General features: G+C 48.4%; 13 protein-coding genes and 2 pseudogenes across 19 annotated transcripts; 7 read left to right on the top strand and 8 right to left on the bottom strand.

The window, feature by feature from the left end:
- Positions 1-35,259: 35,259 nt before the first annotated feature.
- On the bottom strand, positions 35,260-36,481 carry LOC104664077 (annotated as a pseudogene).
- A 2,635-nt stretch (positions 36,482-39,116) lies between these two features.
- LOC104664038 (metallothionein-1X) lies at positions 39,117-40,884 on the bottom strand. The gene is made up of 3 exons (XM_010365452.2): positions 40,736-40,884; positions 40,068-40,133; positions 39,117-39,352 (listed from the first exon to the last, which is right to left on the bottom strand). Exons 1-3 carry the CDS (start codon positions 40,761-40,763, stop codon positions 39,261-39,263), a joined length of 186 nt encoding a protein of 61 aa, XP_010363754.1. The 5' UTR covers positions 40,764-40,884; the 3' UTR covers positions 39,117-39,260.
- Positions 40,885-51,810: 10,926 nt separating this feature from the next.
- Positions 51,811-53,297, bottom strand: LOC104664037 (metallothionein-1F-like). Its single transcript, XM_010365451.2, has 3 exons — positions 53,056-53,297; positions 52,391-52,456; positions 51,811-52,048 (listed from the first exon to the last, which is right to left on the bottom strand). The coding sequence occupies exons 1-3, from the start codon at positions 53,081-53,083 to the stop codon at positions 51,957-51,959; spliced, it is 186 nt and encodes a 61-aa protein (XP_010363753.1). The 5' UTR covers positions 53,084-53,297; the 3' UTR covers positions 51,811-51,956.
- A 1,524-nt stretch (positions 53,298-54,821) lies between these two features.
- Positions 54,822-65,342, top strand: LOC104664036 (metallothionein-1E-like). Of its 3 annotated transcripts, XM_030924513.1 has the most exons (5): positions 54,822-55,000; positions 55,594-55,659; positions 56,003-56,055; positions 64,746-64,770; positions 65,109-65,324. In XM_030924513.1, exons 1-5 carry the CDS (start codon positions 54,973-54,975, stop codon positions 65,198-65,200), a joined length of 264 nt encoding a protein of 87 aa, XP_030780373.1. In that variant the 5' UTR covers positions 54,822-54,972; the 3' UTR covers positions 65,201-65,324. The 3 variants fall into 3 exon arrangements, with proteins under 3 accessions (XP_030780373.1, XP_010363752.1, XP_010363750.1); XM_010365450.2 differs by lacking the exons at positions 64,746-64,770; positions 65,109-65,324 and having other exon boundaries at positions 54,886-55,000; positions 56,003-56,237; XM_010365448.2 differs by lacking the exons at positions 54,822-55,000; positions 55,594-55,659; positions 56,003-56,055 and adding an exon at positions 63,121-63,469 and having other exon boundaries at positions 64,705-64,770; positions 65,109-65,342.
- LOC104664035 (metallothionein-1E-like) lies at positions 56,907-58,213 on the top strand. Its single transcript, XM_010365449.2, has 3 exons — positions 56,907-56,987; positions 57,569-57,634; positions 57,982-58,213. Exons 1-3 carry the CDS (start codon positions 56,960-56,962, stop codon positions 58,071-58,073), a joined length of 186 nt encoding a protein of 61 aa, XP_010363751.2. The 5' UTR covers positions 56,907-56,959; the 3' UTR covers positions 58,074-58,213.
- Positions 65,343-66,902: 1,560 nt separating the features above from the next.
- On the top strand, positions 66,903-68,345 carry LOC104664033 (metallothionein-1E-like). Its single transcript, XM_010365447.2, has 3 exons — positions 66,903-66,997; positions 67,499-67,564; positions 68,099-68,345. The coding sequence occupies exons 1-3, from the start codon at positions 66,970-66,972 to the stop codon at positions 68,188-68,190; spliced, it is 186 nt and encodes a 61-aa protein (XP_010363749.1). The 5' UTR covers positions 66,903-66,969; the 3' UTR covers positions 68,191-68,345.
- Positions 68,346-72,600: 4,255 nt separating this feature from the next.
- On the top strand, positions 72,601-73,679 carry LOC104664031 (annotated as a pseudogene).
- Positions 73,680-78,214: 4,535 nt separating this feature from the next.
- Positions 78,215-79,481, top strand: LOC115892015 (metallothionein-1L-like). 4 transcript variants are annotated; one of them, XM_030924512.1, is made up of 3 exons: positions 78,215-78,236; positions 78,787-78,850; positions 79,382-79,481. In XM_030924512.1, exons 1-3 carry the CDS (start codon positions 78,215-78,217, stop codon positions 79,479-79,481), a joined length of 186 nt encoding a protein of 61 aa, XP_030780372.1. The 4 variants fall into 4 exon arrangements, with proteins under 4 accessions (XP_030780372.1, XP_030780371.1, XP_030780369.1 ...); XM_030924511.1 differs by having other exon boundaries at positions 78,215-78,247; positions 78,798-78,850; XM_030924509.1 differs by having other exon boundaries at positions 78,215-78,249; positions 78,794-78,850.
- A 2,689-nt stretch (positions 79,482-82,170) lies between these two features.
- LOC104664030 (metallothionein-1B-like) lies at positions 82,171-83,490 on the top strand. Its single transcript, XM_010365446.2, has 3 exons — positions 82,171-82,262; positions 82,850-82,915; positions 83,251-83,490. The coding sequence occupies exons 1-3, from the start codon at positions 82,235-82,237 to the stop codon at positions 83,340-83,342; spliced, it is 186 nt and encodes a 61-aa protein (XP_010363748.1). The 5' UTR covers positions 82,171-82,234; the 3' UTR covers positions 83,343-83,490.
- Positions 83,491-88,344: 4,854 nt separating this feature from the next.
- Positions 88,345-89,933, top strand: LOC104664029 (metallothionein-2-like). 2 transcript variants are annotated; one of them, XM_030924506.1, is made up of 3 exons: positions 88,345-88,711; positions 89,297-89,362; positions 89,701-89,933. In XM_030924506.1, the coding sequence occupies exons 1-3, from the start codon at positions 88,684-88,686 to the stop codon at positions 89,769-89,771; spliced, it is 165 nt and encodes a 54-aa protein (XP_030780366.1). In that variant the 5' UTR covers positions 88,345-88,683; the 3' UTR covers positions 89,772-89,933. The 2 variants fall into 2 exon arrangements, with proteins under 2 accessions (XP_030780366.1, XP_030780367.1); XM_030924507.1 differs by having other exon boundaries at positions 89,297-89,404.
- Positions 89,934-104,069: 14,136 nt separating this feature from the next.
- Positions 104,070-105,338, bottom strand: LOC104664028 (metallothionein-1E-like). Its single transcript, XM_010365445.2, has 3 exons — positions 105,222-105,338; positions 104,647-104,712; positions 104,070-104,302 (listed from the first exon to the last, which is right to left on the bottom strand). The coding sequence occupies exons 1-3, from the start codon at positions 105,247-105,249 to the stop codon at positions 104,211-104,213; spliced, it is 186 nt and encodes a 61-aa protein (XP_010363747.1). The 5' UTR covers positions 105,250-105,338; the 3' UTR covers positions 104,070-104,210.
- Positions 105,339-106,614: 1,276 nt separating this feature from the next.
- On the bottom strand, positions 106,615-107,952 carry LOC104664027 (metallothionein-1E-like). Its single transcript, XM_010365444.2, has 3 exons — positions 107,761-107,952; positions 107,105-107,170; positions 106,615-106,759 (listed from the first exon to the last, which is right to left on the bottom strand). The coding sequence occupies exons 1-3, from the start codon at positions 107,786-107,788 to the stop codon at positions 106,668-106,670; spliced, it is 186 nt and encodes a 61-aa protein (XP_010363746.1). The 5' UTR covers positions 107,789-107,952; the 3' UTR covers positions 106,615-106,667.
- Positions 107,953-112,793: 4,841 nt separating this feature from the next.
- LOC104664026 (metallothionein-1E-like) lies at positions 112,794-114,550 on the bottom strand. Its single transcript, XM_010365443.2, has 3 exons — positions 114,036-114,550; positions 113,378-113,443; positions 112,794-113,030 (listed from the first exon to the last, which is right to left on the bottom strand). Exons 1-3 carry the CDS (start codon positions 114,061-114,063, stop codon positions 112,939-112,941), a joined length of 186 nt encoding a protein of 61 aa, XP_010363745.1. The 5' UTR covers positions 114,064-114,550; the 3' UTR covers positions 112,794-112,938.
- Positions 114,551-119,197: 4,647 nt separating this feature from the next.
- Positions 119,198-120,821, bottom strand: LOC104664025 (metallothionein-1E). The gene is made up of 3 exons (XM_010365442.1): positions 120,431-120,821; positions 119,781-119,846; positions 119,198-119,433 (listed from the first exon to the last, which is right to left on the bottom strand). The coding sequence occupies exons 1-3, from the start codon at positions 120,456-120,458 to the stop codon at positions 119,342-119,344; spliced, it is 186 nt and encodes a 61-aa protein (XP_010363744.1). The 5' UTR covers positions 120,459-120,821; the 3' UTR covers positions 119,198-119,341.
- A 14,804-nt stretch (positions 120,822-135,625) lies between these two features.
- On the bottom strand, positions 135,626-136,692 carry LOC104664024 (metallothionein-2). The gene is made up of 3 exons (XM_010365441.2): positions 136,439-136,692; positions 136,065-136,130; positions 135,626-135,861 (listed from the first exon to the last, which is right to left on the bottom strand). The coding sequence occupies exons 1-3, from the start codon at positions 136,464-136,466 to the stop codon at positions 135,770-135,772; spliced, it is 186 nt and encodes a 61-aa protein (XP_010363743.2). The 5' UTR covers positions 136,467-136,692; the 3' UTR covers positions 135,626-135,769.
- Between the last annotated feature and the right edge of the window lie 337 nt (positions 136,693-137,029).

Genomic DNA, 137,029 nt, shown 5'->3' with positions numbered 1-137,029 from the left:
ACTTGACTGGGCTATGAAATGCCCAGACATTTCATCAAATGTTATTCTGAGTGTGTCTGGGGGGGTGTTTCTGGATGAGATTAACATGTGCATGGATAGACTGAGTAAACCAGATTGCCCTCCTTAATGCAGGTGGGCCACATCCAATCAGTTGAAGGCCTGAGAAAAATGCAAAGGCTGAGTAATGGAGAATTCCTTCTGCCTATCTTTAAGCTGGAACATGGTTTTTTTTTTTTTTTTCTGTCCTTTGACTCAAACTGAAACATCAGCTCTTCCTGGGTCTTGAGACTGTCAGACTGGGACTGGAACTCACCAACCACTCTTCTAGGTCCTGGGTCTCCAGCTTGATGACTGCAGATCTTGAGACTTGTCAACCTTCATAATCATGTTAGATCTATCTATCTATCTATACACACACATCTGATTGGTTGTATTTCTCTGGAGAACCCTGACTAATACAATATCTGAATTGCCAATAATATATGCAAGATGCTTAACACAATTGGTCATCAGGATAATGAGAATTAAATCCATAATGAAAAACCACTACATATCTATCAGACCAGAATAACTAGATACTTTACAGAGGATACTTTCACACAATAAAATGCACTTGTTTTAAGAGTACACTTAGATATGCTTAGTACATGTACATATCTGTATGACCATCACCACAATCAAGATGTAGAACATTTCCATCATCCTGGTGTTTCCCTCATGTCCCTTTGCAGTCAATGCCTGTTGGCTAAATTTCATGTAAATGGAATCATCCTTTATCTTTCATGTCTGGCTTATTTAGCTCAGCATCATGTTTTTTTTATGTTGTCCATGTTGATGTCTGTATCAATAGTTCATTCCTTTTTATTGATGAGTAGAATTCATTATATGGATATACCACATTTTATTTATCCATTCATCTTTGTTTTGTTTTTTGAGACAGAATCTTGCTCTGTGGCCCAGGCTGGAGTGCAGTGGTATGATCTCGGCTCACTGCAACCTCCGCCTCCCGGGTTCAAGTGATTCTCCTGCCTCAGCTTCCCAAGTAGCTGGGATTACAGGTGCGTGCCACCACACCCCACTAATTTTTGTATTTTTAGCAGAGACGAGGTTTCGCCATTTGGCCAGGCTGGTCTTGAACTCCTGACCTCAAGTAATCCACCCACCTCGGCCTCCTAAAGTGCTGGGATTACAGGCATGAGCCACCACTCCCAGCTTATCCATCCATTTTAATGGATGTTTGGGGTTATTTCTAGTTTTTGGCTATGAGGAATAAAGCTGCTGTGAAAATTCTTGTACAGATTTTTGTGTAAACATATGTTTTCATTTCCCTTGAATAAATACCTAGCAATGGAAATTCTGGTTCATATGACACATATGTATTTAACTTTATAAGAAAATGCCAAATTATTTTCTCAATGGGTTGTATCATTCCCACCAGGAGCAATGTATGAGTTCCTGTTGCTCCAATCTTTGCTCACAGTTGATATTGTCAGTTTTTTTCTTTATTTGAGGCATTCTAATAGACGTGCAGAGTATCTCATTGTGGTTTTGGTCTTCATTTTCCTGACAACTAATGATGTTGAGAAAATGGCTATGCTTTAAAACTGACAATACTAACTGTCCAAGAGGTTGTGGAGCAGCTGGGACCATCATATGCAGCCGAGGGTTTATAAATAGGGACAACCACTTTGGAAAACTGGCAAAATATATTAAAGATAACTATACACATACTCTATAACCTAGTACATCTACCTATCTATCTATCTATCTATCTATCTATCTATCATCTATCTTCAGCATAAATGTGTACATATTTTCATTAAAAGCCATATACACCAATGTTCATAGCACCATTATTTGTACTAGCCCAACAGTGGAAACAACCCAGAAGTCCATTAACAGAAGAAGGGATAAATAATGTTGTGGTCATATAATAAAATAATTCAGGAACAAAAAAGAATGAACTCCATCTGCAAACAACAACATGAGTGAATCTCGCAGACATAATGGCATACAAAAAAAGCTAGACACAAAAGTATAATTTCATTTATATAGAGTTCAAGTAAGGAAAAACTAAACTATGGTGACAGATGTCAGGACAGTGATTATCATGAAGTAGGGAGTGGTTGTTGCCTGGGAAGGGGAATGAAGGAAACTTCTGAGATCTCTTAATGTTCTATTTCTTAATCTGGATGCTGAGTGCTGGATGTATTCACTTTTTAAAAATTCATTGAGCTGCACATTTAAGATTTGTGCACTTTACCATACATATATTATTCATTATGCTACAATAAAAAGTAAAAATAAAATAGAATATTCCCTTCAGCATGGAATATTAAATATTTTTGCAATCCAAAATTCGTGTCACTTTCCCTGATTTTTTGCAGTCTGGACCCTTGCTTTCCCTCTTTGGTATTCCCCACAATACCTGGCATGTGGTTCATGGAAGGAAAGCAATAAATATTTCTTAAATAACAGACAGAATCCAGCTCCACTAATTGTTACCCCCTATCTTGAGCTGCTGCTGCCAGAGAAGATTTCTTAGTGGGGAGTCACAAATTACATAAAGCTTGGTGAACTGTGGCTGAGTGATCAGCAATATTCTTCAAAATTCATTAAAAACTTTGGTTAGGCAGAGTGGCTCACATCTGTAATCCCAGCACTTTGGGAGGCCGAGGCAGGCAGATCACTTGAGGTCAGGAGTTCGAGACCAGCCTGGCCAAAGTGATGAAACCCCATTTCTACTAAAAATACAAAAATTAACTGGCATGGTGGCACGCACCTGTAGTCCCAGCTCTCAGGAGGCTGAGGCAGGAGAATCACTTGAACCCAGGAGGTGAAGGTTGTAGTGAGTCAAGATTGTGCCACTGCACTGTGGCCTGGGTGACAGAGTGAGACTCTGCCTTAATTAAAAAAAAAAAAAAGTCATTAAAAGCTTAAAAGGGAAGCCTCTTACTTTGCCCTTCAGATGGATTTTCATGTCAGCAGCACAGAAGGTGACTTGACATTATCCAAGATAGCAAATGGGCTTTCTCTAGAACACCATTCCCTGGCAATTGGTTGAGATTGTGGGAAGCCAAGGGTTAAGGATACTAAGAGCAAATCCCAAATCCAGGCTCAGTGGAGGAAGTCCAGGACCATTTGATCTGCCAGTCGGGATGTTTGAGCTGCAAACAACCAGTTTGAAATTGGCCTAAACAGTAAGAAAATGTATTAGCTAAACTAATTAGAAGTCCAGTGGTAAGGTGAGTGTCAGGTTGGTCGATTCAGCAGCTCCCCAATCTTTCCATCTCTCTGCTCTGCCATCCTCAGTATACACTCCATCTTGGGGGCAGTAAAGATGTTTCTGGTCAAAAAAGGTGGACAGCTCCTACCCTGTAAAATGGATCGTAATTATTAGGCTCTGTCAGCACTCCTGACAGATATGTGGGACTTAAAGCTATTCTCTCCTGCTGGGATCTGTTAAAGAGTAGACAAGGCCGGGCGCGGTGGCTCAAGCCTGTAATCCCAGCACTTTGGGAGGCCGAGGCGGGCGGATCACGAGGTCAGGAGATCGAGACCATCCTGGCTAACACGGTGAAACCCCGTCTCTACTAAAAAGTACAAAAAACTAGCTGGGCGAGGTGGCGGGCGCCTGTAGTCCCAGCTACTTGGGAGGCTGAGGCAGGAGAATGGCGTGAACCCGGGAGGCGGAGCTTGCAGTGAGCTGAGATCTGGCCACTGCACTCCAGCTTGGGCGACAGAGCCAGACTCCGTCTCAAAAAAAAAAAAGAAAAAAAAAAGAGTAGACAAGAAAGGCTTGCAGTGAGTCAAGATCATGCCATGGCACTCCAGCCTGGGGCACAGAGCGAGACTCCATAAAAAAAAAAAAAGTAGACAAAGAAGGAAAGATAAAACAAAAAAAAAAGAAAGACCACAGCAATCACTAATTAAGCACAAACTGTGTGCAATGCCCTGTGCTAAGGTCTCTACAAGATTTTTCTCATTTAACCCTCACAATGACTCTCAGGGATGCTATAGAGAGCCCTGTTTTACAGACGCAGAAAATGAGGCTAGAGGGCCTCAGTATTTCAAGGCCATGTAGCAAGCCCAGTGCAGAACAATGATTCAAACAAGACTCAGACCCATGCTTTGTATTAATCCCAACACTATATCTCCTCCCTCAGAGTAACAGTGATACCCCCTACTGTAGAGGGAGCCACAGTTTAAAGTTAACAAGCATAATAAAGATCTAGAGCAACTAGAGTTCTCACAACTTTCTGGAGGGAATATAAAATTACACACCTATGGCTGGATGCCATGGCTCACTCCCGTAATCCCAGCACTTTGGGAGGCCAAGGTGGTTGGATCATTTCAGCCCAGGAGTTCAAGAGCAGTTTGGGTAACATAGTGAAACCCTGTCTCTACAAAAAATGCAAAAATTAGCCAGATGTGGTGATGCACACCTGTAGTCCCAGCTACTTGGAAGGCTAAGGTGGAAGGATCACCTGAGCACAGGGAGTCAAGGTTGCAGTGAGCCATGATTGTGCCACTGCACTCCCGCCTGGGCAACAGAGCAAGACCCTGTTTTAAAAACAAACAAACACACACACACACACACACACACACCCCAAAAAAACCCACAATGGCTTTGGAAAACTAGCAATTTCTAACAATGTTAAACACATACCTACCCTATGACCTGGGCGTTCTAATCCTGGGTTATTTACCCAAGGGAAATTAAAACACATGCACACAAAAATACTTGTACAAAAATGTTCATAGCAGTGTTGAAATATGCTCCTGGCTAACAGACAAAATGGACTTCCCATGGCAAACTGAGGTACTCCAAGTTAAAACAGAATCAGGCAGTGATCGAGCAGTCACATACTCTGTGATCTCAGAAAGATGTAAAAGTGTCACAGGACCTCCCTTTCTACACTCAAATCAAACTAGTACCTGTTTTCAGTGAGAAGATAAACTGCCCCTTTCCCTCACCGAGCCTTTTGAAAGAAACCTTTGATAGAGACTTCTGGTTCAGGGCTTAGAAACCACCCAATCAGGGCTCAACTTTTTTTTTTTTTTTTTTGGTGAGACAGAGTCTTGCTCTGTTGCCCAGGCTGGAATGCAGTGGCGCAATCTTGGCCAACTGCAACCTCCATCTCCCGGATTCAGGCGATTTTCCTGCCGCAGCCTCCTGAGTAGCTGGGATTACAGGTGCGTACCATCATGCCTGGCTAATTTTTATATTTTTAGTGAAGACGGAGTTTCACCATTTTGGCCAGGCTCATCACAAACTCCTAACTTCAAGTGACCTGCCCGCCTGGGCCTCCCAAAGTGCTGGGATTACAGGTGTGAGCCACTATGCCCGGCTTAGGACTGGACTATTTTGACTAATCAGAACTGAACTAGTTTGAATCCTTCATTTGTATAAACAGACCTAATTGAGAACCAGGGTGAGAATTTTCCCTACTGAAGCCAGATCTACCTTTATTCTTCCCAGAGTAAGATTTCACTTATGCTAAAGACTGTGCCTCCACATTCTGCAGATTGTTTTCCATATATAGAGAGAAAATAAAGCTCTCCCTCTTCCTCTGCAGATCTCATGGTCTTTTGTTAATGGCAGCTTTATTCATAATAATCTCAAACTGGAAACAATTCAGATGTCTACCCACAGGAGAAAAATTGATAAACAAACTGGGATAGCCACCCGTGGAACACTACTCAGCAATGGAAAGGAACATACCACTGACTGCTGCACCAATAAAAATGAATCCCCAAAACCTATGTAAATTGAAAGTCAGACACGAAAGAATACATACTATAAGATTGTACTTATCTCAATTTCAAGAACCAGCAAGCTCATCTGTAGTGATAGAGGTGAGAATAATTGTTCCTTGGAACTATGGGCCAGGAAAGAGCACAGGAAACTTTTTGGGGTGTCAGAAATATTCCATATATTGAGCTGAGTGGCAACACAGGAGTATACATATGCAAAAATTTACTTATTTATCTATTTGTGTATTTATTTAATGTATTTTTTTTGAAATAGGGTCTCATTCTGTCACCCAGGCTGGAGTACAATGGTACGATCTTAGCTCACTGCAACCTCCGCTTCCCCAGCTCAAGCTAACCTCCCACCTCAGCCTCCCAAGTAGCAGGGACTACAGGTGCAGGTCACCACACCCAGCTAATTTTTGTATTTTTTTGTAGAGACAAGGTTTCACCATGTCACCCAGGCTGATCTCCAACTCCTGGACTCAAGCGATCTGCCCGCCTCAGCCTCCCAAAGTGCTAGGATTACAGGCCAGGTGCCAGTAGGCGTGGCCATAAAAATTTATTAAGCTGTACACTTAAGATTTGTGCATTTTACTGGATGTAATTATTTCTCAAAAATTTTGGCCGGGCGCGGTGGCTCAAGCCTGTAATCCCAGCACTTTAGGAGGCTGAGACGGGCGGATCACGAGGTCAGGAGATCGAGACCATCCTGGCTAACACGGTGAAACCCCATCTCTACTAAAAATACAAAAAAAAAACTAGCCGGGCGAGGTGGCGGGCGCCTGTAGTCCCAGCTACTCCGGAGGCTGAGGCAGGAGAATGGCGTAAACCCGGAAGGCGGAGCTTGCACTGAGCTGAGATCCGGCCACTGCACTCCAGCCTGGGCGACAGACCGAGACTCCGTCTCAACAAAAAAAAAAAAAAAAAAAAAAAAAAAAAAAAAAAAAATTTTAAATTAGGGAAAAACTGATTGACAGCTATTACTCCACTTGAGCCTTGCAACAACTTAGGAGTAACCAGGGCAGAGTTTATCATCATTATGTATCCTATAGGAAACCTAGGCCTCAAGGGGATTGAATGACTTTCCCAAGTCATGTAAGGAAAGAGTGGCAGACCGGGGCTTGCACTCAAGTCTTCTGAAATCCAGGCCAGTCTGGGTGCAGTGACTCACACCTGTAATCCCAGCACTTTGGGAGGCCAAGGCAGGAGGATCACTTGAGGTCAGGAGTTTGAGACCAGCTTGGCCAATATGGTGAAACCCCATCTCTACTAAAAATACAAAAATCAGCCAGGTGTGGTGGTGCGTGACTATAGTCCCAGCTACTCGGGAGGCTGAGGCATGAGAATTACTTGAACCTAGGAGGCGGAGGTTGCAGTGAGACGAGATTACATCACTGCACTCCAGTGTGGGCGACAGAGTGAGACTCTGCCTCAAAAAAAAATAAAAAAGAAAAAGAAAGAAAGAAAAAAAAAATCAAGGGCAGTTCTTTTTGTCTCAAGAAAGCCTCCAAGGTGAATTTAGAGCCCTTAGTTAACTCTGTTAAGGAATTATCCAGAGAAGTCCTTACATGAACATTCCTGCCGGCTTTCTGAATTGAGATTGGAATGAATCCCACACTCATTAATCAGCAGCAGCTGACTATCAGATGACATTGTCAAGGTGGTAGGTTTTTTTTTCAACATCTGGTGGTTTTATTTGTTATTAAACATACTGACTGTTGAGTGAGAAAAATCCCCATCCTACACATCTCTCCATTGCTGCTGTTTAAAAACAGCTTTGCCTACATCTATCAACTTTGTTTATGTCAAATTGCGCAATTTGTCACTGATGCTGAATTTGCCAAAAGAAAAGTGAATTTGATTGACAAAGCTCAAGGGCTTCTCTCTTTCCCTTTTCAACATTCCAGATGTTTAAAAAAGTTGGATCCAGCCGGGCGCGGTGGCTCAAGTCTGTAATCCCAGTACTTTGGGAGGCCGAGACGGGCGGATCACGAGGTCAGGAGATCGAGACCATCCTGGCTTATACAGTGAAACCCCGTCTCTACTAAAAAATACAAAAAAAAAACTAGCCGGGCGACGAGGCGGGCGCCTGTAGTCCCAGCTACTCGGGAGGCTGAGGCAGGAGAATGGTGTAAACCCGGGAGGCGGAGCTTGCAGTGAGCTGAGATCTGGCCACTGCACTCCAGCCTGGGCGGCAGAGCAAGACTCCATCTCAAAAAAAAAAAAAAAAAAAAGTTGGATCCACCCCCAGGAAGGCTCATCTAGGGGTGAAAAATGTACCAAAGGAGGTTGGGGGAGATGGTTTCGATTTTTGTAGAAACTTTGCCTCCAAGAGACCCCATCTTCTTGATTCGTTCAAATTACCCTCCAATTTTAATTGCTGCCTTTCAATGGAGCCATCTGTTTCAAGGCCCATTTGTCAAGGGCTCTCTTTTGGTTGATTATTAAATGTATTTGCAGCTAGAGTTTCAAGAAAACAAAAACTTAAATGATTAAAGAAAAGTGTCCCCAAGAGTGAAAGTAGAAAACAGAAACGGACTTGTAGCTATCGCCACTCTTAGAAATCAGAGGACTTAGGCCAGGCACGGTGGCTCACACCTGTAATCCCAACACTTTGGGAGGCTGAGGGGGTGGATCACTTGAGGTCAGGAGTTTGAGACCAGCCTGGCCAACATGGTGAAAACCCATCTCTAATAAAAATACAAAAATTAGCTGGGCGTGGTGGTGGGCACCTGTAATCCCAGCTACTCAGGAGGTTAGGGCATGAGAATTGCTTGAACCTGGGAGGCAGAGGTTGCAGTGAGCTGAGATCACACCACTGCACTCCAGCCTGAGTGACAGAGAGAGACTCTGTCTCAAAAACAAACATATATATATATACACACACACATATATGTGTGTGTGTGTGTAATATTTATATGTGTGTGTGTATATATATATATAAATAGAGAGAGAGAGAGAAAGAAAAAATAAAGAGAGGAAGAAAGAAATCAGAAAACTTAGTCCTTCTCTGCAAACCCAGAAGAAAATTAATTATCAGCAAACAAGCATGAAGAACAGTAGTGAATATGGCTGGCTTTGAGGCCTTCCAACACCCTTCTTTGGTAACTATACCAAGAACCTCTCCCCATTTACTTTCCAGGGATTTACTTCTTTTACATTGTGGGTATTCTTATGGGGATAATAGTGACCTACCATGAAGGGTTGTTATAAGAATTGAGCTACTTAATATATATGAAAGATTTAGAACAGAGTTTTGCATATAGTAGGTGCTCAGTAAGTGTTAACTATTTTATTTTTGGCAAGGCCGGTGGCCCCAGTACTCTAGAATTGAGTAGAGGTCTCCTCACCCCACCAGTGCAAAGCTGTCAAGTACCCTACATACATCATAAAAAGTTGCAATTTTTTATTTTTATTTTTTAGAGACATGGTCTTGCTCTGTTATCCAGGCTGGGGTGCAGTGGTGCAATTATAGCTCACTGTAACTTCAAACTCCTAGGCTCAAACAATCCTCCTGCCTCAGCCTCTGGAGTAGTTAAGACTACGGGCACATACCACCATGCCCAGTTATTTAAAAAAAAAATTGTTCAGATGGGGTCTTACTATGTTGCCCAGGTTGGTCTCAAACTCCCTCAAGTTATCCTTCCGCATCCGCTTCCCAAAGGCCTGGGATTACAGGTGCAATTTTTGTTTTGTGCATAAATTTCACTAGAATGGAAGCCCTTGAAGGCTTTGTGTCCATTAGTGGGTGTTCAGTGAATCTCAGTTTAAAAAGGTCCTGAATGACCTGCCAGGAGACTCTCAGAATGGAGGCTCCAATCACCCAAGTTATCCAATTGCTTGAAGGCAGAGTCTTAACTCAAATTTGACCCAAACTGGGGCTAACATTGGCATGTGTGGCGTAGCAGGGAAGACCAGCTCCTATACATGACCCCTCTTGGGGGTCTGCCAGTGCAGCTGTTCTGTAATGTTACTGTCTAGATCTTATCAGCCTTGAGGGATAAGACTGTGCCCAATGCTGGCCACTGGGCAGAACTCAGACTTCAGTAAACCAACACCACAGTTCTGAAAACCATGGGATACACAAACTGGAGGCTGTAGCCCCTGGTTAATGGCTGTCTTAGAGGTCTCATTCTTTTTTAGAATAGGTAATAATTTTTAAAAATCTGAAAAAGTCAAACAAAAAGTCAGGAAAGAGGATGCACAGGCAAAAACAAAACTTTCTTTATTCATCTGGCTGACAATGTTGTAATTTCTTTTCATGGAAACGTAAGTTTACATGCTTTTTTAATCCCTAAGTGTCTTCACAGCGTTTACTCTTTGTAATATATTTGATTTTGTATTATGAGAAGTCTGATTTTTAGTTCCGTGGTTCAGTTAAAACTGGGAAGTGTGTGGCCAGGTGTGGTGGCTCATGCCTGTAATCTCGGCACTTTGGGAGGCCAAGGAAGGAGGATTGCTTGAAGCCAGGAGTTCAAGACAAGCTTGGGCAACATAGTGAGACTCGTCTCTACAAAAAAATGTTTTAAAATTAGCTGGGCGTGGTGGCATCTGCCTGTAGTCCTGGCTACATGGGAGGCTCAAGCAGGAAGATTCCATGGCCCAAGGAAGTTGGGGCTGCAGTGAGCTGAGATCGTGCCACTGGACTCCAGCCTAGGCGACAGAGGGAGACACTGTCTCAAAAAAAGAAAAATTCAGAGGTGTGAAGGAAGAGTTTTTATTCCAATATGGTCTTAATTTTTTTTTTTTTTTTTTGAGACAAAGTCTCGCACTGTTGCCTGGGCTTGAGTGCAGTGGCATGATCTCGGCTTGCTGCAACCTCTGCCTCTTGGGTTCAAGAGATTCTCCTGCCTCAGCCTCCTGAGTAGCTGAGATTACAGGTGCGCACCACCATGTCCAGCTAATTTTTTGTATTTTTTTTTTTTTTTTTTTGAGACGGAGTCTCGCTCTATGGCCCAGGCTGGAGTGCAGTGGCCGGATCTCAGCTCACTGCAAGCTCCGCCTCCCGGGTTTACGCCATTCTCCTGCCTCAGCCTCCTGAGTAGCTGGGACTACAGGCGCCCGCCACCTCGCCCGGCTAGTTTTTTGTATTTTTTAGTAGAGACGGGGTTTCACGGTGTTAGCCAGGATGGTCTCGGTCTCCTGACCTCGTGATCCACCCGTCTTGGCCTCCCAAAGTGCTGGGATTACAGGCTTGAGCCACCGCGCCTGGCCTTGTATTTTTAATAGAGACGGGGTTTCACCATGTTGGCCAGGCTAGTCTTGAACTCCTGACCTCATGATTTGCCTGCCTTGGTCTCCCAAAGTGCTGGGATTGCAGGCCTGAGCCACCGTGCCCGGTTATGGTCTTAATTTTTTAAATGATCAATTTCTCTGGTGTTTTTTGAAAATCTATGCTGGCAAAAATCAACTTCTCTATTTTGTTTTTCCTGAAATTAATTACCACAAATAAAATGAAAATAGTTCACTTCAAGCAAAGCCCCATGTAGAACAAACCATTACTACACGTGTGCGATGAATAAAATAAATACAACAATCTGAACAGAACAGGAATAACTTCTATGCTGTGGGTTTGGCTGGGCATGGCTTAGCCCATTGTTTCGTTACACCTGTTGACAACAATGACATTTATAGAGGCTGTAGGGAACTAGTTAGGCCTTTTTGGCTTGTTTTTGTCTTGCCCTTCTACATTCTGCCATGTGAGGAGACAGTGTCCAAGGTGCCATCTTGGAGCAGAAACCAAACCTTCACCAAACAGTGAACCTGTTAGCACGTTAATCTCTGTCTTCCCAACCACTCCAGAACTGTAAGAAATAAAGTTCTATTATTTATAAATTACACTGTTTGTGGTATGCAGTCATAGCAGCACAAACAGGCTAAGCATCCATTAACAAAAACCAAAAAGTTGATTTTCCCTATCCCCTCACAGGAATAGCAGCCAGGTATAGAAATTAGACTTCAATTCAGCTATGTAAAGAAACAAAAAACAATGATGACAACAATGCCAAAACTTAGTGGCTTGAACAAGATAAGACATTATTTTTGTCACATGAGAGAAGTCTGAAGAGAAGCCATCTAGGCCAGGTGGTGGCTTCAATCATCAAGAACCCAGCCACCTACATTGCTGCTCCCCCATTCTTAGCATCCTGCCTCAGTCTCCAAAATGGTTGCTGGAGCTCCAGCCATTATGCTCTTGTTCCAGCCATTAGGAAAGAGGACAGGGACCAGAAGGGGGGCCTCATCCCTTTCAAGGATACATTCCTAAAGTTTTACGTCCACTTCCACTTACAAATCATCGGACAAAACAGTCACATGGCCACTCTTGGCTGCCAGATAGTCTGGGAAATGTAGTTTTGGCTGTATGTCTGTGTCCCAGACACTTGTCAGGTTCTTATTACTAAGAGGAAGAGGGGATAGATAGTAGGGCAAACCCACTGTCTCTAACCCACAATTTCTTGGGTTCTTAAATTCTGGGTTTCTTGTTCTATGTGGCAGGTGTGTGTGTGTGTGTGTGTGTGTATGTGTATGCGCACGCACTCAAAGGCATGTATGTTAGGGGAAATGGTGTCAACCAGGGCAAAAAAAAAAAAAAAAAGCCAGTAGTGCTTCATTATCTGAGACCAATGGCCCTCAAATTTTAGTGCATAACAGAATTACTTGAGAAGTATGTTAAAAATATAAATTGTCAGTAGGCAAATATTCTTAGAAAACTAGCACTAAACAAAAGAGACAAAATGGTAAACTGGTCCTCAGGAAAAATGAAAACTTCTGATAATCAAAAGATACCGTTAAGAAAATGAAAAGTGGCCGGGTGCGGTGGCTCAAGCCTGTAATCCCAGCACTTTGGGAGGCCGAGACGAGCGGATCACGAGGTCAGGAGATCGAGACCATGCTGGCTAATACGGTGAAACCCCGTCTCTACTAAAAAATACAAAAAACTAGCCGGGCGACGAGGCGGGCGCCTGTAGTCCCAGCTACGCAGGAGGCTGAGACAGGAGAATGGCGTGAACCCGGGAGGCGGAGCTTGCAGTGAGCTGAGAGCCGGCCACTGCACTCCAGCCTGGGCGGCAGAGCAAGACTCCGTCTCAAAAAAAAAAAAGAAAATGAAAAGTGTGGCCGAGTGCTGTAGCTCACGCCTGTAATCCCAGCACTTTGGGAGGCCGAGGCAGGCGGATCACTTGAGGTCAGGAGTTCATGACCAGCCTGGCCAAGATGGTGAAACGCCACCTCTACTAAAAATACAAAAATTAGCCAGACGCTGTGGTGCGCGCCTGTAATCCCAGCTACTCAGGAGGCTGAGGCAGAAGAATGGCTTGAAACTGGGAGGCAGAGGTTGCAGTGAGCTGAGATCGCGCCACTGTAGTCCAGCCAGGGCGACAGAGTGAGACTCCATCTAAAAAAAAAAAGAAAATGAAAAGTGGCAGCTTTCTTGGTGCAGCAAGCAGCATGTTGGTCTCATAAGCTGAAGAAAATGAAAAGGCAAGACATAGACTAAAAGGACATCTTCTCAACACACATATATGACAAAGGACAGGTATCCAAAATATACAAAGAACTCCTGCAAATTAATAATTAAAAAGACAACCTGACTTTTTTAATGGGCAAAAGATTTGAATAGGCACTTCATAAAATACAATACAAAAATACCAATGAACACATGAAAAAATAGTTCACATCAGTAGTCATCAGGGACATCTAAGTTAAAGCCACAGTGGATAACACTTCACACCCAGTAGAATGGCCACAATTTAAAAGCCTGACAATAGCAAATGTTGGCGGGAATGTGAAGCAACTGGACCTCCCATATTCTGCCCGTGAGGGGGTGTAAAATACTACAACCACTTTAGAATAGGCCAGGCACGGTGGCTCATGCCTGTAATCCCAGCACTTTGGGAGGCTGAGGCGGGCAGATCATGAGGTCAAGAGATCGAGACCATCCTGGCTAACATGGTGAAACCCTGTCTCTACTAAAAATACAAAACTTAGCTGGGTGTGGTGGCACATGCCTGTAACCCCAGCTACTCAGGAGGCTGAGACAGGAGAATTGTTTCAACTCAGGAGGTGGAGGTTGCAGTGAGCCGAGATCACACCACTGCACTCCAGCCTGGCTACAGAGCAAGACTCCATCTCAAAAAAAAAAAAAAAAAAAAAAAAAGAAAAGAAAGAAAAAGAAAAAAGAATACTGTTTGGCAGATTCTAATAGGGCCCCAGCAATTCCACTTCTTGGTGTCTATCCAGGAGAAATAAAAGCACAAGTCCACAAAATGACTTGCACAAGAATGCTTATAGCAGCTTTATTCATAATATCCCCAAACTGGAAACAACCTAAATGTCCATGAAAGAAGAATGGATCAACAAACTGTGATACATGCATACAATGTAACACTACTTAGAGATATGAAAGAACAAACTCGTGACACATACAACCATATGGATGGATTTCGAAAACATTGGGTTGAGTAAAAGAAACCAGAACAAAAAAGTACACACTCTCTGATTCCATTTACATGAAGTTCAGGAACAGGTAAAACTAATATGGGATAGAAATCACAACAGTGCTTTCTGGTCAGGGAGGGGTGGGATATTGACTGGCGGGGTGATGAGGGAACTTTCTAGGGTGATGACATGTTCTAGATCTTGAATGAGGTATGGGTTACATGGTGGTATACGTTTGTCAAAACTAGTCAAACTGTGCCATTAAGATTTGTGCATTTTAGTCGGGCATAGTGGCTAACACCTGTAATCCCAGCACTTTGGGAGGCTTAGGCGGGTGGATCACTTGAGGTCAGGAGTTCAAGACCAGCCTGGCAAATATGGTGAAACCCCATCTCTACTAAAAATACAAAAACTAGCCAGGAGTGGTGGCGCGCACTTGTAATCCCAGCTACTCAGGAGGCTGAGGAAGAAGAATTGCTTGAACCCGGGAGGGCAAAGTTGTAGTGAGCTGAGATTGCACCACTGCACTCCAGCCTGGGTGACAGGGTGAGACTCCACCTCGAAAAAAAAAAAAATATATATATATATAATATATATATATAATATATATGTGTGTATATATGTGTGTGTATATATATACACACACACATCTGTATCTATCTATATATCTATATATGCATATATTTCTGCATTTTATCAAATGTTACTGTAATTTTACCCCCAAATATCTGTGTATGCGGGTGCAGTGGCTCATGCCTGTAATCCCAGCACTTTGGGAGACCGAGGGAGCAGATCACTTGAGGACAGGAGTTGGAGACCAGCCTGACCAACATGACGAAACCCTGTCTCTACTAAAAATACAAAAAACTAGCCAGGTATGGTGGCATGCTATTATAGTCCCAGCTACTTGGGAGGCTGAGGCAGGAGAATTGCTTGAACCCAGGAGGCAGAGTTGGAGTAAGCCAAGATCATGCCACTGCACTTCAGCGTGGGTGACAGAGCGAGACTCCATCTAAAAAAAAAAAAAAAAAAAATTCTGTGTGTGTGTATGTGTGTGTATATAAATTGTTAGCCCTGAGCTCAGAGATGGTGACTGATGAGATGGGGGAATTGACATTTTGGGGCATTTTTATTACCCCTCCTTCCCTGGGGAATTTTGATGTAAGTAGACAGAATGGACAGGGGTTGCTCACGCTGGGGAGGAAGGTGTGGAGGAGTGTGGCTCTGAAGGGAGTGGTTCCCTAAAATCTGGAGGACCACAAGGTCTTGGGTCTGCTGCACACTGCCCTGAAGGAGGCTCTCAGATACAGCTGGTACCAGAATGTCTGGGGACACTGGTGCCTATTACTGGGGTCGTGGGGGAGTAGACAGGGTTCCATTGTGGAGGCTTGTGGTCAGTGGTGAGGGTGGCTGGGAGGGCATCTTTGTGGCCTGCTGAGAGCAGCTACGGCCAATGGCCAGTGGAAGCACAGCCCCGAAGCAGCCTTGTTTGTGCAGCAGGATACCTGGTGACAACAGTGTCCGGGCTAGTAATCACAGTCATGTGTGACACTAGTGAGCACTTCATCAATGCTAAGTTTTACATGTATTTACTCATTTCATTATTCCCATTTTATGGATGAGAAAACTAAAAATCCAGGGGAGTTAAGCAACTTGCCTACCTCACACAACTAGCAGCAGAGCCAGGATTTTAACCCAGACAGTTTCAGGTCCTTACCCTCTGGGCTGGCCTTCCCCCTCCACTGCCCCCTGACACCCTCACTTTTCTGAACATTGGACTCATCCCTGTAGCTGGAGGTAGAGGATGGAAACTCAAAAGATGATAGAAGATTAAAAAAACAAGATGATTGAGGTTGGACTTCTCAAAGCCTTGGTGAGTGGGAAGCCACAACCGCCTGCAGGGCCAACCTGGTCTTGTAAACGATTAAAGCGGCAGGTGTGATGCATTAGGGAATGGTGTGGCCTGTGGCAGGACTGCTTTAAAGGGGGTGGCCATTACTGAGATGTGCCCTTGGGACCATGCAGAAACAATGGCCCAGGGCTCCAGAAGATCTAGGTTTTTTAAGATTTTGATTTTTGTAGCCCATGTTGCAGAAAAATAAAACATGTCTGTGGGTGTGCTGCAGCCCGGGGTGATGACAATGTCTGCTCTCCTCTCCCTCCTGGGTAATCTGCACCAGGATGGGCAGCAGGCCAGTGACCTTCAGAGGCCCAGGCCTTTGAAGGATGAGAGTGCTTAGCCCTCTGTGAACCCACTCTCCCCTGCACCTTGAGCCAGGATTTTCTGAGACTACTCTTCTGCCTGCATGCCCCCATCTCCTAACAAACAGGAGCTCCGTCTCAGACTCGAACGATCCCCTGCCAGGTCTCTCCGTTGTTTTGTCCAAAAGCCTACACATCTGCCAAAGTTCAGGGTTATCTCCCCTCCACCTTTCCCTTTGTCTCCAGCCACCTTTCTACTGACTGATTTTGTTGTTGTTGTTTCTTTTTATAATTCCATTTGGGCTATCATGCGGCCCGATCTTCCATCTCATTCCACATCAAGCTGCAGCCTGAGCTTGGGCATTTGTGGGCTTTGCAGCCAGATATGAACAGAAGACAGATTCATTTCCTGCTGCTTGCTTCTCCAACCCCAAATCTCCCAGTTTGATCCAAGAGCTCTGAAGATTTGCCTTCACCTCGCACCCCCTAGATGCTTCTTTATAAGCCTTGCTTGTAAATAGGTGTCAGTCAGGGTCTCACTGTGCAGCATGTGGGCGTGTGGGTGCTCCAGATCCCTCCACCAGCTGTCACCATCCTCCTGCTGCTGCCAGTGCGTCCCTTGAGGATGCCTGGCAGGTTACACCCCACCCCAGGGGCAAATGGTGACTGACAACAGAACAAGCGCTCACCCTTTGCCCCACAGCAGGACAGTACAGTGGGAGGAATTCGTTCTAGAGCACCCTGGATCAGGTTGAGGCTTTCCCCTTCCACATTCAGCTTGCTTTGCTCCTCTAATAAGTCACGCATGTGGGGCCCTAAGGAGCTTTTAAGAAAAGCTTTTTTCTTTTAAGAAAATTGGAAATGAGCTTAGCTGGCAAGAACAGACACAGGGGTAGAGGGGAGTGAATGTTCTGAGAAATAGGGTCAACCGCAAACAACTCACTAGCACCCAAACATCCTGTTGCAAGAATTCAACTCACTGCCCACCTGCCCCCAAGCTTCCTGTCTGCAAGCCTTTAGCCCAGGCAGCATGACCTCACAAAGTCCGCTGCAGCCCCTGCCTTTTTGCAGACAGCATTCCCTCTGCTGTGTTGCTCGTTGCTCCCTTGAACACATCTCCCGCTTTTCTCTAATAAATCTACCTTTCTTTCCCCACAACTGTCTTGGTAAATTCCTTCATCACCTGTGACACTGCTCCCAGGCAGCCAGTTGTTTGTTTGTTTGTTTGTTTTGAGACAGAGTCTCGCTCTGTTACCCAGGCTGGAATTCAGTGGTGCCGTCTCAGCTCACTGCAACCTCTACCTCCCAAGTTCAAGCAATTCTCCTGCCTCAGCCTCCTGAATAGCTGGGATGACAGGCATCCACCACCACGCCCGGCTAGTTTTTGTATTTTTAGTAGAGATGGGATTTTACCATGTTGGCCAGGCTGGTCTCAAACTCCTGACCTCAAGTGATCTGCCCGCCTCGGACTCCCAAAGTGCTGGGATTACAGATGTGAGCCAACATGCCCAGCTAGCCCCCAGGCAGTCGTTGACCATGATAACATGCACCTGAATCCCTATCTCCAGCTCTGCATCTGAGAAACTTGGACATAAGACAGCTCCTTACAACACTACAGTAGGACAGAGGGTGTCTGTGGGCAGAAAAGAGGCAGCAGTAGGCTAAGTGGAGACCAGGGCAAAACACTCCCATGCTTCCGTTACCAAAGGTGAGGCATTTACATCCTATGTGTCATAGTGAAAAATTAAACAATCTCAACTTTCCAACAATAAGGAACAGATTCAATATATTATAAAACATGCTTGTGATACATATTATGCCATCATTAATGGTGCTGCATGAAGTATTAAAAAAGTTGATATTTATTGAAGCTCAAGGAAAGGGTACATGGGGGTTCATTTTACTATTCTCTCTACCTTTGTGTATGTTTGAAATTTTCCATAATAAAATGTATATTACAAATGGATGGAGAAATTGCTGTAGCATATTGAATGGTATTTAGAAATAGCTCACACTGTATAGTTAGGTGAAAAAACTGGCTAATATATAACATAGTAAGTCTATATGTATGTGGATTTTTTTAAATATTAAGAAATTGAAAGCTGGATGCTGCAACTCACACCTGTAATCCCAGCAACTGGGGAGGCTGAATGGGAAGATGGCTTGAGCCCAGGAGTTCAAGGCTTCAGTGAGCCATGACTGCACCACTGTGCCCCAGCCTGGGTAACAGAACAAGACCCCAAAGCTTAGAGAAAAAGAAAATAAAAGAAATTGAAATGTACTTTCCCATTGACCCAGCAATTCCACTTCTAGATAGAGAAATCCACACGGGAAAGGAGATAGGTTCAGCCTAAATGTCCGTTAACAGGAAAATGGCGTTTAAAACTGTACCATATTAAGCCGGGCTCAGTGGTGCACGCCTGTAGACCCAGCTACTTGAGAGGCTGGCTCATGCCTGTAATCCGAGCACTTTGGGATGCCAAGATGGGAGGATCACTTGAGGTCAAGAGTTTGAGACCAGCCTGGACAACATGGTGAGACCCCTGTTCTACAAAAAATAAAAATAAAAAAATTAGCCAGATGTGGTGGCTATTGCCTGTCGTCCCAGCTACTTGGGTAGCTGAGGTGGGAGGATCACTTGAGTCCAGGAGTTCCAGCCTGCAGGGAGCTATGACAGCGCCACTGCACTCCAGCCTGGGGGACAGAGCAAGACCCTGTCTATAAAAAAAAGAAAGAAAGAAAATAAAGAAAAACAGGGGCCAGGTGTGGTGGCTCACACCTGTAATCCCAGCATTTTGGGAGGCTGAGGCAGGTGGATTGCTTGAGGTCAGGAGTTCAAGACCAGCCTGGCCAACATGGTGAAATCCTGCCTCTACTAAAAATACAAAAATTAGCCAGGTGTGGTGGTGTCTGACTATAGTCCCAGCTACTCAGGAGGCTGAGGCAGGAGAATCACAGGAGAATTGCTTGAATCTGGGAGGTGGAGGTTGCAGTGAACCGAGATTGTGCCACTGTACTCCAGCCTGGGTGACAGAGCGAGACTCTGTCTCAAAAAAAAAAAAGAAAGAAAGAAAGAAAAGTCTTTATATTTCTATGTATATAAAGAATAGTCCAGAGTGCTATTTATTACCCTGAAGAAGTGCCTATCTGATCTGAGAGGTGACAAGGGCTGAAGGGAAAGAACCAGGAGTGGGGCTGGCTGACTACTGAGACTTAAGACTTATCTGTTATGTTTTAAATTTTTACAAGAAGAATGTATTTGTCTATCATGCATAATTAAAAAGTAATAATGCCAAAACTACATAGATATAGACTAAAGTGTTCGCAAGGATCATCTCTGGGTGGTGAGAGTTTCTTAGTTCTTTTCTATAATTTATGAATTTTCTACTGCAAGCATATATGACTTCAGCAATCAAGGTTGGGGGAGGGAGGAAGGGAGAAGAAAGAAAAAAGAAACTAAAGTATCATTATTGTACCAAGATATGCCCCTACTTTCACCTCCTGGGTGCGTCCAGTTCATTCTCACTGCTCACGGCCTCCCCATGCAAGGTTTCCTGATCCCCAGCCCCTCCCTCCAAAAAGAGGCTGCTCTTTTCTCAGTGCTCTCTGAGCCTTGGATAAGACCCCCATAGCAGGCACAAACCCCACAGGCCCACACTGGATGGATGTGTAGGCTTCCATGCCCAGGCCAGGCCTTCCCTGCTGGCCTCTGACCTCCTGGCAGCACCCCCCAACCCCACTGTCCACCCTGAGCCTGGCCCCTGGGCATCAATTATAGTTGGCAAAATTTATATTATTCAGAGACCTTCAACAGAGAAGAGGAGTCTTTCACATGTGCCTTTCCTTCCCCACTTGGGGCCTTCTTGTGCATCCCAGGGGTCTTCTGACCCTTCCTCCCACCCCCAGTACCCCCAAAGGTGCATTGCCACCCCAGCTTCTTGCTCACCTGTTCTTTCTCACTAAGTACCTATTGTGTGCCAGACATTGTTCTGGGCACTGAGATATAGCAAAATAAGTTAGCGGCCCACAGTGACATGGCCAGTAAATGGCAGAGACAGGACTTGACCCCAGGCCTTCAGATGCCATGTCTGACACTGACTCCAGAACCTCACACCCCAGAACCATTGAGGGTGAAATTCTTGTTTTTATTAGAGCCACAGCAGCAATCACGGTTCATTTCTTGGCACTCATCTGCCAGTGTGGTTATTCTGAAGTTCAGGACGATTACTTCACAATTGCCCTTTGCTGTTCTTATTCCTTCCTTGACTGAATAAATCTTTAAGGTAATAAGAAGGGAAAATAGGCCGGGCGCGGTGGCTCAAGCCTGTAATCCCAGCACTTTGGGAGGCCGAGACGGGCGGATCACGAGGTCAGGAGATCGAGACCATCCTGGCTAATACGGTGAAACCCCGTCTCTACTAAAAAATACAAAAAACTAGCCGGGCGACGAGGCGGGCGCCTGTAGTCCCAGCTACTCGGGAGGCTGAGACAGGAGAATGGCGTGAACCCGGGAGGCGGAGCTTGCAGTGAGCTGAGATCCGGCCACTGCACTCCAGCCTGGGCGGCAGAGCAAGACTCCGTCTCAAAAAAAAAAAAAAAAAAAGGGAAAATATAGGTCAGATCTCCTCTGGGCCTATAAAATCAAGATGTGAGATCATTATATTGCTTCATATGCTAAGTCAAAAAGATCAAATGTTTTAATGCATCATTACAAAGCATCTTTTCCTATAATGACATAATATATGTCAACTTAAAATTGTTTTCCTTCAAATACTGCCCCTATTTCCAAAGAGGAAGATATTTAATTTGCAAGTTTGCCTTGTCTGACTTTTTTTGTTTAGTTTTCGTTTTTTGTTTTTTTGAGAAAGGGTCTTGCCCTGTTGCTTAGGCTGGAGTACGATGGCATAATCACGGTTCAATGCAGCCTCGACCTCCTAGGCTTAAGTGATCCTCCTGCCTTGGCCTCCTTAGTAGGTGGGACCACAAGCACATGCTAACACGCCTGGCTAATTTTTAAAATTTTTCTTTTGTAGAGACGAGATCTTGCTATGTCCCCCAGGCTGGTTTCAAACTCCTGGGCTCAAGCAATCTTCCCGTCTTAGCTTCCCAAAGTGCTGGGATTATAAGTGTGAGCCACCATGTCCAGAGTGTGACTTATTTCTTAAGTATACACCCTGCCATTTATGTATTTATTTATTTATTTTTATTTATTTTTTGAGATAGAATCTCACTCTGTTGCCTAGGCTGGAGTGCAGTGGTGCCATCTCGGCTCACTGCAACCTCTGCCTCCTAGGCTCAAGCGATTCTCCTGCCTCAGCCTCCCAAGTAGCTGGGACTACAGGCCTGCACCACCAGGACTAATTTTCGTACTTTTAGTAGAGATGGGGTTTCACCATGTTGGCCAGGCTACTCTGAAAGTCCTGGCCTCAGATTATCTACCTGCCTCGGCCTCCCAAAGTGCTGGGATTATGGGCATGAGTCACCGCGGCTGACCACACCCTGCCAGTTAATGTCTGCAGTAAGAAAGAATTTTTCCATTTACAAGATCCCTGCCCTTGTGGAGTGTGGAGTCTGTTAGGGGAGGTAGACAACACATCAAATAAACGTATGGGAGGTTAGATAATGACAGAAGCTCAGGGAAAAAAATAAAGCTAGAAGAGGAGTGAGATGGGTTTCTGAGGGGGAGGGAGCTGAGTGAAGACTTGAGAGAGGTGAGGGAGGGAGGGAGCCAGCTGGCAGAGCATCCCAGGCCCCCAGGCAGCAGGTGCAAAGGCCTTGAGGCAAGAATTCTTGGTGATCTTGGGGAAAAGGAAGAGGCAAATGTGGGTGGTGGGAGAGAGTCATGAAGGGCCTTTGGGGCCAACATAAGGACTTCAGCTTGTACTCCAAGAGAAATGGTGAGCCATGGAAGGGTTTGGAACAGAGGAGTGACCTGTTCTACCAGGATGAATCCCGTGGCTGTGTTGAAAATACATCACAGTTCTGGCTGCAATCGCCTGAAGTATCTCCTAACCTCTTGAAACTTCATTGTTATTCCTATTTAATATCCAATTTATGATGGTTTGCCTTCGGATTTCTTGACTTAAAATGGTGCAAACACATTCAGTAGAAACTGTGCTTCAAATACCCATACAGCCATTCACCTTTTCACTTACGGTGCAGTATTCAATAAACGACATGAGATGTGTGACACCTTCTTATAAAATAGGTTTTGTGTTCAATGATTTTGCCCAATTGTAGGGTAATGTGAGTGCTCTGAGCATGTTTAAGGTGGGCTAGGCTAAGCTATGATGTTCAGTAGGCTAGGAATATTAAATGCATTTTCAACTTAAAATATTTTCAACTTATGATGGGCTTATCAGGATGTAGCACCCTCCTGCCCCGTTAAGTCAAGGAGCATCTGTATTGTTCAATTTAAAAACAGCTAAAGAACTTGACTTCTGCCCAAGTCTAAACCTCAAATAACCATTTTATCTGGGCCCAGATGGACAGGGAGGTGACTCAAGCCTGGAAACTGAGGGTCAGGAAGACTCCTCACCCTCAAGGTCACCCAGTTCACTGAGTCACTATAGCAACAGCTCTGACACCCCACGACACAGGATTCCCAGAGGGCCTTGCTCCTAACAATGTGCTGGAAGGTTCCATGCATTAATTTGTCTATTTCTAATGATCAGGCAAATTTGGAAAACGCTGCTTTGATGTATAAGATGTTCCTCTCTTATGGCACCCTGAGTGTGTCTAATTATCTCCAAGTATACACAATTCTCAAAAATATACTTACAGAAAGAATTCAGATGCACTGGATCATAAATTATAAATGCATTTCAAGTGGAACCTTTAGCAGGGAAAGGTAGGGGCAGAGTGGGTGTCCTAAACATTCAAACTAAGGTAGGCCCAAGGAAAAGGGGCAGGTCACTGCTTATTCCAGCTCTTGCTGACTCCAGACGATTTTCTCAAGGGCCTGTGTGTGCACCTCTCACATGATCTGAGCTGTGAGCCCCAGGGCTTCTTTCTAGAATCTAAGGAAAGCAAGTCTGACAGTCAGTCTTAACCTTTTTTTTTTTTTTGAGACAGGGTCTGACATTGTCACCCAGGCTGGAATGCAGCGGCGCAATCTCGGCTCACTGCAGCCTCGACCTACCAGGTTGAAGTGATTCTCGTGCCTCGGCCTCCCAAGTAGCTGCAATTACAGGCATGTGCCACCATGCCCAGCTAATTTTTCTATTTTTAGTAGAGACAAGGTTTCACCATAGTCTTAACATTTTGATGTGCTGGTTGGGTTGACTAGTGACACTGAACTGGGATTTCCATCAGCTTGCAATAAAGAGAAATGACCACCAGGGGACAGCAAACGTCCAGTAAACAAAGTCAGTGCCTTTTGAAAACGTACTCTAGGCTTTGCGCAAGTGAACAGAAGGGCGGGGAATCTGTGACAGTGGGCAGGGGAGCACTTAAATTCTTGGTAACCATAGCTGAATTGTGTTACTGATTTTTTTTTTGTTTTTTTTTTAACATACCCAGCTTTCAACCTGCCTAGAATCCCCCTGCCTTTATCTAGGATCTTAATTTTAAGAAAGTACTTACTTGATAAACTGATCAATGAATTAAACCAGTTCTCAACTGGCAATGGTGTTATTTTGCTTCCCAGGAGCATTTGGCATAATCTAGGAATATTTTAGTTGTCACAATTAGGGGTATATAATACTACTGGCATCTAGTAGGTTGAGGCCAAGGATAATGCTAGACATCCTACAATGCACAGGAAGGCCTACAGCAAAGGATGATCCGAACCTATATGACAAGGCTGAGACAACCTGGGCTAAACCAACAAACTCCTGCTCTCATAATGTGAAACCTGAGCTTCCTGTGTCTCTTTTCTCTGTAGCCCAGCCCCTGGTCTAGGATGTAGCAGGGGGAATCACCCATGATGTCTGGGAAGATAGTATCGCTGTCCTCAAGGAACTGACAGTCTGCAGGAATTGAAATTTCAGATGCCTACAGGGCCAGGGAGGTAATATAAAGAGATGAAGCAGACAGGTAGGAGATGGAATGGGGAGTGGTGAGGACTGGGGCAAGTTGGAGAATGCGGCTCTAAAAGAACCACCACTTAGCTCAGCTTGTTGCTGCCATGTATAAAAGTGGGCCCACAGGCCAGGCGCAGTGGCTCACGCCTGTAATCCCAGCACTTTGGGAGGCCCAGGTAAGTGGATCGCCTGAGCTCAGGAGTTTGAGACCAGCCTGGCCAATGTGATGAAACCTTGTCTCTACTTAAAACACAAAAATGAGCTGGGCGTGGTGGTGGGCTCCTGTAATCCCAGCTACTCCAGAGGCTGAGGCAGGAGAATCACTTGAACCCAGGAGGCAGAGGTTGCAGTGAGCCAAGATCATGCCACTGTGCTCCAGAGCCTGGGTGACAGAGTGAGACTCTATCTAAATTAAAAAAAAAAAAAAGCGGACCCACTCTTGCCAGACCTCCAGCTATGGGGAATAAAAAGGGGTGACCTTTGGGCCAGTCCTTGAAGGATCAGCAGAATTTTGCTAGGTGGAGAGGAAATAGATGAGAATTAGTATTTCAGACAGGGATGTTCCAACCAGAAGCTGCAAATTGTCCAAACCTGGCCCTCTTTGGTCCACACAATCTTTTTCTTTCTTTTCTTTTCTTTTACTTTATTTTATTTACTTACTGAGACAGGGTCTCACTCTTTAGCCCAGGCTGGAGTGCAATGGCACAGTCACAGGCCCCTACAGTCTTAACCTTGCAGACTCAAGCAGTCCTGAGCCTTGGCCTCCAAGTAGCAGGGACTCCAGGTGCAGGCACCATGACCAGCTAATTTTTTTTTTTTTTTTTTTTTTTTTTAAGAGATGGGGTCTCACTCTGTTGCGCAGGCTGGTCTCAAACTCCTGAGCTCAAGCAATCCTCCCACCTTGGCCTCCCAAAGTGTTGAGATTGAGGTGAGCCTCTTTTGTCTTATCTTCTTCTTTTTTTTTTTTTTATTTTTTTTTATTTTTTTTTTAGTTTAAGCTCCTAGAAGTGACTCTTCTTTTAATGCAATTTTTTACTGCAGTAAAATATGCATAGCATAGAATTTACCATTGTAACCATTTTTAGGTTTATAACTCAGTGGCATTAAGTACATTTACAATGTTGTATAACCATCACCACCATCCATTTCCAGAACATTTGCATCATCTCAAGCAGAAACTCTGTACCATTAAACATAACTCCACATTCCCTTTCCCACTAGCCCCTTGTAACCTCTACTCTGTTTTCTATCTCCATGAATTTGTCTCCCCTAGGCACCTCATGTAAATGGAATCATAAAATATTTGTCCTTTTATGTCTGGCTAATTTTAGGTGGCATAATATTTTCAGGGATCCACACAATCTTTTTAAGACTTGGATATTTTACATAAAAATCTGGATTTCTGGCTTGTCCTAAAAAATTGTAAGATTTGAGTGGTCTAAGAATGGTTTCACATTTTCAATTTTTTTTTTTTTAAGAGAAGGAGAAGGAGGAGGAGGAGGAGGAGGGGAAGGAAGAGAAAAAGGAGGTAAAGAAAAAAGAAAATATGCAACACATATTGTATATGGCCCACAAGGCCTAAAATAATTACCCCCTGGCCCTTTACAGAAATGTTATGCAGACTTCTGGCCTGCATAATAATAAAATGTAATATAGCAATTAAGAACTGATGAGTTTTGAATATTTATTCCCTTTATTTTATTTTATTTATTTTGTTTTTTTCCAAGATGGAATCTTGCTCTGTCGCCCAAGCTGGAGTGCAGTGGCATGATCTCGGCTCACTGCAACCTCTGCCTTCCAGGGTTCAAACAATTCTCCTGCCTCAGCCTCCCGAGTAGCTGGGATTACAGGCAAGCACCGCCACACCTGGCTAATTTTTTTTGTATCTTTAGTAGAGACGGGGGGGGGGGGGGGTCTCACCATGTTGGCCAGGCTGGTCTCGAACTTCTGACCTCATGATCTGCCTGCCTCAGCCTCCCAAAGTGCTGAGATTACAGGAGTGAGCCACCGCCTTTATTTTTAATATAACTTATGTAATTGCAAGTTTATATAATTTTTAGTAAATGTTGGGTTTGAAAGTGGTTTGCAAAATTTGTGAAAATTTAACAATTGACTCCCATGAGCCAGTAATGGCTGGTTTCAGAGCCTCTGTTTATCTTTCCATTTGTTTAGAAAGTCTTAATATCTCTTAATAAAGTTCTATAATTTTCCCTGTAACAATTTTGAACATTATTTGTTAGATTTATTCCTGGGCAATTGGTATTTTCTGATAATGCTGTACATGGTATTTACTCTTTAATTGCACTTCTTAGTCGTTTGCTCCTGGTATATAGAAATACAAATGACTCTTGGAGGTACGCAGTCACTTTACTAAACGCTCCTATTATTCCTAACAAGTTAAATGTATATTCTTTTGTTTTTCTATGTAAATGAATGCATTACCTGCAAATAATGACATTTTATTCCTCTCTTTCCAATCTTTATGTTTCTAATTTCTTTTTCTCTTTTTATTCCTCTGGCTGGGACCTCCAACAGAATGTGGATAGGAGGTGACAGTGGGCATCTTTGTCTCATTCCTGACTTTAAAGAGAATCGCTCTAGGTTTTCTGGCTTTTTTGGGTGTTTTGGGATTTTTTTGGTTTTGTTTTTATATTTTGTTTTGCTTTGTATTTTGTACTCCCTCTGTCACCAGGCTGGAGTACAGTGGCAATGATCATGGCTCACTGCAGCCAGGCAGTGGGAGCAGACACTTCTGAGCCTGTGAGGTCATGGGGGGGCCTTCTTGGTCCCCCAGGAGTGCAGGGATGCCTGAGTCTACAGCCACAACTTGGGTGGCTGCAGCCCCATCCAGGGGGGCAGAACTCCTGCCTGCTCCTGGCTCCCCAAGAACACAAGGTGGCTTGGATCTGCAGCCACAATTTGGGTGGCTGCAGCCCCAGCTAGGAGGGTGGGGCTCCTGATTGATCTGTGGAGTGTGCAGCCCGTGTGATGGCAACAGCAGGCCATCTGGAGTGGTGGCAGCTGCCATCACAGTGAGCCCTGATGGCATCACTGCACTCCAGCCTGGATGACAGAGTGATAGCCTATCTCAAAAAATAAAAGTAAAAATAAAAACAAATAAAAGTAAGATGTTTTGCCCATGAAAGGACTCAGTTAGGCAAGGGATGCAATTCAAACATATATAAAGAACATCTATGTTGCAATAAGAGTCATACAAGTAACTCATAGAAAAATGGGTGCAAACAGAAAGTAATGAAGTACTGAAAAAAAAAGATAGTCCACAAGGATAGGGATATGTCAAAGGGACACAGGAGCCACCTGAAAGAGCCCCCAGTTGCCAAAGCTGGAACAATTGGAGCAATACAATAAACTAATATTGGATTATAACCCAAAGTATAGAATACATATCCATGAATCCATTCTGATATAACTAAACAACTGAATGTATAAACAAAGGAGAAGAAAAAAAATCTCATGTATAAAGGAATTCCAAATAATTTATGTAGGTCCTTGCCCTCAAGGAGCATAACTTCCCATTCCTTAAGTGTGGGCTGTACACAGTGACTTTTTTTTTTTTTTTTTTTTTGAGACAGGGTCTCACTCTGTCACCCAGGCTGGAGTGCAGTGGTGTGATCAGGGCTTACTGCATTGATCTTCCAGGTTCAAGCAGTCCTCCCACTTCAGGCTCCTGAGTAGCTGGGACTTTGGGTATGCGCCACCACAACTGGCTAATTTTTTTATTTTTATTTTTACTAGAGACGAAGTCTTGCTATGTTGTCCAGGCTGGACTCGAACTCCTGAGCTGAAGCGGTCCTACCTGCCTCGGCCTCCCAAAGTGCTGGGATTACCAACATGAGCTACCATGCCTAGCCCATAGCACATTCTTTCCAAAGAATACAGCATGTAAATGGAAAGATGTGGGGAAAAGAGAGGTCAGCCTGTTACTGTGTCTATATAGAAAGAAGTAGATTTAAGAGACTCCATTTGGTTCTGTATTTGAGATGCTGTTAATCTGTGACCCTACCCCCAACTTTGTCCTTGCTAGAGACATGTGCTGTGGTGACTTAAGGTTTAAAGGATTTTGGGCTGTACAGAATGTGCTTTGTTAAACAAGTGCCTAAAGGCTGCTTGTGGTTAAAGGTCATCACCATTCTCTTAAATCTCAAGTAAGAGAAAAACATTTGTCTCCTGCCCGTCCCTGGGCAATGGAACATCTCCGTGTAAAACCCATTGTGTGCTTTGTTTACTGAGCAAAGGGAAAACCACCTTTAGGAATAAGATGGGATTTGCTGGAGCAATACTGCTAAAAGGTTTATGGAGATGTTTGTATATGCATCTCAAGGCACAGCATTTTCCTTGAACTTATTCAGGTCACAAAGATCTTTATCTATATGTCTTACTGCTGATTTACTCCGTTAACTGTTAACTTTTAGATGGTAAAGATAATTATCGATAAATACTAAGGGAACTCAGAGACCGGGCCGGTGTGGGTCCTCTGTAAGCTGAGCGCCGGTCCCCTGGGTCCCACTTTTCTTTCTCTATACTTTGTCTCTGTGTCTTATTTCTTTTCTCAAGTCTCTCGTTCCACCTAACGAGAAACACCCACAAGTGTGGAGGGGCAGGCCACCCCTTCAGAAAGAGGAGGAAAAAAAAAAAGAGTAACTTCACAGTGGAGACACCAGACAAACACTAGCTCAGCCAGGTTATCATGGTCAACATCAATAGTGATGAGTCATATCGATAGTATTATACCACTGATACTACATGATGAGGAAGACCCTGTTGCCTTCTTCCCAGAAACCTTTAATTCCAGTCTAAGGATGAGGAAAACGTCAGACAAATTCCAGCAGAGGGATATCCCACAATGCATCTGCCCAGGACTCCTCAAAACTGTCAAGGTTACCAAAGCAAGGAGAATCTGACAAAAGGATCACAGCCCAGAAGAGCCTATGGAGACCCACAGACTACGTAGTATCTTGGATGGGACTCTGGAACAGAAAATAGGCATTAGGCAAGAAATTGAGAAAATCTGAATAGCATTGGACTTTAGTAATTTTTATTTATTTATTTATTTATTTATTTATTTATTTATTTATTTATTTTTTGAGACAAGGTCTTGCTCTGTTGCTCTGTCACCTAGGCTGGGGTGCAGTGACACCCTCACGACTCACTATAGCCTCAAACTCCTGGGCTAAAACAATCCTCCTACCTCAGCCTCCCGAATAGCTGAGACCACATGTTCATGCCACCACACCTGGCTAATTTGTTGTTGTTATATTTTTTGTAGAGACAGGGTTTTGCCATGTTGCCCAGGCTGGTCTCAAACTCCTGACTGCAAGCGATCTGCCCATCTTGGACTCTGAAAATGCTGAGATTACAGGCATGAGCCATCATGCCCGGCCTAGTAAATTTTTTTGAATGAGACAAGATATAGACAGGCATTCTCAGAAACGGAACTATATAAATGGTAATAAATATATGAAGATCACTAATAAACATCATTAGTGATCAGGAAAATGCAAATTAAAGTCACAATGAGATACCATTTTGGACCCATCTGATCTGCAGAAATTTAAAATTCCAATGTATCAAGACAGGATATGGATCCATAGGTTCTATTTCAGCCCTGAGGGCCATTGTAAGGACTCTGACTTTCACACGAAGTGAGACAGGGACCAGTGAAGCTCCTACAAATAAAGGAGAAGAAAAAAACCTCCTGTATAAAGGAATTCCAAATAATGTATGTAGGTCTTTGCCCTCAAGGAGGATAATTTCCCATAGGGGGAGCAGAAGATCCCCTTAGCTTCTGGGCTGAGAGTAGGCTTCAGATAGCAAGGACAGACCAGGGAGAGCAGGTTGGAAGCTGGAGCAGTCATCCAGGAGAAGCAGGTGGTGATTTGGACTCATAGCAGGGGGGATGGTGGGAGTTTATGGGGTGGTGGGAAGTGACGGGAGCTGGTTTGATGCCACACTGCCTTCTTTCCCTCTATGTTGAATTTATTTGTGTTCTTGACTCCCCTGTCTTCATGCCATAGACTGAGAACTCCAGGAGGGCAAGGATTATCTTATTCGCTGTTATTAATAAGTCCTTGTTACAGGCCCAGCACAGTGGAAGTAGCCAGGAATTAATAAATGAATACCCCCAGTCACATTGTTTCCTTGTCCCTTAACCCTCTTGATCAGACAAGACTCTTTCCCATCTCTAAGCCTTTTCTTATCATCCCCTCCTCCATGAGAAGCAAGGGTCCATACTGGGGTGGTGTGCTGGAGGGGAGTCAGGGGTGCTGAGGGCCCTGCACACATGCCCTCTTTGGTCTCTTTCCCTCTAGGGGAGCTTGCCTTGGGGATTTTGGCTTGGCTTTTTCTTTTTCTTTTTTTGAATCAGAGTCTCACTGTTTCACCCAGGTCACCAAGGCTGGAGTGCAGTGGCATGATCTGGGCTCTCTGCAACCTCTGTCTCCTGGCTTCAAGCAATTCACCTGTCTCAGCCTCCGTAGTAGCTGGGATTACAGTCACATCCCACCACGCCCAGCTAATTTTTATATTTTTAGCAGAGACAGTGTTTCACCATGTTGGCCAGGCTGGTCTCGAACTCCTGACCTCAAGTAGTCTGCCTGCCTCGGCCTTCCAAAGTGCTGGGATTACAGGTGTGAGCCACCGCGCCTGGCCTTGGCATTTTCATTCATACCCGGGATTCAGCCCATGTGATCCACCAGACTCTGAAAAGTCAGTTCGGACTGTTACAAACTTTGAATCCTTGCCAGGAAAGTAAGTTTTCCCAGGCCTGAGAGTGGCAGGCCCCACGGGCAGAAAACACCTACCTGCTCACCCAAGGGCGTGTCTCACAGGCCCAGGCAAGAAGGAATGTTGCCCCAGGAGGAGACATGATATCCAGTTCCCCATCCAGTTCCGCCCTCAGTCTCAGGCCCTGGATGTCAGGTGAGGACAGTCTTGCTTGGTCACAGTGGATGGCCCAGTGATGCCATGGAGAAAGCCCCTTCATGCCACCAACACCTTTCCCACCAAAGGGATATCTGTCCAGACTCTGGTTGCAAGCAATAAAATTAAGCTGAGGCAGGAGAATCGCTTGAACCAGGGAGGCGGTGGTTGCAGTGAGCCAAGATCACGTCACTGCACTTCAGCCTGGGCGACAGAGGGAGACTCCGTCTCAAAAAAAAAAAAAAAAAAAAAAAAAAAGAATTAAGCTAAGGGTCATTTGCTGGATGGGTAAAGTAAAAGGTGGGGGCTGTAGGGGCAAATGCTGTGGGGTTTGGGTGTGCACTTCTGATGGGTGTCCTTTGAGACACATTCTACCCCACGTCTCAGAGTTCCCAAAGGGAACATCCAATCAACTGAGGCTCCCTGGAGAATGAGATTCTGGCCCTCCAGCTTTTATAGCTGAAGCCAGCCCCTGGCTCTCCCCTCCCATCAAGGCTGTGCCCAATGGAGGCGGGGGAATTCCCCTACAGTAAGTTGGGGAGATGGATACCAGACAGTCAAACTTAACCAATGCCCATGCCAGCCCAAATGCACCCCAGAGAGTCACTTCTCTGGGTGAAGCATTGCCCTGTCTCTCTGAAGGACCACTGATGCTGGCAAACTCTCCCAGGCTGGGAGACCCAAGCTTATTGACCTCCTGGTGTAGGTTCTGGCTTAGCCTAGCTCAGGTTTGAGGGGGTATGCCCACCCCAGGATGGAAATGATATTTCGGACAGGCCTAGGTGGCTGGTGATGGGGCACAGGTCTGTACCCCAGCTTTGTGAGGCTGTCTCTGGAATCCCCAGGGGACCAGACCACTGAGCCTTTCATATCACCTAGGCCTGGGTGACAACAACAGCTTCCCAGCCTTGTCTCTGCTTCCTCCCACGCAGACTCAAGAATCCCTAAGTCTGTCCAGCAGAGGCAGAGGCTCAGAGGAGGGAGGGGCTCTGACCCCTGAACAGCAGCCAACCCTTCCATCCCAACCTAGCCTCCCACTTCCTGCATAGAAGAGTTGTGGGTTTCTGCAGGGAGGGATAATCTTTCTCTGTGGAGGGTGGAGGAGGCCAGAAAGGATGGCTGATGAGGGTAAGGGGAACTAGGGTCAGCCTCGCTGACTTCATGGCTTTACCCGGGTCAGGAAGTGGATATGGTGCTTCGGCCAGCCAGGGATGGCCCCAGGGATTACCCTGAAAAGGTGGCTCTTGCAGCACCATTCGCAATAACAAAGACATGGAATCAACCTAAATGCCCATCAGTGTCAGACTGGATGAAGAAAATGTGGTCCATATATACCAGGGAATATTATACAGCCATAAAAAAGAAGAAGACCATGCCTTTTGCGGGAGCATGAATGGAGCTGGAGGCTATCATCCTTAGCAAACTAAAGCAGGGACAGAAAACCAAATACTGCATGTTTTCACTTATAAGTGGGAGCTAAATGAGAAGAACTTATGAGCACAAAGAAGGAAAAAACAGACACTGGGACCTACTTGAGAGGGGAGGAGGGAGAGAAGCAAAAAATATAACTATTGGAAACTGAGCTTCATACATGGGTGATGAAATAATATTTACAACAAACCCCCATGACACGTGTTTACCTATGTAACAGACCTCTTCACATGTACCCCTCAAACCTAAAATTAAGAAAAAAGAAAAGAAATCTGGAAAGAAGGAAAAAAAAAAAGGTGGGTTAGTAGGTATTGTGATGCCACAAATGGAGCCAGGTAAGCATCCCATGGGGACACACAGGTGTGTGATTCATGTTCTCCCCCCACCTCCACTCCTCACAGGGTTCTGAGCAGAATTGCTCAGCCACATCTGCAGACAGTCATTCTGAGAGCCCTCAAATGCCTGCACCACCTCCACCCCACCCTGACTCCTGCTTCCACCATACATGGCTTCCACCATCACCTCTGACCCCCTCCAACTCCTTAAGCTGTATTTGTCTTTAGATTAGTTCCATTCTCCCAGGGTGTAAGGAAGAGATGCACATGGCCTTTAGTGACAGGACATACTCTATTTGCGGGTGTGCTGAGTATTTTCTAGTCCCACTCTCCACCCTCCTCCCGCCACCCAGAGAGAGGGAGGGAGCGGTGGGGCCAGCATCTGTTTGGGTTCAGCCAATGAGCGCATTGGCAGGAGATGGGAGAGAAGAGGAGGTCACAGAATGGAGAGGAGGTCACCGAATGGACTCCCTCTTTACCAAGTTGAGTGGCAACCTGAGAGTCACAGCTCCCGTTGGGACATCCTCTCCTGCAGCTACTTTCTCTGGGTTCCAGGGATAGCCACGCCTGGGCCTGGTAATTGCTCCCCAGTGTTGCAGGCCTGGGAGTCTTTGCATCTTTTGTTCATTTATTTTAATCCTTCCTGCTCCTTTGTAAACAATCCCTTTATTAAATTCTCCCCAATGACTCACTGATCTTCTGCAAAGACTCTTCCTGGTATAGGAAGAAACTCCACAGGCTGAGTCTCAGGGTGTGCAGGGTCCTATGTCCCACTAGGGAACCTGTCCTCCCCACTGCCAGCCAGTGGACTTCCTGAGACTTTGAATCCTAAGCTGGTGGTAAAGAATTCAATGAATAGTTTAGAACTCGTTCACAGTACCGGTGGCCAATGGCAGTGGTGGGGACATTTGGGGACAGCAGAAGCAGTGGTGATCGCTGTGCAAACTGCTGCAGCCCAGCCGGGTTGCTCCTGTGACATGACCTGCTACCTGACCACTCACAGCAACCACCCATTTTCTGAGTCTAGTTCTTCATCCTTCTAGTTGACTCCATGGATCCCCAGTATCCTTCCAATGAATTTGTTTTGCCTAATTTAACTGGAATCCATTTCTGTTGCTTGCATCCAAGGAACCCTGACTGATACAGAGTTTGTTTTCAGGATTCAAAGGAGGTGGGTATCGTTGGGACCCCTGTCAGCAGATGTTCAGCCTCTCTGGGTCCCTAGAGAACTGAGATATATAGCAGTTCCCATGGAAAAGCAGGCATGTGGTTTGGTTTAATTGTCCTCATGGCTACTATTTAGGGTGGGTTTTTTAGTATTCTCATGATGCAACTCCAGTTATATCACAAGCTCTGGCAGCCCTGTTAGCCCCGCAGGTCTCTCAGAAGAGAGGATCAGAGTGGTTCAGTTTGCCTTCACCATCCACATTGGGCAGTGTCAGGACAGCCCCCTCCAGAAGAGTTAGCCTCCTGCTTGTCCAGCCCACCCATCAATGCTTTATCTGCTGTGGCCAAGATGTGATCGTGTGAATGAATGAATGAATGACTGAGTAAATGGGTTTTGCTTTGTTTGTTTGAGACAGAGTCTTACTTTTGCCACCCAGTCTAGAGTACAGTGGTGCGATCCCGGCTCACTGCAACCTCTGCCTCCTGGGTTCAAGCAATTCTTCTGCCTCAGCCTCCTGAGTAGCTGGGATTACAGACTTGCGCCCCCATGCCCTGCTAATTTTTGTATTTTTAGCAGAGACTGGGTTTCGCCATGTTGGCCAGGCTGGTCTCAAACTCCTAACCCCAGGTGATCCACCCACCTTGGCCTCCCAAAGTGCTGGGATTACAGGCTTGAGCCACCACGCCCGGCCTGTTTTTGTTTTTATTAAGGCCAATTGCTGTGACTTTATTTTAATGGGTTTTCAGACTCACTATCTGTGAGTCTTTAATGGGTTTTCAGACTCACTTTCTGTGGAGCTCTTTAGATGAGGCTGTGTCGCTAGTCAACCATCTTCACTGTGGAGGCCTACTCACTATGATTTTGCTTTGTAGATCACAAGGATTCATTCAAATTGTCTTTGCTTCCATTCCTTCATAGTATGTTGCATGGTGTGAAAGTATATCTCTCCTTCTCTAGTACATTGTATTCAAACAGGTTGCTGCTGCTTCTCCATTGTCATTCATCTTTTCATTATCTTACTCCTCTTAGCACAGTCAGCACATAACATATTATCTTCTATGCATAGGGATGGGAAAATTCAGGCAGGTAACAAGAAGAGAGAAATCATCCTCCTATCGGTGGTAGGCACCCAGGCCTGACTTGCATGAAACTGCAGGTGTACCCAAACCTTTGTGTCTGCTGAGATAAGTCTGCCATGGACCACACGACACTCAACACCAGAGGCTTACATCAAAAAGGCCTCAACAGAAGCTGAAATAGAACACGAATTCACAGCCTTAGGCTGAACAGCTCTCACAGCAATTCTTGCCCATGATGCCAACATGGCTTCCTGAGCTAAAGTTATCACTTCAAATGTTCAAATGTATTAGTCTCTTCTGCTTTCGTATTCATCTCAAGACTTTTCTGAAGCCTTGCTCCCTCGGTCACTGCCTTGCATTTCCTCGACCATGGCTGTAATCTGGTCTCCTGTGACATTTCAGGAATATCTTGCTGTTGTTCAGGGTAAGCATGTCTATGGAGTCTCAGATAAACTTAAACTTTTTTTTTTTTAGATGGAGTCTTGCTCTGTTGCCCAGGCTGGAGTACAGTGGCACAATCTCAGCTCACTGCAGCCTCTGCCGGGTTCAAGTGATCCTCCTGCGCCGGCCTTCCGAGTAGCTGGGACTCCAGGTGCACGCCACCATGCCTGGCTAGTTTTTGGTTTCTTGTTTTTTTGTATTTTTAGTAGAGATGGGGTTTCACCATGTTGACCAGGCTGGTCTCGAGCTCCTGACCTCAGCCTCAGCCTCCCAAAGTGCTGGGATTACAGGCGTTAGCCACCATGCCTGGCCCTCAGATAAACTTCTGTTTTCTTGCTGTTAGGAGTCAAACCTCATTGTTGACACCAGTTCCACCAAGTTGTGTCTCCTGACACAACTTATTAAGGGGAGGCAAAATGGTCGGCAAGGGAAAGACTGGTATTTTGCATCTAGCTTTTGTGGAGCTGTGAATTGTTTATTTGTTTGAGGTAGATGAACTTTATTATGTTTCTTAGACTTCTCCGGTTTGACATCAGAAGTTGAAGGAACACTTGTTCTATATTTGGATCATCTTTAACTGGCACCAGTGTCAAAAATCATACTTTCTTCATCATCTATTTCCCCCTCAAAGAAATTATTATTGCTGCTATCAAAATTTGAGTCTGACATTTTCAGCAATGTCCCTGTCTTGACCATTTGGTGATAAGTTTTTTAAAAAATTAAGCCAGGCGCGGTGACTCACGCCTGTAATTCCAGCACTTTGGGAAGCCCAGGCGGGTGGATTGCTTGAGTCCGGGAGTTTGAGACCAGCCTGGGAAACGTGGTGAGACCCCCATGTCTACCAAATAATCTGGCTTTTTTTCTTTTGAGACAGGGTCTTACTCTGCCACCCTGGATGGAGTGCAGTGGCACAATCACAGCTCCCTGTACCCTCGACCTTCTGGACTCAAGTGATCCACCCACCTCAGCCTCCTGAATAGCTGGGGCTAGAGGTGCATGCCACCGTGCCCGGCTAATTTATTCTTTTTTTATTTTTGTAGAGACGTTGTTTCGCCATGTTGCCCAGGCTGATCTCAAACTCCAAGCGATCTGCCCTCCTCTGCCTCACAAAATGTTATGATTACAGGCATGAGCCACTGCGCCCAGGCAAGTGAATGTTTTTCTCCTACTCCCCTGGCCCAGCTAAATCACATTCTTCTCCCAAAGCATCCATACCTCTGTCTTAGCCTGTCTCACACCCAGCCTATCCTAGAGTCAGCGTGAAATGGGTCCTTCTCCTGGAGATAGAAATCTTTAGCCCCCATGTGGCTTTCTGTCCCAGCCCAGCAGCTGCATCTTGCAGTGGTCAATAATTGCTCCCTGAATTCAACAGAGACTTAAATAAGATCTCCAGCAAGGAAATTGGCTCTTATTTATATAGTATCTTACCTCTCTGTGGGCAGTACAATGGTTTACATACTGAAGGGGGTCCCATAAGTGCTCATCAAATTACATAGATAACATTTATGGATCACCTACTGATTGTCAGACACCAAACCTGGCCCACACTTACTGAGGACTTGATATGCTCCAGGGACAGTGCTAGCCACATTCAACCTCACCACAACCCTATGGGTTAGGTCCTATTATTGTCCCCACATTGCAGTTAAGAAATGTGAGGCACAGAGAGACGACATAATTCTCCTAACTAATGGAGCTGTGGGTCTAGCCAGGCAGCCTGGCTCCAGAGCTGACGCACTTAACTGCTTTACCAGGCTATTTCATGATGGTGTGCTTGACACTGAAGCTTCTGGAAATTAAACAAGGCATTCCAATAAGAACCACATCAAAAAAATGTGAATGACTATAAATTAATCTCTCCAACAGACATCCACAATAATCCTGCCCCACCCAGGATTAGGACTGGGGGTGATGGATGGAACAGGATGCCACTTCACACATGACTTGGAAAAGAAGAAGTCATAAGTTGAATGATCATGTTTGTCAGACCTGGCAAAAACATTTTGTACCTATCCCTTGAGAGGTTTGGCAGCTGCAATTTCCCAAAACAGAGTTATGAAAGAGCAATGGCTGGGTGCATTTGTGACTTTGGCACGAGGGCTTCTGGACCAAATCTCAAACAGGGCGGTGCCCACATCACACTCCTGCCCATGCCTTATGAGGTCCCTGCCAGATTCTCTCCCCAGAGGATGGCACCTCAGACACCAGCCCAACCTCAATGAGGTGGTGTTTCCCTAGCATGAGCCCTCAAGGAGGCTCAGATCTGCCCTCTGAGCTTGGTTTGGTCTCCATGAAGACACTTGCCACACTGCTTGGTGAGGCTTGCCAGCCTCTCCCTCCACAGCCAGCCAGAAGCTGGGCACCTCCAGGTTCCCTCAGCCACCAGGACACGCAGCCACATGTTGGAGAGTTGCTCCAAATACCAGCTGGGATGGAAAATACCTCCTGGTCCTGAGACCAGAGAGGAACTGGCAGAGGTCATTTTATTTCACCAAATAATTCCGTGTGACTGCTTCAGTGGGTTGCAACCCTAGGTACTTATTAAAAAGCAAAAGGTAAGTTCCCTGGGCCTGCTTAGCCCTAAACAAATCGGAAAGGGGGCTGCAGAGGTGGGGGAAGTGGAATACCGGCTTGAGCACTTTTCCAGCCTCTCCAAGTGGTTCAGCTGTGCTGAGTGAGGCCGTCTTTCAGATTAATGAGGCATGTGGCCTCTGCCCTCCCCTCTCCAAAGGGAGCATGGGCTTCTCCCCTCACACAATCACACACACACTGGCCTTCTGTTCCCCGAGTGCCAGGCTCTTCCCCACTTCCGGACCTTTGCTGGAGCTGTGCCCTCTGCAGGAATGCAGCTCTCAGATCCCAGTGGAAAGAGTTCTTCATTCAGGCTCACCCCAAGTGCATTCAGTCACAGCACCTTCTCCCTTACAAGATTCCTTATTCTATCATTCTCTCTCTCCCCAGCAGTCCATAAGCTCCCTGTTCCCCTCACCACTGAGAACCCCATGCCTCACTGTGTATGCAGTAGGTGCACCATAGTTGGTCAGTGAGTATAGGCTGTGTCACAGCTACACAAAAACGGCAGCTACTACCTGTTAACTGTTGCTAGAGGGTGGTAGAATAAACCCCCTAGTTTACCATAGTTCACAAAGGAGAGCCAAGGCCAGGCAGGATTGCAGGAACCTTGCACACAGACCCCCCACTGCCATGGTCCCCTGTCTGAAATGTCCCACAATCTGGGTTTCCTACAACCCAACTGGAACCAAGTGCCATATACCCAACGACAAATGAGGCGCCCGGAGCCAGAATAGTCTAGATGAATTTATTGCCATTCACATATTTCATAGAAAAAAAAGATGTAGCAAACGGGTCAGGGATGTACAAAAAAAAAAAAAAATCCAGGTTTATACAGGTTGCTCTATTTACATCTGAGAGCAGGGCTGTTCTAGCATCAGGCACAGCAGCTGCACTTGTCCGATGTCCCTTTGCAGATGCAGCCCTGGGCACACTTGGCACAGCCCACAGGGCAGCAGGAGCAGCAGCCTGGGGAAGAAGGGGAGAGTGAGAGGTCAGAGCAGACTCAATCAGGCACCTCCCTGCCCCAACAGAGGCCTGGCTTGAGCCCTGCCTCCAGCCCCAGAGGACCATCATTTCAGGATGGCATGGCTTTGTCAGGAGAGAACTGGTGGATCTTTGGGATGAGGGTTTTATATGAAAAAGCTGCCCAGCCCCACCTGAGTCCGAGACAGGACAGAAGACTGGACAGGTATGGGAACAAAAGGAGGCCAGTTCCCCAAAACCTATACTTAAATGAAGAAAATCTTCATAATCAGACAGGGGGCAAACCCCTGACACAGCAGTTCTGGGGAAGGCCAGGGAAGCTCTGGGCTGCCTCTGCAGGAAAGGGCTGGATCATCAGGTTCCAAATCACCCGGGGTCTCCAAGATCCAGGGCCTTAAGTGCTTCAGGACCCAGAAAGGTTAAGAAGGCTGCATCAGGAGGCAGGAGACCTAGATTCACATTCCAGCTTTGTTCCCAACACTACCTGGTAACCTCTCTGGGCCTTGGTTTCTAGTTTGGTAATAAGAGGCTGGGATTCACCCATTTTTAAGGCACTTTGAGGTCTGATTCTGAATCAGGTGTTGAGGGAGGGGTTTGGGGAAGCTGGTCATAGGCCTGCCCCCTGCCTGCAGAACTCTGGGTTCCCTGCTCTAACCTAGCCTATACCCCAGATTCCCAGGGAAGGCCCCGCACTCACTCTTCTTGCAGGAGGTGCATTTGCACTCTTTGCATTTGCAGGAGCTGGCACAGGCACAGGAACCATCTGCAAGGAAGAGAAAAAGGCAGTGAGCGGTGAGTGAGATGCGGAAGGTACAGCAGCTGGTCAGTAACGCTTCAGTCCCCCCTCCTCTCTGCTGAAGGACCAGCCCTCAGAGCTCCTTTCCCACTCGGGGGAGAGGAAAAGAACCCCATCTCCTCTCCCTTCATTCTGGGAAGGGCAAGTGTCCTCTTGCTTTTACCCCACAAGCAAGGTCCCAGGCTCCAGACACAACCCAGGAAGCCTAAGAAGAGGGGAGGCCAGAACCTTCTGTTCTGAACTCCGAAGAGGCAACAGCCCCCCGGGTTCCCATCCACTCTGGCTGCTCAGAGCCTGGTCGGAGCATTGGGGCTCAGCCAGCAGCGCCCTGACCAACTGGGTGACATGGAGCAGGACAGCCTTGGGCCTCAGTACCTTCAACTCTGACTTAGAGGCACAGGGAGGAGGGAGGTGGTCTCAGGGACGTGATAGGGAAGAAGGCACCTAACGAAATAAAGGAGCCCCTGCAGCTCAGAACTTAAAACGCGACTTCTTCAAACCCAGGAATAGTAGTCTGTACTGTGGCTGGGAAACGCACATCCCGAGGCGTGGAGCCAGGTGTCCCTTACCAGGCGAGCAGGAGCAGTTCGGATCCATTTCAAGGCAAGGAGAAGCAGGAGCTCCCAATGAAGAGACAAGCACTCGGCAGGACAGACGAAAGGGTTGTGGAACCCAGGCGCCGGCGGCTCCCTTTATAGCACGGGAAGCGGGCCGGGCGCAGAGGCCCCGCCCGGTCCTTGCACCCGCCCCCGCTGAGTCTGCACCGCCAGCGATCCTGGGCCGGGTGCACCACCCCGTGAGCCAAGAGCCGGGCGCACCGCCGGGCCCACCGCCGGGCCCGACCTTTTGACCCAGCTGATTGTGAATCTGGCGGTACGTGGCGTCCCTGGCGTCCTGCCTGCCCTTCCCAATTTCCCTGACATTGCCTGCCTCTCCCTTTCCTAAAAGTGCCAGGAAATTCGGAATCCCAGCCGTCTACACACCCCCAGCCCCCGCTCCACTGTGTGTAGCTTTGCATTTCCCAGAGCCCCTGGGTGATCCAGGGATCCCCTGGATCGGCAGGAGAGGGGAGCATAGCGAGGGAGCAGTGTGCAAATGAGAGGCCGAGGATGCGACGCTCGAATTTCCTGCATTGCCGGTCCCTGTCCCCGTCCCCACCTCGGTCTGTTGGCCACGTTTCTCTTATGTTTAGGGACAGAACAGACTCAGGGCTCTGCCCCCGTGCTTCCATTCTCCACTCTTGAGGCTGAATGGGCACATTTGCCCGGGTCCTCCTTTGCATAAAACTCTCCAGGTCTCCCCACAGCCTAGCTGGGCACCCCACTACAGGATGACAGTGTGGAAAATGTGGGATGCCCCCAGAAAAGGGATCATTTTAGGTGATAGGCAGATTCTGGATTAAATTAAAATGCAAGAAACATGGTTATTTTTCCTTCCATATTCCTATTACTCTACATAACATTAATCCGTGTTAGGCCCTGTTTAGTCACTTTGCATCTTTGAACCTTCACAGCAACCCTGAAGGGATATGCATTCTATTTATGAACCCATATTCCTAATCTGAACGACAATACAAGGAGCTTGAGCCACCAGCCCAGGGTCAGAGGGCTACGAAGTGGCACTGCTGGGTCTGAATCCGGTCAGCGTCCCAAGGGAGAGAGGGCACTAATGAAGCTTCCCTTTGGCCTAGGTATATTTATCTCTCTACTGTTTGAAATCTTTAAACAAAACCAAGCATCAAGGTCGGTCCTGGAAGCAAAGCAGAGATGCAGAGGGAATATGAATAAGCATAATTTGATGGCAACCTTCTACGTCTGGAAGTTAAACTAATTCTTTTTTCAGTAGTGGTAAGGAGTTTGCTTTTCATCTAAATATCTCTAAGCAAATAGGAATCATTTGAAAGAAAAAGTTAACTCACATATTGGTACAGGTAATAGCAGAACTGGCAGGCATCCTTCCGTTTCTTTTATGGGGATAGGGACTGTCTTGTTCATGGCTTTATATTGCTGGTGTGAATCCCTGTTTTGTGGGAAGAGTGCAGGACCCTGTCCGGACCACAGGTCAATGCTCATGTGGCTGATGAGAAAGACAGAGGACACACAGGAAGGAACACCAGGCCTGGCTCTTTTTTCTGGAGTAAAAAATGTCAACTATGCCATTATTTGAGATGTTCGGGCTGCCATAACCAGATACCTTAGACTGGGTAACTTAAAACAGCAGAAATACATTTCTCTCAGTTCTGGAGGCATGGAAGTCCAAGGTCAAGGCACCAGCATATTTGGAGTCTTGTGAGGGCCCCGTTCCTCATGGATGGCTCTTTCTTGCTGGATCCTCACATGGTGGAAAGGGTTAAACAAGCTCCCTCAGGCCTTTCTTATTAATCCCATTCATAAACACTAGGTCCTCTTATTTCAGTCACCTCCCAGATGCACCACCTCAATACCAACACATTGAAAATTAGATTTGCACATATGAATATTGGAGGCACACAAGCAGTTAGGCCATACCAACCATGAATAAAAATAACAAAATAATAGTTAATATTATAGATCATTTGCCATGTACAAGGCACCATTCTAATTTCTTTATACCTATTAAATCATGTATTTCTACAAGTCAGACCCCATTACAGTCATATGCTGCTTAGTGATGGGAATACATTCTGAGAAATGCATTGTTAGGTGCTTTCATGGTTGTGCAAACAGTGTAAAGGGTATAATAACAAACCTAGACATTATGGACTACCACAGACATAGGCTATGTGATATGGCTTATTGCTCCTAAACTTCAAACCTATACAGCATGCTACTCTGCTGAATACTGAAGGTAATTATAACACAGTGGTATTTGTGTATCTAGACATAGCTAAACATAGAAAGATACAGTACAATTACCTTATAACCTCATAGGACCACCATCCTGTATGTAGTGCATCTATAACTAAAACGTCCTTATACAGCACGTGATGTATTATTATATTCTGCCCCTTTTACCGTACAGGAAACTGAGCCACAGAGAGGTTGTGTCACCCAGGTATACAGGATAATACATCTGGGATTGGCACTCATACAGGCTGACCATAGGATAATTCCCTCAACCACAACCCTATGTCACCCTGTCATGTGACACATGAGAACACTAACTCTGTCACAGAGGCACAGGGGGAAGAGCACTTAGCTGGCAATCAGAGCCTCTGCATAGCTGTATGTCCTCTCTGGGCTTCAGTTCCCCAGCTATCAAGTCAGGGGCACAATTGGGCTAACTAACCATGGGCCCTTCCAGCTCTGGAATGTGAGGGGCTGGGCTTAGCATCCATGGACAGCATGATCTTCCACTACAGTGAGGGCATGAGGACACCCACAGCATAGATTCATTCATGCCTTTACTGCTGAACTGTGTGACCTTGGGAAGATTGCTTAACTCCTCTAGAAGACAGTACAACTCCTCTAGAAGACAGTACAACTCCTCTAGAAGACAGCACCATCTCACCAAACCCTGCACATTCACTGTGTCCCTGGTTTGTATGACAATCAAATGACTTGAAAGGTGGGAAAGGCTTGTTCTCTGTCTGAATGCTGGAGCAGTCTCTTATCCCAGAGAGCTGGTGCAGGTCATCCATATGCCCTTGAGACCAGAACAGCAAGACTCCAAACCCATCTCCAACTTCAGTCCACTTAATACCTGCAGGCAGATGGGCCTTTTCCAAGGAGCTTGATGGGAGCTAACAGGATTGTCTGTCTGGAAAGTCCACATGGAGAAATGATTATAATAGCACTGTTCAGTAAGCCCTAGGCCACTAGTACCAGGCCACTGTCCCATTTGATCCCTGCATGGAAATATAATCACCTGTATACAGATGAGGAAATGGAGGCTCAGAGAGGTTAAGTGACTTGTGCAGGCCACACAGCCAATAAGAAGTGAAGTGGGCTGTGAACCCAGCTGTGTGACAGCAAAGCCTGCACTTGGCCCAGGCTCCCTTCTGAAATTCCCTCTTCACAAAGAACACCTGCAGCCCATTTAGGTCTTGCCTCCTGGGCCACCTGTCTCATCTTCCCTGTGATTGAACCACAAAAAACAATTCCCTGAGCAGATAGCTGGAGGGACCAGCTGTTGGTAGCAATGATCAGTCCTCATCCTTCTCAATGCACACCACACCCCTTCAAACTACAGAATATGCCATCACTGCTGCAGAGGCCGAGTCAAATACTTCACCTGGGAGCCCCAGTTGCTATCTATAGTCAGCTTGCCAGGATAATGCTGGACACTTTGCTCCACCTCCCTATTCACTGTGCTGGCCTGAGTACCAAGGGCTGGAATTTGAAGGAGGAGACTGCAGCCTGACCTTGGGAGAAACTTCCAAAATTCAGAGCCGAGTCAGAACAAGGAGCTCTCAGGGGTAGCGAGAGTTCCATGAGTGACACGGGGCAGTTCAGGACTGATAGTTCCTTCTGGACATGTCCAGGCCAGCACTGCTGAAGGTGAGTGATCCACGCACGAGGGTCACTCTACACACTGTTCCCAGTGTGAAATACACACCCTAGGAGAAATATGCAATGTTTGTACATTTTTTTGTTTTTTATATATTTTATATATTTATATATTAAATATAGTCATATATTTTGTTTTTCATGTATTATGTTTTTCATATGTATTATTTTATTTTCATATATTTATATTTATTAATAATTTTCCTGTTGAATATAAAGATTTTGTTTTTATATTTCATACTAATTCATTTTAGTTCATTTTCCCAAAGCTTAGGTAACAGATGCCCATACCATTATATCTCTTACATGTATATTGCTTTTTTTTTTTTTTGAGATGGAGTTTCCCTCTTGTCACCCAGGCAGGAGTGCAGTGACGGAATCTCAGCTCATTGCAACCACCGCTTCCTGGGTTCAAGTGATTCTCCTGCTTCAGCCTCCCAAATAGCTGGGATTACAGGCACCTGACACCACACGTGGCTAAGTTTTGTATTTTTAGTAGAGATAGGGGGTTCATCACATTGGCCAGGCTGGTCTTGAACTTCTGACCTCTTGTGATCTACCGACCTCGGCCTCCCAAAGTGCTGGGATGACAGGTGTGAACACTGATGCCCGGCCTACATGTATAATGCTTTTACATTTTTTAGCTGAGACAGGTAATGTGATTTGCCTTAAGGAACTCAGTGTGAAATGTGATAGGACATGGTACCAGCACCCATGAGTCTGGACTCTCAATGCAGTCCCTCATCCCAGCTCTGTTGGGTATCAGGTCACTTTTTTCCAAGGCACACAAAATAAAACCGAGCCAGAATAAAGTCAACTTTTATTATCATTAGCATATTAAAAAAAAAAAAACCAAACGGCCGGGCGCGGTGGCTCAAGCCTGTAATCCCAGCGCTTTGGGAGGCCGAGACGGGCGGATCACGAGGTCAGAAGATCGAGACCATCCTGGCTAACATGGTGAAACCCCGTCTCTACTAAAAAATACAAAAAACTAGCCGGTGAGGTGGCGGGCGCCTGTAGTCCCAGCTACTCGGGAGGCTGAGGCAGGAGAATGGCGGGAACCCGGGAGGCGGAGCTTGTAGTGAGCTGAGATCCGGCCACTGCACTCCAGCCCGGGCGACAGAGCGAGACTCCGTCTCAAAAAAAAAAAAAAAAAAAAAAAAAAAAAAAAAAAAAAAAAACAACCAAATGTACTAACGGGTCAGTGCTGTATGGAAAGCAATTCCGGGTTCGTACACTTTCTACTTCCGGGAACAGAGCTTTCCCTATATCAGGCGCAGCAGCTGCACCTGTCAGATGTCCCTTTGCAGACACATCCCTGGGCACACTTGGCACAGCCCACAGGGCAGCAGGAGCAGCAGCCTGGGCAAGAAGGGGAGAGGGACAGGTCACAGCTGACTTCAACAGGCACCTCTCTGCCCCAACGGCGGGCCTGGCTCGAGCTCGCACTGAGACCCGGAGGAGCCTTAGTTCGGGATGGTGCGCTCTGTCAGGAGACAATGGTGGATCTTTGCAGTAAGAGCCTTCCTATGAAAAAGTTGCTCAGCCCCACTGAGCCAGGACAGGGCAGAAGACTGGACAGGCAGTGACTGGGACTGTGCAGACAAAGGAAGGACAATTCGCCAGGACCATACACTTCAGTGAGGAAAGTCTTCAAGAATCAGGTCTCGGGCCGGGCGCGGTGGCTCAAGCCTGTAATCCCAGCACTTTGGGAGGCCGAGACGGGCGGATCACAAGGTCAGGAGATCGAGACCATCCTGGCTAACACAGTGAAACCCCCTCTCTACTAAAAATACAAAAACTAGCCGGGCGAGGTGGCGGGCGCCTGTAGTCCCAGCTACTCGGGAGGCTGAGGCAGGAGAATGGCGTAAACCCGGGAGGCGGAGCTTGCAGTGAGCTGAGATCCAGCCACTGCACTCCAGTCCGGGCGACAGAGCGAGACTCCGCCTCAAAAAAAAAAAAAGAATCAGGTCTCTGGTTGGCCAGCTGGTGCCTCTTGTGACCTCAGTTTCCCCATTGTTAAGAATGAAGATTGGTTGGGAATCAACCGTCTCTAATGTTCCACCAGCTCTGATCCTGAATCCGTTTCAGGTGATGTTGGAAGCTAGTGATGAGCCTGCGCCTGCCTGCACAATCTGAGATCCCTCCTCTCACTCAGCCCAGCGCCGAGATTCTCAGGGAAGGCCCCGCACTCACTCTTCTTGCAGGAGGTTCATGTGCACTCTTTGCATTTGCAGGAGCCGGCACAGGTGCAGGACCCAACTTCAAGGAAGAGAAAAAGGCAGTGAGCAGTGGGTGTGGTGCAGGGTTAGGAGCAGGCCCTCAGCATCCTCCTGCTCAGTGCACAGGAAACCTGGTACCCTATTTTGCTCAGGCACACGGAAGCTCAGCCCCACTTTTTCTCCACACAGGCTCCTATGGGCAGGCGCCCTCCTAATTTTACTCCACAAGGCCTTCTGTCAGGAATCCCTTAGAGGCAATGCTTCCTGCCTCCCATCCACCTCATGCAGCAATAATGCTGGACAGAGCACTGGGTCCTAGCCCAGGACCCTACTGGCTATCTGGGTGACCTGGCACTTTTGAGCCTCCGTCTTCTCAGAAATGGGAGGCGCTGGGAAGATGGCAGCGTTTTAAGTGGTGATGAAGGCGCTTGACAGGGAAAAAGCACGAGAAGTGCAAAGTAAAGGAGTTCACTTTAGGAAGAGCTCAAAATGCACCTCCCTCCTGTCCTGGGGACATTCTATCCTCTGGAATGAAAATGGAGATCCTAAGGCCTCGAAACCCGGTATCTCTTACCAGTGGAGCAGGAGCCGTTGGGGTCCACGACGAGGAGAGGTGAAGCTGGAGTTCCTAAGGGAGAGGGGAAGACGCAGTGGGGCAGGTGGGAAGCGTCGTGGATTCTAGGAACCCGGAGTTCAATTTATAGTTGGAGGAGGGGGCCGGGTGCAGAGCACCCCCTCCCCCACCACCACACGGAATCCGCGGCGCCCGCGGTTTTGGGGTGGGCGGTACGCAGCAGGCGGTTCGGGCGCACAGTCTCCTGAGTGCAGCCTGGTGGGCTCCCTGGGTCCGCCCCTTTGGCGCCCGCTCGCGCGGGAGGGGCTGTGCTGCCAGAAGTACTGCGTCCCTGCCACCCCAAGGGTCATTTCCCCTTCCTAGGTGGTCGCGCTTTCCCCACCCCCTTCTCTTCTCGCCCTGCACCGTCTCCATCAGCTTCGACTCTCCCGGGTCCGTGCGCAGCTCCATCTTCGTGCTCACCTTCTTCATTGGCTGGAGCGGGGAGCAGAGCGAGTGAGCCTTGCGCAGATGAATGGCAGTGGAGGTGAGTTTTGCTTTTCCCTTGCCCTCCCCCTGCATTGCCTGTACCTCTTCCTACCTAGGACCCTCAAACTCGTTGCCCCTGTATACAGAACGTGGCGACCACGGGTCGGCCTCTCTCTCTTCCCTCCATGCTCCTCCTCTGAGGTAATGGCGGGCACACTTGTCAGTGTCCTCCTTTTCATATAGTTCTCTGGGACTACCCCAGGCCTACCGGCCACCCCACTGCAGGATGGCAGTTTTAAAACTGAGGGATGCCCTCCAAAGAGGATGACTTCAGGTGTGCAGATCCTGCTTTCAATCAAGGAGAGAAGTGGATATTTCTCTTCAGTGTTCTTATGTAACATTTAGAATGAGACTGACCTCTTTAAATCATTCATTATTGGAACACTCCCAACAATCCTAATGGGAAATACTATTTATGAACACTTTTTACTAATCTGACAACTATAACAAAAAGTTTAAGTAACTTGCTCAACATCGCAGAGCTGAAAGCTTGTCACTTATTTGAATCTAGCCAGCCTCTTAAGAGAAGGTGTCCAAGATCAAGCCTTCCTTGGGCCCAAGTTTGTTGTCAGCACTTCTCTATTGAGGGATTTATTTATTTATTGAGAAGAAATCTCCCTCTGTCGGCCAGGATGGAGTGCAGTGGCGTGATCTCGGCTCACTGCTACCTCTGTCCCCAGGGCTCAAGCAATTCTCCTACCTAAGCCACCAGAGTAGCTGGGATTACAGGCATGTGCCACCATGCCGAGTAATTTTTGTATTTTTAGTAGAGACCAGGTTTCACCACGTTGGCCAGGCTGGTCTCGAACTCCTGACCTCAGGTAATCTGACCTCCTCGGCCTCTCAAAGTGGTGGGATTACAGGGGTGAGCCACCGTGCCCGGCCTTTTCTGACTATCTTCTACGTGTGGAATAAAACTGATTTTCATTTTCACTGGTGGAAAAGTGTTTGCTTTAAATACAAAATAATATTTAAGAAAATATCAATCACTTCAATGTTATATGTTAAGTAAAATATAGTACTGTGAGTGCAGAAATGAGATTCTTTTTTATCTGACATGAGGCATGAAATGTTGCTTATATCTCTATGTCCCTAGAGTTGATTAATATTATATGGGAAGAGCAAATGTCCCTTTTGATCACAGGACACATGTTCATGTAGTAGATGAGAATAACAGGATACACAAATGAGCATATCTGGCCTGGCTGTTTTGTCTGTGAGTAAATAAATATCCCCCATGCTATATGTAATGAGGAAAAAAAAAAAAGGAGCAGTTAATGTTATAGATGACTCACCCCTGGCCAGGTGCCATTTTAAGTTCCTTACATGAATCAAAACTTTCAATTTTACAAACCAGATATTATTATACTCCAGCTGATGAGACTGAGACACAGAGGTTGTGTCACACACATAGTGGCAGAAGTGGGATTCATACTCATACAGTCTGACGGCAGCATCATGTCCTTACCCTGTGCTCTATGCCACCAAGTCAACACAAAGATGAGGATGCCGAATGTCTGGCTGGAGGCAGCAGTGGAAGCACGTTGAGTTAGTGGTCAGATCCCTGTGCATAGCTGTGACCTCTCTGGGCTTCAGATCCTATCTCTCAAGCCAAGAGCAAAATTTGTTCATCTCCAACATCCCTTATGGCTTTGAACTGAGATGGGCAGGGTTCGGCATCCAGGGATGGCATGATCTGCCAGCTGTGGGCAGGGCCAGAGACCAGCCGTACAATAGGTTCATTCATCCCTTTCCTTCTCAGTTGTGTGGCATTGGGCAGGTTGCTTAATTCCTCTGAAAGATGACTCAAGCATGCCAGTCCCTGAATATTTTTTGTCCCTGTCCTGAAGCTTGTGACTTCCATTCAACAAGTTGCATGAAAGTCAAATGACATGAATAATGGGAAAGGATTTTATGTGTGTTCAAATGTTGGGGCAGTGTCTTATCACAGAGGACTTTCTACAGGAGGACATCCACACTCCTCCTGGCACTGGATCAGCCAGGGATTCAACACCTCCACAGCATCCCATCCAGAGCAATGCTTCCAAACCAATGAGACTTTCTTCAAGAGCAAGTTAGGATTTAATGGTATCTTTTTCCAAGGAAGTCAGTGCAGAGAGAATGATCATAATCACTATTGCTTATTAAAACCTAGGCAGCAGCCAGGCCACTCTCTCTCTCTGTTTTTGTTTTTTGTTTTGCTTTGTTTATGTTTTTTGTTTTGTTTTGTTTTGTTCTGAGATAGGGTCTTGTTCTGTTGCCCAACCTGGAATACAGTGGCGTGATCTTGGCTCACTGCAACTTCTACATGCTGAGCTCAAGTGATCCTCCCTACTCAGCCTCCAGAGTAGCTGGAACCACAGGTGTATGGCATTGCGCCATCTAATTTTTGTAGAGGCGGGGTTTCTCCATGTTGCCTAGGCTGTTCTCAAACTCCTGGGCTCAAACAACCTTCCCACCTCTGCCTCCCAAAGTGCTGGTATTACAGGCATGATGAGCCACTGTGCCTGGCCCACTCTCTCATTTAATTCCTGCATTGAGAATAATCTCCTTTCTACAAATGAGGCACTAGATGCTCAGAGAGTTTTGCCTAAACCACACAGCTAGTAAGTGGTGGAGTGGGCTGTGAACTAGGACTGCCTGAAAACTAAAACTATGCCCTAGGTATAGGCTGCCTTCTGAAATCGCTTCACAGGGAAGCAGCAGGTAAGTGTGTTACTGACTTCTAGGCAAGGAGACTCACCTTCCTCCTTACGGATTGAACATCAAATAACATCCCCCCGACAAACGGAGGGACTAACTTGTCATTAACAAGACATCCAGGACTCTTTCCTTCCTGAGGAATATCACCACACTCAGCCAGTTGCACAATCTGCCATAGCTGTGTTCTGAGAACTTCAGTAAATAAAGTATTAGCAATTATGGAGATGATGAAATCAAAAGCAAAATTCCAAAATAACTTCATCTGCAACCCACAATCACAGTGTCTTGCCAGGAGCATGCTGGTTTGAAATAGTCAAGGGCTGGAGCTTGAAAGAGGAACCACCTCAGCCTGAACTTGGGAGGAATTTCCAAAGATTCAGAGCCAAGTTCCAACAGGGAGCTCTCAGGGTTCAGCGAGTGTCCTGAGTGTGCTGTCTGTGACGCTGGCTAGGCCAAGCCTGATGGTTCCTTATGAGAATGTCCTGGCCTGTGCTGTTGAAGGTGTGTGGTCCACAGTGGGGCCAGTCTGCTGTTTCCAGTCTGCAATGCAAATCATCTATGAACATATATGCAGAGTTTGTAAATCTTCCATTTTTCTGTTATTTGTGTATTTATTGAGTTTTGTGTGTGTGTGTAAAATGTAAAAAGTGGGTTCTATATTTTGTGTTTCACTATCTTCATAATCAATATTACTTTATTTATGAAGGTTTAGATCTGGGATGGATAGAAAATGAAAACTGTCCCTTCGCCATGGGTTTGAGAAGCCCCGTGTAGGATTCAAGCAACTCAGGCATTGGAATCCCCCCACTGTGGTCACTTTCAAGCCTAAAATCTGCTGAGGAACTGAACTTGGTCAGGGAAACCTGAGAATAAACATGAGGAATGGAGAAGTCTCTGTGCCACATTTAACATGATTGGAGCTGATCGTGTATGTCTCCATCCTCACATGGGAGCATGATTCGGCACAGTGCAGGTGCGTTTTACAGAAGATGGAGGTCTGTGATGTAACTGGGCTTGCCTGAAGGCACTCAGACTGTTAGAGGCTCACATTTCCATCCAGGGCCCAGTCTCTAAACTCCCAGTTCAATCTCCCACCCCAGTCCCTTATTCCAAAAAATACAACAGGAACCAGAACCAGAATCAAGTCTGTCTTTAATTATTATTCACATATTTCACAGACAAAAGGAATGTAGCAAATGGGTCGGGGTTGTAGAAAACAAAATCCTGGATTTTACGTGTCATTCTGTTTTCATCTGACAGCAGGGCAGTCCCGACATCAGGCGCAGCAGCTGCACTTCTCTGACACCTCTTTGCAGATACAGCCCTGGGCACACTTGGCACAGCCCACGGGGCAGCAGGAGCAGCAGCCTGGGGAAATAGGGAGACAGAGGTCACAGCAGACTTGACCAGGGAGCTCCCTGTCCCAACAGCATGCCTAACTGGAGCTCAGACCCCAGCCCCCGAGGATCCTTAGTTCAAGATGACACGGCTTTGTCAGGAGAAAACTGGTGGATGTTGAGGTGAGTCTTCCTATGAGAGACTGCCCAGCCCCACGGGAGCCCTGGACAGGGCAGAAGACTGGAAAGACAGTGATGGCCTAGGGGGACAAAGGAAGGCCAGTTCCCCGGAAGCAATCACTCAGGGCCAGCCTTGGGTTCCCTCCCAACCTTAGCCATAGCCCCAGATTCCTGGAGATGGCCCCTCACTCACTCTTCTTGCAGGAGGTGCATTTGCACTCTTTGCACTTGCAGGAGCCGGCGCAGGCACATGAGACACCTGCAAGGAAGAGAAAAAGCCAGTGAAAAGTGAGTGAGATGCAGAAGGTACAGCAGTGGGTCAATGAGTGTCCAGTGTCCCTTCATCTGTGCAAGGCCAGCCCTCAGCGCTCCTTTCCCACTCAGCAGAGGAAGAGAAACTCCTTCATGCTGGCAAGGCCAAACACCCTCCTGTTTTTATTCAAAAGGAAAGTCCCAGGCTCCAGGCACAGCCCAGGAAGACTACAACTTCGACATTCTGTCAAGAACCCGGAAGAGGCAATGTCCCCTCCTATCCAATGCCTCCCATCCAATCCGGTGGCTCAGAGCCTGGTTAGAGCATTGAGGCTCAGCCAGCAGCCTCCTGACCAACGGGATGATGTGGAGCAGGACAGCCTTGAGTCTCAGGACCCTCAACTCTGACACAGAGGCAGAGGGAGGAGGGCAATGCTCTCAGGAGCTTGGCCAAGAGGAAAGAATAGGAAGAATCTTTCTCAAAGGAAGAATAAAGGAGTCACCTTCAGCTCAGATCGCAAAACGCGACCTCCTGAAACCCAGGGACACTCTCTGTGGTGTCTGGGAATTTGGCATTCCAAGGCACAGAACCCGGGCTTCTCTTACCAGCGGCGCAGGAGCATTTGGGGTCCATTGCAACCCGAAGCGAGACTGGAGTTCCCAAGCGAGAAAGGAAGAGGGAGTGGAACACGTGGAAGGTGTGGTGAAGCGCAACAGTTGGCGGCTCCTTTTGTAGTCAGGGGTAGGCGCCGAGAGCAGAGACCCCGCCCCGCCCTTGCACCCGACCAGCTGAGTCCACGCCGCCAGTAGTCCTGGGCTGGGCTATGTGCAGCAGAGGTGCGGGCGCAAAGCACCCTGAGTGCAGGTCGGTGCACATCGCGCGGCTGCGCCTTTCTCACCAGCTAGCGCGGGAGGCACTGTGCACCCGGGTTAGCCGCTTCTTTCACCCGGCCGGGTGTGCCCAGTTCCTTGAGATTACCTGCTACTCCCCTACCCTTGACGTTCCGCGTGGCCCGAGACCCTGAACTGCGCCCCACACCCCGAGGCCTGCCCACCCCCTTGCCAACAGCTAAGCCTTTTGTGGAGTCCATTGCAACCCCAGTCTCTTGTTCAACTGTCTAGATTGGCGGGAGCAGGGAGCATAGCAAGGGAGTAGTGTGCAAAGGACAGGCGGAGGATGCGACCTTCGGATCTCTGGCATTGCCTGTCCCTTTCCCCTTCCCCACCTCAGCTCTTCCGCCGCGTTTCTCCTGTGCACAGCAACACGGAAGACACAGGGCCCTACCTCCCTCCCATCAAAGTATACTTATTCATATCCCTCTATGTCTGTTTTGCTTCCAGGACTGATCTTGATGCTTGGTTTTGTTTAAAGATTTCAAGTAGTGAAGAGATGAACATACCTAAGCCATAGGGAAACTTCATCACTGACCTCTCTCCCTTGAGAAACTGACAGGATTCACACCCAGCAGTGCCACTTCCCAGCCCCCTGACCCTGGGCTAGTGGCTTGAACTCCTGGTATTGTCATTGTTCAGATTAGGAATACGGGTTCATGAATAGAACTCACATCCCTTTAGGGTTGCTGTGAGAGCTCAAAGATAGAAAGTGACTAAACGGCCAAACACGGACCCGTGTAACGTAGAGTAATAGGAATATGGAAGGAAAAATAATCAGCTCTCTTGCTTTCTAATTTAATGCAGGATCTTCATATCACCTTCAATGATCCCTCTTCTGGGGACATCTCACACATTCAAAACTGCCATCCTGTAGTGGGGTACCCGGCTAGGCTGTGGGGAGACCCTGGAGAGATTTATGCAAAGAAGGACCTGTACAAATGTGGCCCATTCAGCCCCTCAAGAGTGGAGAATGGAAGAGAGAGAGGCAGAGCCCTGTGTCTTCCGTGTTGCTGTGCACAGGAGAAATGTGGCCAAAGGACTGAGGTAGGAACCGGGACAGGGCAGATAAGACCAGAGATGTGAAGTTTGCACCCTTGGCCTGCCTTTGCACACTACTACCTTGCTGTGCTCCTTGCTTTGTCAGATCCAGAAAGTGGAGCACAAGACTGGGGTTGCCCTCCACTCCAGGAAAGGCTTAGCGATCGACTTGAGACCTGGGCGTTGGTAGGGGTGGGGGAAAATCCAGAATACTGGGGTAGGCGGAACGCCAAGGGGCGGGTGTAGCAGGCAACTTCAGGGAAACTGAAAGGCCAGGCAGGGTGAGAGAAGTCGCACACCCGGGTGCACAGCGCCTCCCTCGCGAGCCATTGCGTAAGGGGCGATCCCACGGTGTGCACCCAGCTGCGCTCAAGGAACTTGCACCTGGCCCATCTCCTGCGCACAGCCCAGCCCAGACAGCTGGCGGTGCTGACTCGGCGGGGTGGGTGCAAGGGCGGGGCCGGACGTCTGCGCCCGCCCCGTTTCCTGACTATAAATACAGCTGCTGGCTGTTGGGCTCCACCACGCCTTCCACGTCCACCACTGCCTCTTCTCTTCTGGCTTGGGACTCCACTCTTGCCTCCTGTTGCAATGGACCCCAACTGCTCCTGCGCCCCTGGTAAGGGGCGCCCAGGTTCTGCTCATTGGGATGCCGAATTCTCAGACATCATGGAGAGTGTCCCTGGGTTTGAGGAGGTCTTCTTTTGCGATCTGAGCTGAAGAGGACTCCTTTATTCGTCCAGTGCTTTCCTTCGGCCAAGCTCCTGAGAGCATGTCCCTCCTCCCTGTGCAGCTGTGTCAGAGTTGAGGGTCCTGAGGCTCAAGGCTGTCCTGCTCCATGTCACCCAGTTGGTCACGGGGCTGCTGGCTAAGCCCCAGTTCTCTAACCTGACTCTTAGCAGCTGGATTGGAATGGAGGCATTGGATAGGAGGGGACATTGCTTCTTCCAGGTTCAGGACAGAAAGTCGAAGTTGCAGTCTTCCTGGGCCATGTCTGGAGCCTGGGACTTTCCTTTGGAATACAAATAGGCAGGTGCTTGGTTTTCCCAGCATGAAGGGAGAGGACATGACGCTTCTCTTCCTCTGCTCTTAGTGGGAAAGCAGCTCTGAGGGCTGGGCCTGCACAGAGGAGGGGGAACTGGACAATTATTGACCCACTGCTGCACCTTCTGCATCTCACTCACCCCTGCCTGGCTTTTTCTCTCCTTGCAGGTGTCTCCTGCACCTGCCCTGGCTCCTGCAAGTGCAAAGAGTGCAAATGCACCTCCTGCAAGAAGAGTGAGTGCGGGGCCATCTCCAGGAATCTGGGGCTGTGGCTAAGGTTGGGAGGGAACCCAAGGATGGCCCTGAGTGCATGCTTCTCGGGAACTGGCCTTCCTTTGTCCCTGTAGGCCGTCACTGCCTGTCTAGTCTTCTGTCCTCTCCAGGGCTTATGTGGTGTGGGGAAGCTTTCTCATAGGAAGACCCACCCCAGTGGCACCAGTTGTCTCCTGACAAAACCATGCCATCCTCAACTAAGGGTCCTCAGGGTCTGGAGGCAGGGATGGAGACAGGCCTCTATTGGGGCAGGGAGGTCTCTGGTTGAGTCTGCTCTGACCTCTCACTCTCCCTTCCTCCCCAGGCTGCTGCTCCTGCTGCCCCGTGGGCTGTGCCAAGTGTGCCCAGGGCTGCATCTGCAAAGGGGTATTGGAGAAGTGCAGCTGCTGCGCCTGATGTTGGGACAGCCCTGCTCCCAAATATAGATTGATTAGTAAAATCCAGGATTTTTTTGCTTTTTTGATACAAACTTGACCCATTTGCTGCATTCGTTTTCCTGTGAAATATGTGAATCATAATTAAACACTTAGACTTGATTCTGGTTCTGGTTCCTGTGTGTTTTTTGGAATAAGGGACTGGGGTGGAAGAGTGAACTGGGAGTTTAAGAGACTGGTCTCTGGATGGAAATGTGAGCCTCCAACAGTCTGAGCACCTTCAGGCAAGTCCTGCTAACTCACTGAGCTTTATCTTCCACAAAATGCACCTGCACGGTGCCAGATCATATGGGGACAGGCAACATACACGATCAGTTCAAATCACGTCAAATGTGGCACAGAGACTTCTCCATTCCTCATGGTTATTCTCAGGCTTCCCTGCCCAAATTCAGTTTCTCAGCAGATTTTGGGATTGAAAGTGACCACAGGAGGTAGATTCCAATGCCTAAGTTAGATGAATCCTAGGAGCGGGAGTAGCAGGTAATCATGGGGAACTGAGAAGGCCCGGCAGGGTGAGAGAAGCAGCTCACCCGGGTGCACAGCACCTCCCGCACTAGCCGGTGGGAAAGGGGCGGCCAGGCGGTGTGCACCGACCTGCGATCACGATGCTTTGCGCCCGGCCCGTCTGCTGCGCACAGGCCAGCCCAGTACCGCGGGCGGCTGGGACTCAGGAAGGCGAGTGCAAGGGCCGGGCTGGGTCTCTGCTCCCGGCCCCCTCCACGACTATGACAGCAGCCGCGGGCTGTGGAGCTGCACCACGCCCTCCAGGTGCTCCACCGCCTCTTGGCTTCTCGCTTGGGAACTCCAGAGGCTCGCCTCGGCTTGCAATGGACCCCAACTGCCCCTGCTCCGCTGGTAAGGGGCGCCTGGGTCTGTGCCTTGGGATGCCAAATTCCCAGACACCATGGAGAGTGTCCCTGGGTTTGAGGAGGTCGTATTTTGCGATCTGAGGTGAGGGGACTACTTTACTTCGTCCAGTGCTTTCCTCTTGGCCAAGCTCCTGACAGCATTGCCCTCCTCCCTGTACCTCTATGTCAGAGTTGAGGGTCCTGAGGCTCAAGGCTGTCCTGCTGCACATCATCCCGTTGGTAACGAGGCTGCTGGCTGAGCCTCAATTATCTAACCAGGCTCTGAGCATCTGGATTGGATGGGAGGCAAGGGACATTGCCTCTTCGGGGTTCAGGACAGAATGTCAAAGTGGCAGTCTTCCTGGGCTGTGCTTGGAGACTGAGACTTACCTTTGGAATACAAATGGAGGGGGCTTGGTTTTACCAACATGAAAGGAGAGGAGATGGGGCTTCTCTTCCTCTGCTGAGTGGGAAAGGAGCTCTGAGGGCTGGCCCTGCACAGAGAAGGGAATACTGGACACTCATAGATCCACTGCTGTATCTTCTGCATCTCACTCACCACTCGCTGGCTTTTTCTCTTCCTTGCAGGTGGCTCCTGCACGTGCACCGGCTCCTGCAAGTGCAAAGAGTGCAAATGCACCTCCTGCAAGAAGAGTGAGTGCGGGGCCATCTCCAGGAATCTGGGGCTGTGGCTAAGGTTGGGAGGGAACCCAAGGCTGACACTGAGTGCTTGCTTCTGTGGAACTGGCCTTCCTTTGCCCCAGCTGGCTGTGTCATTCCCTCTCCAGGCTTTCTGCCCTGAGTTCAGATGGAGCAGGACAGCATTTTTCTCTTGGGACACAAACCCCAACTGTACCATCTCTGGTTTCAGAACAGAGCTGTGGCAGTCGAAAAAAGCATCCTCTGGGTCTGGGTTCTGAGCTCGAGCCAGGCCTGCTATTGGGGCAGGGAGGTGCCTGGTCCAGTCTACTGCCACTTCTCACTCTCCCCTTCTTCCCCAGGCTGCTGCTCCTGCTGCCCCGTGGGCTATGCCAAGTGTGCCCAGGGCTGCGTCTGCAAAGGGGCGTCGGAGAAGTGCATCTGCTGTGCCTGATGTGGGAAGAGCTCTGCTCCCAGATGTAAATAGAGCAACCTTCACAACCTGGAGGTTTTTTTACATACAACCCCTAGCCATTTGCTGCATGTCTTTTCATATTAAATATGTGAATGACAATAAAAAAATTTTGACTTGAATCTTACTGTGGTCTTCTTTGTGTGTCTTGGAAAAAAATGGACTTGGGTGGGGGTTAAACCATGAGTTTAGATACCAGGCTCTGGATGGAAATGTGAGCCACTAATAATGTGAACACTTTCAGGCCAGTCAGGTTACCTCACTGAGTTCACACTTCTATAAAATGGGATTGCACTGTGCACACAATATGGGTGGGGACCATACATGATCGCTTCCAGTCTCATGCCAAATGTAGCACAGAAACTGCATCCCTCATTTTTATTTTCTGATTTTCCTGCCCAACCTCAGATCCACATTGGATTTGAGTCTTAAAAGTGGCTACAGTGCTGGCACTCAACTCCTCAGTTCCTTCAATCCTACAAGGGTACTATGATTTGGATGTCTTGTCACTGCCAAATCTCATGTTGAGATGTGACTTCCAATATTGCAGGTAGGGCCTGGTGGGAGCTTTTGGGGTCATGAGGACAGATCCCTAAAGAATGGCTTGGTGCCATCCCATGGTGAAGAGTGAGTTCTTCCTCTGGTAGGTCACTCCAGAGCTGGCTATTTAAAAGAGCCAGGTACCGTCCCCTTATCTGTCTTGCTCCCTGTCTCTCCATGTGATGTACCTGCTCCCCGTTGGTCTTCTGCCAGGATTGCAGGCTTCCTGTGGCCCTCATCAGAGGCAGATGCCTGCACCACACTCTGCACAGCCTGCAGAAGCAGAAATCAAAACAAACTTCTTTTTTTTTTTTTTTTATAAATTACCTAGTCTCAGGGATTCCATTAGAGCAATGCAAACAGGCTAGCACAATGGGGCTTTTCAAACACTTTGGTGAAGGGACAGTTTTTATTTCCTATCCATCACAGACTTAAACCTTGGTAAATGTAATAGTATCGATCATGGAGATAATGAGATAAAACACCACATACAAAACCCATTTTTTAGATCCAACAGGAAAGCAGTTCAATAAATCCATAAAGAAATAATAGGAAAATGAAAGATGTACAAACTTTGAACATATGATGATGTGCATTGTGGCCCAGAAGCAACAAACAAGACCAGGCGTGGTGGCTCAGACCTATAAACCCAGCACTTTGGGAGGCCAAGGTAGGTGGATAACTTGAGGCCAGCAGTTTAAGACCAGTCTGGCCAACATGATGAAATCTCATCTCTACTAAAAATACAAAAATAAATCGGGCATGATGGCATGCATCTGTTAATCCCAGCCACTTGGGAGGCTGAGGCATAAGAGTTGCCTGAACCCCAGAGGCAGAGGTGCACCACGATTGTGCCACTGCAGTCCAGCCTGGGCAACTGAGGCCCTGTTTCAAAACAAGAAAAGAAAGGAAACAGCAAACTGGCCCCAGTGTGTGGCTCACATACCTTGAGCAGCACTGCCCAGCACATCCCCACAAGGAACCATCAGCCTTGGTCTGCCCAGGGTCACTGACAGGACACTCGCTGACCCCTGAGAGCTCCCTGTTGTGACTGGGCTCTGAATCTTTGGAAATTCCTCCCAAACTCAGGCTGAATTTGTCCTTCTTTCAAATTTCAGCCCTTGACTCCTTCCAACCAGTAAAGTCACTGGGAATATGGAAGGACATACCCAGCATGTCCCTGGCAAAATGAAGTGTGTGTGATCATGGGTTCCAAATGAAATACTTCACGCCTGCCCATGCAGGAATGACGGCGGATTCTGCAGTTTGGAGGGTGTGGTGGTGCTCAGTAGGAAGGAGTGAGGCCCTGGCTGACTTGTAATTAAAACCAACAATCAGTTCCCCTGGCTATGTGGAGGGAACACTATTTGATGTTCAATCAAAGAGGAAGATGATCCTTCTGTCCTGGAGGTCAGGACCACGCTTGCTCACTGCTTCCATGTGAAGATGAGATTTCAGAAGGCAGTCTGTGCCTAGGGCACGGGTTTTGGTGTCAGGCAGTCCTGGTTCACATCCCACCTCACCATGTACTGGCTGTGTGGCCTGAGTGCATCACTGAAACTCTCTGAGCCTCCAATTCCTTATTTGTAGAAAGCAGATTATATCTCAACGCAGGGATTACATGACAGCATAATCTGGCCCCTGGCTAGGGTTTAATAAATAGTAGCAATGATGATCATTCTCTCTACACTGCCTTTTTAAGAGAATGAAGCCTGTTAAATCCCAAAGCTAAGAGAAATCTTACGGGTTTGAAAGCACTGCTGTGAATTGGATGCTAGGAATGGGACTGCAACCTGGCTGACCCTGCCAGGAGTGTGGACGACCTTCTGTGGAAAGTGCTTTTCAATAAGATGCTGCCCCTACATTTGACCAGACATAAAATCCATTCCCATCCTTCATATCATCTGATCACATGACCTCCGGAACGACAGCCACAGGCCTCAAGACTGGGACAGCAAATATGCAGGGCCTGGAGTGTTTATGTTGTCTTGCAGATTAGTTAAGTAACCTACCCAATGTCACATAGCTCAGAAGTCAAGGGATGAATGAACCTATGCTACACCTGGCCTGTGGCCCTGGTCACAGCTGGTAGATTATGATGCCACTGGATGCTAAATCTTGCCTATCTCAAAGATACAAAGATACAAAGAGTTCAAAGATACAAAGACTCTTTGGGATGAACGAATGTTGCTCTTGGCTTGACAGATGAGAATTGAAACCCAGAGATGTCACAGAGCTGTGCAGGGGGACATTCTTGTCCACAGAGTGCACTTCCTATTGCTGCCTCTGTGCTAGGTTTTCCGTGTCCTTATCATTCATGTAACTTGGTGGCAGAGGGTGGTGGGTGAGTGTATGATGCTGCCATCAGCATGCATGAGTGCAAATCCCACCTCTGTTACTTTTAGCTGCATGACACAACCTGTCTATGGCTCAGTCTCCTCCACTGCACAAGCGGCGTAATACTAACCTCTGCCTTATAGGATTAAAGGAGATGCCTGTGAAGCCAAGGCTGGTATCCCAGAATGCGCGGGGAGGAGGGTGGAAGGCTCCTCCTCAACTTTGAGGAAACTGGGAAAGGCAGCCGCGACCTCAGGGACACTGGCACACAGCCCCTCCTGTATGAACCGGCGCCAAAGGGGTCCCCTGGCCCTTCTGTGGCGCACAGCCCAGCCCAGGATTTAATGCCTACAAGCAACTTAGAATGGTGTGAGGGGTGTGGGGTCTATAATATTAGCTATTGCTTTTTTTGATCATTTTATGGCACATAGGGAACATTTATTTATTTGCACACAAAGGCCTGGAGTGCTCAACTGTGTATCCTGTTATTCTCATCTGCCACATGAGTACGTGTCCTGTGGTCCAAAGAGAGCCATTCAGTGTTCCCATAACATTGTAATCAACATTAGGGTTATAAAGCTATGAGCAAGATTCTGTGCTTCATGTCAGATACAGAAGAATGACTGCCCTTTCTGTTAACACCTGCACCATTTTTTAGTTAATATTTTACACTGAAATGATTAATACTTTCATACACATATTTTATGAAAATCAAACTCTTTTCCATCAGAGAAAGTGAAAATCAATCTTGTCTCACACATGGAAGATGGTTCCAAATTAATGTGTGTGTGTGTGTGTGTGTATTACACTTACAGATCGCTTTTGCCACTGTCCATCGTAGAGCTGGTAGCTTCCTGTTGTTTATTTGGGGGTTTTTCGTCGTTATTTTTTGAGACAGAGTTTCACCTTCTTTGCCCAGCTGCAGTGAAATGGCCCAAGCTGCAAACTCTGCCTCCCTGGTTTAAGTGATTTTCCTGCCTCAACCTCCTGAGCAGCTGGGATTACAGGCGACTGCCACCAAGCCAGGATAATTTTTGTATTTTTAGTGGAAACAGGGTTTTGCCATGTTAGCCAGGCTGGTCTCCAACTCCTGACCTCAGGTGATCCATCAGCCTCGGCTTTCCTAAGTGTGGGATTACAGGTGTGAGCTACTGGGCCAGCCCCTGGTTTTTAAAAAATTTCCAGCAATAGAGAAGTGTTGATGACATACCTTGGCTAAAGGAAGGCTTGATCATGGACACTTTCCGTTAAGAGGCTGGCTGGATTTAAATCAGTGCACAACTGTTTACCTCTGTGACGACCAGCCAGTTACTTGGACTCTTTTCTTTGCAGTCCTGTGATTAGCAAAATGGGTTCATAATTAGTATTTCCCTTTTGAATTGCTGTGAGTATTCAAAGAATGAAAGTGATTAAAAAGGGACTGGTGTAGACTCAACGTCATGCAATAGTCAGGTATATTGAAGAGAAATAACTGGATGTCTTGCTTTTTATTTTTTTTAGAGATAGTGACTCCCTATGTGGACTAGGCAGGACTCGAACTCGTCGACTCAAGTGATCCTCCCGCCTCAGCCTCCTAAGTAGGTGGGACTACAGCTTTCCACCACCTTCCCTACCTTGCTTTTTAATTTAAAGCAGGGTCTGCATGTCATCTGAAGTCATCTCTCTCTGGGGACATTCCACATGTCCAGAACTGCCAGGCGGTACTGTGGTGGCCCATTAGGCTGTGGGGAGCATGGAGACTTATCTGCAAAGGAGGACCTGGACAAATGTGCCCACACATCCTCTCAGGCGAGGAGAATGGACGAAAGAGAGAGGCCGACTCGTGTTCCCCGTGTTGCTGTGTACGGAGGAGCGGGTCAGAGGGACCACGGTGTGGACAGGGACAGGCAAGGCGGGGAGACGAGGAGAAACGAAAGCCACATCGGTGGCGGGTGCTCTGCACACAACTCGTTCGCTACCGCAGGCTCCCCGCTCCGCACTCAGCCAATCCGGGGACGGGAGCAGGAGGGCTGCACCCGGACTCCGGGACAGGCCCAGTTGAAAACGGCCGGGCGAGGGGTGGGGTTGAGACGCTCCCGTCGCCAATGCTGGCGTCCCGGAACCCGCGGGGAGGAGGGTGGAAGGCAACCTCGAGGAAACTGGGAGAGGCGGCCAGGACCTCGGGGACAGGGCGTACCGCCGGGCGCACAGCCCCTCTGCGCGAAAGGGCGCCAAAGGGGCGGTCCGCGGCGCTTCCCCAGCGGAGCTCAGAAGATGGTGCCCCCGGCCCTTCTGCTGCGCACAGCCCAGTCTAGGACCGCAGGCGGCGTGAACCCAGCAGGGCGGGTGCAAGCGCGGGGCAGGGCCTCTGCGCCCGGCCCCCTTCCCTGGATAGAAAAGCATCCCCAGGCTGTGGCGCTCCACCACGCCGTCCACGTGCGCCTTGCCGTGTCTCCATTTCTCGCTAAGATCTCCAGCCTCACCGCGGCTCGAAATGGACCCCAACTGCTCCTGCGCCACTAGTAAGAGAAGCCCGACTCTGCGCCCTGGGATTCCCATTTCCCAGCCCCAGTTCAGAGGGTCTCTGGGTTTGAGGAGGTCGCATTTTAAGTTCTGTGCAGAAGGGGACTCCTTTACTTCCTTAGGTGCTTTCTTTCTGATCACGCCCTTGAGAGCACTGCCCTCCCCGCTGGGCCTCTAAGTCAGAGTTAAGGATACTGAGGCTCAAGGCAGTCCTGCTTCACATCACCCAGTTGGTCAGGGTCCTGCTGGCTGGGCACCAATGTTCTCCTCCAGGCTCTGAGCAATCAGGGTGGATGAGGGGCTGGAGACATAGAGTGAGTCTTCAGAGTTCAGGACAGAAGGTTCTGGCTCGCAATCCCAGTATTCCTGGGTTCGGTGTGCAGCAGGGACCTTCCTGTGAAAGAGATCAAATGAAAAAAACTAAAAGGCAGAAATGAAGTCCACAGGCAAACAGCCCGGGCGGCGCCCTGAGCCTAGTTAAAGATCCACCCCGGACCTAACCGATTAGGTTATCTATAGACTCCAGACATTGTAAGGACAAACGTTGTGAAAGTCTCTGTCCTGCTCTGTTCTGTTCTAATTACCGGTGTCTGCCACATATCTTAGTCCTGGGCCCAGTACAAACACATTCCTCTATTTTGCCCCAACTTCCTGAGCCCAACACAAACACATTCCCCCCCCCCCCCCCCCCCCCACATCTCAGAAACACCACCTAGAGAGCCCCTGATAAGGTCACAACCGTTTGTAGTTTTACTAAATGCACGGGAACAAATAGAAAACTGTTAATTGTATAACTTAGAATATTAACCAATTGTGATGCTGCAACCAAAAGAATTCCTTTGTACCTCTGTAACCTTACATATCCTGTATGCATCGGGCTATAAAAAGCGGGCACATGCATCATTCAGGGCCCTCTTGTATGTTGTAGAACGGAGGGACCAAGTTCGAACTTTCATTAAAGATCCTTGCCGCTTGGCTTTGACTCTGGACTCTGGTGGTCTTCTTCGGGGAATAAACGGTCTGGGCATAACACCTGGTGGGGTAAAGCAGGATGGTGCTTGCGCTTCCCAGTGTGAGTGGGGAGGACATGGGGCCTCTGTTCCTCTGTCCTGAGTGGGAAAGGAGCTCTGAGGGCTGGCCCTGCACAGAGGAGGGGGCACTGGACACTCATTGACCCACTGCTGTACCTTCTGCATCTCACTCACTTCCCACTGCGTTTTTCTCTTCCTTTCAGATGTCTCCTGCGCCTGCGCTGGCTCCTGCAAATGCAAAGAGTGCAAATGCACCTCCTGCAAGAAGAGTGAGTGCGGGGCCATCTCCAGGAATCTGGGGCTGTGGCTAAGGTTGGGAGGGAAACCAAGGCTGACACTGAGTGCCTGGTTCTGGGGAAGTAGGCTTCCTTTGCCCCTGTTGGCCATGTCATTCCCTCTCCAGGCTTTCTGCCCTGAGTTCAGATGGGACAGGGAAACCTTTTTCTCTTGTACCAACTGTACCATCTAGGATTTCAGAACAGAGCTGTGCCACACGAAAAAAGCATCCTCTGAGTCTGGCGTCTGAGCTCCAGCCAGGCTTGCTATTGGGGCAGGGAGGTGCCTGGTCCAGTCTACTGCCACCTCTTACTCTCCCCTTCCTCCCCAGGCTGCTGCTCCTGCTGCCCCGTGGGCTGTGCCAAGTGTGCCCAGGGCTGCATCTGCAAAGGGGCGTTGGAGAAGTGCAGCTGCTGTGCCTGATGTGGGGACAGCTCTGCTCCCAGATGTAAATAGAGCAAACTTTACAACCTGGATTTTTTTTTTTTAATACAACCCTGAGTAATTTTCTGCATGTCTTTTTATATTAAATATGTGAATGGCAATAAAAGAATTTTGACTTGAATCTTAATCTGGTCTTCTTTGTGTGTCTTAGAGAAAATGGACTTGGGTGGGGGTTAAACCACGAGTTTAGATACCAGGCTCTGGATGGAAATATGAGCCACTAATAATGTGAAAACTTTCAGGCCAGCCAGGCTACCTCACTGAGTTTACATTTCTGTAAAATGGTATTGCACTGTGGGGGCCATACATGATCGCTTCGTCTCATTCCCAGTGTGGCACAGAAACTTCACCCCTTATTTTTATTTTCTGATTTTCCTCCACAACTTGAGATCCACATTGGATTTTGGGCTTAAAAGTGGCTATAGTGCTGGAACCCAACTTCCTAGTTTCTTGAATCCTACATGGGGGGCTATGATTTAGACATTTTGTCACTGCCAAATCTCATGTTGAAATGTGTCCTCCAATATTGCAGGTGGGGCCTAGTGGGAGGTTTTAGGGTTGAGGACAGATCTCTAAAGAATGGCTTGGTGCCATCCCATAGTGAAGGGTGAGTTCTTCCTCTGGTGGGTCACTCCAGAGCCGGCTGTGAATGAATGAAAGTGATTAGAAAGGGACAGGTATAGACTCAATGTTATGCCTTAGTCAGGAATACTGAAGAGAAATAACTGGATGTCTTGCTTTTTAATTTTATTTTTTTAGAGACGTTGACTCCCTGTGTTGTCCAGGCAGGACTCCTACTCCTGGGCTCAGGTGATCCTTCCGCCTCAGCCTCCTAAGTAGCTTGGACTACAGCTTCCCGCCACCTCCCCTGCCACTTCCCCCATCTTGCTTTTTAATTTAAAGCAAGGTCAGCACATCACATGAAATCGTCTCATTTTCGGGGTTTCCCACATGTCCAGAACTGCCAGCCGGTAGTGGGTAGCCCTGCTAGGCTGTGGGGAGCATGGAGGTTTATTTGCAAAGGAGGACCTAGACAAATGTGCCCCCACATCCTCTCAGGAGAGGAGAATGGAAGGGAGAGAGAGGCCGACCCGTGTTCCCCGTGTTGCTGTGTACGGAGGAGCAGGTCCGAGGGACCTAGGTGTGGACAGGGACAGGCAAGGCGCGGGCGAGGAGAAATGAAAATCACATTGGTGGCGGGGGCTCTGCACACAACTCGCTCGCTACCGCCCGCTGCCCACTCCGCACTCTGCCGATCCGGGAGCGGGAGCGGGAGGCTGTGGCTGCACACAGACTTCTGGACAGGCCCAGCTGAAAACGGTGAGGGGGTCGGGGGGAGACTAACGAGACGCCAACGCTGGGTTCCCGGAACGCGCGGGGACTAGGGTGGAAGGCAACTTCGGAGAAACTGGGAAAAGCGCCCGGTACCTCGGGGAGACCGCGTACCCCGGGCGCAAAGCCCGTTAGCGGTGCGCCAAAGCGGGGGGCGGAGGTGGTCCAGCGGTGCGCACGCAGCGCTACTCAGGGAACTGTGCGCCTGGCCCTTCTACTGCGCACAGCCCAGTCCAGGACCTCGGGCGCAGCGGACTCAGCGGGGCGGGTGCAAGCGCGGGGCGGGGCCTTTGCGCCAGGCCCTCTTCTGACTATTAAAGCAGCCGTTGGCTGTGGGGGTCCCACCACGCCTTCCACGTGTGCCTTATAGGCTCTCAACTTCTTGCTTGGGATCTCCAACCTCTCCACGGCTCGAAATGGACCCCAACTGCTTCTGCACCACTGGTAAGGGATCCTGGGTTTCTGGTCCTTAGGGTACCTATTTACCCGCCACAGGATCGATGCCCCTAGGAGTAGAGGTGTTTTTTGAGCTCTGGCTAAGTGGAGCCATTTATTTCATTGATCTAGTGCTTTTCCTCTCAGCGCCTTCATCACCCCTAGAACATTCCTATTCTAATACCTCCCATTTCAGAGGCGAGAGGACTCAGGCTCATAATTCTCCTGCTCCATGTCACTCAGATAGTCGGGGGCTGCTAGGCTGAGCCCCAGTATTCTGTGAAGTTCCTGGGGTGGATGGGAGACAGGGGTTGTTGCCTTTTCAGGATTAAGGACATAAAGCCCATCCTAACCTCTAGAGATAGAAGTAAGGTCAGGCTTCATGGTGCCCTGAGTCGAACAGGAGCTATCTATCTATCCCGCCTGTCAATGCACTCAGCTGGGAGCATTTGTTGATCAACTGCTGCTGTCTTCTGTGTCAAATTCACTGCCTTTTTCTCTTCCTTGCAGGTGGCTCCTGCACCTGCGCTGAGTCCTGCAAGTGCAAGGAGTGCAAATGTACCCCCTGCAAGAAGAGTGAGTGCGGGGCCATGTCCAGGAATCTGGGGCTGAGCCAAGTCAGAGACAGGAACCCAGAGCTCAGCAGGCAGGAGTAGGCCAGTGGTCAATTTCCCATCTCCCCTTCCCCAACAACTGATCCAGGATCAGAGCCAGATCCTTAGACATGATTGATTCCCAAATTTCATTCTTAAAATAGACAAACTAAGGCCAAGAGAGTGCACCAGCCTGCCAGGCACAGACATGCCACCTAAGGACTTTCCTCACCTAAGTGTATGGTTCTGCGGAGCCAGCCTTCTTTTGCCTTTGATAACCCTAGTCACTGCCTCTCCAGCCTTCTGCCAGGTCTGGGGCTCAGATGGGGATAAGAAGCTTTTCACAGAAGACCCTCACTCGAAAGATCCGACACTTATCTCCCATCTCCAACAGTGCATGCCATCCTGAACTAAGTGTCCTCTGGGACTGGGGACAGAGTTTGAGCCAGGCCTGTTTGAGGGCAGGGAAATCCCCGGTCAAGTCTGGTCTGACCTCTCACTCTCCCTTCTTCCCCAGGCTGCTGCTCCTGCTGCCCCGTGAGCTGTGCCAAGTGTGCCCAGGGCTGCATCTGCAAAGGGGCATCAGAGAAGTGCAGCTGCTGCGACTGATGTCTGGAAGGCCCTGCTGGAAGATATAGAAAGAGCGACCTGCACAAACATGGAATTTTTTCCATACAACCCTGACCCACTTACTGTATTATTTTTTATGAAATATGTGAATGATAATAAAATTGTTAGGCCGGGCGCGGTGGCTCAAGCCTGTAATCCCAGCACTTTGGGAGGCCGAGACGGGCGGATCACGAGGTCAGGAGATCGAGACCATCCTGGCTAATACGGTGAAACCCCGTCTCTACTAAAAAATACAAAAAACTAGCCGGGCGACGAGGCGGGCGCCTGTAGTCCCAGCTACTCGGGAGGCTGAGACAGGAGAATGGCGTGAATCCGGGAGGCGGAACTTGCAGTGAGCTGAGAGCCGGCCACTGCACTCCAGCCTGGGCGGCAGAGCAAGACTCCGTCTCAAAAAAAAAAAAAAAAAAAAAGATAATAAAATTGTTGACTTAATGCTGGCTCTGGTTTTCTTTGTGTGCCTTGGAAATAGGGGACTCCACACCCAACAGAGCTGGGATGGTGGATTGCATTGAGGATCCAGAGACCTGGGTGCTGGGACCTTGTCCTGTCACCTTACACACTGAGGGCCTTAAGGCAAATAGGCACCTGCCTCAGGTCAGTTTCTTAAATAGAAATGTAAGAGCGTGGTGACAGGTGAAATAACGCCACAGGAATCTGTCACAGACTTAAGCTTTGGTAAGATAAAATCTATTAGTATGACAAAAAGAAAAAAACACCAAATTCATTTTTTGTATTGAATAGGACAATTTCAATAAATATATGGAAGACAAAATAGGAAAAATAAAATTACACATTTGTTCTGGGGTGTATATTTCAGACTGGAAACAGTTCACAGACTGGCCCCAGTATGTGGGTCACACACCTTCAACAGCACCAGCCAGACCATCCCCACGTGGAACCATCAGTCTTGGCCTCTCCAGGGTCTCTGATGTGACTCTCAGTATCTCTGAGAGCTCCATGTTATGACTTGGCTCTGAAACTTCAGAAGTTTCTCCCTAGCTCAGGCTGAAATCTGTTCCTCCTTCAATTCCAGCCCTTGGTTAATTCAGGCAAGCAAAGTGACTGGCGGAGTGGAGGAAATTACCCAGGATCCTCCCAGCAAGATGGAGTACAGAGAAGGATTAGTTCCGGATGAAGACCTTTGAGTCCGCCTATGCGGAGGTGATGGCAGTTTCTAAATTGTGGCGGTGTTCACTAGGAAGGAGTAGGGCCCCAGGTCACTTGAAATTAATGGCAGCAATTAGTTCCTCTGGCCATTTGTTGCGGGAATTGCTATTTGATGTTCAAAGAAGAAAAGGTGTGAAGCGGCCCAGGAATCAGGACCATGCTGGCCTGCAGGTTCTCCTTTTGAAGAGAGCGTTCCAGAAGGCAGCCTGTGCAAAGAGCGTGGGGATCAGGGTCAGGGCAGTCTTGTTGGACTGCCCACTTCACCACCTCTGTCCTGGGCTGTGAGACCTAGGCAGGTTGCTCAACCTCTCTGGGTCTCCATTTCTTCCTCTGTAGAACTGTCTGTCACAATTCAGAGCTAGAAGGGCCCTTGGTTAGTGAGTGCATCTGTGCCTCTCATGGGTGAGATGGCATGTTGAGGCTGAGAGGTCACAGAGCTATGCAGGGGGATTGACTGCTAGCTCAGTGCCCTTCCCACTGCCGTCTCTGTGCCAGATTTTCAGTGTCCTTGGGTTTTACATGACACGGTGACATAGGGTGGTTGTTGAGGGCACCATGATGCAGTCAGCATGCAGGAGTGCAAATCCCAGCTGTGTCACTTATATGAGAGTGACACAACCTCTCTGTGGCTCAGTCTCCTCAACTGTGAATTGACATAATAATAGAGTCTGCTGGTGGGAGCAAATCACTTAAAACACGTAAAGAACTTAAAATGGTGCCTGGCTTGTGTTGAGTAGTCTGTAATAGCTTTGATTTTAATCTTTATTCATAGCATAGGGATATTTTTCTACTTCTTTTTTTTTTTTTTTTTTTTTTTTTTTTTTTTTTTTTGAGACGGAGTCTCGCTCTGTCGCCCGGGCTGGAGTGCAGTGGCCGGATCTCAGCTCACTGCAAGCTCCGCCTCCCGGGTTTACGCCATTCTCCTGCCTCAGCCTCCCGAGTAGCTGGGACTACAGGCGCCCGCCACCTCACCCGGCTAGTTTTTTGTATTTTTTAGTAGAGACGGGGTTTCACCATGTTAGCCAGGATGGTCTCGATCTTCTGACCTCGTGATCCGCCCGTCTCGGCCTCCCAAAGCGCTGGGATTACAGGCTTGAGCCACCGCGCCCGGCCTATTTTTCTACTTCTAAACACAAGCCAGGCCTAGTGGGCTTAGCTGTGTGTCCCATGTTGTTCTCATCAATAACAGGAGCACATGACCCGTGGCCCAGAGAGAGTCCTTCACTAGTTCACAAATAAGGATCCATATTGGATACATAAAGCCATGAGCAAGACAGTCCCTGTCTGCATAACAGATGCAAAAGGATTCCTGCCATTTCTGCTATAACCTGTGCTGTTATTTTCTTTAACATTTTCTCTTAGGTAATCATATTCCTTTAATATATTTATAGGAAAAGCAAACTCCTTGACACTACTGAGAAAAAGAGTCAGTTCCACTTGCAGATATGGAAGGTAGCCACAAAATTACGTATATCTCCCTCTGTCACTCCCAGAATTGGCCTGGACATTTGTTTATGTTTAAAGATTTCAAGCAGTAAAGAGGTGCTGAAGACATACCCAGGCCAAAGGGAAGCTTTGCCCTTGACCTCTTTCCCTTGAAAAGCTGCCTGGATTGAGAGCCACAGTACAGTACCACTGTTACCGGTGCAGGGTGTCCAGGTTCTTAGTACCTCGAACAAAGAATTTGACAAAATGCACAAAGTAAGGAAGGGATGAAGCAACAAAAGCAGAGATTTATTGGAAACAAAATTATATTGCACAGGGTGGGAGCTGGCCCCAGCAAGTGGCTCAAGGGCCTGGTTATAGAATTTTCTATGGTTTAAATATCCTTTAGAGGTTTGCCATTAGTTATTTAGTGCACACCCTATGTACATGAAGTAGTGGCCCCCTATCTGACTGATGGCAGAAAGCAACCAATTAGAAGCTGAAGTGAAGTTACAAAGTTACTCCTATGCAAATGAAGAGGTAGTCCAAGGTCAGTCCAATTGGTTGTCATAAGGGACAAATCACAGGTACTTTCAATTTCTCATCTGCCATGCAGACAAAGGGGAGAGGGGTTGCAAACGAAGTAGCCTCTGGTCCTTTTTTTACTTGGGTGTGGAAAGTTGGGGTTTTTCTTATGGTTGAGTTCTAGAAAGACTGTGAGTCAGCTTCAGGTTCACTGCCGCCAGAGCCTATTCTCTTGCCTCAGCACTTCCACCCTTTGTCCTAGGCTGGTTACTTATCTCCTTGTGCTGTCGTTGTCTGATTAGTAAGATGCCGTTGTAAAGAGTGTTCATTCCCCTTGAGGGTTGCTGAGAGGGTTCAAGTAGCCAAAGTGACTAAACAGGGTCTAGCCGAGACCAAAAGCTCTGCAATAGTCAGGAATTCTGAAAGTGAAGTAAGCGCTTTTCCTGCTTCTTAATTTAATTCACGGTCACCACAACAGGGAAAAGAGCCCTCCCTTGTGACCTCCCAAGCTTTGGATGTCCTTAGTCTTGGTGGGCCAGCTAGGCTGTGGGAAGCCCAAAAGAAGTTAAAGCCAAAGAGGACTTAAATATGCCCATCGCCCCCTCAGGAATGGAGAATGGAAGGGAAGGAGGCTGGGCCCTGTGTCTGGCCTGTTGCTGTGAAGAGGACATATGAGGCCAAAGGACCTGGGTGACTATGCAGGTGGGTTGAAGGTCACATGGGAGGCTGGTCCTCTGCACAGGGCTCCCTTGCTGCGCTTCCTGCCTCAGTCCTATCTAGGGACAGGAGCACTAGGCTGGGGTAGCACATGGACTCCCACAGAGGCAAAGCTCAGGTCACTGGTGCGGGGTGCTGGGGTGGAGATACCGGGACCACCTGAGCCTGGGTTCCCAGGACCGCCCAGAGCAGGAATGGAGCGCAATCTCCGGGAAATTCAGGAGGGCCGGGATTATAGCAGGGATGCCAGTACCACTGGGAGCACAGCCCCTCCAAAGCGAGCGTGAGCCAAAGGGCCTCCCCCGAGGTGTGCACCAGTTATGTTAAGGAGGATCCTCCACCTGGCCCTCTTGGTGCGCACAGCCTGGCCTTGAACCCGGGGTGGCGCTGACACTGCGCTGGGCAGTTGTGAGACCTGGGGCGAGGCCTCTGCACCCTGCGCCCTGACCTGACTGTAAAGTCAGGCGGCCTACTCCTGGGATCTGTTCCGGCTCCCACCGGCCCGCCTGTTTTTTCACATCTGGCTTAGTAACTCCAGCCTCACCTGATCTCCAAATGGACCCCAGCTGCTTCTGAGCCACTGGTAAGGGATGCTTGGTTTCAGGTCTTAGGATCTTCATTTTCATGCCACAGAATAGAACACCCTTGGGGCAGGAGGCAGGTGCATTTTGAGCTCTTCCTAAAGTGGACTCCTTTGCTTTGCACTTCTTGAGCTTTCTCCCCACCAAGCACCTTCATCACCACTTAGAACATTGCTGTCTTCCCAGTGCCTCCCATTTCTGATTCAAGAGGACTGAGGCTGAAAACTGCCCGGCTGCAGGTCACCCTCAAGACCAAAGGTGTGCTGAACTAGGACCCAGTGCTCTGTCCCGCACTGAGCTGCCTGAGGTGGATGGGAGGCACACAACACTCGCTGCTCACTGCCTTTTTCTTCCTTGCAGGTGGCTCCTGCACCTGTGCCAGCTCCTGCAAATGCAAAGTGTACAAATGCACCTCCTGCAAGAAGAGAGAGTGTAGGGCCTTCCCTGGGAATCTGGGGGCTGGGCAGAGTCAGAGGAAGGATCCCAGATCTCCACAGGCAGGAGCAGAACAACGACGAACTTCCCACATCCCCTTGCTTCAGCAAATGACTTAGGATCACAGCCGGAAGAACACTAGAGATGGTTAATTCCCAATCTTTATTCTTACCATGGGGAAACTGACACCAAGAGAGCACACCAGCCTGCCAAGCACAGGCCTGATACTTGAGGACTTTCCTCACTGAGGTGTATTATTCCAGGAGACTGTCCCTCCTTTTACTGCAAAGAGCATGTCACTCCTTCTTGAGTCTTCTACCCTGTCCTGGGCACAGGAAGGGTGGGTAGCTTTTTCATGGCAAGACCCTCACCCCAAAGATCCAGGAGTTATCTCCAGACAGAGCAATGCCATCCTGAACTAAGTATCTTTTGGGTTTGGAGGCACAGCTTGAGACTGGCCTCTGTTGGGGCAGGGAGATCCCTGGTCAAGCCTGCTCTGACCTCTCACTCTCCCCTTCTTCCCCAGACTGCTGCTCCTGCTGCCACATGGGCTGTGCCAAATGTGCCCAGGGCTGTGTCTGCAAAGGGGCATTGGAGAAGTGCAGCTGCTGCACCTGATGTTGGGACAGCCCTGCGCCCAGATGTAAATAATACAACCCCTACAAACCTAGTTTGTTTTTAAAATACAAACCTAACCCATTTACTATGCCTGTTTCCCTAAGTGAAATATGGGAATGATAATAAACATTGTTGGCCTTATTCTGCCTCTGAGTTTTTTGAGGGGTGTCCTGAAATAAGAGACCTCAGACTCAGCAGAGCTGGGATCATACCACATGCCAAGGACCTTAAGGCAAGTCGGGTCACCCGTCTCAGGTCAGTTTCCTAGCTAAAAATGTAACAGCATCATGCCAGATGATATGAGGGCACAGGAATCAGTCATGGACCTACGCTTTGGTGAGATAAAATAGAATGAATAAGTATGAAAAATAAAAAGACAAAGTTCATTTTTTATATTCAACAAGGAAATCTCAAAACAGATAGGAAGAACAAAATAACAGGAAAAACAAAATACTAACGCTTCACATCTGTTCTAAGGTACAGTGATGTTCAGTAGGAAGGAGGAAGGCCCTGGATGTCTTGTACTTCATGGCAACTGTTAGTTATTTGGCTATTTGGTGAGGGAATTGCTATTTGTTATTTAAAGAGGAAGAGGAGTCACAAGGCCCAAGAGTAAGCACCATGCTGGCCTAAAGGTGCTTTGTGAAGGGGGGATTTCAGAAGGTAGTCTGGCCAGGTACAGTGGCTCACACCACTTCCATGGCTTACATCATGCTCTGCTCAAGCCAAGGCAGGAGGATTGCCTGAGGCCAGAAGTTTCAGACCAGCCTGGGTAACATAGTAAGAACCTCTCTCTATGTAAAACTGTGGGGAAAAGAAAGAGAGATCAGCCTGTTACTGTGTCTATATAGAAAGAAGTAGACATGAGAGACTCCATTTGGTTCTGTATTTGAGATGCTGTTAATCTGTGACTCTACCCCCAACCTTGTCCTTGCAAGAGACATGTGCTGTGGTGACTTAAGGTTTAAAGGATGTTGGGCTGTGCAGGATGTGTCTTTGTTATACAAGTGCCTAAAGGTTGCTTGCTGGTTAAAGGTCATCACCATTCTCTTTTTTTTTTTTTTTTTTTTTTTTTTTTTTTTTTTTTTTTTTGAAGCGGAGTCTCGCTCTGTCGCCCGGACTGGAGTGCAGTGGCCGGATCTCAGCTCACTGCAAGCTCCGCCTCCCGGGTTTACGCCATTCTCCTGCCTCAGCCTCCCGAGTAGCTGGGACTACAGGCGCCCGCCACTTCGCCCGGCTAGTTTTTTGTATTTTTAGTAGAGATGGGGTTTCACCGTGTTAGCCAGGATGGTCTCGATCTCCTGACCTCGTGATCCGCCCGTCTCGGCCTCCCAAAGTGCTGGGATTACAGGCTTGAGCCACCGCGCCCGGCCCATTCTCTTAATCTCAAGTAAGAGAAAAGCATTTGTCTCCTGCCCGTCCCTGGGCAATGGAACATCTCCGTGTAAAACCCGATTGTATGCTTTGTTTACTGAGCAAGGAGAAAATTGCCTTTAGGAATAAGGTGGGACTTGCTGGAGCAATGCTGCTAAAAGGTTTATGGAGATGTTTGCATATGCATCTCAAGGCACAGCATTTTCCTTTAAACTTATTCATGTCACAGAGATCTTTATCTATATGTCTTACTGCTGATTTCCTCCCTACAATGATCCTATTATCCTGCCACTCCCTTATGTTTAAGATGGTAAAGATAATTATCAATAAATACTAAGGGAACTCAGAGACCGGGCCGGCACGGGTCCTCTGTAAGCTGAGCGCCGGTCCCCTGGGCCCCGCTTTTCTTTCTCTATACTTTGTCTCTGTGTCTTATTTCTTTTCTCAAGTCTCTTGTTCCACCTAACGAGAAATATCCACAAGTGTGGAGGGGCAGGCCACCCCTTCAAAAACAAAAAATTAAAATAAAACAAGAAGAGAAAGCAGCCTGGGCAAAGTGCAGGCGTTTTGGTTTCACACAGGCAGGTTCACAGCCCACTTCATCCCTTACTGGCTGTGTGACCTGGGCAAGGTGCTTAACCTCTCTGAGGCTTTATTTACTCATTTGTAGAAAGAAGATTATATCTCTACATTGGGATAAAATGTGATAGTGGCCTCAGACCTGGCTAGGACTCAATGAAGAGTGCTGATATAATCATTTGTCCGCATGGACTTCCCAGACAGAGAATCCTGTTAGATCCCATCAAGCTCCTTGGGAAAGGTCCAGTTCCTTGGAAGCATGACTATGGACTGGAAGTTGGGAATGGGTTTGGAGTCTTGCTGATCTGGTCTTAAGGATATGTGGATGACCTCCTGCACCAACTCTCCAGCATAAGACACTGCTCCAGCATTTGGGAAGAGAACAAGCCTTTCCCACCCTTCAAGTCCTTTGATCTTCACACAAACCAGAGAGACAGTGTGTGCAGAGGCTCCCTATGCAGGGGAACACTGTCCTCCAGAGTACTTAAGAACCTGCCCAAGGTCACATGACTCAGCACTACAGGTATAGAGGAACTTAGGGTACAGCTGTCCTCACGCCCTCTCCAGAGCTGGCAGATCATCATGTAAGTGGATGCTGAGCTCTGCCTGTCACAGTTCTTAGCTGGAAGGACCCTTGGTTAGTTGACTCAATTGTGCCCTGACTGGAAAGGTGGCATATTGATGCTCAGGAGGTTAAGAACTAGGAAGCGAGATTGACTGCCAGCTCCTTACTCTTCCCTCTGCTGTCCCTGTGCCAGGTTTTTCATGTCCTTGTGTTTTACATGATATAGTGACATAGGGTGGTGGTTGAAGGAATGACATTGCATGAGTGTAAATTTCAGGTATGTCATTTATACCTGGGTGACACAACCTCTCTGTGGTGCAGGCTGCTACCTTGTTCCCATGCATAACAGGGTCTGGCTGGTAGGAACAAAACAGTTAATTCACATAGAGAACTTAATATAGCATTTGGCATGTCTCAAGTAGTCTGTAATAGCTATGATTTTATTACCTTTATTCATAGCATAAGGACATTTTAGTACTTCCAGACAAATAAGCCAGTCCTGGTGGGCTTAGCTGTATGTCCCATGTTGTTCCCATCAATAACATGAGCATATGACCTGTGGATCAGAGAGGGACCCCTCCCAATCCACAAATAGGGATCCACGCTGCATATGTAAAGCCATGAGCAAGACAGTCCCTGTCTGCATAACAGAGGCAAAAGGATTCTTGTCATTTCTGCCAACACCTGTGCTGTTATTTTCCGTAACGTTTTCTTTTAAACAATCATATTTCCTTAATGCATTTACAGAAAAAGCAAACTCTTTGACACTACTGAAAATAAGAATCGGTCTCACCTTGCAGACGTGGAAGGTAGCCATACAATTATACGTATCCCTCTGTATCACTTCTGCTGCTCTCTGGATTGATCTTGACATTTGTTTTTGTTTAAAGATTTCAAGCAATAAAGAGGTGCTGAAGACATAGTCAGGCCAAAGGGAAGTTGCATCATTGACCTCTTTGCCTTGAAAAGCTAAGAGGATTGAGACCCGCGGCGCCACTTCCACCCTCCGTCCTGGGGTAATTATTTATCTCCTTGTGTTGCCCTCCGATTAGTAAGACGCTGTTATAAAACCCTTGAGGGTTGCTGTGAGGGTTCAAATAGCCAAAGTGACTAAACAGGATCTGGCTGAGACTAAAAGCTCTGTAACAGTTAAGAATTCTGAGAGTAATAACCACCTTCCATGCTTCTTAATTTAATGCAAGGGTGAGCACATCAGGGAAAAGATCGCTCCCTTGGGAACATTTCAAGTTTTGGGAAGCTCCATCCTTGGGCTTGGTGGGCCAGCGAGGCTGTGGGAAGCCCCGAGAAGTTAAAGCAAAAGAGGACTTGGACAAATGTGCCCATCACCTTCCCAGCAGTGGGGAATGGAAGGGAGGGAGGCAGGGCTCTGTGTCTGCTCTGTTGCTGTGAACAAGACCAACATGGCCAAAGGACTTGGCTGGCAATGCAGGTGAGACAAAGGTCACATGGGAGGCTGGTCCTCTGCACACAACTCCCTCGCTGCACTGCCCGCCTGGTTCCTATCTAGGGACATGAGCACTAGATTGGGGTAGCACACAGGCTCCCACAGAGGCGAAGCTTAGGTCACTGGTGCGGGTTACGGGCTGGGGATACCGCGACCACCTGAGGCTGGGTTCCCGGACCGCTCAGGGACAAGAGTGGACCCCAATCCCCGGGAAATTCCGGAGGGCCGGGATTATGGTAGGGACTCCGCCTACCGCCGGGAGCACAGCCCTTGCAAAGCGAGCAGGAGTCAAAGGGCCGCCCCCAGGGTGCCCACCGGCCGCGCTAGGGAGGATTGGGCACCGGCCCGCCTGCTGCACACAGCCCGGCCCTGAACCCTAGGGTGCCTCTGACACTGCGGGAGCTGGGGCCAGACCTGGGGCGGGGCCTCTGAGCCCGGCACTTCTCCCTAACTGCAAAGCCAGAGGTAGCTCCTGAGCTCTGTTCCGCCTCCCACCGGCTTGCCTGCTTCTTCGCCTCTGGCTTACGTACTCCAGCCTCACATGGTCTCCAGATGGACCCCAACTGCTCCTGCACCACTGATATAGGATGCTGGGTTTCAGGGCCTTAGGATCTCCATTTTCATGCCAGAGGATAGAATGGTCCTGAGGCAGGAGGCAGGTGCATTTTGAGCTCTACCTAAGGTGGATTATTTTACTTTGTACTTCTGGTGCTTTTTCTCTTACCGAGTACCTTTATTATTATCACTAAGAACATTACCGTTGTCCCAGCGCCTCCCATTTCTAAGGTGAGAGGAATGAGGCTCAAAACTGTCCCTGCTCCAGGTCACCGATAGGCCAGAGGTGTGCTGAGCTGGGACCCAGTGCTCTGTCTAGCATTTGAGCTGCCTGGGCTGGTAGGGAGGTGGGAAATATTGCTTCTTCAAGATTCCGCACTGAAGTTCCCATGTGGTACGAAAAAGAGGGCGCCTGCCCATCCGCGCGGGTGTGGAGAAAAGGTGGGGCTGGGCTTCCGTGTGCCTGAGTGGAACTAGGTACCAGGTTTTCTGTGCATTGAATAGGAGGATGCTGAGGGCCTGCTCCTAACCCTGCACCACACTCACCACTCACTGCCTTTTTCTCTTCCCTGCAACTGGGTCCTGCAGCTGTGCTAGCTCCTGTAAATGCAAAGAGTGCACATGCACCACCTGACAGAAGAGTGAGTGCGGGGCCTTCTGTAGGAATCGGGGGACTGGGCAGAGTCGGAGGAGGGACCCCAGAGCTCAGCAGGCAGGAGTGGGACAGTGACCAGCTTCCCACATCTCCTTTCTGGCAAGAGATTCAGGATCACAGCTGGAAAAACACAAGATAGTTGATTTCCAACTTTCATTCTTAAAATGGGGAAACTGAGGGCATGCGCATGCACTGGGCTGCCAAGCACAGACTTGACACTTCAGGACTTTCCTCATTTAAGCATATGGTTCTGGGGAACTGGCTTGCCTTTGTCCCTGTGCCCCAGTCACTGCCTCTCCAGTCTTCTGTCCTCTCCTGGGTATAGGTTGTGCTGGGCAGCTTTTTCACTGAAAGACCCTCACCCCAAAGATCCACCAGTTGACTCCTGACAGAGCAATGCCAGCCTGCACTAAGGGTCCTCTGGAGCTGGAGGCAGGGCTTGAGCCAGGCCTCTGTCGGAGCAGGGAGGTCTCAGGTCAAGTCTGCTGTGACCTCTCACTCTCCCCTTCTTCCCTGGGCTGCTGCTCCTGCTGCCCCATGGGCTGTGCCAAGTGTGCCCAGGGCTGCATCTGCAAAGGGGCGTCGGACAAGTGCAGCTGCTGTGCCTGATGCCGGGACAGCCCTGCTCTTAGATGTAGAAAGAGTCACCTGTATAAACTTGGCATTTTTTCCAGACAGCCATGACCCATTTACTGTATTTGTCTCTCTTCTATGAAATATGTGAATGATAATAAAAGTTGTTGACTTCTTCTGGCTCTGGTTTTCTTTGTGTGCTTGGAAATAGGGGACCCCATACTCAAGAGAGCTGGTATGTGTGATTGCATTGAGAGTCCAGAGACCTGGGTGCTGGAACCATGTGCTATCACCTTACACTCTGAGTGCCCTGAGGAAAATCAGGTTCCCTGTCTCAGATCACTTCTTCAGCTAAAAAAGATTCCTTTAAGATTGTAATATGAGGCCGGGCGTGGTGGCCCACGCCTATGATCCCAGTACTTTGGTAGGCCGAGGAGGGTGGATCACCTGAGACTGGGAGTTCAAAACAGCCTGACCAACATGGAGAAACCCTGTCTCTACTAAAAATACACAATTAGCCAGGCATGGTGGCCCATGGCTGCAATCCCAGCTACTTGGGAGGCTGAGGCAGGAGAATAGCTTGAACCTGGGAGGCGGAGGTTGCAGTGAGCCGAGATTGCACCATTGCACTCCAGCCTGGGCAACAAGAGCAAAACTCTGTCTCAAAAATAAATACAAAAATAAAGATTATGATATGGCATTTTTGCTGTACCTTTCTATGTTTAGCTACACAAATACTTACCATTGTGTTAAAATTGCCTAACAGTGTATGGGGTTGAAGCCTAAGAACAATAGGCTAAAGCAGACAGCCTAGGTGTGTAGTAGCCAGTATCATCTAGGTGTGTGTGAGTACATTCTGCAATGTTTGCACAATGACAAAATTGCCTAAAGACACATTTCTTAGAATGCATACCTCTCATTAAGCGACACATGACTGTAATAGGGCTGGACTCGTAGAGGCAAATGATTTAATGGATGTAAAGAACTCAGACTGGTGCCTGTACATGACCAGTGGTCTATAACATTAACCACTATTTGTTGTTATTATTATTCATGGCTGCTATGGCCTGAATGCTGGTGTCCCTCCAATATTCAGGTGTTGAAATCTCACTTTCATTGTATTGCTTTTAAGAGGTGGTGCATTTGGGAAGTGACTATGGTATGCGGGCAAAGCGCTCATGAATGGGATTAGTCCTTAATAAGGGAGGCCTGAGGGAGCTTGTTTAACCCTTTCCATCATGTGAGGAACCAGCAAGAAAGAGCCATCCATGAGGAACGGGGCCCTCACAAGACTCCAAATATGCTGGTGCCTTGACCTTGGACTTCCATGCCTCCAGAACTGAGAGAAATGTATTTCTGCTGTTTTAAGGTACCCAGTCTAAGGTATCTGGTGGTAGCAGCCCAAAAGGGCTCAGACAATAGCATAGTTGACATTTTTACTCCAGACAAAAGAGCCAGGCCTGGTGTCCTATGTCTTTCTCATCAGCCACATGAGGATTGACCTGTGGTCCCGACAGGGTCCTGCACTCTGCCCGCAAAATCGGAATTCACACCAGAAATATAAAGCCATGAGCAAGACGGTCCCTGTCCCCCTAACAGAAATGGAAGGATGCCTGCCAGTTCTGCTACCATCTGCACCAATATGTGACTCAACATTTCTCTTTAAAATTTATTTTCTTCAAATAAATATCCTATTTCCTTAGATATATTTATATGAAAACCAAACTCATTAGCACTACTGAAAAAAGAGTCAGTTTAACTTCCACACATAGAAGGTTACCATCAAATTCTCCTGGTTCATACTCCTCTGCATCTCTGTTTTGCTACCAGGACTGACACTGACGCTTGGTTTTGTTTAAAGATATCAAGCAATAAAGAGGTAAACATACCTAGGCCAAAGGGAAGCTTCATCACTGACTTCTCTCCCTTGGGAAACTGACAGGATTCAGACCCAGCAGTACCACTTTCCAGCCCTCTGATCCTGGGTTAGTGGCTTGAACTCCTTGTGTTGTCATTGTCCAGATTAGGAATATGGGTTCATAAATAGGATGTATGTCCCTTTTCGGTTGCTGTGAGGGTTCAAAATGGAAAGTGACTAAATAGGGCCTAACATGGATTAATGTTATGTAGAGTAATAGGAATATGGAAGGAAATTGCTTTCTAATTTCGTCCAGGGTCTGCATGTCACCTTCAATGATCCCTCTTCCGGGGACATCCCACATTTTCCAAACTGCCATCCTGTAGTAGGCCAGCTAGGCTTGTGGGGAGACCCTGGATAGATGTATGCAAAGGATTACCCAGAGAAATGTGCCCATTCAGCCTCTCAAGAGTGGAGAATGGAAGAGAGGGAGACAGAGCCTGTCTCTGTCCTGGTGCTGTGTACAGGAGAAATGTGGCTGAGGTAACCACGTGGGGACAGACTCAGGCTAGCGGGGAAATCCAAAGGTCACAATCTCCACCAGTCCTTTGCACACAACTCTCTCCCTATGCTCCTGCTGTTGCTGATCCTGGAAGTTGAACATGAGGCTGGGTTTGCACACGGTATCCAGGGGAGGTAAAGATGATGACAGTCCTGAGTCAGGCCAGGCCACTGCTCACGGCCCAGCCAGGGATCACGGGCAGTGCAGATTCAGCAGGGGTGAGTGCAAGGGCCAGGGTGGGGCTTCTGCACCCCGCCACCTCCCCTGACTATAAAGGGAGCAGCCGGCTCCTGGTCTCCATCACACCTCCCACCTGCCCTACTGACTTCTCATCTCTTGCCTAGGAACTCCAGGCTTTCTTGGCTCCAAATGGATCCCAACTGCTCCTGCACTGCAGGTAAGGGATGCCTGGCTCTGGGTCTTGAGATGCCCATTCCTGGCCACCGTACACAGTGTCCCTGGGTTTGAGAAGGTTGCATTATGAGATCTGAGTTGAAGGGAACTCCTTTACTTCTTCCAGTGCTTTCCTCTTGGTCAAGCTCCTGCGAGCATTTCCCTCCTCTGTGCTTGTAAGTCAGAATTAGGGATTCTGAGGATCAAGGCTGTTCTGCTCCATGTCATCCATCTAGTCAGGGAGCTGCTGGCTGAGCCCCAATGCTCTGCTCTAATTCTGAGTAGCTGGGATGGGTGAGAGGCGAGGGACATAGCCTCTTCAGAGTTCATCAGAGAAGGTTTTGGCCTCCAGCCCCGTCTTCCTGGGCTGTGTGTGGAGCTGGGAACTTCCTGATAGGGTATATAAAGGAGGGTGCTTGCCCTTTCCAGCGTGATGGTGGAGGACATGGGGCTTCTGTTCCACTGCTCTGAGTGGGAAAGGAGCTCTGAGGGCTGGCCCTGCACAGAGGAGGGGGCACTGGACACTCATTGACTCACTGCTGTACCTTCTGCACCTTACTCACTGCTCACTGCCTTTTTTTCTTCCTGCAGGTGCCTCCTGCACCTGTGCTCGTTCCTGCAAGTGCAAAGAGTGCAAATGCACCTCCTGCAAGAAGAGTGAGTGCGGGGCCAACTCCAGGAATCTGGGGCTGTGGCTAAGGTTGGGAGGGAACTCAACGCTGGCCCTGAGTGCATGCTTTTGGGATCTGGTCTTCTTTCGCCCCTGTTGGCTGGGTCATTCCCTCTCCAGGCTTTCTGCTCTGAGCTCAGATGGGGCAGGGCAGACTTTTTCTATTGGGACACAAACCTCAAATGCACCATCAGAACAGACCTGTGCCAACCTAAAAATGCATCCTCTGGGTCTGGGGTCTGAGCTTGAGCCAGGCCTGCTGTTGGGACAGAGAGGTCCCTGGTCAACTTGGCTGTGACCTCTCTCTCCCCTTCTTCCCCAGGCTGCTGCTCCTGCTGCCCCGTGGACTGTGCCAAGTGTGCCCAGGGCTGTGTCTGCAAAGGTTCATCAGAGAAGTGCCGCTGCTGTGCCTGATGTTGGGAGAGCACTGCTCCCAGGCATAAATAGAGCAACCAGTACTAACCTGGATTTTTTTTTTTTCAATCTACGCTGATCGGTTTGCTACGTTCCTTCCTTTATTCAATATGTGAATGACAATAAAACACTTTTGACTTGATTCCGACTCTCCTGTGTGTGGCTTGGAAATAACAGTTGGAGTGGGGGGCTGAACTGGGAATTTAGAGACACGGTTCTGATGTAAATGTGAGCCCCTAATAGTCTGAGCACCTTGAGGCAAGCCCGGTTCTTCCCTGAGCTCCATCTTCTGTAAAATGGAACTGCACTATGCGGGATCACATGACGGGGTCGGGGGGACATGCATGATCGCCTCAGGTCATGTCAAATGTGCAAATGTGGCACAGAAACTTCTCCATCTCTCATTTTCATTTTCTGTTTTCCCGCCCAGCTTCGGTACCTCATCAGATTTGTGGCTTGAAAGTGATGACGGGGTGGAATCCAACTCCTCAGTTGCTTGAGTTCTGTACGGGGCTTCTCAAACTCCACAGTGAAGAAACACTTTTTAATTCTCATCCATCCCAGGCCTAAACCTTTGTAAATAAAATCCTGTTAATTACAGCTATAAGGAAATCAAATACAAAATACAGAAACCATTTTAATATTCAACGGGAAAAATTTCAATAAGTATACACACAAATAACAGGAAAATGAAAGATTTACAAACTTTGCACATATTTTGCTGATGCGCATTGCAAACAGGAATCAGCAGACTGGTCCCAGGGTGTGGCTCACATACCTTGAGCAGCACTGCCCAGCACGTCCCCACAAGGAACCATCAGGCTTGCTCTGCCTCGTGTCACTGACAGGACTCTCGCTGACCCCTGAGAGCTCCCAGCTGTGACTTGGCTCTGAATGTTTGGAAGTTCCACCCAAGCCCAAACTGAATTTGTTTCAGCCTTTGCCTACTTCAGAACATCAAAGCGACTGGAGACATGGAGGGAAATGCCCAGCATGTTCCCTGCAGTATGCAGTGTGTGTAATCCTGGTTTGCAGAAGTTCTTCTGGCTGCCCATGCGGAAGTGATGGAAGATTCTGCAGTTTGGAGGGTGTGGTGGTGCTCATTAAGGAGTGAGGCCCTGGCTGATTTATAATAAAAGTTAACCATTAGTCCCCCTGGCTCTGTGGAGGAAATGCTATTTGATGTTCAATCAAAGAGGAAGATGGATTTCCTGGCCTAGAGATCAGGACCACGCTTACTCACTGCTGCCCAGGGAAGAGATTTCAGAGGACATCCTGAGCCTAGGAAATGAATTTTGGTGTCAGGCAGTCCTGGTTCACAGCCTGCTTCACCACTAGAAAAAAAGTAAGATTCTCATCGCTGAAAGAAAAAAGAAAAGGCCGGGCGCGGTGGCTCAAGCCTGTAATCCCAGCACTTTGGGAGGCCGAGGCGGGCGGATCACGAGGTCAGGAGATCGAGACCATCCTGGCTAACACGGTGAAACCCCGTCTCTACTAAAAAGTACAAAAAACTAGCCGGGCGAGGTGGCGGGCGCCTGTAGTCCCAGCTACTCAGGAGGCTGAGGCAGGAGAATGGCGTGAACCCGGGAGGCGGAGCTTGCAGTGAGCTGAGATCTGGCCACTGCACTCCAGCTTGGGCGACAGAGCGAGACTCCGTCTCAAAAAAAAAAAAAAAAAAAGAAATTAAAAATAAATAAATAATGAGGCTTATGAGTATTCTCTCTACGCTGACTTTCTTTTTATTTATTTTTAATTAATTAATTAATTTTTTTGAGATGGAATCTCTCTCTGTTGCCCAGGCTGGAGTGCAGTGGTGGGATCTTGGCTCACTACAACCTCCGCCTCCCGGGTTCAAGCAATTCTCCTGCCTCAGTGTCCTGAGTAGCTGGGATTACAGGTGCATACCACCACGCCCGGCTAAGCTTTGTATTTTTGTAGAGATAGGGTTTATTCATATTGACCAGGCTGGTCTGGAACTCCTGCTCTCAAGTGATGTGCCAACCTTCATCTCTCAAAGTGCTGGGATTACAGGTGTGACCCACTGCACCTAGCCTACGCTACCTTCTTAGACAGACAAATTCTGTTAAATCCCAACAGCCTCCTGGAGAAGGGCTCATAGGTTTGGAAGCATTATGCTGTATTAGAGGCTGGGAATGAGATCGCAGCCTGGTGATCCTGCAAGGAGGAATGTGGTGTTGGATAACATGCTGCTGCTTGGCATTTGTACAGACACAAAAGCCTTTCTCACCCTTCGTATCATTGGATCTTCATACAACCTTGGGAATGAGAGCCACAGGCCTCAGAACTGGGACAGCTAATATGCAGGGCCTGGCAGGCCTGTGTTGTCTTCCAGAGTAGTTAACCAACCTGCCTAAGGCCACCCAGCTCAGAAGTGAAGGGATGCATGAATCTATGCTACCCGTAGCCTGTTGTCCTGGTCACAGCTGGCAGAGCATGATCTGCTAGTCACTGGATGCTAAACTCTGCCTACCCTGGTTCAAATCTATAAAGATACTTTGGGATAGACCGATTTTGCACTTGGCTTGAGAGGTGAGCACTGAAGCCCAGAGAGTTCACAGAGCTGTGCAGGGGGAAAGTTACTACCAACTGAATGTGCTTCCCACTGCTGCCTCTGGGCCAGATTTTCTGTGTCCTCATCTTTTTTGTGACTTGGTGGCATAGAGTGGTGGGTGAGGGCATGATGCTGCCGTTAGCATGCATGAGTGCAAATCCCGCCTCCGTCACTTTAGCTGTGCCTTGCAACCTCTCTGTGTCTCAGTCTCCTCCCCTGTATGTTTGTTTTTTTTTTGTTTTTTTTTTTTTGTTTTTTTTTTGTTTTTTTTGTTTTTTTTTTTTTTTGAGACGGAGTCTCGCTCTGTCGCCCGGACTGGAGTGCAGTGGCCAGATCTCAGCTCACTGCAAGCTCCGCCTCTCGGGTTTACGCCATTCTCCTGCCTCAGCCTCCCGAGTAGCTGGGACTACAGGAGCCCGCCACCTCGCCCGGCTAGTTTTTGTATTTTTAGTAGAGACGGGGTTTCACTGTGTTAGCCAGGATGGTCTCGATCTCCTGACCTCGTGATCCGCCCGCCTCGGCCTCCCAAAGTGCTGGGATTACAGGCTTGAGCCACCGCGCCCGGCCTCTCCTCCCCTGTAAAAGGTATATGATAATGGCATCTAGTGTGTAGGATTAAATAATTTAATACATGTAAGAAACTTGGAATGATGCCTGGCAAGTGGTGAGTAGTCTATAATATTAGCTATTGCTTCTTTAAAACAACCATTACACATAGCATAGTGGATATTTGTTTATTCACAGACAAAGCAGCCGGGCCTGGAGTGCCTAGTTATGTATGTATGCTGTCATTGTCATCTACCACTCAAACACGGGTCCTGTGGACCAAAGAGAGCCATTCACTGTTTCCACAAAAAATGTCATCAACACAGGATTATAAAGCTATGAGCAAGATGCTGTGCCTCATGTCACGTATAGAACGACTGCCATTTCTGTTGCCACGTGCACATTTTATTTATCATTTCATATTGAAGTGATTAATACTTTCTTAAATACATTTTTATGAAAAGCAAACTCTCTTCCACCACCACAAATGAAAATCAGTCTTATCCATATGTAGAAGATAGCCAGAAAAGTATATATGTGTGCATGTGTGTGTATGTATGTGTATGTGTGTATATATGCTTATTACACTTATGGATTGCTTTTGTCATTGCCCATGGTTGAGCTGGTAGCTTGTCATTATAATAATAATAATAATAATTATTATTATTATTATTATTTTGAGACAGAGTCTGTCTCTGGCACCTAGGCTCGAGTGCAGTGGCGCAATTTTGGCTCACTGCAACCTCAGCCTCCCAAGTAGCTGGGATTACAGGCTTGTGCCACCACGCCTGGCTAATTTTTGTATTTTTAGTAGAGACAGGGTTTTGCCATGTTGGCCAGGCTGGTCTTGAACTTCTGGCCTACAGAGATCTGCCCATCTTGGCCTCCCAAAGTGCTGGGATTACGGGCGTGAGCCACGGTGCCTGGCCTGACTTGTTATTATTTAAAAGATTTCAAGCCATAGGGAAGTTCCAGCAACAGATAAAACATAGCTGGGCCAAAGGAAGGCTTTATTTCAGAGAATTTCACCTGAGAGGCTGGCTGGATTCAAATGAGTGCACAGCTTTTTAGCTCTGTGACGACGAGCGCGTTCCTTGAACTTTCTTTGTTGTAGGTGTCCGTTTAGTAATATGGGTTCATGTGTAGTATTTCCCTTTACAATTGTCGTAAAGGTTCAAACAAGGAAAATGATTAAAAGGAGACTGGCACAGACTCACTCTTAGGCAATAGCTAGCAATATTGAAGGGAAATAACCACCTGTCTTCTTATTTTAAGTTTTTATTTTTCTCTTTTTCCTTTTCTTTCTTTCTTTTTTTTTTTTTTTTTTTTTTTTGAGACAGAGTTTCACTCTTGTTGCCTAGGGTGGAGTGCAAAAATAGTGCGATCTCAGCTCACTGCTAACTCCGCCTTCAGTGATCCCGCTTCTGAGGACATCCCACATTTTCCAAACTGCCATCCTACAGTGGGGTGCCCGGTTAGGCTGTGGGGAGACCCTGAAGAGATTTATGCAAAGGAGGACCCAGGCAAATGTGCCCATTCAGCCTCTCAAGAGTGAAGAATGGAAGGGAGAGGGGCAGAGCACTGTGTCTTCCGTGTTGCTGTGCATATGAGAAACATGGCCAAAGGACTGACATGGGGGGACAGGGACAGGGACAGGCAATGCTAGAGATCCGAAGGTCACATCCTCGGCCTGTCCTTTGCACACTACTCCCTTGCTAGGCTCCCTGCTCCCGCCAATCCACAGAGTGGAGCAAGAGACTGGGGTTGCACTGGGACTCCAGGAAAGGCTTAGCTGGTGACTAAGGACCCGGGCGGGGGCGAGGGCGGGGGCGGGGGGCGGGGCGAAGGCCAGGATCTCCAAGTTCCTGGAACCCCAAGGGTCGGGTGTAGCAGTCAATCTCGGTGAAACTGGGAAGGGCGGGCAGGAGGGCAGAGAAGCCGCTCACCCAGGCACAAAGCGACTCCAAAGGGATGGTCCGCGGTGTACAGGGAGCTGCGCTCAGGGGACCTTGCGCCCGTCCCGTCTGCTGCACACAGGGCAACCGGGACCTCCCGCAGCGCTGACTAGCGGGGCGGGTGCAAGGACATGGCGGGGTCTCTGCGCCCGGCCTCCTCCCCTGACTATCAAAGCAGCGGCCGACTGTTGGGGTCCACCACGCCTTCTGTCTGCCCCACTGCTTCTTGGGGTCTCTCTTGGAAAGTCCAGTCTCTCCTCGGCTTGCAATGGACTCCAACTGCTCCTGCGCCGCTGGTAAGGAACGCCGGGTTCTGTGCCTGGGGATGCCCGATTCCCAGACACCATAGAGAGCTTTCCTGGGTTTGAGAAGGTCGTATTTTGAGATCTCAACTGAAGGGGACTCCTTAACTTAGTCCAGTGGTTTCCTCTTGGCCAAGCTCCTGAGAGCATTTGCCTCCTCCCTGTGCCTTTGTGTCAGAGTTGAGGGTACTGAGGCTCAAGACTGGCCTGCTCCACGCCACGCGGTTGGTCCCAGGGCTGTTGGCTGAACCCCAATGTTCTGACCAGGCTTTGAGCAGCAGGATTGAATAGGAGGAAGGGGACATTGCCTCTTTGGACTTCATGACAGAAAGTGGAAGTCGCAGTCTTCCCAGGCTGTGCCTGGAGTCTGAGACTTTCCTTTGGAGTGCAAACAGGAGGCTGCTTGGCCTTCCCAGCATGAAGGGAGAGGACATGGGGCTTCTCTTCCTCAGCTCTGAGTGCGAAAGGAGCTCTGAGGGCTGGCTCTGCACAGAGGAGGGGGCACTGGAGGCTCATTAACTCACTGCTATACCTTCTGCATCTCACTCACCACTCACTGGCTTTTCCTCTTTCTTACAGGTGGCTCCTGCACCTGCGCCGGCTCCTGCAAGTCCAACGAGTGCAAATGCACCTCCTGCAGGAAGAGTGAGTGCGGAGCCATCTCCAGGGTCTGGGGCTGTGGCTAAGGTTGGGAGGGAACCCAAGACTGGCCCTGGACACATGATTCTGGGGAACTGGTCTTCCTTTGTCCCCGTAGGTTGTCACTGTCTTTCCAGTCCTCTGCCCTGTCCAGGGCGCCTGTGGGGCTGGGCAGTTTTCTCATAGGAAGACCCACCCCGAATATTTCCCAGTTGTCTCCTGACAAAGCCATGCCATCCTGAACTAACGGTCCTTTGGGGCTGGAGGCTCTTTGGGGCCTCTGTTGGGCAGGGAGGTCCCTGGGCGAGTCGGCTGTGACCTCTCACGTTCCTCTTCTTCCCCAGGCTGCTGCTCCTGCTGCCCCGTGGGCTGTGCCAAGTGTGCCCAGGGCTGCATCTACAAAGGGGAGTCATAGAAGTGCAGCTGCTGCGCCTGATGCCAGGACAGCCTTTCTCCCAGATGTTAATAGAGAGACAGGTACAAACTTGGATTTATTTTTTTTATACCACCTTGACCCATTTGTTACATTCCTTTTCCTGTGAAATATGTGAGTGATGATTAAACACTTTAGACCTGATTCTGCCTTCAGTTTCCCTTGTGTGCTTTGGAAATCAGAGACTGGGATCAGGGATTGAACTGGGAATGCAGACTCCTGGGCTCTAGATGGAAATGTGAGCCCCTAACAATTCGAGTGCCTTAGGGCAAGCCAAGCTGCCTCACTGTGCTTCCTCTTCTGCAGAAAGGAGCAGCACATCGTCAGGTCATTGGTGGGGATCCGGGATACAGGACCACCTTCATTCTCAAACGCCACACAGAAACTTCTCAATGCCTCCTGTTCCTTCTCTGATTTCTCTGCCCAACTTCAGTTCCTCTTTGGATTTCGGGTTCCAAAGTGACTATAGGGGATGGAATCAAAGTCTTTAGTTATTTTAATTCTACACGAGGCTTCTCATACTCCAGGGTGAAGGAGGGGTTTTCCATTCCTATCCATTCCACACCTAAAACTTGGTAAATAATACTTGCAATAATACTAATGATGGAAATCATGAAACTAAAGTCAATATACAAAATCCGGTCAAGCAGGATGACTCACACATATAACTCCTGTACTTTGAGAGATTCAAATGGGAGGATGACTTGACACCAGGAGTTTGAGACTAGCCCTGGCAACGTAGGGAGACTCTTGTCTCTAAATAAGTAAGTAAACACTTAGCAAAGTATGGTGGTACAAGTCTGTAATCCTAGCTACTTGGAGGCTGAGGCAGGAGAATCCATCTAACTCAGGAATTGAAGGCTGCAGTCAGCCATGTTTTCACCACTGCACCACAGTCTGGGTGACAGAAGGAGACCTCATAAAAAAAAAAAAAGTTACAAAATCCATTTTTGACTCCACAGGAAAAAGTTCAACCAATATAAAAGAAATACCAGGAAAGGCCGGGCGCGGTGGCTCAAGCCTGTAATCCCAGCACTTTGGGAGGCCGAGACGGGTGGATCACGAGGTCAGGAGATCGAGACCATCCTGGCTAACATGGTGAAACCCCGTCTCTACTAAAAATACAAAAAAAAACTAGCCGGGCGAGGTGGCGGCCCCTGTAGTCCCAGCTACTCGGGAGGCTGAGGCAGGAGAATGGCGTGAACCCGGGAGGCGGAGCTTGCAGTGAGCTGAGATCTGGCCACTGCACTCCAGTCTGGGTGACAGAGCGAGACTCCGTCTCAAAAAAAAAAAAAAAAAAAAAAAAAGAAATACCAGGAAAATTACAACTTTATAATCTACATATATGTTGATGGATGCTGTGCACTGCAGACTGTAAACAGCAGACAGGCCCTAGTGTGTAGATTACGCACTTTGAGCAGCAGTGGTCATGCCATCCTCACAAGGAACCATCAGTCCTGACTGGCCGGTGTCACCAACATGATACTCCCTGACCCCTGAGTGCTCCCTGTAGTGACTTGTGTCTGAATCTTTGGCAGTTTCTCCCAAGATTAAGCTATTTTTGTTATTTAAATTCCAACCTTGATTAACTCAGGGGAGCAAAGTGACTGGGGATGTGGAGGAAAGCATCATCGTGGCAATGCAGAGTCATGAGAAGGACTGGGTCCAGATGAAGGATGATGAGTGTGCCAATGCAGGGGTGATGGCATATTCTGCAGTTGGAAGGTGTGTTGCTGTTCATCAAGAAGGCATGAGGAGTCACCCTGGTGACTGGTAGTTAGGCCAACAGTAGGTTCCTCTGGCTACTGGTTCAGGGAATTGCTGTTGCTGTTCAATCACAGAGGAAGATGAGTCAAGTGGCCCAGGAGTCAGGACCATGCTTGCCCGCAGGTGCCCTTTGTGAAGAGGGCAATTCAGAAGGCAGCCTGGGTCATGTGCAAGTTTGGGTGTCACATAACCAGATTCACAGCCCACTTCACACCTTCCTGGCTGTGGAGCCTGCACAAGCCACTTAACCTCTCTGTGCCTCCATTTCCTCACCTGTAGGAAGCAGATTATAAATCTGTGTAGGGATTAAGTGTGACAGGACTCTGGCACCTGGCTCAGGCTTAATAAACAGTGCTGTTATAATCATTTGTCCACATGCATTTCCTGGAGAGAGAATCATGTTACACCCCATCAGTCTCCTTGGGTAACACTAATCTGCCTGGAGGTATGATGTAGACTGGAAGTTAAGGATGGGTCTCTTGTTTATCTGGTCTCAAGGGCTTGTGGATGACCTCCTGCACAAAATTCTCCAGGATGATACACTGCTGCAGCATTTGAACAGAGAACAAGCCTTTCCCACACTTCGAGTCATTGATCTTCACACAAACCAGAGACATATTGAATGTACGGGGTCTGGTGAGATTGTACTGTCTTCTAGAGGAGTGAAGCAATCTGCCCAAGGTCACACAGCTCAGAGGTAAAGGGACGAATGAATCTATGCTATGGCTGTCCTCATGCACTCGCCATAGCAGCAGATCTTGATGTCGGCAGATCCTAAGCCCGGCTCCTCACAGTCCAGAGCTGGAAGGCCCCATGGCCAGGTAGCCCAGTTGTGCCCCTGACCTGTCAGCTGGGCAGCTGAATTCCAGAGAAGACACAGAGTTATGCAGAGGCTCTGACTGCCAACTCAGTGCTCTTCCCAATCTGCCTCTGTGGCAGGTTCAGAGTCCTCATGGCTTTTCTGAATGGGTGACAGAGAGTTGTGATTGAGGGCGTGTTGCTGCAGTCAATCTGCATGTATGCAAAAACCAGTGACATCACTTACATATGGGTGACAATACCTGTCTCTGTTTCAGTTTCCTGCAGTGTAAAGGGGTAAAATACTCTCATGTGCCAAAAAAAATGCCATATTGGCCAACTCTAGACAGTGTACACAATAGTAGTCCTATAAGGTTATAATAAGGACATTTTACTGTGCTTTTTTATGTTGAGCTATGTTTAGATACACAAATACTTACCATGGTGTTACAATTGCCTCCAATATTCAGCAACATGCTGTAGAGCTTTGAACCCTAGGAGCAATAGGCCACACCATATAATCTATGTGTGCAGTAGGTCATCAACCTACCTAATCAGCACTCTATGATGTCTGCACAAAGATGAAATTCCTTAAAGATGGGTTTATCAGAATTTACTCCCATTATTAAGTGATACATGAGTATAATAGGGATGGATTCAAAAAGTGAATGATTTAGTGCATGTAAAGAACTTAGAATACTACCTTGTACATCACGAGTGCTCTATAACATTAGCTACGATTTCATTATTATCAATCATGGCTGCTAGGGCTGGAATGCTTGTGCCCTTCCAAACTTCATGTGTTGAAGTCCCAGTGTGTTGCTTTTAACAAGTGATGCATTTGAGAGGTGACTACACTGAGAGGACAACACACTCATGAATGGGACTAGAGCCTTCATAAAAGAGGCCTGAAAGAGCTTATTTAACCCCTGCCACCATGTGAGGGCCCAACAAGAAAGAGTTGTCTATGAAGAATGGGACCCTCACGAGACTCCAAATATGGTGGTGACTTGCCCTTATACCTCCTCCAGAACTGACAGAAGCAAGCTTCTGGTATTATAAATTACCCAGTCTATGTTATCTGGTTATAGCCACCCAAACAGACTCAGATGATAGCATGGTTGACATTTTTACTTCAGGCAAAAAAAAAAAAAGCCAGGCCTGGTGTCCCTCCCTGTGTGTCCTCTGTCTTACTCATCACTCACAAGAGCATTGACCTGTGACCCTGACAGGGTCTTGCACTCTTCCCACAATATAGAGATTCATGCCAGAAATATAAAGCCATGAGCAAGACAGTCGCTGTCCCCATAACAGAAATGGAAGGATGCCTGCTAGTTCTGCTACCACCTGCACCAATATGTGAGTTAAGGTTTCTGTTTGAAATGACTCCTATTCCCATAGATATATTTATATGAAAAGCAAGCTCCTAACCACTACTGGAAAAAGAATCAGTTGAACTTCCAGACATAGCAGGTTGCCATCAAATTCTCCTTATTCATATCTCCTCTGCTTCCTCTGTACAGCATGCTAGTGTATGGAACACTGAAGGCAATTACAACACAGTGGTAAGTATTTGTGTATCTAGATATAGTTAAACATAGAAAGGTACAGTATAATTACCTTATAACCTTATAGGACCACCATCCTATATGTAGTGCATCTGTAACTAAAACTTGCTTGTACACCACATGATGTATTATTATATTCTACCCCTTTTACAATCCAGGAAACTGAGCCACAGAGAGGTTGTGTCACCCAGGTATACAGGATGATATATCTGGGATTGGCACTCATACAGGCTGACCATAGGATAATGCCCTCAACCACAACCCTATGTCACCCTGCCATGTGACACATGAAGACATTAACTCTGGCACAGAGGCACAGTGGGAAGAGCAATGAGCTGGCAGTCAGAGCCTCTGAATAGCTGTGTGTCCTCTCTGGGCTTCAGTTTCCCAGCCTCAAGTCAGGGGCACAACTGGGCTAACTAATCATGGACGCTTCCAGCTCTGGAATGTGGGGGGCTGGGCTTAGCATCCATGGACAGCATGATCTTCCACTATGGCGAGGGCATAAGGACACCCACAGTTATGCTTCATTCATGCCTATATTCATTCATGCCTTTACTTCTGAACTTTGTGACCTTGGGAAGATTGCTTAACTCCTCTAGAAGACAGTACAACTCCTCTAGAAGACAGCACCATCTCACCAAACCCTGCACATTCACTGTGTCTCTGGTTTGTGTGAAGATCAAATGGCCGGAAAGGTGGGAAAGGCTTGTTCTCTGTCTGAATGCTGGAGCAGTGTCTGATCCTGGAGAGCTGGTACAGGAGGTCATTCACATGCCCTTGAGACCAGAACAGCAAGACTCCAAACCCATCTCCAACTTCCAGTCCACATAATAGCTGCAGGCAGATGGGCCTTTCCCAAGAAGCTTGATGGGAGCTAACAGGATTGTCTGTCTAGAAAGTCCACACGGAGAAATGATCATAATAACACTGCTCAGTAAGCCCTAGGCCACTAGTACCAGGCCACTGTCCCATTGAATCCCTACATGGAAAGCCACTAGTACCAGGCCACTGTCCCATTTAATCCCTGCTTGGAAATAAAATCTCCTGTATACAGATGAGAAATGGAGGCTCAGAGAGGTTAAGTGACTTGTGCAGGCCACACAGCCCGTAAGGAGTGAAGTGGGCTGTGAACCCAGTTGTGTGACACCAAAGCCTGCGCTTGGCCCAGGCTACCTTCTGAAATTCCCTCTTCACAAACAGCACCTGCAGCCCATCTAGGTCTTGACTCCTGGGCCACCTGTCTCATCTTCCTTTTGATTGAACCTCAAATAACAATTCCCTGAGCAGATAGCTGGAGGGACCAGCTGTTGGTAGCAATGATCAGTCCTCATCCTTCTCAATGCACACCGCACCCCTTCAAACTACAGAATATGCCATCACCCCTGCAGAGGTCGAGTTAAATACTTCACGTCGGAGCCCCAGTTGCTGTCTATAGTCAGCTTGCCAGGATAATGCTGGACACTTCGCTCCACCTCCCTATTCACTGTGCTGGCCTGGAGCAACCAAGGGCTAGAATTTGAAGGAGGAGACTGCAGCCTGACCTTGTGAGAAACTTCCAAAGATTCGGAGCTGAGTCTCAGGGGTAACAAGAGACTCAGTCACTCATGGAACAAGAGCTCTCAGGGGTAACAAGAGTTCCATGAGTGACATGGGGCAGTTCAGGACTGATAGTTCCTTTTGGGCATGTCCAGGCCAGCACTGCTGAAGGTGAGTGATCCACGCACGAGGGTCAGTCTACACACCGTTCCCAGTGTGAAATACACACCCTCGAACAGATATGCAATGTTTGTAAATTCTTTTGTTTTTCTGTTGTTTATTTAAATATAATCATATGTTTTGTTTTTCATATATTTATTGTTTTTCATATGTATTATTTTATTTTTTTATATTTATATTAATAATTTGCCTGTTGAGTATAAAAAGTGGATTTTGTTTTTATATTTCATACTAATTCATTTTAGTTCATTTTACCAAAGCTTAGGTCTGTTGCAGATGCCCATACCATTATATCTCTTACATGTATAATGCTTTTTTTTTTTTTTAAATTAAGATTCGCTCTTGTCACCCAGGCTGGAGTAGAGTGGTGCATTCTCAGTTCATTGCAACCACCGCTTCCCGGGTTCAAGTGATTCTCCTGCTTCAACCTCCGGAATAGCTGGGATTACAGGCACCTGACACCACTCGTGGCTAATTTTCGTATTTTTAGTAGAGGTGGGGGTTTCATCACATTGACCAGGCTGGTCCTGAACTTCTGGCCTCAGGTGATCTACTCACCTTTGCCTCCCAAAGTGCTGGGATTACAGGTGTGAGCCACGATGCCTGGCCTACATGTATAATGCTTTTACAATTTTTAGCTGAGACAGGTAATGTGATTTGCCTTAAGGCACTCAGTGTGAAAGGTGATTGGACATGGTACCAGCATGCACGTGTCTGGACTCTCAGTGCAGTCCCTCATCCCAGCTCTGTCAGGTATCAGGTCCCTTTTGTCCAAGGCACACAAAATAAAACCGAGCCTGAATAAAGTCAACTTTTATCATTATTTTATTTTTGAAAAACCAAATGTACTAGTGGGTCAGGGTTGTGCGAAAAGCAATTCTGGGTTTGTACACTTTCTACTTCCGGGAACAGAGCTTTCCCTATATCAGGTGCAGCAGTGCACCTGTCAGATGTCCCTTTGCAGACACATCCCTGGGCACAATTGGCACAGCCCACAGGGCAGCAGGAGCAGCAGCCTGGGCAAGAAGGGGAGAGGGACAGGTCACAGCTGACTTGAACAGGCACCTCTCTGCCCCAACGGCGGGCCTGGCTCAAGCTCGCACCAAGACCCAAAGGAGCCTTCATTCGGGATGGTGCGCTCTGTCAGGAGACAATGGTGCATCTTTGCAGTGAGAGCCTTCCTATGAAAAACTTGCTCAACCCCACCTGAGCCAGGACAGGGCAGAAGACTGGACGGGCAGTGACTGGGACTGTGCAGACAAAGGAAGGACAATTCCCCAAGACCATACACTTCAGTGAGGAAGGTCCTCAAGAATCAGGTCTATGGTTGGCTGGCTGGTGCATTCTTGTGACCTGTTTCCTCATTGTTAAGCATGAAGATTGGATGGGAATCAACCACCTCTAATGTTCCTCAAGTTCTGATCCTGAATCCGTTTCAGGGGATGTGGGAAGCTAGTGATGAGCCTGCTCCTGCCTGCAGACTCTGAGATCCCTCCTCTGACTTAGCCCAGACCCGAGATTATCAGGGAAGGCCCCGCACTCACTCTTCTTGCAGGAGGTTCATGTGCACTCTTTGCATTTGCAGAAGCCGGCACAGGTGCAGGACCCACCTGCAAGGAAGAGAAAAAGGCAGTGAGCGGTGAGTGTGGTGCAGGGTTAGGAGCAGGCCCTCTGGAGGCTCCTGCTCAGGGCACAGGAAACCTGGTACCTTGTTCCACTTAGGCACACAGAAGCCCAGCCCCACCTATTCTCCCCACAGGTTTGGGTGGGCAGGTGCCCTCCTAATTTTACACCACAAGGCCTTATGTCAGGAATCCCTAAGCGGCAATGCTCCCTGCCTCCCATCCACCTCAGGCAGCTCTAATGCTGGTCACAGCACTGGGTCCCAGCCCAGGACCCCACTGGCTATCTGGATGACCTGGCAGTTTGGAGCCTCAGTCCTCTCACCTCAGAAATGGAAGGTGCTGGGATCCCATTACTGGGTATGTACCCAAAGGATTATAAACCATGCTACTATAAAGACACATGCACACATATGTTTATTGCAGCACTATTCACAATAGCAAAGACTTGGAACCAACCCAAATGTCCATCAATGACAGATTGGATTAAGAAAATGTGGCACATATACACCATGGAATACTATGCAGCCATAAAAAAGGATGAGTTCATGTCCTTTGCTGGGACATGGATGAAGCTGGAAACTATCATTCTCAGCAAACTATCACAAGGACGGAAAACCAAACAACACATGTTGTCACTCATAGGTAGGAATTGAACAATGAGAACACTTGGACACAGGGCAGGGAACATTACACACCGGGGCCTGTCAGGGGGTGGGGGGCTGGGGGAGGGATAGCATTAGGAGAAATACCTAATGTAAATGGTGAGTTGATGGGTGCAGCACACCAACATGGCACATGTATACCTATGTAACAAACCTGCACGTTATGCACATGTACCGTAGAACTTGAAGTATTAAAAAAAAAAGAAACAAACAAAGAAATGGGAGGCGCTGGGAAGATGGCAGCGTTCTAAGTGGTGATGAAGGCGCTTGACTGGGAAAAAGCACAAGAAGTGCAAAGTAAAGGAGTTCACTTTAGGAAGAGCTACCATCCACCTCCCTCCTGCCCCGGGGACATTCTATCCTCTGGAATGAAAATGGAGACCCTAAGGCCCCGAAACCCGGTATCTCTTACTAGTGGAGCAGGAGCAGTTGGGGTCCATGACCAGGCGAGGTGAAGGTGGAGTTCCAAGGGAGAGGCTAAGAAGCAGTGGGGTAGGTGTGGGACCTGGGGAATTCCAGGAACCGGCAGTTCAAATTATAGTTAGAGGCGGGGGCCGGGTGCAGAGCACCCCCTCCCCCACCCCCACGCGGAATCCGTGGCGCCTGCGGTCTTGGGTTGAGCTGTGCGCCCAAGGCGCAGCAGGCGGGTCGGGCGCACCATCCCCTGAGTGCAGCCTGGTGGGCCCTCGGGGGCTGCCCCTTTGGGGCCTGCTCTTGCGGGAGGAGCTATGCTTCCAGAGGTAGGCCGCGCCCCTGTCATCCTGAGGGTCGTTTCCCATTCCCAAGTGGTCGCGCTATCCCCAACTTCCCTTCCTCCTTCCGCGCACCGTCTCCATCAGCTTTGCCTCTCCATTGGCTTCGACGGGTCTGTGTGCAGCTCTATGATGAGCCACTATGGAGGTGACTTTTGGTTCTCCCTCGCCCTCCCCTCTCATTGTCTGTCCTTCCTCCCACCTAGGACGCTCAAACTCGTTTCCCCAGTACACAGAACGTGGCGACCACGGGTCAGCCTCTTTCTCTTCCTTCCATGCTCCTCCTCTGAGGTGATGGCGGGCACACTTGTCCTTGTCCTTCTTTACATATAATTATCCGGGACTACCCCAGGCCTGCTGGCCACCCCACTGCAGGATGGCAGTTTTGAAAATGAGGAATGCTCTCCAAAGAGGATGACTTTAGATGACATGCAGACCCTGCTTTCAATCAAAGAGAGAACTCGGTATTTCTCTTCAATGTTCTTATCATGTAACATTTAGAATGTGCCAGGCCTTTCTAAATCATTCATTCTTTGAACCCTCCCAACAATCCTAATGGGAAATACTATTTATGAACCCGTTTTACTAATCTGACAACTGTAGCTGAAGTTTAAGTAACTTGCTCCACATCACAGAGCTGAAAACTTGTCACTGATTTGAGTCTAGCCAGCCTCTCAAGAGGTGTCCATGATCAAGCCTTCCTTTGGCCTAGGTTTGTTGTCAGCACTTCTCTATTGAGGGATTTGGTTTTTTTTTTTTTTTTTTTTTTTGAGACGGAATCTCCCTGTATCGGCCAGGCTGGAGTGCAGTGGCTCGATCTGGGCTCACTGCAACCTTTGTCTCCCGGGCTCAAGCAATTCTCCTGCCTAAGCCTCCAGAGTAGCTGGGACTACAGGCGTGTGCCAAGATGCTGCTTCCTTCTGAGCTGGCTCAGGTGCAGGACCCACCTGCAAGGAAGAGAAAAAGGCAGTGAGCAGTGAGTGTGGTGCAGGGTTAGGAGCAGGCCTTTAGCGGGCTCCTGCTCAGTGCACGGGAAACCTGGTACCTTGTTCTGCTCGGGCACACGGAAGCCCAGCCTCACCTTTTCTCCACACAAGCTTGGATGGGCAGACGCCCGCCTAATTTTACTCCACATGGCCTTAGGTCAGGAATCCTTCCTGCCTCCCATCCACCGCAGGCAACTCTAATGCTGGACAGAGCACTGGGTCCCAGCCCAGGACCCTACTGGCGATCTGGGTGACTCGGAGGAGGGCAGTTTGAGCCTCAATCTTCTCGACTCAGAAATGGGAGGCGCTGGGAAGATGACAACATTCTAAGTGGTGATGAAGGCGCTTGGCAGGGAGAAAGCACGAGAAGTGCAAAGTAAAGGAGGCCGCTTTAGGAAGAGCTCAAAATGCACCTCCCTCCTGCCCCGGGAACATTCTATCCTCTGGAATGAAAATGGAGATCCTAAGGCCCGGAAACACCGCATCTCTTACCAGTGGAGTAGGAGCACTTGGGGTACATTTCGAGAGCTGCAGCTGAAGTTTCTAAGAGAGCGGCGCAGAAGGAGTGGAGCAGGTGGGAGGCGTAGTGGATTCTAGGAACCGGGAGCTCAATTTATAGTTAGAAGAGGGGGCCCGATGCAGAGCACCTCCTCCCCCACCCCCAAGCGGAATCCCCTGCGCCTGCGGTCCTGGGTTGGGATGTGCGCAGCAGGCGAGTCGGGCGCACCATCCCCTGAATGCAGCCTAGTGGGCCCCCGGGGGACGCCCCTTTGGTGCCCGCTCGTGCGGTAGGGGCTGTGCTCCTGGAGGTACGTGACGCCTCTGCCAACCTGAGGGCTATTTTTCATCCCCAGGTGGTCGCGTTTTCCCCATCCCCGCCCCGCACTTTCGTCATCAGCTTTGCCTCTCCCGGCTCCGTGTGCAACTCCACCCTAGTGCTCACCTTCTTCATTGGCGGGAGCCAGGAGCAGAGAAAGTGAGCCGTGCGCAGATGTGCGGGGTGGAGGTGACTTTCGTTTCTTTCCCGCCCTCCCCACCTCATTGCCTGTCGCTCTTCCCACCTAGGACCCTCAAACTCGTTCCCCCTGTACACACAACCTAGCACCCACGGGTCAGCCTCTCTCTTTTCCTTCCACGCTGTCATATAACATTTAGATTTTGCCAGGCCCCCTTAAATCATTGGTTCTTTGAACCCTCCCAGCAATCCTAAAGGGAAATGCTATTATGAACCCACTTTACTAATCTGACCAGCTGTACCAAAAAGTTTAAGCAACTTGCTCAACATCAGAATGGAAAAGTTACCACTGATTTGAATCTAGCCAGCCTCTCAAGAGAAAGTGTCCATGATCAAGCCTTCCTTTAGCCCGGGTATGTCATCAGCATTTCCCTATTGCTGGACATCTTTTAAATAATGTCAAGCCACAAGCTGAACCATGAGCTGTGACAAAAGCAATCTATAACTGCAATATATATACACAGACATACAGCACACATTTATACTTCTTCTGACTGCCTTCTATGTGTGGAATAAGACTGATTTTCATTTTCGCTTCTGGGAAAGAGTTTGCTTTAAATGAAAATATATTTAGGAAAATATTAATAATTTCGATATTGTATGTTAAGTACAGTGACTGTGAGGGCAGAAATGATATTCTTTTTGATCTGACTTGAGGCATGGAATCATGCTTATAGGTTTATATCCCTAATGTTAGTGAATGTCCCTTTGATCACAGGACACATGTTCATGTAGTCGATGAGAATAACAGGATACACAAGTGAGCACATCTGGCCTGGCTGTTTTGTCTGTGGGTAAATAAATATCTCCCATGCAATGTATAATGAGCAACAGTTGATGTTATACATGACTCACCGTTTGCCAGGCACCATTCTAAGTTCTTTACATGAATTAAATCATTTAATTTTACAAGCCAGATATTATTATATTTCAGTTGATGAGACTGAAACACAGAGGTTGCGTCACACACAAAGCGGCAGAGGTGGGATTTGCACTCATGCAGGCTGACTGCAGCATCATGCCCTACCCCGTGCTCTATGCCACCAAGTCAACACAAAGATGAGGATGCTGAACGTCTGGCCGGGAGGCTGCTTTGGAAGCACGTTGAGTTGGCAGTCAGGTGGCTGTGTATAGCCATGACCTCTCTGGGCTTCAGTTCCTATCTCTCAAGTGAAGATCAAAATTTGTTCATCTCCAAGGTCCCTTATAGCTTTGAACTAAGATGGGCAGGGTTTGGCATCCAGGGATGCCATGATCTGCCAGCTGTAGGGAGGGCCAGAGGCCAGCCGTATGATAGGATCATTCATCCTTTTCCTTCTCAGCTGTGTGGCATTGGGCAGGTTGCTTTGTTCCTCTGAAAGATGATTCAAGCATGCCAGCCCCTGAATATTTTCTGTCCCTGTCCTGAAGCTTGTGACCTTCATTTAACAGGTTGCATGAAGGTTAAATGACATGAAGGATGGGAAAGGACTTTATGTGTGTTCAAATGCTGGGGCAGCATCTTATCACAGAGGACTTTCTGCAGGAGAACATCCACACTCCTCCTGGCACTGGATCAGCTGGGGATGCAACCCGTCCACAGCATCCCACCCAGAGCAATGCTTCCAAACCAATGAGAACTTCTCCAGGGACAAGATAGAGTTAATGGTATCTTATTCCAAGAAAATCAGTGCAGAGAGAATGATCATAATCACCTTTGTTTATTAAAACCTAGGCAGTAGCCAGGCCACTCTCTCATTTTCTTTTCCTTTTCCTCTTTTTTTTTTTTTTTTTTTTTGAGACATTGTCTCGTTCTGTTGCATAGCCTGCAGTGCAGTGGCACAATCTTGGCTGACTGCAGCCTCTATATCTTGGACCTAAGCCATCTTCCCATCTCAGCCTCCAGAGTAGCTCAGACAGACACAGGCTACCAGAGCCATATAATTTTGTATTTTTTTGTAGAGACGGGGTTTCTCTATGTTGCCTAGGCTTGTCTCAAACTCCAGGGCTCAAACAACCTTCCCACCTCTGCCTCCCAAAGTGCTGGTATTACAGGCATGAGCCACTGTGCCTGGCCCACTCTCTCATTTAATCCATGCATTGAGAATAATCTCCTTTCTACAAATGAGGTACTAGATGCTCAGAGAGTTTGGGTGACTTGCCCAAACCACGCAGCCATTCAGTGGTGGAGTGGGCTGTAAACTAGGACTGCCTGACAACAAAACCCACGCCCTAGGCGCAGTCTGCCTTCTGAAATCGCTTCACAGGGAAGCAGCAGGTAAGCATGGTCCTGACTTCTAGGCAAGGAGACTCATCTTCCTCTTTGATTGAACATCAAATAGTATTCCCTCCACAAATGGAGGGACTAACTTGTCATTAACAAGAAATCCAGGACTCTTTCCTTCCTAAGGAACATCACCATGCTCAGCCAGCTGCACAATCTGCCATAGCTGTGTTCTGAGAACTTCTGTAAATAAAGTATTAGTAATTATGGAGATGATGAAATCAAAAGCTAAATTCCAAAATAACTTCATCTGCAACCCGTGATCAAACTGCATCTTCCCGGGAGCACGCTGGTTTGAAGTAGTCAAGGAATGGAACTTGAAAGAGGAACAACCTCAGCCTGGATCTTGGGAGGAATTTCCAAAGATTCAGAGCCAACTCCCAACAGGGAGCTCTCAGGGTTCAACGAGTGTCCTGAGTGTGTTGTCTGTGATGCTGGCTAGGCCAAGCCTGATGATTCCTCATGAGAATGTCCTGGCCTGTGCTGCTGAAGGTGTGTGGTCCACAGTGGGGCCAGTCTGCTGTTTCCAGTCTGCAATGCAAATCATCTATGAACATATGTGCAGAGTTTGTAAATCTTCCATTTTTCTGTTATTTCTGTATGTATTTATTGAGGGTTTTTTTGTGTAAAATGTAAAAAGTGGGTTCTATATTTTGTGTTTCATTATCTTCATAATCAATATTACTTTATTTACAAAGGTTTAGATCTGGGATGGATAGAAAATGAAAACTGTCCCTTCGCCATGGAGTTTGAGAAGCCCTGTGTAGGATTCAAGCAGCTCAGGCACTGGAATCCACCCACTGGGTCACTTTCAAGCCAAAATCTGCTGAGGAACTGAACTTGGTCAGGGAAACCTGAGAATAAACATGAGGAATGGAGAAGTCCCTGTGCCACATTTAACATGATTGGAGCTGATCGCGTATGTCCCCATGCTCATATGATCCAGCACAGTGCAGGTGCATTTTACAGAAGATCAAGCTCAGTGAATTAACGGGGCCTCCTGAAGGCGTTCAGACTAACTAGGGGCTCACATTTCCATCCAGAGTTCAGTCTCTAAACTCCCAGTTCAATCTCCCACCCCAGTCCCTTGTTCCAAAAAACACAACAGGAACCAGAACCAGAATTAAGTCTAAGTGTTTAATTATGATTCACATGTTTCACAGAAAAAGGAATGTAGCAAATGGGTCAAGATTTATCAAAAAAACCAAAAAATCCTGGATTTTACGGGTCACTCTATTTTTACTTGGGAGCAGGGCCATCCTGACATCAGGCGCAGCAGCTGCACTTGTCCAAGGCCCCTTTGCAGATGCAGCCCTGGGCACACTTGGCACAGCCCAAAGGGCAGCAGGAGCAGCAGCCTGGGGAGGAAGAGAGAGTGAGAGGTCAGAGCAGACTCGACCAGAGACCTCCTTGCCCCAACAGAGGCCGATCTCCATCCCTCTCTCCAGCCCCAGAGGACCATCATTTCAGGATGGCATGGTTTTGTCAGGAGACAACTGGTGGACATTGGAGTGGGTCTTCCTTTGAGAAAGCTGCCCCATCCCACATAAGCCCTGGAGAGGACAGAAGACTAGACAGGCAGTGATGGCCTACAGGGACAAAGGAAGGCCAGTTCCCCAGAAGCAAGCACTCAGGGCCATCCTTGGGTTCCCTCCCAACCTTAGCCACAGCCCCAGATTCCTGGAGATGGCCCCGCACTCACTCTTCTTGCAGGAGGTGCACTTGCACTCCTTGCACTTGCAGGAGCCAGAGCAGGTGCAGGAGCCACCTGCAAGGAAGAGGAAAAAAGCAGTGAATTTGATGCAGAAGATAACAGCAGTTGGTCAACAAATGCTCCCAACTGAGTGCATTGCCAGGCCTGATAGATAGCTCCTGTCCAACTCAGGGCACCATGAAGCCTGACCTTACTTCTATCCCTAGAGGTTAGGATGGGCTTTATGTCCTTAATCCTGAAAAGGCAACAACCCCTGACTAACCCCTGTCTCCCATCCACCCCAGGAACTGGACAGAGTACTGGTGCTCAGCCTAGCAGCCCCTGACTACCTGGGTGACATGGAGCAGGAGAATTATGAGCCTGAGTCCTCTCCCCTCTGAAATGGGAGGTATTAGAATAGGAATGTTCTAGGGGTGATGAAGGCGCTGAGAGGAAAAGCACTAGATCAATGAAATAAATGGCTCCACTTAGTTACAACTCAAAAAACACCTCTATTCTTAGGGACGTCTATCCTGTATTGGGGAAATAGGTACCCGAAGAACCAGAAAGCCAGTAACCCTTACCAGTGGCACAGGAGCAGTTGGGGTCCATTTCGAGCCGCGGTGAGGCTGGAGATCCCAAGCAAGAAGTTGAGAGGCTATAAGGCGCATGTGCAAGGCGTGATGGGGCCCCACAGTCAGCGGCTGCTTTTATAGTCAGAGGAAGAGGGCCGGGCGCAAAGGCCCCACCCCGCGCTTGCACCGGCCCTGCTAAGTCGGCCCAGCCAGCGGTCCTGGACTGGGCTGTGCACAGCATAAGGGCCAGGCGCACAGTTCCCTGAGTTCTGCTCGGTGTGGACCGCGGGACCACCCCAACGCTTTGGCGCCCCCTCACGCGGCAATGGCTGTCCGCCCGGGGTACGCGGCGTCCCCGAGGTCCTGGCAGCCTTTCCCAGTTTCCTCGTGGTTGCCTTTCACCCTAGTCCCCGTGCATTCCAGGAACCCAGCCTTGGCGTCTAGGTAGTCTCCACCGCACTCCTCACACAGTTTTCAGCTAGGCCTGTCCCGAAGTCTGTGCAGCCACAGCCTCGTGCTCCGGTCCCCGAATTGGCTGAGTGCGGAGCTGGGAGAGTGAGGTAGAGAGCGAGCTGTGTGCAGAGCACCCGCCACCTATATGACTTTCGTTTCTCCTCGCCCTCGCCTTGCCTGTACCTGTCCACACCTAGGTTCCTGGGACCCGCTCCTCTGTACACAGCAGCACGTGGAACACGGGTCGGCCTCTCTCTCCCGTCCACTCGCCTCGCCTGAGAGGATGTGGGGGACGGTGCCTGGCTCTTTTAAACAGCCAGCTCTAGAGTGACCTACCAGAGCGAGAGATCACTCTTCACCATGGGATGGCACCAAGCCATTCTTTAGGGATCTGTCCTCATGACCCCAAAAGCTCCCACCAGACTCCACCTGCAATATTGGAAGTCAGATTTCAACATGAGATTTGGCAGTGACAAGACATCCAAATCATAGTACCCTTGTAGGATTCAAAGAACTGAGGAGTTGAGTGCCAGCACTGTAGCCACTTTTAAGCCTCAAATCCAATGTGGATCTGAGGTTGGGCAGGAAAATCAGAAAATAAAAATGAGGGATGCAGTTTCTGTGCTACATTTGGCATGAGACTGGAAGAGATCATGCATGGTCCCCACCCATATTGTGTGCACAGTGCAATCCCATTTTACAGAAGTGTGAACTCAGTGAAGTAACCTGGCTGGTCTGAAAGTCTTCACAATGTTAGTGGCTCACATTTCCATCCAGAGCCTGGTATCTAAACTCGCGGTTTAACCCCCTCCCCATTCCGTTTTTTCCAAAACACACAAAGAAGACCCGAGTAAGATTCAAGTCAAAATTCTTTTATTGCCATTCACATATTTAACATAAAAAGAAATGCAGAAAATGACTCAGGGTTATATTAAAAACAACAAAAACCTCCAGGTTGTGCAGGTTGCTCTATTTACATCTGGGAGCAGAGCTGTCCCCACATCAGGCACAGCAGCTGCACTTCTCCGACGCCCATTTGCAGACGCAGCCCTGGGCACACTTGGCACAGCCCACGGGGCAGCAGGAGCAGCAGCCTGGGGAAGAAGGGGAGAGTGAGAGGTGGCAGTAGACTGGACCAGGCACCTCCCTGTCCCAATAGCAAGCCTGGCTCAAGCTCAGACGCCAGACCCAGAGGATGCTTTTTCGTGTGGCACAGCTCTGTTCTGAAACCATAGGGGGTACAGTTGGGGTTTGTGTCCCAAGAGAAACATGCTTCCCTGCCCCATCTGAACTCAGAGCAGAAAGCCTGGAGAGGGAATGAAACGGCAACGAGGGCAAAGAAATCCCAGTTCCCCAGAAGGAAGCACTCACTGTCAGCCTTGGGTTCCCTCCCAACCTTAGCCACAGGTCCAGATTCCTGGAGATGGCCCCACACTCACTCTTCTTGCAGGAGGTGCATTTGCACTCTTTGCACTTGCAGGAGCCAGCGCAGGCGCTGGAGACACCTGCAAGGAAGAGAAAAACGCAGTGGGCAGTGAGTGAGATGCAGAAGGTACAGCAGTGGGTCAATGAGTCTCTAGTGCCCTCTCCTCTGTGCAGGGCCAGCCCTCAGAGCTCCTTCCCCACTCAGGACAGAGGAACAGAAGCCCCATGTCCTCCTTCCTCACGCTGGGAAGGGCAAGTACCCTCCTGTTTCACCCCACCAGGAAGGTCCCAGCTGCACACCACACCCAGGAATACTGAGATTGTGAGCCACAACCTTCTGTCCCGGAATCCTGAAGACTCTATGCGTCTAGTCCCCTCTCCACACTGATTGCTCAGAGCCTGGAGAACACTGGGGCCCAGCCAGCAGGACCCTGACCAACTGGATGACATGGAGCAGGACTGCCCTGCGCCTCAGTATCCTTAACTCTGACTTAGAGGCCCAGGGAGGAGGGCAGTGCTCTCAGGGGCGTGATCAGGTAGAAAGCACCTAAGGAAGTAAAGGAGCCCCCTTCGGCTCCGAACCTAAAATGCGACCTCCTCAAACCCAGAGACCCTCTGCACTGTGGCTGGGAAATGGGAATCCCAGGGCGCAGAGTCGGGCTTCTCTTACCAGTGGCGCAGAAGCAGTTGGGGTCCATTTCGAGCCGCGGTGAGGCTGGAGATCTCAAGCGAGAAATGGAGAGACTGCAAGGCGCACGTGGACGGCGTGGTGGAGCCCCACAGCCTGCGGCTGCTTTTATGCTCAAGGCGGGGTGGGGGGGCCGGGCGCAGAGGCCCTGTCCCGCGCTTGCACCCGCCCCCGTGGGTTCGCGCTGCCCGCGGTTCTGGGCTGGGCTGTGCGCAGCAGTAGGGCCGGGGGTACCATCCATTCCGCTCGGACGCGCGGCGGGACCGCTCCTTTGTCGCCCGTTCGCACGGGAGTCCCTGTGCGTCCGGCGGTACGGGGTGTCCGCGAGGTCCTGGCCGCCTTTCCCAGTTTCCGCGAAGTTGCCTTTCACCCTCCTCCCCGCGCTTTCCGGGACCCCAGCTTTGGCGTCGCGGGTGTCTCCACCCTACCCCTCGCCCCGCCGTTTTCAGCTGGGCCTGTGCCGGAGTCCGGGTGCAGCCCTCCTGCGCCAGTCCCGGGACTGGCTGAGTACGGAGCGGGGAGCTGGCGGTAGCGAGGGAGTTGTGTGTAGAGCATCCGCCACCGATAGGGCTTTCTTTTCTCCTCGCCTCCCGCTTGCCTGTCCCCTTCCACACCGCGGTCCCTCAGACCCGCTCCTCCGTACACAGCAACACGGGGAACAAGGGTCGGCCTCTATCTCTCCCGTCCATTCTCCTCGCCTTAAAGGATGTGTGGACACATTTGTCCAGGTCCTCCTTTGCAGATAAGTCTCCATGCTCCCCACAGCCTAGTCGGCCACCCCCACTGCCGGCTGGCAGTTCTGGACATGTGGGATGTCCCCAAAGAGAGATGACTTCAGATGATATGCAGACCCTGATTTAAATTAAGAAGCAAGATGAGGAAGGTGGCAGGAAGCTGTAGTGGCAGCTACTTAGGAGGCTGAGGCGGGAGGATCACCTGAGCTCAGGAGTTGGAGTCCAGCCTAGTCCACATAGGGAGTCAGTGTCTCTAAAATAATAAGGAAGACATCCAGTTATTTCTCTTCAGTATAACTGACTATTGCATGACATTGAGTCTACACCAGTTCCTTTCTAATCACTTTCATTCTTTGAATCCTCACAGCAATCCTAAAGGGAAATACTAGTTATGAATCCGTTTTGCTAATCAGGGGACTACAAAGGAAATGTCCAAGTAACTGACTGGTCGTCACAGAGGCAAACAGTTGTGCACTGATTTAAATCCAGCCAGCCTCTTAAAGGAAAGTGCCTATGATCTAGCCTTCCTTTGGCATAGGTATGTGGTCAACACTTCTCTATTGCTGGAAATCTTCTAAACAACAGGGGACAGGCACCTTGGCCCCCACCTGTAATCCCAGCACTTAGGAAGGCTGAAGCAGATGAATCACCTGAGATCAGGAGTTCGAGACCAGCCTGGCTAACATGGCGAAACCCTGTCTCCACCAAAAATACAAAAATTATCCTGGCATGGTAGCGGTCGCCTGTAATCCCAGCTACTGAGGAGGCTTACGTAGGAAAATCGCTTCAACCTGGGAGGCAGAAGTGGCAGGTTGGGCCATTGTACTCCAGCTGGCTGACAGGGGTAAAACTCTATATCAAAAACAAAAACAAAAACAAAAAAACAAAAACCCTCAAATAAACAACAGGAAGCTACCAGCTTTACGAAGGACAGGGGCAAAAGCAATCCATAAGTGTAACACGCACACACTTACACACACAGGCACAATAATTTGGGGCTAACTTCCATGTGTGAGACAAGATCGAATTTCATTTTCTTAGGTTGAAAATAATTTGCTTTTCATAAAAATATGTTTAATAAGTATTGATCATTCCGACATAAAGTATTAACTAAAAGATGGTGCAGATGGTAACAGAAATGGCAGTCATTCTTCTGTATCTGACATGAAGCAAAGAATCCTCCTCATGGCTTTATAACCCTAGTGTTGATTACAATTTTGTGGGAACACTGAATGGCTCTCTTTAGACCACAGGACGTGCTCGTGTGGTAGATGAGAATAACAGGATACACAGCTGAGCACCTCTAGACCTTTGTGTGCAAATAAATAAATATCCCCTATGCTCCATAAAATGAACAAGAAAAGCAATAGCTAATGTTGTAGATCACCCACCCCTTGTACCATTCTAAGTTCCTTATATGTATTAAATCCTTTAATCCTATAAGCCAGAGGTTAATATTATACCCCTTGTACAGTGGAGGAGACTGAACCACAGAGAGGTTGTGTCATGCAGCTAAAGGTAACAGAGGTGGGATTTGCACTTATCCATGCTGATGGCAGCATCATGCACTCACCCACCACCCTCTGCAAGTCACATGAAAGATAAGGACACCAAAAATCTAGCACAGAGGCAGCAATAGGAAGTGCATTCTGTCGACAGTCAAGCACAGCTCTGTGGCCTCTCTGGGCTTCACTTCTCATCTGTCAACCCAAGAGCAACATTCATCCATCCCAAAGAGTCTTTGTATCTTTGAACTGAGATAGAGAAGATTTAGCATCCAGTGGCATCATAATTTACCAGCTGTGGCCAGGGCCACAGGCCAGGTGTAGCATAGGTTCATTCATCCCTTCACATCTGAGCTATGTGACATTGGGTAGGTTACTTAACTGATCTGGAAGACAACATAAGCACTCCAGGCCCTGCATATTTGCTGTCCCAGTCTTGAGGCCTGTGGCTGTCGTTCCGGAGGTCATGTGATCAGATGATATGAAGGATGGGAATGGATTTTATGTCTGCTCAAAGGTGGGGGCAGCATCTTATTGAAAAGCACTTTCCACAGAATGTCGCCACACTCCTCCTGGCAGGGTCAACCAGGTTGCAGTCCGATTCCCAGCATCCAATTCACAGCAGTGCTTTCAAACCCATAAGATTTCTCTTAGCTTTGGGATTTAACAGGCTTCATTCTCTTAAAAAGGCAGTGTAGAGAGAATGATCATCATTGCTTCATTTTATTAAACCCTAGCCAGGGTCCAGATTATGCTGTCGTGTAATCCCTGCATTGAGATATAATCTGCTTTCTACAAATAAGGATCTGGAGGTTCAGAGAGTTTCAGTGATGCACTCAGGCCACACAGCCAGTACATGGTGAGATGGGCTGTGAACCAGGACTGCCTGACACCAAAACCCGTGCCCTAGGCACAGACTGCCTTCTGAAATCTCCTCTTCACAGGGAAGCAGTGAGCAAGCGTGGTCCTGACCTCCAGGACAGAAGGATCATCTTCCTCTTTGATTGAACATCAAATAGCGTTCCCTCCACATAGCCAGGGGAACTGATTGTTGGCTTTAATTACAAGTCAGCCAGGGCCTCACTCCTTCCTACTGAGCACCACCACACCCTCCAAACTGCAGAATCCGCCGTCATTCCTGCATGGGCAGACATGAAGTATTTCATGTGGAACCCATGATCACACAGACTTCATTTTGCCAGGGACGTGCTGGGCATGTCCTTCCATATTCCCAGTGACTTTACTGGTTGGAAGTAGTCAAGGGCTGAAATTGGAAAGAAGGACAAATTCAGCCTGAGTTTGGGAGGAATTTCCAAAGATTCAGAGCCCAGTCACAACAGGGAGCTCTCAGGGGTCAGCGAGTGTCCTGTCAGACTAAGCCTGATGGTTCCTTGTGGGGATGTGCTGGGCAGTGCTGCTCAAGGTGTGAGAGCCACACACTGGGGCCAGTTTGCTGTTTCCTTTCTTTTCTTGTTTTGGGACCGAGTCTCAGTTGCCCAGGCTGGGCTGCAGTGGCACAATCGTTGTGCACCACAACCTCCGCCTCTGGGGTTCAAGCAGCTCTTATGCCTCAGCCACCTGAGTGGCTGGGATTACAGACGCATGCCATCATGCCCGATTTATTTTTTGTATTTTTAGTAGAGATGACGTTTCATCATGTTGCCCAGACCGGTCTTCAACTGCCAGTCTCAAGTTATCCACCCACCTTGGCCTCCCAAAGTGCTGGGTTTACAGGCCTGAGCCACCATGCCTGGTCTAGTTTGCTGTTTCTGGTCTGCAATGCACGTCATCATATGTTCAAAGTTTGTACATCTTTCATTTTCCTATTATTTCTTTATGGATTTATTGAATTTTTTACCGTTGGATCTAAAAAATGGGTTTTGTTTTTTGATGTTTTATTTCATTATCTCCATGATCGATACTATTACATTCACCAAGGTTTAAGTCTGTGATGGATAGGAAATAAAAACTGTCCTTCACCAAAGTGTTTGAAAAGCCCCATTGTGCTAGCCTGTTTGCATTGCTCTAATGGAATCCCTGAGACTAGGTAATTTATATAGAAAAGAAGTTTGTTGTGACTGCCGCTTCTGCAGGCTGTGCAGAGTGTGGTGCAGGCATCTGCCTCTGATGAGGGCCACAGGAAGCCTGCAATCCTGGCAGAAGACCAACGGGGAGCAGGTACATCACGTGGAGAGACAGGGAGCAAGAGGGAGAAGGTGGCGGTACCTGGTTCTTTTAAAAAGCCGGCTCTGGAGTGACCTACCAGAGTGAGAGACCACACTTCATTATGGGATGGCACCAAGCCATTCTTTAGGGATCTGTCCTCATGACCTCAAAAGCTCCCACTTGGCTTCACCTGCAATATTGGAAGTCAGATTTGAACATGAGATTTGGCAGTGACAAAACATGCAAATCAGAGCACCGTTGAAGGATTGAAGGAACTGAGGAGTTAAGTGCCAGCACTGTAGCCACTTTTAAGCCTCAAATCCAATGTGAATCAGGTTGGGCAGGAAAATCAGAAAATAAAAATGAGGGATGCAGTTTCTGTGCTACATTTGGCATGAGACTGGAAGCGATCATGTATGGTCCCCACCCATATGGTGTGCACAGTGCAATCCCATTTTACAGAAGTATAAACTCAGTAAGGTATCCTGGCTGCGCTGAAGGTGTTCACATTATTAGTGGCTCACATTTCCATTCAGAGACTGGTCTCTAAACTCCCGGTTTAACCCCCACCCCAGTCCATTTTTTCCAAGACACACAAAGAAGAACAGAGTAAGATTCAAGTCAAAATTCTTTTATTGCCATTCACATATTTAACATAAAAAGAAATGCAGAAAATGGCTCAGGGTTGTATTAAAAAAAAAACCCAGGTTATGCAGGTTGCTCTATTTACAACTGGGAGCAGAGCTGTCCCCACATCAGGCACAGCAGCTGCACTTCTCCGATGCCCCTTTGCAGACACAGCCCTGGGCACACTTGGCACAGCCCACGGGGCAGCAGGAGCAGCAGCCTGGGGAAGAAGGGGAGAGTGAGAGGTGGCAGTAGACTGGACCAGGCACCTCCCTGTCCCAATAGCAAACCTGGCTCAAGCTCAGACGCCAGACCCAGAGGATGCTTTTTCGTGTGGCACAGCTCTGTTCTGAAACCATAGGGGGTACAGTTGGGGATTGTGTCCTAAGAGAAACATGCTTCCCTGCCCCATCTGAACTCAGGGCAGAAAGCATGGAGAGGGAACGACATGGCCAACGGGGGCAAAAGGAAGCCCAGTTCCCCAGAAGCAGGCACTCAGGGCCAGCCTTGAGTTCCCTCCCAACCTTAGCCACAGCCCCAGATTCCTGGAGATGGCCCCGCACTCACTCTTCTTGCAGGAGGTGCATTTGCACTCTTTGCACTTGCAGGAACCGGCGCAGGTGCAGGAGACACCTGCAAGGAAAAGAAAAAGGCAGTGGGCAGTGAGTGAGATGCAGAAGGTACAGCAGTGGATCAATGGGTCTCCAGTGCCCCATCCTCTGTGCAGGGCCAGCCCTCAGAGCTCCTTTCCCACTCAGGGCAGAGGAACAGAACCCCATGTCCTCTCCGCTCACGCTGGGAAGGGCAAGCACCATCCTGTTTCACCCCACTAGGAAGGTCCCAGCTGCACACCCCACCCAGGAATACTGAGATTGCGAGCCACAACCTTCTGTCCTGAACCCTGAAGACTCAATGTCTCTAAGCCCCCCATCCACCCTGATTGCTCAGAGCCTGGAGGAGAACACTGGGGCCCAGACAGCAGGACCCTGACCAACTGGGTGATGTGGAGCAGGACTGCCTTGTGCCTCAGTATCCTTAAGTCTGACTTAGAGGTCCAGCGGGGAGGGCAGTGCTCTCAGGGGCGTGATCAGCAAGAACGCACCTAAGGAAGTAAACGAGGCTCCTTCTGCTCAGAACTTAAAATGCGACCTCCTAAAACCCAGAGACCCTCTGTACTTGGGCTGGGAAACCGGAATCCCAGGGCACAGAGTCGGGCTTCTCTTACCAGTGGTGCAGGAGCAGTTGGGGTCCATTTCGAGCGACGGTAAGGCTGGAGATCTCAAGCGACAAATGAGCAGACGGCCAGGCGCTGGTGAAGGGCGTGGTGGAGCCCCACAGCCTGCGGCAGCTTTTATGTTCACGCGAGTGGGCCGGGCGCAGAAGACCTGCCCCTTGCTTGCAGCCGCCCCGCTGTGTTTGTGCCGCCCGCAGTCCTGGGCTGGGCTGTGCGCCGCAGAAGGGCAGGGGGCACTACCCACTGAGCTCTGCTCGGGGCGCGCTGCGTGACCGCCCCTTGGGCGCCGGTTCGCGCAGGAGGGGCTGTGCGCCCGGCTGTGCGGGGTGTCCCCGAGGTCCTGGGCGCCTTTCCCAGTTTCTCCCAAGTTGCCTTCCACCCTCCTCCCCGCGCGTTCCGGGACCCCAGCTTTGGCGTCGCGGGCGTCTCCACCCCACCCCTCGCCCAGTCATTTTCAGCTGGGCCTGTCCCGGAGTCCGGGTGCAGCCCTCCTGCTCCCGTCCCCGGATCGGCTGAGTGCGGAGCGAGGAGCGGGAGGTAGCGAGCGAGCTGTGTGCAGAACACCAGCCACCGATGTGACTTTCGTTTCTCCTCGCCCTCGCCTTGCTTGTCCCTGTCCACACCGCTGTCCCTCGGACCCCCTCCTCCGTACACAGCAACACGGGGAACACGGGTCAGCCTCTCTCTCCCGTCCATTCTCCTCGCCTGAGAGGATGTGTGGGCACATTTGTCCAGGTCCTCCTTTGCAGATAAGTCTCCATGCTCCCCACAGCCTAATGGGCCACCCCCACTGCCGACTGGCAGTTCTGGACATGTGGGATGTCCCCAAAGAGAGATGACTTCAGATAATATGCAGACCCTGATTTAAATTAAAAAGCAAGGTGGGGAAGGTGGTGGGAAGCTGTAGTCCCACCTACTTAGGAGACTGAGGTGGGAGGATCACCTGAGCTCAGGAGTTCCAGTCATGCCTAGTTCACATAGAGAGTCAACGTCTCTAAAAAAATAAAATTAAAAAGCAAGACATCCAGTTATTTCTCTTCAGTATACCTGACTGTTGCATAACATGGCGTCTATTCTATTCCCTTTTAATCTCTTTCATTCTTTGAATCCTCACAGCAATCCTAAAGGGAAATACTAGTTATGAACCCGTTTTGCTAATCAGGGGACTACAAACGAAATGTCCAAGTAACTGACTGGTCGTCACAGAGGTAAACAGTTGTGCACTGATTTAAATCCAGCCAGCCTCTTAAAGGAAACTGTCCATGATCAAGCCTTCTTTTGGCCCAGGTATGTGGTCAACACTTCTCTATTGCTGGAAATATTCTAAACAACAGGGGCGGGCCCAGCTGCTCACACCTGTAATCCCAGCAGTTAGGAAGGCGGAGGCGGATGAATCAACTGAGGTCAGGAGTTGGAGACCAGCCTGGCTAACATGGTAAAACCCTGTCTCCACTAAAAATACAAAAATTATCCTGGTGTGCTGGTGGTTGCCTGTAATCCCAGCTGCTCAGGTGGTTGAGGCAGGAAAATCACTTGAACCCGGGAGGCAGAGGTGGCAGCTTGGGCCATTGCACTCCAGCTGGGCGAAGAAGATGTAAATCTGTCTCAAAAAATAGAGAAAAAACCCCAAATAAACAACAGGAAGCTACCAGCTCTATGATGGACAGTGGCAAAAGCCATCCATATGTGTAATACACACACACGCACACACACATTAATTTGGGGCTATCTTCCATGTGTGGGACAAGATTGATTTTCACTTTCTCTGATGGAAAGGAGTTTGATTTTCATAAAAATATGTTTATGAAAGTATTAACCATTTCAGTGTAAAATATCAACTAACAGATGATGCAGGTGGTAATAGAAAGGGCAGTCATTCTTCTGTATCTGACATGAAGCACAGAGTCTTGCTCATAGCTTTATAACCCTAGTGTTGATTACAATTTTGTGGGAACACTGAATGGCTTTCTCTGGACCACAGGACATGTGCTCATGTGGTAGATGAGAATAACAGGATACACAGCTGAGCACTCCAGGTCTCTGTGTGCAAATAAATAAATAAATATCTCACATGCTCCATAAAATTATTTAAGAAAAGCAATAGCTAATATTGTAGAGCACCCACCCTCACACCATTCAGAGTTGCCTATAGGCACTAAATCCTTTAATCCTATAAGCCAGAAGTTAGTATTATGCCCCTTGTACAGTGAGGAGACTGAGTCATAAACAGGTTGTGTCATGCAGCTAAAAGTAACAGAGGTGGGATTTGCACTCATGCATGCTGACCGCAGCATCATACTCGCCCATCACCCTCTGCCACCAAGTTACATGAATGATAAGGACAGGGAAAACCTAGCACAGAAGCAGCAGTAGGAAGTGCACTCTGTGGACAGTCATGCACAGCTCTGTGGCCTCTCTGGGCTTCAGTTCTCATCTGTCAAGCCAAGAGCAACGTTCCTCCATCCCAAAGAGCCTTGATATCTTTGAACTTAGATAGGCAAGATTTAGCATCCAATGGCATCATAATCTACCAGCTGTAGCCAGGACCACAGGCCAGGTGTAGCATAGGTTCATTCATCCCTTCATTTCTGAGCTATGTGACATTTGATATGTTACTTAACTAATCTGGAAGACAACATAAGCACTCCAGGCCCTGCATATTTGCTGTCCCAGTCTTGAGGCCTGTGGCTGTCATCCCTGAGGTCATGTGATCAGATGATATGAAGGATGGGAACTGATTTTATGTCTGCTCAAAGGTGGGGGCAGCATCTTATTGAAAAACATTTTCTGTAGAAGGTCATCCACACTCCTCCTGGCAGGGTCAGCTTGGTTGCAATTCCATTCCCAGCATCCAATCCACACCAATGCTTTCAAACCCATAAGGTTTCTCTTGGCTTTGGGATTTAACAGGATTCATTTTCCAAAAAAACCAGTGTATAGAGAATGATCATAACTGCTACTATTTATTAAACCCTATCCAGGGGCCAGACCATGCTGTCATTTAATCCCTGCTTTGAGATATAATCTGGTTTCTACAAATAAGGAACTGGAGATTCAGAGAGTTTCAGTGATGCACTCAGGCCACACAGCCAGTACATACTGAGGTGGGCTGTGAACCAGGACTGCCTGACACCAAAACCCACACCCTAGCTGCAAGCTGCCTTCTGAAATCTCCTCTTCACAGGGAAGCAGTGGGCAAACGTGCTCCTGACCTCTAGGCCAGGAGGATCATCTTCCTCTTTGACTGAACGTCAAATAGCATTTCCTCCACATAGCCAGGGAAGCTTATTGTTGGCTTTAATTACAAGTCAACCAGGGCCTCATTACTTCCTACTGAGCACCACTGCATCCTCCAAACTGCAGAATCCGCTGTCATTCCTGCATGGGCAGACATGAAGTATTTCATGTGGAACCCATGATCACACAGACTTCATTTTGCCAGGGACATGCTGGGCATGTCCTTCCATATTCCCAGTGACTTTACTGGTTGGAAGTAGTCAAGGGCTGAAATTTGAAAGAAGGACAAATTCAGCCTGAGTTTGGGAGGAATTTCCAAAGATTCAGAGCCCAGTCACAACAGGGAGTCTGTTGCCCAGGCTGGAGTCCAGTGTCGCAGTCGTGGCTCACTGCAAACACCGCCTCCGGCGTTCAAGTGACTCTTCTGCCTCAGCCTCCCGAGTATCTGGGATTACATGCTATCATGACCAATTAATTTTTGTATTTTTAGTAGAGACGAGGTTTCATCATGTTGGCCAGGGTGGTCTTGAACTCCTGGCCTCAAGTGTTACACCCACCGTGGCCTCCCAAAGTGCTGGGATTAGAGGCCTGAGCCACCACAACTGGTCTAGTTTGCTATTTCTGGTCTGCAATGCACATCATCATATGTTCAAAGTTTGTACATCTTTCATTTCCTGTTATTCATTTATTGAATTTTTTTTTTTTTTTTGAGACGGAGTCTCGTTCTGTCGCCCAGAGTGCAGTGGTGTGATCTTGGATCACTGCAAACTCTGCCTCCCTGGATCACGCCATTCTCCTGCCTCAGCCTCCTTAGTAGCTGGGACTACAGGCGCCTGCCACCACATACGGCTAATTTTTTTGTATTTTTAGTAGAGACGGGGTTTCATCATGTTAGCCAGGATGGTCTGGATCTCCTGACCTCATAATCTGCCCACCTCAGTCTCCCAAAGTGCTGGGATTACAGGTGTGAGCCACCAAGCCCGGCTATTTATTGGATTATTTCTCATTGAATCTGAAAAATGACTTTTGTATTTTATGTTGTATTTCATTATCTCCATAATCAATACTATTACATTTACCAAGGTTTAAGCCTGTGATAGATAGGAAATAAAAACTGTCCCTTCACCACAGTGTTTGAAAAGCCCCATTGTGTTAGCCTGTTTGCGTTGCTATAAGGGAATCCCTGAAACTAGGTAATTTACAAAGGAAAGTTTGTTATGACTTCCGCTTCTGCAGGCTGTGCATAAGTCTGGTACAGGCATCTGCCTTTGGTGAGGGCTGCAGGAAGCCTGCAATCCTGGTCAAAGACCAAGGGAGAACAGGCACAACATGTGGGGAGACAGGGAACAACAGAGAAAAGGGGACGGTGTCTGGCTCTTTTAAACAGCCAGCTCCGGAGTGACCTACCAGAGGAAGAACTCACTCTTCACCGTGGGATGGCACCAAGCCATTCTTTAGGGATCTGTCCTCATGACCCTGAAACCTCCCACTAGATCCCATCTCCAATATTGGAGGACACATTTCAACATGAGATTTGGCACTGACAAAACATCCAGATCATGGCACCCACGTAGGATTCAAGGAACTGAGGAGTTGGGTTCCAGCACTGTACTACTTTTAAGCCTAAAATCCAATTTGGATCTGAAGTTGGGCAAGAAAATCAGAAAATAAAAATGATGAATGAAGTTTCTGTGCCACATTGACATGGGACAGGAAGCAATCATGTATGACTCCCACCCATATGGTGTGCACAGTGCAATACCATTTTATTAAAGTGTAAACTCAGTAGCTGGCCTGAAGGTGTTCACATTGTTGGTGGCTCCCATTTCCATCCAGAGCCTGGTCTCTAAACTCCTGGTTTAACACCCAACCCAGTCCATTTTTTTCCAAGGTGCACAAAGAAGAACAGAGTAAGATTCAAGTCAAAATTCTTTTATTGCCATTCACATATTTAATATAAAAAGAAATGCAGAAAATGGCTCAGGGTTGTATTAAAAAAAAAAAATCCAGGTTGTGAAGTTTGCTCTATTTACAGCTGGAAGCAGAGCTGTCCCCACGGATCAGGCACAACAGCTGCACTTCTCCGACGCCCCTTTGCAGACACAGCCCTGGGCACACTTGGCACAGCCCACGGGGCAGCAGGAGCAGCAGCCTGGGGAAGAAGGGGAGAGTGAGAGGTGACAGTAGACTGGACCAGGCACCTCCCTGCCCCAATAGCAGGCCTGGCTCGAGCTGAGACGCCAGACCCAGAGGATGCTTTTTTTGTCTGGCACAGCTCTGTTCTGAAACCATAGGGGGTACAGTTGAGGTTTGTGTCCCAAGAGAAACATGTTTCCCTGCTCCATCTGAACTCACGGCAGAAAGCCTGGAGAGGGAATGACATGGCTAACAGGGGCAAAGAAATCCCAGTTCCCCAGAAGGATGCACTCAGGGCCAGCCTTGAGTTCTCTCCCAATCTTAGCCACAGCCCCAGATTCCTGGAGATGGCCCCGCACTCACTCTTCTTGCAGGAGGTGCATTTGCACTCTTTGCACTTGCAGGAGCCGGCGCACGTGCAGGAGCCACCTGCAAGGAAGAGAAAAACGCAGTGGCCAGTGAGTGAGATGCAGAAGGTACAGCAGTGGGTCAATGAGTGTCCAGTGCCCCCTCCTCTGTGCAGGGCTAGCCCTCAGAGCTCCTTTCCCACTCAGGACAGAGGAACAGAAGCCCTATGTCCTCTCCACTCACACTGGGAAGGGCAAGTACCCTCCTGTTTACCCCACCAGGAAGGTCCCACGTCCAGACCCAACCCAGGAATACTGAGATTGCGAGCCAGAACCTTCTGTCCTGAACCCTGAAGACTCAATGTCTCCAGCCCCCTATCCACCCTGATTGCTCAGAACCTGGACAGAGAATTGGGACCCAGCCAGCAGGACCCTGACCAACTGGGAGATGTGGAGCAGTTCAGCCTTGAGCCTCAGTGTCCTTAACTCTGACGTAGAGGCCCAGGGATGAGGGCAGTGCTCTCAGAGGCGTGATCAGGAAGAAAGCACCTAACGAAGTAATGGAGTCCCCGTCGCTCAGAACTTTAAATGAGACCTCCTGAAACCCAGAGACCCCCTGTAACAGGGCTGGCAAATGGGGCTTCCAGGGCTCAGAGCTTCCCTTACCAGTGGCGCAGGAGCAGTTGGGGTCCATTTCGAGCCAAAGAGATGCTGGAGCTCCCACCGGTAAGGTAAACAAGCAGTCAGGCAGTTGGAAAGCTCACTGGAGCCCTGCACCCGGCTGCTCCATTTATAGACGGAGGTCGGGCCGGGCGCAGAGGCCCAGCTCTGCGCCTGCACCCGGCCCGCTGAGTCCGCTCCGCCGGCGATCCTAGGCTGGGCTGTGCGCAGCAGAAGGGCCGGGCGCACCATCCCCTGAGTTCTGAGCGGTGCGCACCGCGGGACCGCCCCTTTGGCGCCTGTTCACGCGGGATGGGCTGTGCGCCCGGCGGTACGCGGCGTTCCCGAAGTCCAGGCCGCCGTTCCCAGTTTCCCCGAGGTTGCCTTACACCCTCCTCCCAGCGTGTTCCGGGACGCCGACCTTGACGTCGCGGGCGTCTCCACCCCACCCCTCGCCCCGCAGTTTTCAGCTCGACCTGTCCAGGAGTCCCAGTGCAGCCCTTCTGCTCCCGTCCCGGGATCGGCTGAGTGCGGAGTGGGGAACGTGCGGTAGCTAGCGAGTTGTGTGCAGAACATCCGCCACCGATGTGGCTTTCGTTTCTCCTCGTCTCCCGCCTTGCCTGTCCCTGTCCACACCGCGGTCCCTCGGACCCGCTCCTCCGTACATAGTAACACGGGGAACACGGGTCAGCCTCTCTCTCTCGTCCATTCGCCTCGCCTTTGAGGATGTGCGGGCACATTTATCCAGATCCTCCTTTGCGTATAAGTCTCCACGCTCCCCACAGCCTTAGGGCCACCACAATACCGGATGGCAGTTCTGAACATGCGGGATGTCCCCAAAGAGAGATGACTTCAGATGATATGCAGACCCTGCTTTAAATTAAAAAGCAAGCTGGGCGAGGTGGCGCTTACTGCTGTAGTCCCAGCTACTTGGGAGGATCACTTGAGACTAGGAGTTCGAGTCCAGCCTGGGCAACATAGGGAGTAAACGTCTCTAAAAAAATAAAAAGCAAGATAAATGGTTGTTTCTCTTCAATATTGCTGATCTCTTCAATATTCCAGGCTCAATGCATAACATTGAGTCTGTGCCGGTGTCTTAACCACTTGCTTTGTGATCTTAAAGAAAAATACTATTTATGAACCTGTATTACTAAACAGACGGCTGCTACAGAGTTAAAGTAATTGGTTCAAGTCACAGAGCTGAGAATTTGCACTGATCTGAATCCAACCAACCCCTCAAGAGAAAGTGTCCATGGATCAAGCCTTCCTTTGGCCCAGGTATGTCATCAGCACTTCTCTCTTGCTGGAAAGCTTCTAAACAATGGCAAGCCACAAGCTCAACCATGTGCAGTGGCAAAAGCAATCCATAAGAGTAATATATATGTATACACACACACACACACACAAAACACATTTATAGTTTTCCTGGCTGTCTTCTATGTATGGATAAGACTGATTTTCATTTTTGGAGGTGGAAAAGAGTTTGCTTTTCATACAAATATATTTAAGAAAATATTAATCATTTAAATATAAAATGGTAAGAAAAGTGTGCAGGTGGTAACAGAAATGCCAGTCATTTTTATCTGACATGAGGCAGAGAATCTTGCTCGTAGCTTGATAACCCTGGGTTGAGGATGATTTTGTGGGAGCAGTGAATGGCTCTCTTTGGACCACATGACACATGTTCATGTGGTAGATGACAATGACAGTATATACAGCTAGGCACTCCAGGCCTGGCTTCTTTGTCTGTAAGTAAATATCCCCCATGCAATGTATAATTATTTTAAAAAAATAATAATAAAGCAATAACTAATATTGTAGAATGCTTGCCAAGCACCATTCCAAGCTCCTTACATGTAAAAAATTCTTTCATCTTACAAGCCAGATACCATTATTATGCTCCTATTATAGGAGACACAGAGAGGTTATGAGGCACAGCTAAAAGTGACAGAGGTGGGATGTGCACTCATGTATGCTGTCTGCACCATCACGCCCTCACCCATTGTATTAGTTTGTTTTCACACTGCTGATAAAGACATACCCAAGACTGGGCAATCTACAAAAGAAAGGGGTTTAATGGACTTACAGGTCCACATGGCTGGGGAGACCTCACAATCATGGAAGAAGGCAAGGACGAGCAAGTCATGTCTTACATGGACGGGAGCAGGCAAAGAGAGAGCTTGTGCAGGGCAACCTCCATTTTTAAAACCATCAGATCTCATGAGATTCATTCACTATTATGAGGACAGCACGGGAAAGACCTGCCCCCATGATTCAATTACCTCCCACTAGTTTCCTCCCATGACACTTGGGAATTGTGGGAATTACAATTCAAGATGAGATTTGGATAGAAGCCCAGCCAAACCATATCTTTCTGCCTCTGACCCCTCCCAAATCTCACATCCTCACATTTTGAAACTAATCATGCCCTCCCAACAGTCCCCCAAAGTCTCAGCTCACTTCAACATTAACTCAGAAGTCCACAGTCTAAAGTATTATCTGAGACAAGGCCAAGTCCCTTCTGCCTATGAGCCTGAAAAATCAAAAGCAAGTTAGTTACTGCCTAGACACAATGGTGGTACAGGCATTGGGTAAATACAGCAATTCCAAATGGGAGACATTGGCCAAAATGTTTTGGGGCTACAGGCCCCATAAAAATCCAAAATCCAGCAGGGCAGTCAAATCTTAGAGCTCCAAAATGGTCTCCTTTGACTCCATGTCTCATATCCAGGTCACGCTGATGCAAGAGGTGGGTTCCCAAGGTCTTGGGCAGCTCTGCCCCTGTGGCTTTACAGCTCCCCTCCTGGTTGCTTACATGGCTGGCATTGAGTGTCTGTGGCTTTTCCAGGCACGTGGTGCAAGCTGTTGGTGGATCTACCATTCTGGGGTCTGGAGGACGGTGGCCTTCTTCTCACAGCTCCACTAGGCAGTGCCCCAGTAGGGCCTCTGTGTGAGGGCTCTGACCCCACATTCTCTTCCACACTGCCCTAGCAGAGGTCCTCCATGAGGGCCCCACCCCTACAACAAACTTCTGCATTTCCATACAACTTCTGAAATCTAGGCAGAGGTTCCCAATTCCTGACTTCTGTGCACTCACAGGCTCAACATTATGTGGAAGCTGCCAAGGCTTGGGGCTTGCACCTTCTGAAGCCACAGCCAGAGCTTTATGTTGGCCCCTTTTAGCCATGGCTGGAGTGGCTAGGATGCAGGGCACCAAGTCCCTAGGCTGCACACAGCACAGGGACCCTAGACCTGGCCCATGAAACCACTTTTTCCTCCTAGGCCTTTGGGCCTGTGATGGGAGGGGCTGCTGTGAAGTCCTCTGACATGCCCTGGAGACATTTTCCCCATTTTCTTGGGGATTAACATTCTGCTCCTTGTTATTTATGCAAATTTTTGCAGCCAGCTTGAATTTCTCCTCAGAAAAGGGTTTTTTTTTTTTCTATTGCATTGTCAGGCTGCAAACTTTCCAAGCTTTTATGCTTTGTTCCTCTTATAATTCTGAATGCCTTTAATAGCACCCGAGTCACCTCTTGAATGTTTTGCTGCTTAGAAATTTCTTCCACCAGATGCCCTAAATCATCTCTCTCAAGCTCAAAGTTCCACATATCTCTAAGGCAAAGGCAAAATGCCACCAGTTTCTTTGCTAAAACATAACAAATGTCAACTTTGCTCCAGTTCCTAACAAGTTCCTCATTTCCATATAAGACCACCTCAGCCTGGACTTTATTGTCCGTATCACTGTCAGCATTTTGGGCAAAGCCATTCAACAAGTCTCTAGGAAGTTGCAAACTTTCCCACATTTTTCTGTCTTCTGAGCCCTCCAAACTGTTCTAACTCTTGCCTGTTACCCAGTTCCAAAGTTGCTTTTTTTTCTCTTTCAGAGATGAGACTCTCACTTTTTTTGTTTTTTTGGTGGTGAAGTAGGCTGTGAACCAGGACTGCCTGACACCAAAACCCATGCCCTAGGCTCAGGCTGCCTTCTGAAATCTCTTCACAGGGAAACAGAGAAGTCAGTGGCCCTGACCTCTAGGCCAAGAGACTCATCTTCCTCTTTGATTGAACATCAAATAGGATTCCCTCCACCTAGCCAGGGGGGACTAATCACTGGCTTTAATTACAAATCAGCTAGGGCCTCACTCTTTCCTAATGAGCACCCCTACACTCCCCAAACTGCGGGATCTGCTATCACTCCTGCGTGGGCAAACAGGAACATCTGCAACCCATGATTACACACACTGCATCTTGCTGGGAAAATGCTCAGCTCTTCCCTCCACAGCCCCAGTCACTTTGATGGATTGACATAGTCAAGGGCTGAAATTTGAAAGGGAAAATTCAGCTAGAGCTTGGGCAGAACTTTCAAAGATTCAGAGCCAAGTCACAACAGGGAACTCTCAGGTGTCAGCAAGTGTCCTGTGACTCTGGGCAGGCTAATTCTCTTTTTCTTTCTCTCTCTTTTTGAGACAGAGTCTTGCTGTATTAACCAGGCTGGAGTGCAGTGTAAAGATCTCTGCTCACGGCAACGTTCACCTCCTGGGCTCAAGCGATCCTCCCACCTTACCCCTTTGTAACCAGATTTTGAATCATTGTTAGTTTATTTTTATTTTTTTTACTTTGATTTTTTGAGATAGAGCCTCATTCCCTCGCCCAGACTGAAATGCAGTGGCACGATCTTGGCTGACGGCAACCTCCGCCTCCCAGGCTCAACTAATCTTCTCACCTCAGCCTCCCAAGTAGCTGGGATTATGCCAGGCTAAAATTGCTAGTTTCATCAGGCTCTGATACACAATGGCCTTTTGCTATCTGCCTCTTGAGAAATCTCTCTCTTTTTATATAAATAACAAAGTTTTAAAAATGTATTTTCTGGGCGCGGTGGCTCAAGCCTGTAATCCCAGCACTGTGGGAGGCCGAGACGGGCGGATCACGAGGTCAGGAGATTGAGACCATCCTGGCTAACATGGTGAAACCCCGTCTCTACTAAAAAAATACAAAAACTAGCCGGGCGAGGTGGCGGGCGCCTGTAGTCCCAGCTCCTCGGGAGGCTGAGGCAGGAGAATGGCGTAAACCCGGGAGGCGGAGCTTGCAGTGAGCTGAGATCCGGCCACTGCACTCCAGTCCGGGCGACAGAGCGAGACTCCGCCTCAAAAAAAAAAAAAAAAAAAAAAATGTATTTTCTGAAATCAGTGTTTTACACGCCAAAATTTAAAAAAAGGTTTATGTCTGGGAAGCATAGGTAGTAAAAAGTTCCTTCACCATGGAGTTTGAGAAGCCTGGTGTGGGAATCAAGCAGCTGACGAATTGGGTTCCACCCCTGTCATCTCTTTGAAGCCTAAAATCTGATGAGGAAATTGAAATTGGGTAAGGAAATCAGAAAATAAAAATGAGAGATGAGGCCGGGCGCGGTGGCTCACGCTTCTAATCCCAGCACTTTGGGAGGCTGAGGCGGGCGGATCACAAGGTCAGGAGATCGAGACCATCCTGGCTAACACGGTGAAACCCTGTCTCTACTAAAAATACAAAAAAATTAGCCGGGCGCGGTGGTGGGCGCCTGTAGTCCCAGCTACTCAGGAGGCTGAGGCAGGAGAATGGCGTGAACCCGGGAGGCGGAGCTTGCAGTGAGCCGAGATCGCGCCACTGCACTCCAGCCAGGGGGACAGAGCGAGACTCCGTCTCAAAAAAAAAAAAAAAAAAATGAGAGATGGAGAAGTTTCTGTGCCACATTTGATATGACCAGAGGTGATCATGGATGTCCCCCCATTATGATCTGGTACAGTGGAATTCCATTTTATAGAAGATGAAGTTCAGTGAGGTAACCTGGCTTGCCAGAAGGCGCTCAGATTGTTAGCAACTCAGATTTCCATCCAGAGCCCGGGTCTCTGAACTCCTGGTTCAATCCCTAACCCTGGTCCATTAATTCGAAGTCACACAAAGGAAAGGAGAGTCAGAATCAAGTCAAAACTGTTTTATTGTCATTTACATATTTAATAGAAAAAGGAATGTAGCAAATAGCTCAGGGTTGTATAAAAAAAAATTCAGGTTTGTACAGGTTGCTCTCTTTACATCTGGGAGCAGAGCTGTCCCCACATCAGGCACAGCAGCTGCACTTCTCCAATGCCCCTTTGCAGATGCAGCCCTGGGCACACTTGGCACAGCCCATGGGACAGCAGGAGCAGCAGCCTGGGCAAAAAGGGAGAGTGAGATGTCAGAGCTGACTCAATCAGGCACCTCCCTGTGTCAACAGCAGGCCTGGCTCGAGGTCAGACTCCAGACCTGGAGGATGTCTTTTTAGGTTGGCACAGCTCTGTTCTGAGACCACAGGTGGTACCTTTGGGGTTTGTGTCTCAATAGAAAAAGGCTGCCCTGCCGCATTCGAACTCAGAGCAGAAAGCCTGGAGAGGGATGACATGGCCAACAGGGGCAAAGAAAGGCGTTCCCCAGAAGCATGCACTCCAGGCCAGCCTTGAGTTCCCTCCCAAGTTTAGCCACAGCGCCAGATTCCTGGAGACGGCCCCACACTCACTCTTCTTGCACGAGGTGCATTTGCACTCTTTGTACTTGCAGGAGCTGGCACAGGAGCAGGAGGCCCCTGGAAGGAAGAGATAAAGGCAGTGAGCAGTGAGTGAGACGCAGAAGGTACAGCAGTGGGTCAATGAGTCTCCAGTGCGCCATCCTCTGTGCAGGGCCAGCCCTCAGAGCTCCTTTCCCACTCAGGACAGAGGAAGACAAGCCCCACGTCCTCTCCATTCATGCTGGAAAGGGCAAGCACCCTCCTGTTTTACCCCACCAGGAAGGTCCCAGATGCACACACAACCCAGGAAGACTCGACTGGGGCCCAAAACCTCCTGTCCTGAATCTCAAAGACGCAGTGTTTCCTGCCTCCCACCCACCCTGCTTGCTCAGAGCCTGGACAGAGCATTGGGGCTTGGCCAGCAGCCCCCTGACCAACCAGGTGATGTGGAACAGGACAGCCTTGAGCCTCAGAACACTCAACTGTGACATAGAGGCACAGTGAAGAGGGCAATGCTCTCAGGAGCTATTCCAAGAAGAAAGTACTGGACGAAGTAAAGGGTCCCCTTCTGCTCAGAGCTCAAAATGCGACCTCCTCAAACGCAGGGACACTGTACTGTGGCTGGGAATTGGGCATTCCCAGGCACAGAGTCGGGCTTCCCTTACCAGTGGCGCAGGAGCAGTTGGGGTCTATTTCCAGCCAAGAGAGGAGAAGAGAGGCGAAGAGGCCGTCAGGCAGCTGGAAGGCGCATTGGAGCCTGGAGCCGGCTGATCCCTCTGCAGCCGGAGATGGGACCGTACGCAGAGGCCCCGCCCAGCGCTTGCACCCGCTCGGTGAGTCTGGGCCTCCTGTGGGTACATGGCAGAACTGTGAGCAGCAGGCGGGCCGGGCGCAAGGTGTGCACCGCGGGTGTCTTGTTTGGCTCTTCGCTCGCTCGCTCAGGCCTGTGCACCCGGTCGTCCGCGGCACCCCTGCCGTCCTGCTCCCCGCAACTTCCCCATTTTCCGCATTTCCTTGTGGTTGCTGGACATCCCGGTCCCCGAGGGTTCCGGGAACCCAGCCTCTGGTGGTCGCAATATTCCCACCCTCACCAGCCCATCTGCGGTATTTCGCCTTTCCTGGAGCCGGTGTGCAACCCCAGCTTCGTCCCTGGATAGGCCTGAGCCGGCGAGCGCCGCGAGGGAGTTGTGTGCAGAGAACAGTCATGGATGTGACCCTTGCTTTCTGCCCTCCTGCCCTCTAGCACTGCCTGTCACTATCCCCACCGTGGTCCTTCTGCCACTTTCTCTTGAGCCCAGCAACAGGGTGGAGGCGAGCCCACCCTTCCATTCCTCATGCCTGAGCAGTTGCATGGGCACATTTGTCTGGGGCCTCCTTTACACAAAATTCTACAGGGTCTTCTCCAAAGCCTAGCATGCCCACCCAACTCCAGGAGAGTAGTCCTGAAAATATGGAGTGCCCCCAAGGGCGGGATCTGCTTAGGTGACTCCAGACCCGGAGGATGCAGAATCTATGTTAAATAAGAATATTTACCTTTCAATTTTCCTATTGCGCAACAATCTGCGTGAGTCTGTTTAATCATTTTAGTTTTTTGAACCCTCTCAAGAACAATAAAAGAGAAATACTATTCTAAGCACGTATTTCCAATGGAAAAACTAAGGCACAAAGAGCCTTAGTAACTTGCCCAAAGTCATGGCTCTATGAAATGGTGCTATGCTACCTGAATCCAGTCAGCTTCCCAAGAGGAGGAAAGAAAACATAAAGATTTCTTTTGGCCAAGATATGTCTGCAACACCACTGTGCTGCTCAAAATTATTATTATTATCATTATTTTGAAACAGGGTCTCACTCTGTCATCCAGGCTGGAGTTCAGTGATGAGATCATGGCTCACTGCAGCCTCAATCTCCTGGACTCAATCTATCCTCCCACCTCAGCCTCCCAAGTAGCTGGAACTACAGGTGCAGGCCATGTCATGCCTGGCTAATTTTTTGCTTTTTTTTTTTTTTTTTTGGTAGACACAAGATTTCATCATGTTGCTCAGTCAGGCTAGTCTCAAACTCCTGGGCTCAAGTGATCCACCTGCCTTGGTCTTCCAAACTGCTGTGATTACAGGCATGAGCCTCCCTGCAGGTCTGCTTGAACTTTTTAAATCAGGGCTGGAACGCGGTGGCTCACACTGTAATCCCAGCACTTTGGGAGGCCGAGGCGGGCAGATCACAAGGTCAGAAGATCGAGACCATCCTGGCTAACATGCTGAAACCCCATCTCTACTAAAAAAAAAAAAAATACAAAAAATTAGCCAGGCATGGTGGCTGGCACCTGTAGTCCCAGCTACTCGGGAGGCTGAGGCAGGAGAATGGCGTGAACCCGGGAGGGGGAGCTTGCAGTGAGCCCAGATCACGCCACTGCACTCTAGCCTGGGTGACAGAGTGAGACTCCGTCTCAAAAAAAAAAAAGAAAGAAAGAAAGAAAATTTTTAATCAGGGAGAAGCATCTCTCTCAACCCTGGACAGCTTGCAAAGCGATGGAGATGGGAAATTTATTAAATATGTATATATACACGAAATACACATTAGAGTAATCTATGTCTATAAGTAAGACTGATTCTTGATTTTAGCACTGGTGAAAACTTTGCTTTCATTTAAATATATGTGATGATTAGTTTTATGTGTCAACTTGGCTAGGCAAAGTGTCCAGTTCCTTGGTCAAACACCAGCCTAGATATTGCGGCAAAGTTATTTTTTAAGATGTGATTAACATTTAAATCAGTAGTCTGAGTAAAACAGATGTCAGAGGGGATTTATCAAGTGTTACCTGCCCATTTAACCTGGGAGTGTCCAGAGGACACCACTTTCACCACATTTATGAGAAATAAATTTGTGAGGGGCGTCCTAGCATCCTGGAAGAGCTGTGTGGTCACTCTTTTTTGCAGGTAGAAATTCAGTGGAAACTGCTGCTGCTGAATTGGGAACCCTAAATGCAATGGCGATAATTTGGTCCCAGTGTGGCAGGGGCCAAGGGACAGCACTTAATTGCCAAAGGCAGCATGGGCCTGGTTATTGTCATGGATGGCACAGTCAAAGCAGAGTAGTATGACTTGCAGGCCAGGAGCAGTGGCTCACGCCTATAATCCTAGCACTTTGGGAGGCTGAGGCAGGTGGATCACTTGAGCTCAGGAGTTTGAGACCAGCTTGGTGAACATGGCGAAAGCCTGTCTCTACCCCTCCAAACATACAAAAATCAGCTGGATGTGTTGGTGCCTGCCTGTAGTTGTAGCTACTTTGGGGGCTGAGGTGGGAGGACCACTTGAGCTTTGGAGGTTGAGGCTGCAGGGAGCCATGACACTGCTCTCCAGCCTGGATGACAGAGCGAGACCCTCTCTCAAATAAAAAGAATAATATGATTCACAGAGACCTGTGGTGTTGACTAGTTGATCATGGTGGTCGTACAAACAAACAGAGGAGTCAGCCTACAAAAATCTTACTCATCTGTAGAATCAAAATATCTATTTCCTGTCCCCATGACTTTATGTTTTGCTGGTCTCAAGGTATTAGTTCCAAAAGGAGGAATGCTTCCTTGGGAGACACAGTGATTCCATCAAACTGGAAGTTATGAGTCCCACCAGGCCACATTGAGTCCTCAGACTTCTGTATCAACAGGCAAAGAGGCTGGGCACTGTGGCTTACACCTGTAATCCCAGCACTTTGGGAGGCCAAGGTGGGTGGATCACCTGAGGTCAGGAGCTTGAGACCAGCCTGGCCAACATGGAGAAACCCTATCTCTAATAAAAATACAAAATTAGCCAGGCGTGGTGGTGCATGCCTGTAATCTCAGCTACTCAGGAGGCGAGTCAGGAGAATTGCTTGAACCTGGGAGGCGGAGGTTGCGGTGAGCTGAGATCATGCCATTGCACTTCAGCCTAGGGAACAAGAGCGAAACTCCATCTCAAAAAAAAAAAAAAAAAAAAAGAAAGAAAAAAGGAAAATAAAAGAAATAACAACAACAACAACAAAACCAGGCAAAGAAAGGAGTCACTATTCTGGCTAGGGTAATTGTGGTTACTTCTTTGTAATCACAATCTCTGCAATGGAGGTAAGGAGGAGGATGTCTGGAATACAAGAGATTCCTTAGGGTGTCTCTTATTATTACCATGTCCTGTGATTGAAGCCAGTGGAAACAACCCAATTGGGACAGGAATGCACGGCCCAGACCCTTCTAGAATGAAGGTTTAGGTGACCCCACCAAGTAAAGAACCACCATTGGTTGAGGTGTTTGCTGAAACAGGAGGTTTACACCTCTTTTAGGTTGTAAAAGAAAGAAGCTATAAATAGCAGCTATGACCATGTGACCAGTTACAGGTATGGAAATGAGGAATGTCATTGTTATGGGTATTTCTTCATTATGTTGTTATAAATGTGTGTGTGTGCATGTGTGTGTGCGCGCGCGTGTGTGTGTGCATGTGCGGCAAATATTTTTGTTTTCTTCCATCTCTTATCCCATTGTCATATAACAGGGGATGTATTAACTTTACATCACAATATTTAAGTATTGCTAACTTTATATCATACTATTTAAGTTATAGGATGTCAAGGAACATGCCATTGGCGTGCAAGGATTTTGCAATCAGTTTTGGGAAGAGAGTTTATGTCATTTCAGGCATGCACAGGACAGTTGTCTCACGTTAGGTGGAGGTATGACCTTTTTTTAACATTAAGTATAGTTTAAGGAGATGTTTATGTCTGCCAAATTAACAAGTGGTGGACTGCAATGGTTAGTTTTATGAGTCAACTTGGCTAGGTTATCATACCCAGTTGCTTGGTCAAACACTAATGTAGATGTTGCTGTGAAAGTGTTTTTTTAGATCTGATTACAATTTAAATCAGTAGGTTTTGACTGGGCGCAGTAGCTCATGCCTGTAATCTCAGCATTTTGGGAGGCTGAGGTGGGTGCATCATTTAGGCCAGGAGTTAGATAACATGGTGAAACCCTTTCTCTATTAAAAATACAAAAATTAGCTGCTTAATCTGTTAAATAAAACACAAAAATTAGCTGCTCTTTGAAAAATACAGAAATTAGCGTGGTGGTGCATACCTGTGATCCCAGCTATTTGGGAGGCTGAGGCAGGAGAATTGCTTGAAACCAGAAGGCAGAGGTTGCGATGAGCTGAGATCGCACCACTGCACTCTGGCCTGGGTGACAGAGCGAGACTCTGTTGCAAAAAATAAAATAAATCAATACATTTTGAGTAAAGCAGATTATTCATCATAATGTGTGTGGGCCTCATCCAATCAGTTGAAGGCCTTAAGAGGAAAAACTGAGACTGAGGTCCCTGGAAGAGAAAGGAATTCTACCTGTAGACCACCTTCAGATGAAAGACTGTAATATCAACTTCTGACAGAATTCCCATGCTGCCAGCCGCCTTGCAAATTTTAGACCAGCCATCCCCACAGTCACATCAGCTAATTTCTTAAAGCTTTCTTTTTTTTTTTTTGAGACGGAGTCTCGCTCTGTCGCCCGGGCTGGAGTGCAGTGGCCGGATCTCAGCTCACTGCAAGCTCCGCCTCCTGGGTTTACGCCATTCTCCTGCCTCAGCCTCCCGAGTAGCTGGGACTACAGGCGCCCGCCACCTCGCCCAGCTAGTTTTTGCATTTTTAGTGGAGACGGGGGTTTCACCGTGTTAGCCAGGATGGTCTCGATCTCCTGACCTCGTGATCCACCCGTCTCGGCCTCCCAAAGTGCTGGGATTACAGGCTTGAGCCACCATGCCCGGCCAAAGCTTTCTTTTTATCACTATCTATCTAGGGACATTTTATTGGTTCTGTGTCTTGGGGGAAACCATGAGTAATACAAATACATGTTGGAAAATATGAATCATTTAAAGGAGAATTGTTAAGTAAAATTGTGGTATAGGTGGTAGCAGATATGGCAGGCATCCATTTGTATGTGCCACAAGGGCATGGACTGTCCTGCTCATGGTTTTCTGTATCCAGTGCTGATCACAATTTCATGGGAAGACTGAAGACTTTCTGGACCACAGTTAACATGCTCAGGTAGTTGATGAGGAATGTAGAGGTCACATGGCTAGGAACAGCAGGCCTGGCTTATTGGTCTGGAGGTAGAAAAACATCCCTATGCTATGAATAAAGACAATAAAATTATAGCTAGGTTGTGCATAGTGGCTCATGTCTGTAATCCCAGCACTTTGGGAGCCCGAGGCTAGCGGATCACTTGAGCCCAGAAGTTCAAGACCAGCCTGGCCAACATGATGAAACCCCATTGCTACTAAAAATATAAAAATTAGCCAGGCGGGGTGGCTACTACCAGCTACTCAACAGGATGAGATGGGAGGATCACCTGAGCCCAGGAGATGCAGGTTGCAGTGAGCTGAGATCACCCCACTACACTCCAGCCAGGGTGACAAGGTAAGACTTTGTCTCAAAAAAATAAAATAAAATAAAATAAAATAAAATAAAATAAAATAAAATCATAGCTAATATTGTAGTCTGCTTGATACATGGCAAGTGCCATTCTAAGTTCTCCGCATGTATTAAGTCATTTGCTGTCACCAGCCAGACCCTATTATTCAGCCTATCTTACAGTGGAGGAGACTGAGCCACAGACAGGTTGTGTCACTCAGGTATAAGTGACAGAGCTAGGTTTTGCACCCATGCATGCTGACTGCATCTTAATGCCCTCAACCACCACCCTGTGTCACCATGTTCCATGAAAAACAAGGACACTGAAAATCTGGTAGTGAGGCAGCAGTAGAAAGAGCACTGAGCTGCCAGTCATGCCCTCTGCATAGCTCTGTGACCTCTCTTGGCCTCAGTATGCCACCTCTCAAGCCAGGGACACAATTGGGCTAACTGACCAAGGGCTGACCCAGCTCTGAACTCTGAGAGGCAGGGCTTAGAGCCCAGTGACATCACGATCTGCCAATTGTAGCCAAGATGAGAGGCCAGCTGTAGTGAAGTTTCCGGCCTCTGACTTCTAAGCTGTGTGACCTTGGGCAGGTTGCTTAACCACTCTGGAAGATGACATAATCAGTTTCGTCCCTGCACGTTCACTCTTTCACTGGCTCATGGGGTGTTCAAATGATAGGAAAAATGAGAATGGTTCTTATGTTTGTTCAAATGCTGTGGCAGCATCTTAATCCCAGAGGGCTTTGTGCAGGAAGTCATCCACCCTCCCCCTGGTACACAGTCAGGAAAACTTCATTCCACTCCCCAGCCTCCAACCCAGACTAATTGTTCCCAGACCCGTTTTTCCCCAAGAGCTTATCAAGAGAGATTCTGTCTCCAACAAAGTCCATGTAAACAGAGTGATCCTAATGGTTATTAAACCCTAGCCAGGAGCCAGGCCAAAATCTCATTTAATCCATAAATAGGGATATCATCTTTTTTCTACAGATGAGGAAATTGAGGCTCAGAGAGGTTGAGTGACTCGCCCAGGCCACACAGCCAGTAAGTGGTAAAGTGGGCTGTGAACTAGGACTGCCTGACATGAAAACCCATGCCCTTGGCACAGGCTGCCTTCTAAAACTCTCTCTATAAGGAGCACCTTCAGGCAAGTGTGCTCCTGATTCCTGGGCCAAGGGACTCATCGTCCTCTTTGACTGAACTTCAAATAACATTCCCTCCACATAGCCAGGGGGCCTAACCGTTGGCTTTAATTACAAGTCACTCAGAGCTTCACTCCTTTCTAATGAGCACCACCACACCCTCCAAACTGCTGAATGCCATCACCCCTGCATGGGCAGACAGGAAGAACTTCATCTGCAACCCGTGATCACACACACTGCATCTTGCTGGGAACACGCTGGGCATTTCCCTCCACATCCCCAGCCACTTTGCTGGTTTAAGTAGCCAACGGCTGAAATTTGAGAGAAGTAATTTCAGCCTGACCTTGGGAGGAACTTGCAAAGATTCAGAACCAAGGCAAAACAGGGAGCTCTCAGGGGTCTGAAAGTGTCCTATCAGTGACCCTGGGCAGGACAAGCCTGATGGTTCCTTGTGGGGATGTCTGGATCAGTGCTGCTCAGGGTGTGCCAGCCACACACTGGGGCTAGTCTGAGAACTGCTTCCAGGATGCAACGCACAACCTTGGACAAATGTGTAGTGCTGATCATTCTTTTATTTTTCCTATGTTAATTTGTTCTCCGTATATTTGTTGAACATGTCCTGTTGAATCTAAAAAACAGTCTTTGTATTTTGTGTCCTTTAAACGTTCATTTTCTTATTAACTCATTATTTTACCAGAGTTTAGGTCTGTGACTAATGGAAAACAAAACTGGTCATTCACCACGGAGTTTGGGAAACCGGATGTCAGATTCTAGCCACTGGGGAGCTGGATGTCACCCTCTGTAGTCACTTTCAAGTCTGAAATCCCACGAAGAACTGAAGTTGGGCAGGGAAATCAGAAAGTGAAAATGAGGAATGGAGAAATTTCTCTGCCACATTTGACATGAAACTGAAAGTGATCACGTATGTGTCCCTCCTGCCCCCATATGATCTGGCACAACGCCATTCAGTTTTACAGAAGATGAAGCTCACTGCGGTAGCCTGGCTTGCTAGAATGCACTCTTTCTTAGCGGCTCACATTTCCATCCACAACCCAGGTTTCTGCCCTCCCAGTTCCATCGCTCAACCCAGTCCCTTATTTTTAAGGCATATAAAGGAAACCAGAGGCAGAATCACGTCAAAGCTGTTTTATTATCATTCATATTATTTCATAGAAAAAGGAATGCAGCAAACGATCAGGGTCAGGGTTGTACATAAAAAAATCCAGGTTTGTAGAGGTCGCATTATTTACATCTAGGGGCAGGGCTGTCCCAGCATCAGGTGCAGCAGTTGCACTTGTCCGACGCCCCTTTGCAGATGCAGCCCTGGGCACACTTGGCACAGCCCACAGGGCAGCAGGAGCAGCAGCCTGGGGGCAGAGAGGAGGCGGCAGAGATGAGTACTAGGGACACAGGGAATAAGGATTCCTGCTCTCCCTGATAAGGATCACTGAGGAGGCAACAACTTCCGCGTAATGGGGCATCCCCAGACTGCTTTCATTCCCGAGGATGGTGGAGAGGGGACAGGCTGGAGGACAGTGAGGGGTTAGAGGAAAGAGAGGATCCCACTTACTTTTCTTGCAGGAGGTGCATTTGCACTCTTTGCACTTGCAGGAGCCGGCGCAGGTGCAGGAGTCACCTGCAAGGAGAAAAGACAGAGGTGAGAACGGTCCCTGGATACCTGAACGCGTGACGGCGTGCTAAGAGCCCGGGGCAGAGTTCTTCTGTCCGCAACCGATTCCTGGGAACCTGAGCAAGCCATTAACTCAGATCTCCTTAACGGTAAAAAGAGGGCTCCGAATAACCTAGAATGGATTGAAAGATACCCCAAAACGCTTTGGGAAGGAGCAACTCCTGTCCTGAAATTGAGTGATCAGAGAAAGAAAGAGGGGTCAGAAATTGCTTCTCTAGCGCTACAGTCTACACCTGGCATCCCCAGCCCCTTACCGGCGACGCAGGAGCAGTTGGGATCCATGGCGAGTTGAAGAGGCGGCTGGAGTCGGGACAGGTTGCACGCGGGATCGCTGGGACTTGGAGGAGGCGTGGTGGAGAAGAGCGCTGCGAGCAGTGTTTATAGCTGAAAAGAGCCGGGACGAGTGCAAAAGCCCCGCCCCGGCCGGGCGCTGCCTGCACACGCCCCGCGCTGAGTCACTCGCGGCTCGCGGCTAAACACCCGGCTGCGCGCACTGGGCCGGGCGCACCCGGCCTGCACACGGACCGCGGGAGGTCAGTTCCCTGAAGCCCGCCCACGTGCGTTCCGGGGACGCCACGGAGCGGAAGGAGCTGGGTGCAGCGGCAGGACACGGTGTATCGGCAGGACACGGTGTACCGGGTGCCCACGCCGTGCGCCCCCGCCGTGTGCACAGCTTCCCTCCCTCCTGTCCTGTACTCGAACCTGAGCCGTTGGCGCGCTGGTGTTAGCGGGACTTGGGAATGCTGCTTTTGTGGAAAACTGGTTGGAAGTGCAGACAGGTTACAACTCTGTAGCACTCAAGGCTTAATAATTGTGCAGCATCACAGTAAACCCGCGGAGTTGTT

The sequence above is a fragment of the Rhinopithecus roxellana genome, chromosome 20 (genome assembly GCF_007565055.1).
Source record: "Rhinopithecus roxellana isolate Shanxi Qingling chromosome 20, ASM756505v1, whole genome shotgun sequence".
Classification (NCBI taxonomy): Eukaryota; Metazoa; Chordata; class Mammalia; order Primates; family Cercopithecidae; genus Rhinopithecus; species Rhinopithecus roxellana.
This window is presented reverse-complemented; position numbering and strand designations above follow the sequence as displayed.

Bases quoted from the DNA above. Each gene is read 5' to 3' on its own strand.
- LOC104664028 (XM_010365445.2), bottom strand. From the start codon at position 105,249: ATGGACCCCAACTGCTCCTGTGCCACTG. The intron at 104,713-105,221 runs GTAAGGGTTACT...TCTTCCTTGCAG, and splicing joins CAACTGCTCCTGTGCCACTG to GTGGCTCCTGCACCTGCTCT. The intron at 104,303-104,646 runs GTGAGTGCGGGG...CTTCCTCCCCAG, and splicing joins GTGCACCTCCTGCAAGAAGA to GCTGCTGCTCCTGCTGCCCT.
- LOC104664035 (XM_010365449.2), top strand. From the start codon at position 56,960: ATGGACCCCAACTGCCCCTGCTCCGCTG. The intron at 56,988-57,568 runs GTAAGGGGCGCC...TCTTCCTTGCAG, and splicing joins CAACTGCCCCTGCTCCGCTG to GTGGCTCCTGCACGTGCACC. The intron at 57,635-57,981 runs GTGAGTGCGGGG...CTTCTTCCCCAG, and splicing joins ATGCACCTCCTGCAAGAAGA to GCTGCTGCTCCTGCTGCCCC.
- LOC104664024 (XM_010365441.2), bottom strand. From the start codon at position 136,466: ATGGATCCCAACTGCTCCTGCGTCGCCG. The intron at 136,131-136,438 runs GTAAGGGGCTGG...TTCTCCTTGCAG, and splicing joins CAACTGCTCCTGCGTCGCCG to GTGACTCCTGCACCTGCGCC. The intron at 135,862-136,064 runs GTAAGTGGGATC...CTCTGCCCCCAG, and splicing joins ATGCACCTCCTGCAAGAAAA to GCTGCTGCTCCTGCTGCCCT.
- LOC104664027 (XM_010365444.2), bottom strand. From the start codon at position 107,788: ATGGACCCCAACTGCTTCTGCGCCACTG. The intron at 107,171-107,760 runs GTAAGAGAAGCC...TCTTCCTTGCAG, and splicing joins CAACTGCTTCTGCGCCACTG to GTGTCTCCAGCGCCTGCGCT. The intron at 106,760-107,104 runs GTGAGTGTGGGG...CTTCTTCCCCAG, and splicing joins ATGCACCTCCTGCAAGAAGA to GCTGCTGCTCCTGCTGCCCC.
- LOC104664025 (XM_010365442.1), bottom strand. From the start codon at position 120,458: ATGGACCCCAACTGCTCCTGCGCCACTG. The intron at 119,847-120,430 runs GTAAGGGAAGCT...TCTTCCTTGCAG, and splicing joins CAACTGCTCCTGCGCCACTG to GTGGCTCCTGCACGTGCGCC. The intron at 119,434-119,780 runs GTGAGTGCGGGG...CTTCTTCCCCAG, and splicing joins ATGCACCTCCTGCAAGAAGA to GCTGCTGCTCCTGCTGCCCC.
- LOC115892015 (XM_030924509.1), top strand. From the start codon at position 78,215: ATGGACCCCAACTGCTCCTGCACCACTGATATAGG. The intron at 78,250-78,793 runs ATGCTGGGTTTC...CTTCCCTGCAAC, and splicing joins TCCTGCACCACTGATATAGG to TGGGTCCTGCAGCTGTGCTA. The intron at 78,851-79,381 runs ACAGAAGAGTGA...ACTCTCCCCTTC, and splicing joins GAGTGCACATGCACCACCTG to TTCCCTGGGCTGCTGCTCCT.
- LOC104664033 (XM_010365447.2), top strand. From the start codon at position 66,970: ATGGACCCCAACTGCTTCTGCACCACTG. The intron at 66,998-67,498 runs GTAAGGGATCCT...TCTTCCTTGCAG, and splicing joins CAACTGCTTCTGCACCACTG to GTGGCTCCTGCACCTGCGCT. The intron at 67,565-68,098 runs GTGAGTGCGGGG...CTTCTTCCCCAG, and splicing joins ATGTACCCCCTGCAAGAAGA to GCTGCTGCTCCTGCTGCCCC.
- LOC104664026 (XM_010365443.2), bottom strand. From the start codon at position 114,063: ATGGACCCCAACTGCTCCTGCACCACTG. The intron at 113,444-114,035 runs GTAAGAGAAGCC...TTTTCCTTGCAG, and splicing joins CAACTGCTCCTGCACCACTG to GTGTCTCCTGCACCTGCGCC. The intron at 113,031-113,377 runs GTGAGTGCGGGG...CTTCTTCCCCAG, and splicing joins ATGCACCTCCTGCAAGAAGA to GCTGCTGCTCCTGCTGCCCC.
- LOC104664038 (XM_010365452.2), bottom strand. From the start codon at position 40,763: ATGGATCCGAACTGCTCCTGCTCGCCTG. The intron at 40,134-40,735 runs GTAAGGGACACC...TCTTCCTTGCAG, and splicing joins GAACTGCTCCTGCTCGCCTG to ATGGTTCCTGTGCCTGTGCC. The intron at 39,353-40,067 runs GTGAGTGCGGGG...CTTCTTCCCCAG, and splicing joins ATGCACCTCCTGCAAGAAGA to GCTGCTGCTCCTGCTGCCCT.
- LOC104664036 (XM_030924513.1), top strand. From the start codon at position 54,973: ATGGACCCCAACTGCTCCTGCGCCCCTG. The intron at 55,001-55,593 runs GTAAGGGGCGCC...CTCTCCTTGCAG, and splicing joins CAACTGCTCCTGCGCCCCTG to GTGTCTCCTGCACCTGCCCT. The intron at 64,771-65,108 runs GTGAGTGCGGGG...CTTCCTCCCCAG, and splicing joins ATGCACCTCCTGCAAGAAGA to GCTGCTGCTCCTGCTGCCCC.
- LOC104664029 (XM_030924506.1), top strand. From the start codon at position 88,684: ATGGACTCCAACTGCTCCTGCGCCGCTG. The intron at 88,712-89,296 runs GTAAGGAACGCC...TCTTTCTTACAG, and splicing joins CAACTGCTCCTGCGCCGCTG to GTGGCTCCTGCACCTGCGCC. The intron at 89,363-89,700 runs GTGAGTGCGGAG...CTTCTTCCCCAG, and splicing joins ATGCACCTCCTGCAGGAAGA to GCTGCTGCTCCTGCTGCCCC.
- LOC104664037 (XM_010365451.2), bottom strand. From the start codon at position 53,083: ATGGACCCCAAATGCTCCTGCGCCGCTG. The intron at 52,457-53,055 runs GTAAGAGAAGCC...TCTTCCTTGCAG, and splicing joins CAAATGCTCCTGCGCCGCTG to GTGTCTCATGTGCCTGCGCC. The intron at 52,049-52,390 runs GTGAGTGAGGGG...CTATTTCCCCAG, and splicing joins ATGCACCTCCTGCAAGAAGA to GCTGCTGCTCCTGCTGCCCC.
- LOC104664030 (XM_010365446.2), top strand. From the start codon at position 82,235: ATGGATCCCAACTGCTCCTGCACTGCAG. The intron at 82,263-82,849 runs GTAAGGGATGCC...TTCTTCCTGCAG, and splicing joins CAACTGCTCCTGCACTGCAG to GTGCCTCCTGCACCTGTGCT. The intron at 82,916-83,250 runs GTGAGTGCGGGG...CTTCTTCCCCAG, and splicing joins ATGCACCTCCTGCAAGAAGA to GCTGCTGCTCCTGCTGCCCC.